The sequence below is a fragment of the Abrus precatorius genome, unplaced genomic scaffold (genome assembly GCF_003935025.1).
Source record: "Abrus precatorius isolate BTA unplaced genomic scaffold, Abrus_2018 Scaffold4, whole genome shotgun sequence".
Lineage (NCBI taxonomy): Eukaryota > Viridiplantae > Streptophyta > Magnoliopsida > Fabales > Fabaceae > Abrus > Abrus precatorius.
Window position 1 is genome coordinate 4,985,094 of NW_020874384.1, and position 122,984 is coordinate 5,108,077.

At 32.8% G+C, this 122,984-nt stretch overlaps 5 protein-coding genes and 5 non-coding genes across 10 annotated transcripts; 4 read left to right on the plus strand and 6 right to left on the minus strand.

Moving 5' to 3' along the window:
* Positions 1-2,667: 2,667 nt before the first annotated feature.
* On the minus strand, positions 2,668-5,766 carry LOC113864449 (rop guanine nucleotide exchange factor 1). Its single transcript, XM_027498165.1, has 5 exons — positions 5,326-5,766; positions 5,127-5,243; positions 4,527-5,047; positions 3,807-4,157; positions 2,668-3,403 (listed from the first exon to the last, which is right to left on the minus strand). The coding sequence occupies exons 1-5, from the start codon at positions 5,591-5,593 to the stop codon at positions 2,966-2,968; spliced, it is 1,695 nt and encodes a 564-aa protein (XP_027353966.1). The 5' UTR covers positions 5,594-5,766; the 3' UTR covers positions 2,668-2,965.
* A 2,141-nt stretch (positions 5,767-7,907) lies between these two features.
* On the minus strand, positions 7,908-11,347 carry LOC113864450 (L-ascorbate oxidase homolog). The gene is made up of 8 exons (XM_027498166.1): positions 11,143-11,347; positions 10,944-11,053; positions 9,590-9,860; positions 9,387-9,486; positions 8,933-9,278; positions 8,475-8,840; positions 8,309-8,387; positions 7,908-8,219 (listed from the first exon to the last, which is right to left on the minus strand). Exons 1-8 carry the CDS (start codon positions 11,302-11,304, stop codon positions 8,007-8,009), a joined length of 1,647 nt encoding a protein of 548 aa, XP_027353967.1. The 5' UTR covers positions 11,305-11,347; the 3' UTR covers positions 7,908-8,006.
* Positions 11,348-27,971: 16,624 nt separating this feature from the next.
* Positions 27,972-29,539, plus strand: LOC113865009 (signal recognition particle 43 kDa protein, chloroplastic). The gene has a single exon (XM_027499307.1). It carries the CDS (start codon positions 28,324-28,326, stop codon positions 29,449-29,451), a length of 1,128 nt encoding a protein of 375 aa, XP_027355108.1. The 5' UTR covers positions 27,972-28,323; the 3' UTR covers positions 29,452-29,539.
* An 11,371-nt stretch (positions 29,540-40,910) lies between these two features.
* Positions 40,911-43,005, minus strand: LOC113866043. The gene is made up of 3 exons (XM_027500933.1): positions 42,676-43,005; positions 41,790-42,387; positions 40,911-41,182 (listed from the first exon to the last, which is right to left on the minus strand). The coding sequence occupies exons 1-3, from the start codon at positions 43,003-43,005 to the stop codon at positions 40,911-40,913; spliced, it is 1,200 nt and encodes a 399-aa protein (XP_027356734.1).
* Positions 43,006-45,831: 2,826 nt separating this feature from the next.
* On the minus strand, positions 45,832-45,938 carry LOC113866444. Its single transcript, XR_003505084.1, has one exon. It is a non-coding gene; the product is annotated as a small nucleolar RNA R71 (small nucleolar RNA).
* Positions 45,939-52,300: 6,362 nt separating this feature from the next.
* LOC113866423 lies at positions 52,301-52,407 on the minus strand. Its single transcript, XR_003505062.1, has one exon. It is a non-coding gene; the product is annotated as a small nucleolar RNA R71 (small nucleolar RNA).
* A 19,345-nt stretch (positions 52,408-71,752) lies between these two features.
* LOC113866430 lies at positions 71,753-71,859 on the minus strand. Its single transcript, XR_003505070.1, has one exon. It is a non-coding gene; the product is annotated as a small nucleolar RNA R71 (small nucleolar RNA).
* Positions 71,860-87,535: 15,676 nt separating this feature from the next.
* On the plus strand, positions 87,536-87,642 carry LOC113866438. The gene has a single exon (XR_003505078.1). It is a non-coding gene; the product is annotated as a small nucleolar RNA R71 (small nucleolar RNA).
* Positions 87,643-100,385: 12,743 nt separating this feature from the next.
* On the plus strand, positions 100,386-100,492 carry LOC113866424. Its single transcript, XR_003505063.1, has one exon. It is a non-coding gene; the product is annotated as a small nucleolar RNA R71 (small nucleolar RNA).
* A 16,163-nt stretch (positions 100,493-116,655) lies between these two features.
* LOC113865372 (protein IQ-DOMAIN 14-like) lies at positions 116,656-120,386 on the plus strand. The gene is made up of 6 exons (XM_027499866.1): positions 116,656-116,899; positions 117,288-117,397; positions 117,472-117,825; positions 118,688-118,906; positions 119,086-119,217; positions 119,790-120,386. The coding sequence occupies exons 2-6, from the start codon at positions 117,326-117,328 to the stop codon at positions 120,384-120,386; spliced, it is 1,374 nt and encodes a 457-aa protein (XP_027355667.1). The 5' UTR covers positions 116,656-116,899; positions 117,288-117,325.
* Positions 120,387-122,984: the final 2,598 nt, after the last annotated feature.

Sequence of the window (122,984 nt, forward strand, 5' to 3'; positions counted from 1 at the left end):
TAGTATAGACTCTATAGACCCAAAAAATTTGTTCAGTCGAAAGATTGGTCAAATTGATTAAGATTCAACCCAAATCAGTTAAAACTAACTAAATAAAATGATTTGAACCCTTTTTTTTTTAAGTTGACTTTATTTTTTTTAAATTTTATTCAAAATATTAAAATAAATAAAAGCTCATATGTGAAACTCACGTTTCTTATATCTTTTTGTTTAATCTTGTTAGATCTATAATATGATCCTTTTATTTAAATTATTTTTTTTTACAAAATTTTATGATATTTTATTATTTGATATATTAGATATTGCAAAAAAAAGAATAAATATTATTTTCATTATATACATATATTCTCTCTATATTACCATTTCGTTTCAGACTTCTTATTCTTTTATTTTTAGCTCACTTTTTGATGTTAAATATAATGTGTGAATATATAATAATACATATAAAAAAAATATTAAAGTAAAACTAACACGAAAATTGAAAATCAACCTGCCCAAATGCTTATGTTTTACAACTACTAATACAAGTAGATTGATTATAAATTGTAAGTTTTCCAAAATTAAAATTTTAAATAAAATATGGGAGAAATTTCTGCAATTTTTTTTAAAGAATGTCATGCAGTAAAAATAACTCCAAACAACTTAAATATCATTTCAGTAAATAATTTCATTTTCTTTTCAAAAAGCCAAACTAAAGATACTACTAAATAATAAATTTATTATTTCTTCACCTTCAATATTCAGCTGTTATATGATTTTTACCTGATAATTGTGTTTTAAGTTAAATGTTGCAAGTATGATTATTTTTTGAAGAGCTTTAAGCCTTTTATTAATATCACTTTGAATATAACAAATGAAAAAACACCCGGAGGACGCTTTGAAATCACACATACAAGAAGATCAAGTTTAAGACTTTCTTTCTCATTTGGCTGAAAATAGGGATGACTTAGCTGGATACTTTTGTTCTATTTTAAACTAATTATTTATATCTTTAATCTAAATATTTTGAAGGGCTTCCAATATAGACGATAGAGCCAAGTGCATTTGTAGGGCCCAGTCAAGACAACGACACTTGTAGAAAAAAGGGTCGAGTCAATGGAGCAATTAACGTATGAGATGACATATAATTAACAAGCATACTAATAACAAAATTTACACGATTAATTAGCTTTCGATGAAGGCAAGCACTGTTTCATAGACACTATAAATAGAATGTGCAGAGTACCTTATTCTTTAATTTGTGGTCAAGGAATTGTTTTCAGAAACATTATCATAAGTTTAGCTAATGTAGATGACAGTATAAAAGGAAGGAAAAAAAACCTTTCATTGTATTACTTGGACAGCCAAGCTAGTCAAAGGAAGTACTAAATTATTTCTAACGTAGCGTGCTACACTGCCATTTACAGAGATATTTAGTATTATAGCTAATTGTGTAGATTCTAAAAGATTATATTTATTAGGTGCCTCCAATGTGTAAAAAGGTTAATATACTACTGCACACAGCTTTTCCTTTGTTTCACTGGCCAGAAGTGGTCCAAATTCAGCCAGCCACATGCATTTCAATTTCTCTACTTAATACCTTATCAATTATATCTCTCTGAGAATGACCAAGATAGCGCACTTAAGGTTTGAAAGAAAGCAGAAATACTTCTCTTGGAACAGGCCTCGAATTACTGGATGTGGGTTCAGAGAGCTACTCCAAGTGTCAATGAATTTGGTCTGACTTATGCTGATATATGCTACAATTCATGTCCAGAAATGGTATTTTGTAAGCTAAATTTCTTCAAAGCCAAGGGCTATGCTTACTCACATGTCCCATAGTTCACTTTTATGAATCAAATCCAATAACAATGCAGGTGGGATTTTGTAAACAAAAACTATTAGTATTAGTATTGTCATTACGACACTTAAAATGTCATTCTCTAAATCATTTTGTTAATGCTAAAAAGCCTGAGTACTTGCAAAAAAATACAAAGGTAATTACCTGTTTAACAAATTTGAGATATAGATATGAATAAATAACTGCAAAATTGTATGAGTACCTACTCCTAAAATAAGTAGTAATTTATAATATTTAACTTTAATATCTTAATGTTAAAAGTTCACATTGTATTTATATTTTTAATGCTCATTATAATTTCTCATTATATTTCAAGGGTTTTTAATTAATACTTTTTATTAATTAATAAAAAAAATATGAAAATCATGTTTTAGTTAATTAAAATGCAGACAAATATGTGACTTTAGGTACCAACTAATATGGAATAAGGACCTACAAAATGCATATCTTTCTCTCCCTTGCAGCATCGATCCAATGCTAAAAATATTCCCAAAACTTTACCACATATAAGAATGAGTGGTCAACTGATTGATTACCCCATTTGTGAAGTTATTTACGTCATTACGTGGAATAATGCACATGGTGAAGCTTTTAGCAATGCCGCTCAAGGAAGCAAGATTTCCTGCTGTGTGTGGATCTTCCCCCAAGCTTTTTCTTTTTTCACAAGTGCACAGTTGATATTGTTGATATTATATTGATTCCTGGTAGCTATTTAAAGAATTCGTATCATTGTTTTCAACTTAGAACAGTTAATTTTTAGCCTTGGGAATGTTTGGCATGGCTGTTTCGTCCCGACTAAATTTCATTTAATCTTATGGAAATGAGGAGCGCAAGGGTATATGTATAATGCTGAATCTCGAATGGGTTATACAAGTCCAGAACTCTACTTAGAATTAATTTGCAGAAAACCATATCGGGGCTGCCTCTAGATATTTATACTTGGGAGGGAATATTTTTAACTAATGATCCATTGGCATGATCTTTCAACATAATCCTACTCATACTGCCTAAGAATATACAAAAATTAGACCCTCATATACAGGGAGCGGGGGCTTAAACCAGATCCACTTTTAGAAGACACGATTGATGGCCATGTATGGATGCAAGTCATACTAATTGTAGAACTCAGTCTCTTTCTGGAGCATCACCAGACGCTCTTCTTGCACTGAGGTTTCCCGTGTATGACCAAATCCTTTCAAACTCAGATGCAGCCAACTTTTCGGCCTTTGAATCTGTGCCCTCCTTTCGGGCATTCCTCTTCACAGCATGTGTCCTTCCAGGACTGCAAGGGCTCCCAGTAACAGGAGAGGAGGAACAGAAAGTTGGTGTTGCAAATGGGGAGCCATATGGGCTGTGTTGAATTGAGAAGGGACTAGGAGATATTCGCTTCTGGATGGGCATGCCACCAAAACCTCCCCTGCTGAACAAAGAGATGGAATCTGCAGCTGCACATCGCTTAATACTATCATCTACGTATAGGACATCATCAATCCTGGCCATTATGTTAAAGGCTAAGCTCTCCGTCACCCTTGAATAACTTTCAAGAATAGACTGTCCAACATCCTGCAACAAAAAGAAAATTACAACTTATGTTTTATTCTAAGCCACCTCAGTCCAACCGAAGTCCTCAGTAACTACTAACTGTACACTCATCATAAACCACTTATAACAACAGAAATTGTTAATCAGGAAATTGACAAACCTCAACCAATCTCACTGCGAAATGCTACAATCAATCATCAATGTGGACCATGAAATTGAGAAACACTATTATGTATTTTTCATGGACATAATAAAGTATTTAATCTCTGGAAATTATATTCTTTATAATCAATCATCAATGCCTTGACACACACTCCTAGCTAGTTTGTTTTAACATATATCCCAAACAGTGGCCAGGCCTCGTGAATCAACAGAAAACTTGATGTTCAATCCAAACAAAGGATTAGGAAAAAAGAGAAAGTACCTTATTATATTGAATTTTGGCCATGTCTAGTGCAGTCTGAGGGAGCCCCGGAAAGCGATGTTTCAAGCTTTGTAGAAGTGTCTCTGCCCGTTGGGCAAGAAAATGGTTCTTTTCACCATCAATAACGAGCCCCTTCACCTTTCCTCCCCAAGATCGTCTAGCTTTTGCCGAACTTAGATGTTTCTTATGGTCCTTCAGCCTCCATACATTTATAGCAGCCTCAATTCTATTAGCTATATCCAGAGTGTGGTGCTCCGATGAAAGATCCAGGCAATCAAGGAGACATTCAGGCGAGAACTGGTCCCCAGTTATGTATCGATAGATTATATCCCCTAGACAAGCCTTTCCATTCTGCATTTGCAGTTATACAAAAGAGCACAAAGGCGTTTCATCAGTCTTCAGCAAGTTTTAGCCTAATTTCAAGAATCAAGAATTCCAACTACATATCAAGACGTTACTGAATTCCTGCCATTTTTTTCTCTCTCGAACCATCGACAAAACTATTAGGTAAGAGAAGTCCTAAGGCCACAATTTCAGCACTCAAACTACAACTTCACAAAATCAGAAGTATACTCACATATACATTATTATGAACGATGTCTGTTTTAACTGTCCACCACTCATAGCACGAAACTCACATCACACACACTATAACTTAAATTATAGCCATGAGCAATTTCATTTCCTATTTGAAAACGCAAAGCATAATCAATTAATTACCTTGGGCAAGGACTCAACATAAGCGCGGGGAATTTCCATTTCAGCAAGAACAGAACTATTAATAGCCATGGCAGCCTTTAGTATCTGATTGGTGCAATCCCTACATTGCTGCAACCTTTTCCTATCATCTTCAGACAACCCATTTGGCGGAACCTTGGGAGAGGGAAGCCACCATTTCTCCTCTTGCCTAACCGAAGGTCTACCATATGCATCACAATCCTTAGAATCACCCAATATAATTCCCCGGTCAACGTACCAAAACTGCGTATCATGAAAGCCATCAAGCATGCTAAGCAGCATTCCATCAAGTTTCTTCAGGGCCGGGAGATTGATGTACAAATCCGAGCGAGGGCGCGTGGCCATCACCTCGTAGGTTCCACCGCCAGGAAACTGCTGCACAGATGGCACAAGCTCCACAATGGAGTCACTCACGCATAGCAGCCACTCCATTTCCCTACGCCACATAGCCTTCTTCTGCGGCGCTAGCGGCTCCAACCTCCACAGTTCACCAAACACAGTCGCTGCAATTACAATCCAAACTCACATTTCAGACATCAAACCGTAATTAGCCACTCCTAAGCAAAATTAATTAACACTAACCAGAGAGATTCGTTATCGCATTAGAGATTGCAAGCGCAGTGCACACTCCCTTCCCTCCACCAGACATGTCCTCTCCGAGAAGCAGCTTCGCGAACCTCTCTTTCATCAGTTCCACTTCTGCAAAATGCAAATGCTGTTCAAATTTCGCACTCTCACTCTCACTCACTAAGCCTGAATCGTGAAGAGAAAGAGTGAGTACCTGACAAATCCAGGTCGCGCTTGTGATCCCAAACGACGACGTCTTTGCCGCCAATGACGGGAAGCATGACCTGCGCGGGCGGGAAGTTGAAGTGAGCGGCGAGGGGACGAGGTGAGAGATTGGCAGAGCTGGAGGCTCCCTCGGCGTCGAAACGGCGAGCGCAGAAGCTGCTGCAACTCTCGGATTCGCTGACGTCAGCGCTGAGGCTGTAGCTTCCGCAACGCTCGCTCTGTTGATCGGAACCATCTTCAGACGAAACGCTCCCCATTGTTCCCTGGAAATCTCACTCAGATCTCTCTCACATTTCACTGAACGCTGCGGTGTGTTCGCGGCGAGTAATTGGTAAAGGGAAAAATAAAAGGGGAAAGCGAAGAAGACAAAGAAGACTAGGTGGGGGACACACAGGGCTAATTCGTAACGTTCTCTCTCTCTTTCTCTCTCATAGCAGAGTGGTGGTGGTGGTGATGATTTGATAGGGGCAAAAGCTAGAAAAGAGACGGCGTTTGCAGAGAGTGTCTTTCCGTGAGAGCAGGGTTAAACACCCGACACGGGCCTTTTCCGTAGGGTCCACTCCTATACGTTGTATTAAAATTCCACAATGCATGACGTGGCATGTTGTGGTTGGATACTTGTGAACCTCCTTGGAGCGAGAAACCGTTGATCCCGCGGAACAGTACCAAACGGCGGTTAACTGTGCATTGGGATATGTGTGGGGAATGCTAAGGTGTGCCCTGTCGATGGTGGTTCGTAATGCACATCTTTAATCTCATCCAATGGGATAGTGGGACCCTGTGTCAAAAGTTTCCATTGTAACTAACCTGGATCCACCTTCAAAAAAACAAATGAAAAACTTGGGATGGCGCAGACAATTCTGACATTGTGTGTAGCTGAAGCATTCCCATTTCCATCACGTTAGCGCCCGGATCAGGTATGGTATAGCAAGGCATTTGCACATTGCATTTGCATTGCGTAGCCTTCTTTTTAACAATTGTACATTGCGCCCCCAGAAAAACTACACACGCTTAGAGACATATATCTTTTGCGTCACGAAAATCCTTTCGAAACCAAAAGCCTTGTGGCTGTGGTTGGTCTGTGTAGCATTTTCGTTTACTTTCTTCACTCAACGTTACGCTCTCTGTTTTTATACCCCTTCATTGGCAAATATCTCGGGAGAATGATTATGATCATGGTTCTCAAAATGCGGTTCCCCATAAACACCGTTTTCTATTTTGCTATTGCTATTCAACAATGAAAAGAGTTGGTGTGACAACAGTGAACCCTGCAAGATCGAGCCTTCACAACCGACCTTCGGGGTAGATTAATCGGATAAATTTTGAATTCAAATGTCAAAGTATATTTTAAAATTTCTATTAAATTCAAAATTCATGTTTATAAATGTTGTTTTTACCGAAAAATTGTAAGGTTCAAAACTCGTATGTCAAAGAATTATATTTAACTAATAAATTTTAAATTAATTAATTTAATAAATTACAAAAATATGTTGAATGATTCATTATTTGTTTAATAATAATAATGATCTAATCAAATACATTCGTTAAATTTTATTTTATAATTATATAAATTAGTTAATTTTATATATGAATAGATTAGATAATTAGCAAATAAATATATTTTTGTCAAAATAAATAAATATATTAAATTAATACTTTTACGCTAGGCTTGTGATGATAGGTTGGCACATCAAGCATTTTTTTTTTTGGTCAACTTCAAGCATGCGTAAGGTCACAAAACAGTATCGGTGCAGAAGTTTTGGGCCCAAAACAGTCATAGTCCAATAGTTAATGACCAAAAACATGCATGTGTTCAGTTCTTGACAAAAATATATTCTTTGTTTTTTACAAAAAAAAATGCACTTTTTGAAAAAAAAAATGTTACATGTATTTTAAAGTATAACTCAAGTGGTAAGAGTTAACAAGTTATATGCAAAATAATCAAGATTCGAATCTCTTGATCTTAAAAGTTCCTACATTCTTTTCCTCTTATCGTAATCTCCCTCTCCCGATGACAAAAAAAAATGTATTTTTTTTACAAAAAAAAAAGGATGTATTTTCAATACTATAAAAGAACTCGGGAATCTGAAAGAATCTATTGAATTCAAAACCCGTAATCAGACATGGTTAATTCTCCTTATATTTGAAACTTTATCATTCATTAAACAATTGGGATTTGTGCTGACAGATTCTTTATAAATTGTGAATGATTTATAAGTATTAAACAATTTTTAATGTGTAACCAATTAACCGATGGAGTATTAGAAAGTAAAATATATAGTTGATGTCAGGTTTTAGAGTTGGTAATTGCAGGAAGGACTCGCAGCAGTGTAATATGCCCGCACTATAAATCATAGTCGTGAGCTCTAGTGAAACATAGCGTGTCAAACAAAACAGCATAATGCTTCAAAGCCATACACGACATAGATTGAACTTGTTTGCTTCATTTCATTTTGGAAAACTAAAACAGAATTTTGCTAATACATCCATGAAATATTTTTTTATTTTAAAAAATAAACCAATGGGAGGTAATTTAATTATTATCATACTGAGATGGTGATTAAGTAGTGATACAAAGAAATTGTAGATGAATGGACAAAGAATGGGGCCAAGTGGGTCCCTACATAGCTAGATTGTTGATAGACATCATTGGTGTTTCATATTTGATTATCATAATGGTCTGGTTGTTCTGCCTGCAGCTTTGCCACAAAGAAGAGCATTCTTTGGAATTGGATATTCATCCCTGATGGATTCAACTGGTGAGTATACTCGCAGATAGAATTGTTGTCCAAGGTATTGTCGTGCCCAAAATTCACTCCTCACGTTCCACATACCCACATTATCTAGTGCCATATAAATTGCGGTCCATGACTTGGGATATACCTGAGACATAAAATTTATCATTCAGATGTTGTTGCATATGAATGATAAGTAAACGATCAAACGGAATGCACCAGTGAAAAACAACCAACCTGTGTTGTGCACCTCGACACTGCATCTCTAAGGTTGTACTGGTTACGATTATTAGGTGTCCACTCTCCACCGTCCATTCTGCATCAGAAATGCCATGTTGAAATTTAAGTAATATGAATGAAGTATACTCGTGTACATAGTATATAGTAAAAGATAAACTCTTACCCTACAACCCAGAAAGAGTATCCGTCAATGTGCCAGCTCTGGATGATGTTTTCGTGGTTCTGAAACACGATCTCAACGAAGGCTCGAAAATCAGCACCCATGACTGAGGTGTCGAGATACATAGGTTTGCCAGAAGGGGTATCTGGGATGCTTCCAACTTGGAAAACACCAGCAATTTTGAAGTAATCAGCCAGCTTCAGAGGAGTGTCAGCTGGAATGAAGGATACACTGTTCACCGCATATCTCTGCTTCTTATTCACTTGTGCTGCTGAGCTTTCAAGCTTAATTGTCCTGCTAATGTTTATGAGACCATAGTGGTAAGATCCTTGGGGATTTGGCCTTGGTCCACTCGCAGTCAAGTTTGTCCTACAAATTGCAAATGTTATTATTGTGTTGAACAATGTGAGTGAAGAAAGTAATTAAGTGGCTAATTAATTCTACCTATGTGAGATCATTACCTGATTGAACGGGCTTGTTTTATGGACCAATCGATCTGGGTTGTTGGGCCACCGGGAATTGGGCCAGAAACAGATTGCTGGGAGTTTGTGTAGTGAAGGATGGCAGTGCTTGTGAGGACCTTGTTAGTGAAACGAGTGGACACGGCAATGTAGTAGTCTTTGGGTGCTTGATTAGCTGTGATAAGAACGGAATAAGATTGTCCCACATGAACATCTAACGAGGAATACGTGGTTTGCACGGTGTGAGTTCCCTCAACTTCCACTAATTTCATGTCATGCCCTTGAATCCTAAAGTTGAGAGTGTTTTGAAGTCCAACGTTGGATATTCTAAGCCTGTATGTTTTCCCTGTTGTTCATTATGAGATGGCATGGCAAAATAAACGTTATCATACAAAATTCAATAACGTTGAACGAAAACATGTATGAAAAAAGAGGACCATTTAGAGAGGCATACCTTGTTCAACTGTGAATGTTGAACCGTTTGCTCGACCATTGATAAGAACGGCTTGAGGGAATGGAAGTCTGTGTCCAAAGTCTAGAACGCTCTTCAGCTTCTGAATTCGTATAAATTATATGTCAATAAAAAGAGGAGGAACAAGAAAAACTAATTGAGACTAGTGAAGCATAATTGCTTTGATCGAGTTTGTGTCTGTATACCTTGTGATTGATGTGGTACCAATCTCCAATAAGAAGGGTGAAATCACCATCTGGTTCTGGGAATGGAACGGGAATCCTTGGCCTGCTAAGGATTTTGATGCCCCCAAAGGCACCAGCTGCCTTGTGGAATGCAAGAGATGGGAAGTAGAAAAAGCTTCCAATTTGATCTTTGACTTGAAGTGTGTAGGTGAAGTTCTTGCCAGGAGGGATGGGGCATGTGGTTCCATAAACTCCATCTTCATAAGAATTTCTCCTTTGCTGAACACCATCCCTATTGCATTCATAAAAACAAGTTAGCAAGTCAAGATTTAGAGTTCTTTTTGTTTTGGGTTATTCATGTCCATTATCCAAATAAATGTTCATTCCAATAAATGTTTTGTTGAAATAAGATGCCATTTTTCTTCGGCTTTAAGGCAAGTGTAAATACCCAATTGACATTAATCATTCAAAAACAGAGATGGGCCTCACAGCTCGTGAAGAGTTTTACTGCTCTACGAGAGAATCGTGAATAACATAACACTGTTCTGTTTAGGTGGGCTTGAAGTGTATTGGGTTTGATCCGTGACATAAATTAAAGGGCAGAAGTGATGGGCGATAACCACATTTATTGAACCCATGTTTTGATTTTTCTAGATCTGTCATCGTGAGTGAATTGAATTGAAGGAGCATTTATTGCCCAAAATTCAATTTGACCAAAAATAAAATAAAAGGATCACGGTGGCATCTACTCAATCCTCATCAATGACAGCAAGAAAGAGAAATATGGGGTCGCTTCCTTGCGGCCTTTGGAATCTAATACAGTGTAATTATGGAGAGGCTTCTAATATACAATTTTGCCAAGACACGTGTCTCAATAACAAAAACAAAAGCGGTAATTAAAGTAAAATAGGAAACTTAGCCATAACTTAATCTATTGAAATAGAAAGGGAAATAACTAATTAGAAGAAGACATTTTGTACATTAAGCAGCCATGCTTTAGTTAAAAGTGCACCACTTTGCCAGTTGGATTACGTATCAAGAAATATTTGGCCGCGTTATCCATGCCTTGCATTGAAGAACCTTGTTCTTCACCCTAATCAACGTGATTTAACTAAGGTAACTAAAATGTTGCATAACATTGTAAAGCTAGTTTTGTGTGTTCATGTAAATGTGACTGCTAGATTTGGCCATTTGGGTCGTGATTGAAAGGATGCCAATGTGATTCATGATAGAACGGCATATATAGCAATTTTATATTTTATTTTATTTATTTGGGTGAATTGGCATAACATTTTTTGTTTTCAAATTTTTCAATGAAAGATATTGAAGATTTTGAAATTAAAAACATTAAAACAGAGAAAGATAGAGTTATCACCATGATAGAAGAAACGGCTCGGGCAAGTTATTGTGTACGTTAATGATCAAATTGTCATTAGTAACAGAATAGATTTCAGGGCCAGGGAATTGGCCATTGATGAGAATGCCCTGCAAACGATAAAAAAAAATGAAGCATTGAGAACATTTTCAAAATAAGAAAAAATTGAAAACCAAAATTAGTAGCAATATATATGAACCTGTTGTTTAATTCCGAGGGGATAAATATCTCCGTAAGTAATGTTCCAGTCGAAGAATCTATAAGGGTCCTCCGCAGCAACGTGAAGGACGTCCAAAAGCAGCAATATTAAGCAGAAACTGAACAAGGAACGTAGTTTTGATGGTTCATTGATCAGCTTCATGTTGAGCAAAAGGCAAAGCGCCAAATGGTTTGGACTTTGGTGTTTGACAAAGAAAGGAGAAATAAATTAAATGGAAAAGGAAAGCGAAGTGGGTTAGAGTTTGAAGTAACCAAACACACTTCAAATATATATATATATAAGACGAAAACAGTGAAGGTTGCAAGGCTTGCAGGTAACTGAATATAATATTAAGTGTCCTTAAAAGAAGGGAAATACAAAATGAAAAGGCGAAAGCGAATGAAGCGAATGAAATTTGGTTGTTGGTTGCGTAGAGAGTAAAAGCGGTGGAAATGGGAAGAAAAATAGAGGCGGTGACTGCGTGTGTAGTAATATTAATATTCAGTTAGCAATGAGCAATGTTTGGGCTGTATTTGGCCGCGAATTCTGACGTGACACGCGGTATACTCATATGTCTAAGTTCTTCCCCAAACAATGATAATTGTACGCGGAAATAATGATGTTGTTTTTGTCGCTTTTGGGACATTCTATGTATGCTGTTTGTTTGGCTGTTGGGTGTTGCATTTTCGTGATTGGAGAGAGTTCAGAAGGAATAAAAATTGCAACTTGGAAAGACCGCGGAAATCACATTAGTTTACACTTAATTTGAATTGGGTTCATGTGGAAATTTCGATTATGTTTGACTGTTTCCTGACAACCTGGTGGATTTGACTACTTTGCTACACGGTTAGAATTAAAACATTCACACACTTTATTTCATTGAAACATAAATTTCTATGATTGATTTATGTGATATCTTTGGTTAGTTTCAAAGGGGTCACATGTGAGCATGATCCGTTTCATATGCTTCAACATTGACAGATGACATTTCTGTTGGCACATCTATTATTTTCTTTATCACGAAACAAGAGTTATGAAGGGTTTTGCACTTTAATTGAAGCGTATGAGCTGGAGCAAAGAAACAAATGTGCACAAGATTGGTGGTGGTGTATAAAATATTTTATTTTATGTCTAATGCTTTTTAATCACAAAAAATTATATAATCATGGCCACAAGGCATCATAAATTAAGTGCAGGCCTGAAAGCTGAAACACACCCCAAAACGAACAATACTGCCCAAATAAAACAACCAGATACTATTATTGTAAAATGCACGCTTTTGGGCTTAACAATTGTCTTTACGCTTTTTATAATATGGATTTGTCAGTAATTTAACATAGATTCGGATTCACTCTCTCGTTTTACCATGAACACAGTAATCTCTGGTTAAAATTTGTTTAAGTGAATTAAGCTTCACTCAAAAGAATCATACAAAAATAATAAAACAATTACATAAAATTTGTTTAAACTAATTTTATTTTATATAATCTTGTTAGTTTTAGAATCAATCAAGTATTTGATAGTTACCACCATTCCGTATGTTCTTTTCTCGAATGATTAAAATAGAGTTAGAGAAATAGTGATAAGTTTGAAAGGGAATTATTGAAAAAATATAAACATGTTAAAAAAAAAAATACACAAATGTTCCACAATAGGTGGATTACGGTAGGAAAAGAAAGTAAATACTCTTACACAATTCCATTTGAATGTGAAATTTGAACTCTATTCCAAATTAGTCATTGAGTTTGACAGTGAACTAGAATGCAGTCCCCAAGTTTTTCAAATCCAACATTTCTTAATTTGTCTTCACTTGCAAGTTCAATTTCAGAAACATTAGTGACTGCAATCAGTGTTTAAGGTTTGTCCTTTTAACACCACTAATCCTAACTTAGCTTACAATTAGAATAGATACCCAAATTTAACATTGAAAATTCAATACATAATCTTCATGCTCACTTAGTTACATGTGTTTTACTCTTTACAGATAATGAAAGTGAAAGACCAAAATTAAACTAAACATATATCAATAGCTTGAATGCAATTTCTTCTAGATTAATCCCAATTTAATTAATTTGTTGGTTTTAGAAGTGGTTTAGGTTAGAAGTAAATTTTAGGGATTTGAATTTGGTGTGTGTTGTGGTATTTCAAAATTCTTTTATGCATGCCCCAAAAAACGTACCAATAAAAAAAAATGTGGCAAGTTATAAGAAAAATATATTATTATATATAATTTATTTATGATTATTTTATTTATATTATTTGTTAAGTGGTCCAACTGTGTGTTCAAAATTTAAGATTTTCAATATAAGTAAAGTATCGCGATGCTATCACGTTGACTTGAACAATGCTGTATCGTGACATAACCAAAGCGCGCAGTGTGGAGAGAACATACACATAGTGAAACCCTCTCCTTATTGTTGCTCTATGTGATGTTCCTTAGGACAATCATGCCTTGCTCTTTCTTGAAGACCTTGTCGCTCTTCAGCTTTTTCACCAGCCGCTCTTCCTCCTTTGAGGCTACACAGCCACTAGAGTTTGGGACTTCAATCTCAACGGAAGAGGAGGACGATAAGGAGAAGTACGTGGGACGAATCGCCAATGACAAAAGGTCTATGGACTCGTCATGACGATCATCGATTCTCCAAACTAGGATCCTGAGTTGAAGTAGTAGAATTGCGGCCCCAGCTTAGTGGTCACAGGGGAAAAAATCACCAACAAGTTATCCACCACCACCTTCAAAAGCTCATTCTTTGAAACCCTAATCGGCCCTATAAAGTAAGTACCTTTGCCCTTGTACGCCTTACTTTTTTTGTGTTTATTACATGATAATTGTTGTTTATTTAGATCAACAAGCAAGACTTCATTATGAAACAAGGATAAAAGGGAGAAACATAGGGAGAAAAAGGTTGATTTTGATGACAATTCTTAGTTTTTTTTTTTTTTCATTTGATGCTATAAATGTATTGGATACGTGACATAATGCTTACTTGACTATACTTTGTTTGTGATTATGTTTTGAGTGTTACCTTATTAAACCATGCTAAGCTCATGTGCTAATTTTGATACATTATCATGGATTTTGTTGGATTTCATGATGAATGATAGTCATCTTCTACTGATATAGGACTTTTGTAGTTTTTAATTTTAATTTTATTGTGTGTCTTTGAATTGTGATAAGTTATATTTTGAAAAAGGTAGGTTACTTCTTGTAATTAAATATTGTTGGCATGTTACGCCTTAGACTGGGGCTTTGTCAAAACTTTTAATGTGCCAATGGAACTTCAGAGTGAAATACTTTCAAAATTATCATTTATAAGATACTGTTGTTTTATCATATTACAACAATGAAATTAGCATGCTTTAATTACTTATAAAAACATATTTCAATAAATTATCAGTTGGATAGGTGCATGTATGCATTGTGTTGTTGTGTTAAAGCAAGCTTAACTAGTTTGGTATTTAGAAATTGGTTTTAGTTTGGTTGTTTACTTTTCCTCAAGTAACTAGTTTTAAATCAATTTTAACCATATAACTAATTTGGAAACTGATTTTAAACTAGTTAGGACTAAGAAAATAATTATTGAATTAGTTTTAAGCTTGTGTCAAAAGACTAAGAAAATAATTATTGAATTAGTTTTAAGCTTGTGTCAAAACTAGATTAAAGAACTAGTTTGAACTCCCAAGTAATCAATTTTGGAAGTGGTTGAAAACCAAGTTTTGAAACCACTTTTGAACCAGTTCAGTTCTTACATTTAAAACTAGTTTGGTTCTAAATAAAACTAGTTTGAATCTTTAAAAGAAATAGGTTCCATTCGAAATTTAAAATGGCTGCACCAAACCAAAGAACCATTTTGGTTTAGTTTGGTATTGAAGCATAGCCAGTTTGGGTGAGTTTTAGCCAAACTATTTTCCAATTCATTGAAATTTGGTCTAATTTTTTGGGTTAAAGTGAGCCATAAACAACCCTATAGGTCAGGTTTGGATATGTGTATAGAGGAACTCTTCCCAATGGTAAGGAGGCTGTGGTGTAGTAGCTGAAGACTAGGAGTGGCAATAGTGAGCGCAAGTATCAAACAAAAATTAAGAAGAAGAAATGAGAAAATTTCCACTAAAAAATATGTATATTAAGAAAATTTTGAAAGGAGCCTTAAATTAATGTTTATAATAAAAAAATAAAAAGGAAAAGAAAAGAAAATTGGAATCTCAAGTACATAGAACGCTCAAATTAGATATTTGATTTGGGAGAGCTTTATATTAATGGCTAAAATAAAAATTTGATTTGATTACATTAATTAATTTATAATATCAAAATTGTATTCTATTGTCATGTCAACAAAGCAAGTAGATGGTATTATTGTTGAGATTAGATTGTAACACATAAATATTAGATTTTTTTTTCAAAAAATATTGTAATTTAGTTAAAAAAAATATTAAAGTGGTTCATATAATAATAGGAACAAGTGAAATAATTAGTGATATTAATATTTCTTTTCATTAAACATATTTAGTTTTATAATATTAGTGATTTTTTTTCGTTGTAGAAATTTTTTTCTTTTAAGTATCTGTTAAGTTTTAGGATAAAAATGTTATTAATAATAAAAAAAATCTTTTTAAGAAAACATAAAAATGTTAGCATGATTTTACTTTATTTTGTTTTTTTTTTACAAACAAAACTACTTTTGCATTCTTGTGGTTCCATATTTGTTCGGAGGGCAAGTGTACCTATCAAGAAGTAATAAAGGGTTCTTAATTTGAGTTCTTGAAATATCGTCTCACAAGGATTATTTTCTAATTATTAAGAATTTTCTAATTCAATTGTTTGAACTTCAAATATACAAAATTAATTAAAATAAGAATTTATAAAATTAATTATAAAACTAAGAGTAAGGAATACAATGCACGTCTTGGTTAAACTTATCGGAGAGGAACCTAAGGCATATGAGTTTTCTCATTCAATCCTTTATATTATTTTTCTGTTTAACTCTAAATTCAATTTCCTTGTGATTACTAATCATTCACACGAATACTATTAATATCCAATGGTCATGCAATATTAATATTCTTTTATCTAAATTAATATCCCCAATGGTCATGTAAGATATCAATTACAGAAAACGTTACACACCTATGAACTTGTTAATTTAATAACGATTAGAAGAGAAAACATTGGTTTGGTCTACCTAGTTTCTTGCCTCGTTTTATCTTATGGATCTATTAATTAACCAAGGTACGGTCGCCTAGCGATGTAATTAATTCCAGATTGAGAAAGAAGCACAATCATAAACATATCCATAATGAAGAGAAATAGCAAACTAGAATATGAGATGAATTCATAATCTTCAAGTACGGTCGCTTGAAGCTCCAGTTTCTGCCAATAATGTGCCAAGTCTCTATGCAAGGGAAATGAAAATGATAGATATCTTGAAAAACTAAGGTTGTATGTAAAATGGTGTCAAAGAGAAGAGACTCATGATGCCTCTGCCCTCCCCCTTTGTATAGGGTTGAGACTCCTTTAAAATTCTTAAGATTAGGTTTTCTGCAAAAGAGCACGACCGTGCTTGACCTCGAAGCACCCCGTGCTTCTTGGGTGTGCTTACTGCTGCAAGACTCTAACCTTCGTCAATTTGGGCTAAAAAATGCACCAAAAATCCACTTTTGACTTTTTTCTATCAAACTGCGCAATCAATATATAAATTTGTGTAAAATCTAAATAAAATAAAGGTTAGATATGAATATAAGGCTGTAAAATAGGGCCTAATTACAAACTTATCAATATTGTACAAATCTTAAGAAAATTATAATTAAATTTATTATTAAAATATAAACATTTAGTTATTCTATATAATTTAAACTTCTCAATATGAAAATTTAATTGGTTTTGTAATAATAGGTGAAAAATAATAATAAAAAAAGACAAATTTATCTCATTATTAATATATCAAATTCCATGAGGTAAGGAATGTTTCACGACCATAAGAAAGAAACCATCTAAATAAATTGTGCAGTAAAAATAGAGATAGAGTTCTTATACCCAACACCTTTTATTGCTCAAAGTTTTTTTTTTTTAAAGTGTTTGAAATTAAAAAAAAAAAGTGTCAATAAACACACATACTAGCTTTCTTTTACATTACTATTAGACGTATATAAAGAATCAAAATATTTGTTAACAATGGCAAAGTTTCTTATTCGTAATACTCATTGTTGACGAATATTATTATGCATCATGAAAGTTGCATAACTTTGAACTTTCATTTAACAATTGTACAAAACTTTTTCTAGATGTAGTATCGGTTATATAGCTTTGAACTATGGCTTCTTTGAAGGATACAAGTATTGTATGATGTACATAATAATGTGTTGTCAACCTTGAGCTCTTAAGATTTGCACATTTTTGTCTTTGTATCACATCCTAATTTCATATGTATTTGAAGAGAATAAAGCTAATATTTCTTCTGGTCTCACTTTGGTACTCACATAAGTGAAATTTGTCAATCATGTTTCTGCAATTTTAGACATCTAACTCTTATTGAGCCAAAAAATTTTAGTAAGAGTTTTGCAAGAGCTAAACCTTTTTCGGTGTAGAAAATATGCATGCCATTTATATGGATCATTATTTATTAAAATTTGATTTTAATGCATCTTTTTTGAAACTACTCCATCATTTGTTCTTCCCTTTGGACGTAAGTTTTAAGATATGAAATTACTAAGTTGGGTACTCTGGACTTTAATCCTAACTCAATAGGCATTTTTTATAATTTTCTTTCTCTATTTATAAATTTTTTGAGAGGATCAATAATATTATCATTTGTATTCATACAAGACACATGGATAGGACCATTACTCGATAGGATCTCACCCAACTATTCTTTCTTTTTATTCTCATAATTGCTCTATGACTTAATTGAAAATAAATCTTTAATATGCTAATTACTCACAAACATTGATGAGAACAAAATAAGTTCTCATATGTTTAGAGTTGAGACAAAAGATCCAATCAAATAATCAATAGCCTACCAATAAAATAGAATAAAAATGTGAAGCCTAAGAGAAATATTTATTTGAGAATGACAAAGTCAAATAGAAACATAAGCCCAAACATATAATTAAGAATATAAAATATTAAAGTTCAACAAAGGTTGTTAAAAGTAGGCCATTGACAAGTCGAACAAAGTATCGGCTAATCCATTTTGTCAAAACAATAAAGTATCCCAAAATGCTTTGGCAACCACACACATTAATACCACAATTGGTAATTGTTTACCCTAAGTTAAAGTTGAACAAATGAACCAAATGAGTAGCTACAAATATAAAAGCGTCTTTCTACTCATTAGCTTTCTTGCACTTCATAATGAAATCAAATGAGTTCTACAAAATGTTATCGTGCAAGTTGTTCCATTGATTTTAGACTAGTTCCAAAGCAAGCCTCAACCTTGTGCCATTATTGACCTAAATTGGAAAAACCATGGTAAAAAATACTGGAAACATTAAAGACTGTGTCAAACTCAATTAAGTAGCAGAACATCTTATATTACTTCTATGTTATATCCACCTCTCCCCATTTTCTTCATCCAACTTACTTGAAACCAAAATTTTACAATCATTCCTAAATATTAGAAAAAAAAAATACATTACTAAGAATTATTTAAAATATATGCAAAAATGTTTTATTTATAACATATGAGCCATCTTTTCGGACACTCAATCCATGTGGTATTACAACTCTAAACTTTGTTATAGTTAGTCTTAGTATCATGTCAGATTCATAAAATGACTTGTGCCTAAATAGTTGTTGCATATAAACAGCATGCAAGAAACAAATATAGCATAACTTGAATAGTCTTTATAACGATTTAACAATTCTCAAAAAATTAGTACAAACTAGCAAAACAAATTGAATTTATTATGCTTTAACACAAAGAATATCATTCTTATGCTTAGAAAAACCATGGTTAAAAATAAAGGAAATAATGAAGATTGTGCAAACTTAATTAAGTAGCAAAACGTCTTAATTACCTCTATGTATATCAACCTCTTTCTATTTTTTTCATCCAATTTGCAACTCAAATTCTACAATCATTCCTAAATGTTAGAAATAACAAATACATTACTGATAATTATTTAAAAAATATGCAAAACTATTTTATTTATAACATATGAGCCATCTTTTTGCATACTTAATTCATGTGGTATTACACTCTAAACTTGATATAGCTAGTCTTGGTGTCATGTTAGAGTCATAAAACAACTTAGGCCTAAATAGTTGTTGCACATAGACAACCTGCAGGAAACAAATATAGTATAGCTTGAATAGTCTTTATAACGATTTAACAATTCTTAAAAAAATTAGTACAAACGAGCAAAAAAAAATTGAATTCATTATGCTTTAGCACAAGGATTATCATTTTTATGCTTAGACAACTTTATTTCCTTTTTTATTTTCACCTTTTCAGTCTAATAAGTAACCATATTAAAGGTGAATTCATTAAACTCCACAAAATGTAAATAATATATTAAGAAACGTAAATTAATACAATATTAAAAACTATACCTACAATTTCATTAACTGAATACTTGGGTCAAAAGAATTACTTGTGAGCCTTTTCTCTTCATTGAATAGGAACTACTCTTATTCACATCCTATATGTGAGAAACAGAAAAATTATAAAGACACAAGTCAACCATACATATAATGGTAGAAAAACTTATCTGTTACTCATATAAAAAATACCTCCACTTTTTTTTGTCATTTTCACTTTCATCATCACATTCTGTGTACAAAGTCCACTCTTCAGTATTGCTTACAACTTCACGTGCTAGACATGTTGAAATTGTATGCCCTGTTCTCTTACAATTAGAACATCATCTACTCTTCCCACTAATTATTTTTTCTTTTTACACTGGACACTATATGTCTTAAAAATGATAGGATCACAAATGATGTATGCATGACTACTTTTCATGCCACTAGGATATTGACGATTTTGAACTTCAACTGTCAACTTGTAACTATCTTCAATGATCTTTGTAAAGTCTTCCACATTTTCATAAGCAACTTTAGAAAGTAAATTGCAAGTTGTAGATAAAGCTACTTTTTGTAACATTCTTGCTTTTTGATAATTAGCATCAACATGAATTGAATGCAAACAATCAACCTTTGCTGACTTTGTCCACCTTTTACATACCAAACTATTTATAAATTAATCTATATGCTCACTCTTCATGGCACAAAAGATGTGATAGTAAAGGATACCAGATAATTCAAACAAACCACAAACATGAACAAATTTATATTGAAGCTTATCATTCACAACTAAATCCTAATTGTTTGGACTACAAAATCTATTCATCCTCAAACTCACAATATTGGTTACTCTATCTCAAATTTAACTTCCTAGAACTTATTTCTTATGAATATTTTTGAAGCTCCATGCTCAATTCTAAGAAGAAAAGTTGTCAAAACAGGGTCCAAATATATTGACTAAAACTTATAAATTAATTCATTTTGTCAGTATTCATTCATAGTTCTCTCAAAATTAAGCATAAAATTAATTAGACTATTTTTGCTTTGAACGTACCTATTGATGAAGGAATTAATACCTTCACAAATTAAGGTAGTTCTAATACCAATAAAAAATTTGTCTTGCGTATATGCACTTGCCCGTATATTCTTAATGTCATACATTTTCTTCACCCACTTGCTGTTCACAACACCATATTTCTCTATGATTTTTATCCACTCAGCCTCAAACTTGTCATGACTAAAGTTAGCATAAATCAAGGAATTAAACTCTTCCAAAAATTTTGGATACTATACATCTCAATGGCATTTTGTTGGGTATGCCATGAACACAGTCGATGTGAGTAGTTTGGAAATACAACCTAATAGTTTCTCGCATTGCCCCATTTTCATCTGTGACAACTGCATTAAGGTGTTTGCCAAACATTGCCTTAAAAAAGGACTCCAAAACTTACTTGTATGTCTCAATGGTCTCATCTGAGACAAATGCACAACCAAAAATTGTAGTTTGTCCGTGGTGATTGTACCCACAATAAAAACCAATGGCTTGTTGCACTTGTGTTCGTGAGCAAGTGCACTTGTCAAAATTTATATTAAGCGTGTTTAAAAATAAATTAATTATTAATAAAAATTAAAGCAAGTAACACAACACACTTCTTGGCTGAACTTATAAAATGGATTTACTCATTCAATCTTTTATGTTATTCTTTTGTTTAACTCTAAGTTTGATTTTCTTGTGATTACCAATCATTTATACAAATACTATCAATACTTAATGGTCATAAATATTAATATTATTTTCTCTAAATTAGCATCCACAATGGTCATGCAAGATATTAAGTAAAGAAAGCATAAAGTATTTATAACTTGTTAATTTAATGACAATTGGAAGAGAAAAATTAATTTGGTCCACCTAATAATTTGTCTTATTTTATCCTAGAGATTTATTAACTAATTGTGGTATGATCGCCTACGATGTAATTAAATAGGATTATGTTACGAATGGTCAATTCACAACATACAATTATGCATAATAGGACAAACACTAATTATGGACAAAAATCAAACTTAGATTCAAACATTAAAATCTCATAAATTCATGAACAAGAGTTCTCATAACCCTAGCTATAGACTTAGTTACTTATGCTAGAAAAAATAACTAAAATAATCATAAACAAAGTCATAGTCAGAAGAAAATAACAAACTAGATTATCCTCAAGAATTAAGGATAAGAAGAGATGATCGTTGAAAGCTTTAAGTTTCGCTAAGAATGTGCTAAAGATCAAGAGTAGGGTTATGAAAAATATGTGTCAAAGGCATGGGGAGAATGATATCAAAAAGGATGTCTAAGTCTCTTCCCCTGAAGTCTCTTTTATATGGTTTAAAAACCCTAAAATTGCTTTAAGATTTGGACTTTTTGCAGGTGAGCACAGTTGTGCATGTGTTCCAAAACATCTTTGTGCTAGTTGCTAGGGTCTGGGCATGCTAACTATAGTGAAACCCTATTTTCTAACCAATTTGAGCTTAAAATGCACAAAAAACTTAATTATGATATTCTCATATTAATTTGCATAATAATCGTAGAAATTAGTGTAAAAACATGATAGAATAATGGCTGCACACACACACACACACACATATATATTTATATACACACTATAAAAGCATGTTAAAATACAGAACCATCAACTTGTTCTTCTTGTAGATACTATCAAAAGTGATAACATCTCTAAATACTTGATAATCAAGGTGACTCCCTCCATCTAACTAAAACAAGTGCTCTAATCTTCCATCAATTGTTTTAGTATGCTTAAAGAATCACAAGGGATCATTCTTATCTTTGGACTGCTAATAGGATAATGCAACAACTACATCATCAACTTCTACTCTGCATTTTTTTGCGTATCAATGTGATTGTATAGGTCTTTTTTTAGAAAACCAACTCCTACATGTTGACCTTTTTTTCCCATCATCAAACCCATTATATTGCATGTTCTAGCACCATGCAATTGTAGGCCATCAATTTGAGCTTTATCACCGTTGGTTATGTCTCGATATTTAGGCATCATGTGTACAAATTTTAGTGGAGTTAACTCATGGTTGTGGGTCTCCTTAAAACCTACAACTTTCCACTTACTAGATGGATGATGCAGACGAACATGCATCATGGCTTGACAGTCACTTGAGTGATAAGTTTAGGCTCTTTAGTAATTTGGTCCTTCCTCCCACTTTGTTTCTTGCCTCTCTCACCCACTTTATTACAAAGAAATTAATGTGAGATGATATTACATTTCTTATCACAAAACCTAAATAATGAGCATACTTATCATAAAAATCACATGCTTCCTAAACAGAATTCAAGACCTAACATATCATCAGTCATCAATTTTGTTATTTTCTTACAAGTATGACTACAAAAATGCTTGTTATTATAATCTATGTCCTTCACACTAGTAGAATTATCATAGTCTACATCATTAAAATGTTTGTCATCATTCTAATTAGCATAATCATTCAACTTAACACAATCATCTTTACTTAGTGAGCCCATTTTATATGATGTTAAAACTATAAAAAAATAAACAACATAGGCCTATGAAAGGGTACACAGGTAGAGTTGTTACATGCAAATAGTTATATGCAAATTAATCCCATTTTCTTTCAAATCAATTGCAATATTCATTTGTTAATTTGAAAGGTTTCAAAACAAAGTCAAATGATACACAATGTATGTCAAATAATAAATACTCTAAAAAGCTCAACTTATTAAGATATAAATTATCTTGCTTGAACTCATGATTTACTTCATCTTTTTTACATTTTCTTGAATCATTAATTGTAACTAGTGTCAATTTTCTTACATACCACCTCACAATAATTGAAACAATACAAAATTATAATGCAAAGTTTAAGATTGTGTAGTGCTAACCTTATCAAAATAGTGCATTAGGTATCATTATCTTGCAAAAAAAAAAAAAACTTCTAAAATAACTAATCATGTTTTAAAAACTTGTTTAATGGATCTGAATGTGGAAAGATTATAGAAAATGTAAAAAATAAAAATAAAATAAAATAGAAGAAACGAGATGAGATGTATTCGAATGAAGGCAACTAGCTCTTATATTTTTGTGCAAATATTCACATTATAGCCTCAGAAATAAATAAGAAAGACCTTGTACTCTTTGTCAAAAATCAGAATGAAATTAAAAATAAAATTAAATCTATCACATCAACTCAATTAAATTAACTACTAATTACTAAACAAAATAAATAATGCATTGTAATATAGTAACCCTTCGATACTTTCACGTCCTATATATAAAATAAGATGGCACATAAAAAATATTATCATTATTCTTAGTTTCTTATATATTCTTAAGAAATATACTATTTTCTTATAAGGATGGACATGCTTCCAAGTCCCCCACAAACTTCATGTTATGTGCATGCACACACAAACACACATGTTCTCATATAAATTGAAAAATCAAATAAGGCACTTACTTTTAATTTTTTCCCCAGCGAAAACTCATAGAGTTTCATGATCCATAAGATTTTTCACCTATAACTGAATGTGATTATATTCATATATATTTTTTGAGCTTTAAAATATCATGTGTATAATTTAAGCATTTTAGTTGCCTTTTCTCTACCACTGTCACTCTCATTGGTTATTATCAACGAAATAAGATAAGTTAATCTGAAGTATGCAAGCATTTTACCTCATAATTTAAATTATGCAATGATGGTTCCTACCATAAAAGAATGAATAGTTTAACAACTAAATTATAATAGTTCAAATTTAAAACAGTCACTCAACTATGCTTTATGACAAGGTTTCAAACTCTTTAACAGACCATGAGTGACATATTTATTAGTATTATTTGTACCATATATATCAGTTATGTATTAATGGCATAATCATATAATTATCAAATTAACACCAAAATTAGCTACAAATTAAAAATTGCATTCTCTTTCTTTTATATTAGGCCTAAGAAGTATGAGGCAATGCTATAAAAGTACTTAGCTAAGGACAATTGATCAATAGTTAATATAGACCTAATTGGGATTTCATGTGATGGGCTGCTATAACTAAAATTCAAGATTCTAGTAAGTTGATATTAACTTGTAGAAATGATCCAAAGTCTTATTGGTTAAATAAATAGTAGTATTATTATTGTCTGCGTGTGTGTTTACTTTCGTACTCATTATATGGGTCTAGTTTCTCATAAATCTAACTTAGTAGTTGTTGTCTTATATTGAAATTTCATGAGACTACTAGGCTATTAGAAATATCCTCTTATTGCAATAAAAACTGATAAACTTGTTGTAATTGAGAAATTAAAGGTGACTTTTTCAAAGATGTATGTTATAAATCTGTATAACATGTTATGATATTTAAACTTTCTATAGTTGAGTACTTAATTGGGACAAAAAAATGAATATTGAACAAAAGAGCACCTGATTTGCCTAATGAATATAATGTGGTTGGATGATTTATTAAACAACAATTATAAATTACATGCCAAAAGAAAATTTAAATACAAAAATATTTAAATACTGCATTTGACCTCTCAAATTTTGCTAACATATATTAGAAGTAGGTAGAAACCTTTCTAAAATTCATTTTTGGTTATGCCTTATAATAACCACATGTACTGGAACTCAAGAACCTTCAATCTCAGTTCCTTAAATCTTGATTTCAATCAACAGTATATAAAATAATCATAAATATTATAAAACTAGAGAGCAATAGCAAGTGAAAACCCCAATCAAGCATCCATGAATGAAATGAAAAGTAGATAAAAAAAAAAAATAAACACTACCTCAAACATGAAAGTGAACATAAATGAAAACAAATTCGAGCAACCTCAATCAAAAGAGAAGACAGAATGAATAAATAAGTTGAGAGCAAGAAAATGAACAAAAGCTTGGGATTTCTGATGACAATGGGAGAGGGAATACTTAGAAAAGTGAGGGAGTGATAGGTGGGGGAAGGGGCTCAGACCGACCTTGGTGGCAGACTAAAGTGACTTGAAGAGACTAAGTGTAACAATGAGGCTAAGGCAAGAAGATGAAGCACAAGTTGAGAACGACTTCAGTGACAAAGAGATGTGAAGTGAAGGGGGTTGAAACATAGTAACAATGAAGCAAGAAGATGAAGCACTCATGAAAACATACACTCAAATTTCATTTTTCTAATAATAATTATTGAGAGACTAATTGATAAATAAAACAAAATAAAAAATATAATAATTTACTATTAAATAAAATTATTACTTAAACTGAGTATTATTAATTAAAATTTTTCCCATTTTTAAGGGTACAAAATCATTTATCTTTAAATTTTTAGGATCATAACTATTTTTTGTTATGTTTGAATGAGTGTGTTATCCTAACTTAATAACACTTAGGTTCTATTTGGTAGAAATCATTAGAATCATAACTTGTTAGTCATAGAAGCCGGTTAAATTTGTTCAAAAGTAAGTGTGAGTGTTTTAAAAAAATAGTATAAAAGAAAGGAATAGCAATCAAGTCCATACATAATTTTGAGACTAACAAAGTTTATCTATCTATCTATATATAAAATTGACTGCACTTACTTATTATTTGGTGTATTAAATTTTGAAACGTAAAAAATTATTTTTATATATGTAACTTCATCTACTTATTATATTATGCATTAAAATTTGAAATATATAACTTACGAATTAAAATTATATTTTATTCATACTTATTATGTTTGAATTGTATTTAAAGAATGTTTATTATTATTGATGGTTATATTATGTTACAAACGGAAACATAAATATTTATATTATAAATTGCCTTAGATTACCATTATTAAAATTAATTATAATATTTTTCATAATTTACGAATTAAAATTATTACTATATTTTAATATAATTTATATTTTATTACGTACTTCAAATTTTAATATATTTAATATAATTTGTATTATATATTTTAATTTAATTTTTTGAGTAATCATAAAGCTATATTATTTTTAAATGATATAATGTATTAAATTTTATTTTTAATTAATTAATTTGTATTAAATCTATCATTATTTTTTTATATTAATCATAAGTAATTATTTATTTTTATATTTTTTATATTTTTATAGAAGAACAAGTTAGAATAAAGATAAATAAACTTTTTTTTAACGATCTAAATTCAACAATGATTAGAATATCACGACATTTAAGTTATTTATAAAATAATTTTATTATCTTATTATATATATTTTTCTTACTTTATTATTATTATTATTATATATAATATAATGAATAATTTTATAATATCACAAAATAATATATATTTTCTTTTTAAATTATAAAAATAAGAAATTTTATGCTATTTAAAATTAATAAAATACATTTTATGCTATTTTTTTAGTTTATCTAATATTCTAAATTAATATAATTAATTCTAAAAAAAATACTAAACTATACATATTTTAATTTTACAGTACTATTCTAATATTATGATATTTTTTACAAATAAATTTGTTTATATAACAATAAAAAATTAATATATTTTAATTCGCATATATTATCATATATATATTTTTTATGTATTTATACTAAATTTATTATTATTTCTATTTTTAATAAAATTATGACAGTAATAAAAAATTATTTATGCTTTACTTAATTAATATATTCCTTTTAATCTAACATTTTAATTTTATTTACTTTTATCTATTAATAAATAACTAAAACTAAAAAAAATTAAAAATATGTAGTATATTATTATCAATTCATTATGTATCATAATTTTGTAAATTAATTTATTTCTCATAATTATAAAAAATATACTTTTTAAGTAGTAAATAAAACATTTGTTAATGTTATCATTTTTTTTAAAATTTTAGAAAAATTTTAAGTATATTGATATTTATTTATTTATTTTAAAATTTATTATAATTATTACCATATAAAATTATTTATTATATTTTATTTTAAAATAACTAATAATATGTATCACAAATATATATATATATATATATATATTAAAAATTTATTTATTTATTAGTATTTTTTAAAAAATTCAACATATTTAATATAATAATTTTTTAATATATATATTTAATATTTAAATTATATATTTTTATATTAAAATAAATTTATGCAATAAAAATCAAACAAATTCGTGCTACACACGGTATATATTTACTAGTATAAGAGCTAAATTTGCTTAGGTAAATTTAAGTGGAAAGGATACAAATTTAAATAAATTACAGAACACTTCAAACCTGGGACAAGGCTCCTGGTCCATGATTTTGAATTATTTTATTATAATTTTGAATAAAATTTCTTCTTCCAAATTTGTGGCTACATTTTCACAAAAAGAAGTTGTGGCTTGCCTTCTTTAACAAATGCGTCCATTATTTTGAATTATTTTATTATAATTTTGAATAAAAAAAATTAATAAAGTATTGTGGCTGATAAAAAATATAAAATGAAATACACAGAAAAAGACAAAAGGCCATCACCTTCGTCCTATCATCCAATTGGAACCACGAAATGGATATGGTTTCTTATCTTCTAAGCCTCCAAACCCCATTTCTCTGCGACTGTCACTGCCACATGTAGAACAAACCACCGTTAACCCAAAGCCACACTTACATTACAGAAGCGCTACCAAAATCACATTCATGGAAGCTATTTTCGTCGCAAAACCAGCTTCACACCTCAAAACCACATTCTCCCCCCATTCCAGACACCAATTCCTAACCCACCAACATAAACATTCCCTTCTTCCCATTCGCCACAAATCCACGCGCTTCCTTTCCCTCAACGCAGCATTCCAAAATCAACAACAACAACAACTACCCAAAGACACCGAAGATGAGTCCTACGGCGAAGTCAAAGGAATCATCGGCAGCAGAGCTCTCCCCGGCGCTGCCGCCATGGAATACCTCATCGAGTGGAAAGATGGTCACGCTCCGTCGTGGGTCCCCGCCGACTTCATAGCCAAAGACGTCGTTGCCGAATACGAAACTCCGTGGTGGACGGCCGCGAAAAAAGCCGACGAGTCCGCTCTCAAACAACTCATCGACTCCAGCGACGGCCGCGACGTAGACGCCGTGGACTCCGATGGTCGAACCGCTCTCCTCTTCGTGGCTGGACTCGGCTCGGAGCCGTGTGTTCGGCTTCTAGCGGAAGCCGGCGCCAATTTGGACCACCGCGACAACAGCGGTGGCTTGGCGGCGCTACACATGGCGGCGGGGTACGTGAGGCCCGGCGTGGCGAAGCTGCTTTTGGAACTCGGCGCGGATCCGGAGGTTGTGGATGACCGTGGAAGAACGGCGTTGGATCTGGCGAAGGAGATTCTGAAGGTGACCCCGAAGGGGAATCCGATGCAATTTGGGCGCAGGATTGGATTGGAAGGTGTGATTAGGGTTTTGGAAGGGGCTGTGTTCGAGTACTCAGAGGTGCAGGAGATTCTGGAACGGAGGGGGAAGGGTGAGAATTTGGAGTATTTGGTGAAGTGGAAGGATGGCGGTGCCAACGAGTGGGTGAAGGCTAAGTTTGTGGCGGAGGATTTAATCAGAGACTACGAAGCTGGCCTTGAGTACGCGGTGGCTGAGGCGGTGATTGCTCGGAGAGTTGGGGATGAGAGGAAGCCCGAGTTTTTGGTTAAATGGGCCGATTTGGATGAGCCCACTTGGGAGCCCGAGGAAAATGTGGATCCTGAGCTTGTTAAAGTGTTCGAGCAAAGTAACAATCAGCCCCAGCCTAGTAATAATGGGCCTGCAGTTGTCTTGTCGAATCAGGATTGATCCTTTCCTTCGGCTACCATGTTTTTGTAAATTTGTGGAGCACTTTGTGGTTGCATTATTTAAAATCTAATCCATTAGTTGACCGAAAATATATCTAATCCATTACAATTTATTCTTGGTGTTTTGGATCTTACTTTAATTATACTACTATTATTACTAGTAAATATGATAGATTTATTTTATTTTTATTAAATAAATTTATTTTAAAATAAAAAATATATAATTTAAATATATAAATATAAAAGTATACTTTTTATGATTATGAGAAAAAAATTAATTTATAAAATTATGTTACGTAATAAATTATAACAATATAATATATATTTTTAATATTTTTTAGTTTTAATTATTTATTAATAGATAAAAATAAATAAAATTAAAATATTAGAGTAAAAGCAACATGTTGATTAAGTAAGATATAAATAAAGAAATTTTTTTATTATTATCATAATTATATTAAAAATGATAATAATAATAATAATAATTTCAACATAAAAACATAAAAAAAAACTTATATGATAATGTATGCAAGTTAAAATCTTTTAATTTTTTTTTACTTTTATATAAATAAATTTATTTATAAAAAATATTATACATATTAGAAAAGTACTGTAGAACTAAAATGTGTATAAGGTTAATATTATTAATTTAGAATACTTGATAGACTAAAAAAATATTTATGATAAAATTATTATTAATTTTAAATAACATAATTTTTTTTAAATCTAAAAATAAAATTTAATTGTTTCATGATATTGTAAAACTATTCGTTATTATAAAATTTTAAAATAAATAATTATAATAATAACTTATTAAATATAACAAAATTCTTTAATGAGTTATAAAGTTTAAATAAAATATTCTATAGTTTTTAACTTATGCATTTGTTTATATTTATTAACCTAAATTTATATAATAAATTTTTTAATATAATTATAATTAAAATTGCTAATAAAATGTTAATATAAAGAATATTTTGATCATATTTTAAATATTAACTTTTGTCTTATTATTAATTTAAAGTGTATTTTAAGGTTAGAATTATATATTTAAATACATAATATATTAAACTAATTAATAAAATGATTTAAATCAATACCACTAATATTTGAATAGAAATTAAAGTAAAGATACAAATTTATTTTTAAATAAAAAGTAACTTGAGAATTTTTTTAAATTTTTTAAAAAATATCTTCGTTTATTAAATATAATTTTATTTTCAATTAAAAGGTAACTTGAGAACTTTATTAATTTTTTGTAAAAATATCTTTGTTCATTAAATATAATTTTATTTGACAATAAATTTTTAAATATTTTATATAAAACATTTTAATAATTTTTTATTAAATATTATTCACAATAATTTTTTTATTATCGTTTTTAATATAATATAATCATCAATTATAATCAGCTTTCTTTAAATCCAATTCAAAGATAATAAATATGAAGTAAATATAATTTCAATTCATAAGTTATAGAAAATATTATGATTAATTTTAATTAGTTTTTATTTAATACAAATTATAATAAATTTGTTTATAAAATTTGTTATAAATGCATAAAATAATAAGGTAAGAGAAATATATATAATAATATTGCAAAATTATTTTATAAAAATAAAAATATTTAGTGACATTTTACTTTTCAAATTCTACACAATTTTAAAAGTATTTATATAATATTACAATTAAAATAGTTCAATCTTCTAAATATTCTATTGTTGCATTTTGTTCACCATTTTTTTTTTTGTTTTCCTCAGGTTGCAACCTAAAAGAACATATAAAATATAAATTATTGTATGATTTAAGAAATTTAAACAATACATTACAAATTTATAATTTATACATTAATTTCTTCCTTCTTTTTTTTTTTGAGTGAATTTGATGTTCTCATAGTTGGAGATATAGGTGAAAAACTTATTGTCAAATCATTTTCTTTTGTTTTCATATTTATATTGTCTAAAGTTTCTTCTTTCTCAATCTATAAATATTAAACAATTAAAAAAAAGTTATTCATAATCGTATTATAAATATTATAAATAAAAATAATAAAATTCTAATTTAATCTTCTATATTGCCTTTACTGTTAGCTTTAAAATTTTATTTATAGTCAAAATTTATCTTTTATGACTTTCAAAATAAGTACTCATTTTTATTTAAAAAATACGTGAAGTGCTAATAATCTTTAAAAGTTGTGAAGATAACTTCAACCTTTCACCATCATTCTTAAAAAAATTATTATATAAAAATAATTATTTTTTTAATATATTTTATTTATATAATCAATCATTTGATTAGATTTTCAAATAAGTTAGAACTTAACACATTTGTTTACAATTTTAGATGTTACAATATGATCTTTTAACTTTATTTATGCTAATTGTTTAACAACTTCATCAAATAAAACAAATATAGTTGAATCGTAGAATCTTTAACATTAAGCTCAAGACAAAATATGTGTGACGTATATAAATTAAGGTAATAATATATAATTTAATTTATTTTAATATTAAAATTTATAAATTATAATACATAGCATTATAATTATATCGATATATTAATTACCTTATCATTGGATACTTAATATTTTTATAACATGATTCACATTTTAAATTTATAATTATGAAAGAAACATTCTTCTTGCAATGAGGACAAAAAAATATGATACAAACTATTTTTAAGCAATATATAATTCAAAATTGCAATACTACTAATTACGTCGTTCTAAAAATTAATTAAAATATTAGTTTAAAAGTTAAATAAAAATATAGTATAAGAGAAATTAAATTTACCATATCACTCTTTCATTTTACCATTGTCAAAATTTTAAATATGTTTTTAAAATTTTCTAATTTGAAAAGAATCTTAGATCTTGTATTATCAACATTGTGAACAATATGTATATCATTAAAATCCTTACAATAAAGTGATGATGAATAATTGAAAATATGGTAAAGATAAATAATAAAGAATTAACAATAATTAACATAATAGAAAAATTTTAAATAATTTCAATATATGAATGAATCTATAAAATGAGTAATTTTTGATATATCAACATTAATATAAATATTTGCTGATCTAGATGTAGATATAGAAATATTACTTATAATATTTATCTTCATTAGAACTCGTTATTTTCTTATAAAAGCATGAAAAACATAAAAATAAATAATTATTTATGATGAATATAAGAAAATAATGATAAATTTAATACAAATTAATCAGTTAAAAATAAAATTCAATACATGATATCATTTAAAAATAATACAGCTACATGATTACTCAAAAAATTAAATTAATATATATAACACAATTTAGTGAAACAAATTAAAAAATATCAATATCAAAAACACATATACTTACATGAATAAGTAATCTTTAACAACTGACATGATTGCAAAATATAAAAAAAAAAGACAATAAAAAAATAATGAACAAGTGTTCAAAAGTTGTAGAAACGTGATTTATATAAGTAGAAATGAAGTCCTAAAAATGTATGAAAAATTAAAAATAAAAAATTAATATAATAAAAGTTATCTTTTTATTATATTAAAATTTTTTCAAAAATTTTTTTGTATAATTTAATCATTATTCTTTTTACTATTTCAATATTTGACATAAAATATTTTTTAAATTATTTTATTTATAATAAATTTTAATAAATTTTTTATTAAATATCATTCATAGTAGTTTTGTTATTGTCATTTGTAACCTTATATAACTATCAATTCTAATAATTTTTTCTTAAACACAATTCAAAGATAATAAGTAAATAAATTATAATTATAATTCTTAAATTATGTAAAATATTATAATTAATTTTAATAATTTTTAAGTTAATGTAATTTTAATTTTATTTTATATATAATATTTTCATATATAAGTTTATTTTTTTATTAAAAATTTAATTTAACAATATATAATATAAACTAATAATTTTATAAGTATATATTTTTAATTCAAAATATATTTTAATGTTTGAAGTACATATTAAACTATAAATTATATTAGATAAATCAATAAAATTATTTAAAAATATAAACTTATCTTTTTATTAAAAATTAACTGAACAATATATAATATAAACTAATAAATTTATAAATATAGTTTTTTTAATTTAAATTACATTTTTATATTTGAAGTATATATTAAAATATAGATTATATAAAACTAATTATTAAAATAATTTAAATATATAAATTTATTTTTTATTAGAAATTAAATTTAACAATGTATAATATAAACTCATAATTTTGTAAGTGTAGTTTTTTTAATTCAAAGTATCTTTTAGTGTTTTAAGTACATAATAAAATAAAAATTATATTAAATTAATTAATAAAATAATTTAAATTAATACTATTTAAATTTAAACATAACTTGAAATAAAGATACAATTTTATTTTTAATTAAAAGTTAACTAAAAAAATTGTATAGATATTTCTTTTTTTATTTAATTTTTATTATGAAAAATATTAAAAATAATCTTTATAATTTTAAATTTAATGTAATTTAATTTAATTTTATATATAGTATTTTCATTTTTAAAGTTATTTTTTATTTGTAAAGTTATTGTTTCGCTAAAAATTTAAGTTAACAATATATAATATAAATTAATAATTTTGTAAATGTAATTTTTTTAATTTAATGTACATTTTAATATTTGATTTACATATTAAAATATAGATTATATTAAATTATTTAAATAAAATAATTTAAATATGTAAACTTGTTTTTATTATAAATTTAGTTTAACAATATATAATATAAATTAATAATTTTGTAAGTATATTTTTTATAATTTAAAGTATATTTTAGTGTTTGAAATACATATTAAAATATAGATTATATTAAACTAATTAATAAAATAATTTAAATTAATACCACTCAAATTTAAATATAACTTAAAGTAAAGATATAATTTTATTTTTAATTAAAATATAACTCAAAAAAATTTTAAATAGTTTTTTTCTTATTTAATTAATTTTTTTATTAAACATTATTCACAACAATTTTGTTATTGTCATGTTTAACATAATATGACTATCAATCCTAATAAAATTTCCTTAAATACAATTTAAAGATAATAAATATACATTAAATATAATTTTAATTTATAAATATAAAAAATATTATAATTAATTTTAATAAACTGTAATTTAAGGTAATTTATAGTATGAATATTTATGTTGCCATTTATAATTTAACTTAACCATGAATTCTAGTAAACATTCTTTAAATACAATTTAAAAATAATAAGTATAAATAAAATATAATTTTAGTTCGTAAATTATACATTTTAAATTTTAATACATAGAATAATAAATAAATGGAGTTATATATATAAAAATAACTTTATACGCTTCAAAATTTAATATATAAAGTAATGAGTAGGTGAAGTCAATTTTTTATATATATATATATATATATATATATATATATATATATATATATTACTCCTAATTTTACTAATATTATTTAATTTTAGTAAAATTAATAATTATCATTAATTTACTACTTAAATTTAATAAATGTGAGCTAATTTAATGTTGACGGTTAAAGTGAGTCATACATGTTATAATATTATACATAAAAATCTATCTTATGTGAAATGATTTACTACCAATTCAATTATCAATTTCAATTTTACTCAATTAGTTTGTTTTTTTTAACTACACAATTAGATTTTCGGGGCAGATATCTGATTTGGAAATTTGTGTTGCACACCACTTTTTTTTATTTAAATAATATATATTTAACAACTATTTTCTGAAATCAGGATTAATTAAAAATTAATTTTTTATTTTTGTTATCATGTCAATATTATTATCTCATTTATAATAGTAATTTTTTTATTATTTTAATATAAATTTAAAGCTCAACACGAAATAATAAATAAATTTAAATTGTTAACAAAGGAACGTTAAACATTAAATAGTGATAATTAAGATAAGAATCGTTACTAAAGGAGTATTGATGTATTATAATATTTTATGTGCTGGTCAATGAACATAGATATACACTTTTATCCTAATTATTTGAGCAATATATACTCCACAAGAATGTTGTAAAATCACACAACAGAGTTTTTAGAAGCTTATACAAGTTAGTAAAATTTATAATTTTGTATTTATTTATTTTATATTTAATTATTATCAGTTTAAAAATTTGTAAAAATTCATATATCAGGGTAGTATTTAATTTAAATAATTTTAATTGTTAATTAAAATAAAAAGTATTATAGTTTTATAAAAATAATTTGAAGGAAAATAATGTAAAATTAATATAAATAATTCATTCATACAGATAAGAGTAGTAATTTATTTTTTATAATTAATAAATTTTTGTAGATGTTATTTAAAAATTTTAAAGTTATTTTTTTATTAAATAAAATTTGGAAGAAAAAGTACAAAAGATGTAAATAATTTAATAAAGCATTTTAATTTCTGGTATTTTTGTAGTTTTTAATTAAATAATAAATTATTAAAGTGTTATTAAAAATAAAATTCAAACGAAAAAAATGTAGAAATTATGTAAATAATATAATCAAGCATACAAGGGTAGTAATCTATTATATTATGTAATAAATATTTTTAGTTTTTATTTAAATATTAAATAGTTATTGTGTTTTTAAAAATATTTAAAAATTTAAAAAATGTAGAAAGGATTATATAATTGAGTGAAGTATATAAGGTATTAATTTGTTATAAACTTTCTTGAATTTTGTATTTTTGTTTTAAATATGAAATTAATATAGTTTAAAAAAAAATAAATTTATAAAGTTTACTAATATAAAAATGATGTAAAAAAATTAACCATACATATATAATTGCTGTGCTTTTTATGTTGTTATTTAAATTTATTATTTTTGTTTTAATCAAAATAAATAAAACCGTTAAAAAATATAGAAATAATGTAGTATTTTTTAATCAAGGATCACAACATTTTAAATATATTTATAATTTATTAATTTTTTTTACTTTGTCTTTAAAATTTTAAAACATATATTGTAATTAAATAAGTAAATACTCAAATAATTTAAATAAAATATAATTAAAAAGTATTTTAATTTTTTTAAAAATAGAGATCATAAAATATTAAATACTTAAATTTGTAATGCTCTATTATGTTTAGATTTTTTTTATAAGCAAAAATATATTATTAAGAAAAAGGAGAAAATGGGATACACCAACCCATACACAAAGTTAAAGCAATTGCTTAATACACATCAATGGCTTGTTTAACCAATTTATATATACTAGTTGCTCCTAATTCATACCTGCTGACAACTATTTTTGAGGACATATATTTGATAGCATCTATAATCTCCCCAACATCTAACACACTATTATTAAAGGCAATATTATTTCTATGTAACCAAATACTCCATACCACAGCTACCCAAATAATTGCTACATACCTCCAACTCGATCAATGTAATAATTAAGTTTTTTCATTCTATTCTCTGAACCTTTCACATATTTTATACTTTCTCTAATCTTGTGTAAGGCATCACTAGCAACCTTCAACCCTTCTTGAATAATTAATCTTAAAATGTGTGCAAAAAACATCACATATGAAAGAACTCCATCACATAACAACTTTTGTAAGGTTATTTGACTTTTCAAATGTTGTTGCACAACATCATTACCAAATGAATTGTCTAAAGTAAGAGAAAATATTTTCTTCTCTGTCCCTTGATCAATTAAAAATTCATGTATGATTTTAGACAACTCAAATCCAACGTGGGAGGAAGTATATGACAAATATTAATAATTTTACTTTTTAATTTTCAATTTGAGTTAACAAAATGAACAGTCAAACATATGTAACTCTTAGTAGTACAAGCAACCCATAAATAAGAAGTTAAAGATATTCTTAAAGGAATCATACACATCTTTTGTTTAAGTTTCTCCTTCTATTTCATGTACACTTCCAATACATCAGATCTAATAATATTATGAGAAATAAGATTTAAATCTGGATTCACATACTGCATCCAGGTCATAATCTTCTTAAGCTCAACAACATTAAAAGTCAAACCATATTCAATGATTGTAACTGCCAACATATCATGAGATATCATTTAATCCTCCTAACAAGATTTTAGTTTTCCTTGCACATTTACCATCATTTGACCAACACCTTCAAATTTAATCTCCTCACACATTGTAACATGGCAATTTAAATGTAATGTCCCATACTTTTTACCTCCACATTTATACTCATTTCTGCAGTCATACATTTTGCTTTTTCAATACTTTAGTGTATTATTGTTTAAATGTATTATTGTTTTCCCTCTAGCAACAAAAATGGCACAAGTTGGACAACAATAAAAAAGAATTTAGTATTGAAGGGAACATGTAGGTGTAGTACGTGGACATAGATCAAATTAGAAATGAGAGAATGAAAGAGGTATTTGTGTACCAAAGTGAAGAAGCGGAGAGAGAGCTAGAGGTTGACACTAGCTAGTTAAGAAAGGGTGAGGCACCGCTGTATGGTGCAGTGATGCTGTGGTGATCAGTGGGAGGTTGCTACAGTGATTTGAAGAGGCCAAGAGAGAGTGAGTGGACACAGATCATAAATGAGGTGTATATGAGGCACACTGTGTGGTGTGGTGGTGCCATGGTGGCCAATGGGAGATTATTGTAGTGGTGATTTGAAGAGGTCGAGGGACAGGTGTTGTTATGTGGTGGCTAGTAGCAAAGATTTGAGGTTAAGGGATAGCAAAAATAGGGTTTCTACTTTCTTCTAAATTTCTAATAGGTCCAATGCAATCATAATTTTTTTTAAAAAAATAGTAGTCGAAAGGGCCAACCCAGCTTGAATCTGTGCAAACTTGTTTTCAAATGGGTTGTGCATGGTGAGTTATGTAGGTTATTAGATTAAAATTGATTGCATGTAAGTTAGCACAACAACCCTACCCATAAACCCTATAAATCTTGTACATTCTCATCTTTCAGGAATATAGAATTACATTTACAGTTAAGTTTCTTATCTCTTTCTATTTTATGAATTCTTTCAATTCTTTCACATGGTTATCAATGCCGGTTTCAACTCAAAGTTATTGGCCTCTATGTTAAGGGCCACAATACTTCAAGGGACATCTCTAATGATGGGTGTCATGTAATCTTGAATGGCTCTTCTTTCTTAAGTCATCCTTTGCTCTCTCAACTATTTTTTTTTTGTCTTTGCATAGTTCTTTCAATCTCCGGATCAAACAATTGAGCTGCAGAAAACTTAGAAGAGTGAGCATACACTAACAAAATAAATAAAAGAAAAAAGAATTGCAATAACAAAATAAAAATTGAAATAAAGTAAAATAAGAATCAAATCATCCAAATATAATAATTTCTTAATATTAGAAAAAGAAATCCCCGACAATGGTGTTGAACACCTATTCGTGGACAAGTGTACCCGTCAAAAAGTAATAAATAATTTCTAAATTAAGTTCTCAAATTATCATCCCACAATGATTGTTTCCAATTATTATGATTTTTCAAGTTCAATTGTTTAAACTTAAAGGATGCGAAATTAAGTAAATCAAGAATCAATTCAATGAAATTGAGAGCAAGTAACACAACACACATCTTAGTTGAACTTGTAAGAGAGAAACCTAGGATGCACGAGTTTACTTATTTGATCCTTTATGTTATTATTCTGTCTAACTCTAAATTCATTTTCCTTTTAATTACCAATCATTCATACAAATACTATTAATATCCAATGGTCACGTAATATTAATACTCTTATCTCTATATTGACATCTACAATGGTCATGCAATATATCAATTAAAGCACACATTGAACACCTATGAACTTATTATTTTAATAACAATTGGAAGAGAAAGATTGGTTTGTGTAACACCTTAACTTTAATTTCAAATAAATAACAATTTCGCAAACTCAAATAATAAATTTCATAAAATATTTCAAAAATGAGGAAGGGTTACAAGTTCATATCAAACAACTGCCACATGGCTAGTTCAAATACAATAATTTCCAATTAAATAATCCTAAGCCCTATAGCAGTTCATCCGTCCCTTCACTGAGTTCGATGCTGATCGTCTTGATTACCTGAAAAATGAATGTAAGGATGAGTACTCTACACTACCAAAATACACAGTCAACTATAGAGTCTCACCTTCAAACTACTTTAAATACACTTAGATAGGTATATGAAAATATACTCACAAGCAACATTCCAGTACAAGTTCATTTCAACTAAACATCAGTGCACTTATGGCACCTATAACATTTCATGTGAACAGCATATTACACCGGCGTTAGCACGCCCCATTCACATTGTTGTACACCGGAGGCTACACGCCCCATTCACATTATTGTGTACCAGTGGCAACCTGCCCCATTCTTTATTAGATACCGGCGGCTACCCACCCCATTCTCAATATTTCATAATACACGGCACGAGGCCCACTTTCCTTTATAAAACACGGCACCTAGCCTACTTCCATACTATTCAGCACATAGTTCATATTTATTGTATCACACTGTCCTTGGCCCACATTGCTTCACATTATTCATTCGAAACATACGACACAAGTGCCCATACCCATTCACAATATTTGGCATACAAGCCCACATTCTATCACACAACATTTACATAGAATTCTTATTTCTTGATTTTTGGTAAACACACAAAATATTCACGTATCACGACACATGGTCGACATTACATTCCTCAGCAATTTTTTATTCTCTAATTCAACTACAACACAATATTCGGCAAAATAACAACAAATCACACACAAAAGAGTAGGGTAGAGGCCCCCTACCTTGAGAACCTAGAAATCATCCCAAAAACAGAGAAAGGGCTCACCTCCAAGCGTTCTCCACACAAATCCGAGCTCCAATCTCGTTCACGAACGGCTTTGGAGGCAATTAATCGATGAGAAAGGGGTTTGGGGTCGAGAGAATTGAAGGGATCTAGGGGAGAATTTGAGAAATAACTCTCAAATCCATAAACCCCTTTTTTAAACCCTTTAGATCGTGACACTCTCGCTACAATGACGTTCTCTCGCTGCAGCGACACTCTCTGTCGCCACAATGAAAATCTCAGACAAAACTGCATTCTGATTTCTGTAGAATCTCGCTACAGCAAGTCTGCACCCAAAAATGCAGTCCCCACTTTTGCTCTCGCGCCACAGCAAGACACCTCTTGCTACAACGAGAATCCTCTCGCTGCAGCGAGAACACTCTGCACCAGCTACTTAGCCTATTCTTTCCAGCCCAGTTCAGTCATTCTCATATAAATATTCACACACACACACACACACACATATATATATATATACATCAACAATAATGATTAATATTATCAAAATTTGGGGCATTACAACTCTCCCCACCTTTAAAGAACTTCGTCCCCAAAATTCAACCAAACTTACTCAATTACAAAAACAACCCCAGATACAATTTCCTTATTCTACTCTCCATTTCCTATGTGGCATCGCCCTTATCACTTGAGTTCCATATTACCTTCACCAATGAGATCTCTTTGCCCCTAATCTGTTTAACGCAGCGATAAGCAATTCTCACCGGGTACACGTCATATGACAAGTCTTCTCTCACTTGGACTGGGTCAAGATCAATCACATGGGAATGATCCGGCACATATTGCCTAAGCTGTGACACATGGAACACTGGATGTAGATTTGAGAGATTCAGAGGCAGCGCAATCCGGTATGTTGTAGGACCAATTCTACTCAGCACTTCGAATGGCCCAATGAACTTAGGAGATAGCTTTCAGGATTTCAGAGCTCTCCCCACTCTGATCACAGGTGAAACCTTCAGAAACACATGATCGCCCACCTGAAACTTCAACGGCTTCCGCCTCCTATCATAATAACTCTTTTGTCGATCCTGGACAACTTTCATTTTCTTTTTGATCATTTTGATTTGCTCATTTTGCTGTTGGACCATATCCGGCACACATAAAGACGTCTCTCCAATTTATACCAACACAACGGAGTTCTGCACCTCCAACCATACAAGGCCTCAAACGGTGTCATTCCAATACTAGCATGATGACTATTGCTGTACATGAACTCTACTAGTGGCAGGCACTTTTCCTAAGTTCCTTGCTACTCGAGCACACAGGCCCTCAGCAAGTCCTTCAGAGACTGAATGGTTCGTTCAGTCTGAAGATCAAAGTCTTTTCACTACAGTCCAGCAACACATAGTTGGCAGCAAGTCAATCCATTCCCAGAATCACATCCAGTTGAGAAAGAGGTAGACAGATCAAGTTTACCTCAAACTCCTTGCCATGTACCATTATCGGGCACCCCAGACACATCCATGACGTTACAACTGGCTTACCTGTAGGGGTAGTCACCACAACATTACATGGCAGTTCGACCACATACAGACCCAGACTCTTCACACAGTCCACAGACACAAAAGAGTGTGTAGCACCCGAGTCAAACAACACATCAAGCAGTCTGCCTTTAATTATACATTTACCTCGGATCAGTTCCTCAGATTGTGAAGCCTCTGCTCCATTCATAGCAAAGACTCTCCCAGGAATACTCGAATTCTGCCCCGTACTCGGCCCTGCACTTCCTCTTGATTTAGGCCTCTGGATTGCACTTGCACTACTGCTTCTTCTGGCGGCCCAGCACACATTAGTAGTGTGCCCTAATTTCCCACAGTTGTGGCAAGTTATCTTCGGTTGTGGGCAGTCCTTCACTATGTGTGGCCCTCCACACCTGAAGCATTTCAGCGGTCCTCTGAAAGACCCTGATCTCGAGCCACTCCCATTGCTCTTTTCTTGGGAAGAACTCCCTCGGGATTGAGAACTGTTCAAACTCGAATATGACCCCTTTGAGAACCTCGGGGGTCTCCTATCATGTCTCAATGGGCCAGCTCCCCTAGTATCGACCGTCTTCCCCCTCGTGTTCGCTTCAAAGATTATGCTCTTACTCACCAGGGTGGGGCAAGTCCATCAGTTGGAACACACTGACCGTGGCTCAAATGTCTGGCCTCAATCCGTTCTCAAACTGAGAACACGGCTCTTCCTCCCTATCACCATGCTAGAAATGAGGACAGTACTTCATCAGTCCTTGGAATCTTGCAGCATACTCCCCCACATTCATGTTTCCTTGCTTCAGCTCAAGGAACTCTCTAGCCTTCTGCTTTCTCAGGTCTCAGGAAAAGTAATTCCCTAGAAAAATGGCCTTGAAGGTCTCCCACTGAATGTAGCCACCTTCTTGCGGCAATTTCTACTGACAAACCTCCACCAGTCTTCTGCCTCACCACACAGTAAGTAAGTGGCATACACCACCTTGTACTCCTCATGGCACCCCATGGCATTGAAGATCTTCTCTACATTAGCCACCCACCTTTGGGCTCCCTTGGGATTGAATCCTCCCTCAAACTTCAGAGGATTGTGTCTAGTAAAGGCAGACAATCCTTGGTACTTAGCCAGCTCTCCGCCCTGGTTATGCACCATGGCCTCCAGGAGTTGGGCCATACGTTCTATGAGGTCATCGGAGCCTCTAGCTTCTCTACCTCTACCTCGACCTCTACTAGACATGATTAAGCTTAGCTAATCACAATTTAACAGTCACATCTCAACATATCAGATTAATAATACGTTTATAATTCAGGTAAACAAAACAATCAACACTTAACCTTGGACGTCTCAGCCCGATACCCCAGTTCGGTTGGATGAACTGCTCTGATACCAAATTGTAACACCTTAACTTTAATTTCAAATAAATAACAATTTCGCAAACTCAAAAAATAAATTTCATAAAATATTTCAAAAATGAGGAAGGGTTACAAGTTCATATCAAACAATTGCCACAGGGCTAGTTCAAATACAACAATTTCCAATTAAATAATCCTAAGCCCTATAGCAGTTCATCCATCCCTTCACTGAGTCCGATGATGATCGTCTTGATTACCTGAAAAATGAATGTAAGGGTGAGTACTTTACACTACCAAAATACACAGTCAACTATAGAGTCTCACCTTCAAACTACTTTAAATATACTTAGATAGATATATGAAAATATACTCACAAGCAACATTTCAATACAATTTCATTTCAACTAAACATCGGTGCACTTATGGCGCCCACAACATTTCATGTTCATAACTTACAACATATTACACCGGCGTTGGCACGCCCCATCACAGTATTTCGTACCGGCGATTACTCGCCCCATTCACATTGTTGTACACCAGCGGCTACCCACCCCATTCACATTATTGTGTACCGACGGCAACCCGCCCCATTTTTTATTAGATACCGGTGGCTACCTGCCCCATTTATATTATTGTATACCGGCAGCAACCCGCCCCATTCACATTATTGTATACCGGCGGCAACCCGTCCCATTCTTTATTAGATACCGGCGGCTACCTACCCCATTCTCAATATTTCATAGTATATGGCACAAGGCTTGATAAATGATTTCTATACTTGGTCCTACATTATAATTCATGAATGATAATTGAGACTTTTGAACTATTCATTGAGAGAATTTACTATTATTAAGTTCATTTTTATTCATATTTCAGGAAAAGGATTGAGAAGTGAAAGCTTTAAACGATGTTGAGAATTGAAGGAAGAAAGAAATCAGAGATATACACGGGCAGGTACACGCCCGTGTATATGAGCATGTATATCACTGGTAGCGTCAATTGGAAGGTATCACCTAAACCAGAGATATACACGATCAAAGTACATGACCGTGTACTTTTCAGAAAAGCTTTGAAGGGCCATTGTTGGAAATCAGAGATGTACACGGCCAAAGTATACGGCCGTGTACTTGAGCGTGTACTTTCAACGTGTGTAAAAATTCAAATTGTGCGCGAAGATAAACCCTTGGACGACTAATATAAAAGGGAGCTTGACATAGGAACCTAGGGAGACAGTTCTGGGGAAATACAGGTCGGTGATGGCTAGAGAACGGATTCAAAGTCTTTAATTCATCTCTTTTGTAATTTTAGTTTCAAGATGTTTAGGTTCTAATTTTCCTTTGAGTATCTAGACGTAATGAATCCTAATTGACCAAATTTTCTGGAATTCTTCTAATGCTATTTCATGTTTTTTTCTCTTTGGTTTAATTAAGTAGTATCAATTGTCTTCCATCTTGTTTTCTTGTTTGAATTTGAGTAAAATTCCTGCATGAAATTAACATTGCTCAGTTAAAAGGACTTGAATGTATTTCTAGAGATAGAAAGACATAAGTTTTTTGTATTAGGATTAACCCTAATTATGGAATTTATAATGAACTTAATGCAACCTAGGGGTATTAATTAAGGAAGAGATTCTGATTGATCAATCGAGGGTTAGGAATCATTATCCTTGAGAAAGATATTGATTTAATTCAGAATTTCCTGTAGCGATAAGGGTTTGGAACTAAGTAGTTGAAGAAGAATTTTAGTTATTTGGACACTTAGGAGGATTTACAGTCTAGATACTCGTCTACTTCCCTTGAATACCTTTATTCATATTTTCCTATAATTTATTTTCATAAGAATATCTGTTCTTTTAATTTATTATTATTTTATTTTTAGCAATTTTATCAACAAAACTTATTTTTCATATTCATTAACAATTGCACAATTAAGGAAGTAATTCTTAATAACAGTCCCTCTGGATACGACATTTGGTACTCTATTTTTCATAATATTACTCTGACAACAGGTACACTTGCCCAGTAATCAGTTTTTACACACCAAGTCTTTGGCGCCGTTGCCGGAGACTGATTAATTAGGATTCCCTTAATTATGCATTTACTGATATTCTTTATTTCTTTAGTCTTGAATTAACTTTTCTATTTTGTTCTCATTTTTTTTTAGGAGCTGATTTTTCTAGTGTATGATCAGAACCCCCCGTTCTGCTGCACTGTTTGAAGAACTATCTGAATTTGACCCAGAGATAAAAAGAACTTTGCAAAAAATTTAGAAAGAGAGGCGAATGCTAGTATAGAGGGAAAACGCACAAATCCACATGGAAGGAATGACAAACAATGAAGAGCAACCAAGGACCATGTCCGATTATGCTCGTCCATCATTAACTGGGACAAAATATAGCATTGTCTGTCCGGATGTGCAAGAAAATTTTGAAATAAAGCCCAATGTTATTTAGATGGTTCAGCAGTTTGTTCAGTTTGATGGGTTGCAAGATGAAGACCCCAACGCTCACATCGCTAATTTTCTGGAGATCTGTGATACGTTGAAGATAAATGGAGATATTGATGATGCAATCCGCTTGAGGCTATTTCCATTCTCTCTCAAGAGCAGAGCAAAATAGTGGTTGAATTCTCTCCCGCGTGGATCTATCACTTCATGGGAAGACATGGTAGAAAAATTCTTAGCAAAGTATTTCCCTCTCGTAAAGACTGCTAAGATGAGGAATGATATCTCCTCCTTTTACCAATTGGAGTCAGAGACCTTATATGATACATGAGAGAGGTTTAAGGAATTGTTGCGGAAGTGCCCACATCATGGGATTCCGAACTGGCTTCAAGTGCAAACCTTCTACAATGGGTTGAACCCAGCCATAAGACAAATGAAATATGCTGCAGCTAGGGGCACTTTGAATAGCAAGACACCAAGGGCTGCACAAGAACTGTTTGAAGAAATGGCAATGAACAGCTATCAATGGAGCTCCACTTGATCCAAACCTGCAAAATCTGCTGGGATCTACAGTCTTAATGCAGTAACATCCTTGGCAATGCAAGTTGAAGCCCTAGGGAAGAAGATTGATGGTTTATCTGTCAACCATCCAATTGCTCCGGTGATAAGATGTGATATTTGCGGAGGAGGCCACCCTAATCATGAGTGCCAAGCTACTCAAAAAGAGCATGCCAATGTGATAGGAAATAGACCACCTTACCAAAATTATAATGGCATGAATAATCCAGGCTGGAAGAATTATGCCAATCCACCATGGAACAACAACCAACAGCCAATGCGGAACAACACACTCCAAGGATTTCAACAAACTTCACATCCATCACTGCCCCCAGCTGAAAAGAAGTCAAACCTTGAGGAGTTGATGACCAAATTCATTCAAACTTCAGAATCTCGGTTCCAATCCACCAAGACAGCACTAAGAAATCAACAAGCCTCTATTCATAATCTAGAGAATTAGTTGGGTCAAATTTCTAGATTTCTCTCAGAATGACCCCACGGGAGCTTGCCTAGCAATACTGAGACTAATCCTAAGGAGCAGGTCAAGGCAGTAACATTAAGAAGTGGCAAAACATTACAAGAGAAGGGGAAGCAAGAAGTAGAGAAAGTTGCAGTTGAAAAGGAGAATAAAGGTCAAGAGGAGACTATGGAACAACCCCCTATTGTGAAAGAGTTCATACCTCCACTCCCCTACCTAGCAAGATTGAAGAAGGACAAGGATGATGAACAATTTGGTAAATTTCTTTCCTTATTTTGTCAACTTCATATCAATTTACCGTTTATTGATGCTTTGGCACAGATGCCCAAATACACAAAATTTTTGAAAGATCTATTGTCCAACAAGAAGAAGTTGGAGGAATTGGCCACGATAACTCTAAATGAAGAATGCTCAACAATCCTGCAAAACAAGATGCCTGAAAAATTAAAGGATCCAGGGAGTTTTACTCTTCCTTGTCTCATTGGTAGATTGATAGTTGATAAGGCTTTGGTTGATCTAGGTGCTAGCATTAATTTGATGCCATATTCTGTTTTTAAGAAATTAGGTTTGGGAAAACCTAGGCCAACTATGATGAGTATTCAATTAGCTGATATGTCAGTTAGATATCCTAGGGGTATTATTGAAGACGTGCTTGTAAAAGTAGACAAATTTATTTTTCCTCTTGATTTTGTAATTCTTGATATGGATGAGGATACTGATGTCCCCTTGATCTTAGGTTGCCCTTTTTTAGCTACTGCGAAAGCCATAATTGATGTGAGTGATGGAAAGTTAATTTTTAGAGTGGGGGATGAAAAAGTCACTTTCAAAATTCCTGAAGTAATGAAAAAGTCCTTAAAACAAGATGATTCCTGTTTCTTCCTTAATGTAATTGATGACTTTGTTTCTGACTGTGCACAGGAACTCTTGATGTTAGACCCATTGGAAAGGAGCTTAGTTCATGAAGAAGGAAAAGATGACATGAGCATGCTAACTCGAGAACAGTGGTGTCATTTAGAATCCACTGGACCCTTATTGAGAAGGAGGAACTTTGAAGTTCTGGAGCGGAATTTAGAGAAACAACCCAACTTGTCCACTAATAAATCACCAGATGTAGAATTGAAGGTCCTACCCGAACATCTGGAGTACGCCTTTTTGGAAGATGGTTGCAAGCTACCGGTTATCATTGCTTCAGATTTAACACAAGAGCAAACAGCCCAGCTGCTGAATGTACTTCGGGAATACAAGAAAGCAATAGTATGGAAGATCTCTAACATAAAAGGGATTAGCCCTTCCTTTTGCACTCACAAGATTTTGATGGAGTCTGATTTTAAGGCTGTCGTGCAACCACAAAGAAGGCTAAACCCAAACATGAAGGAACTGGTGAAAACAGAAGTGAATAAGTTATTCGATGCTGGAATGTTATATCCCATGTTGGACAGTCCTTGGGTGAGCTCGGTGCAAGTCGTTCCAAAGAAAGGGAGAATGACTGTGGTGCCCAATGAGAAGAAAGCTGGTACCTACTAGGACTGTTACTAGATGAAGGGTTTGTATTGACTACCGAAAACTAAATGATGCAATAAGGAAAGACCATTTCCTTCTCCCATTCATTGGCCAAATGCTGGAGCGTCTTTCAGGTCATATGTTTTACTATTTTTTGGATGGGTTCTCAGGATACTTCCAAATTCCAATAGCACCGGAAGATCACGAGAAAACCACCTTCACATGCCCATATGGAACATTTGCTTACCGCTGGATGCCGTTCGGGTTATGCAATGCATCGACAACTTTTCAGCACTGTTTGTTGGCCATTTTTGATGAGATGGTAGAAGATATAATGGAGATATTCAAGGACGACTTCTCAGTCTTTGGTGACTCATTCTCTCATTGCCTAAAGAATTTGTCAAGAGTTCTTCAAAGATGTGAAGAAACTAATTTGGTGCTTAATTGGGAGAAGTGCTATTTTATGGTGCAAGAGGGCATTGTACTTGGTCATAAAATTTCCTGCAAGGGAATTGAGGTGGATAAGACAAAAATTGACACAATTGAAAAGCTACCACCTCCCACTTCTGTCAAGGTAGTTCGGAGCTTCTTAGGCCACGCAGGATTCTACAGAAGATTTATCAAGGATTTCTCCAAGATCACCAAACCATTGACCAAACTTTTTGAAAAGGAAAATTCCTTTGTTTTTGATGAGGAGTGTTTGATTGCTTTTGAGTTACTAAAAGGAAAATTGACCTAAGCTCCTATTTTGTGTGGTCCGGATTTGAACTATCCATTTGAATTGATGTGCGATGCAAGCGACTATGCTGTGGGAGCTGTACTTGACCAGAGAAAAGACAAGCATTTCCAGCCTATTTATTACACCAGCAAGAGCCTAACAAGTGCCCAAGAGAATTACACTACAACAGAGAAAGAATTATTGGCTGTGGTGTTTGCGTTTGATAAATTTTGCCAATATTTAATTCTTTCTAAAGTGATAGTGTATACTGATCACTCTGCATTACGTTATTTGCTAACCAATAGTGATGCAAAGCCTAGACTAATGAGATGGGTCTTGTTGCTGCAGGAATTCGACCTGGAAATCAAGGATAAAAAAGGGTTCAAAAAATTTGGCTGCTGATCACTTGTCAAGGTTGGAGAATCCCAGCATGGAGGAATTGGACGAAAAGAGCATTAATGACAAATTTCCAGAAGAACACCTGTACAATGTGGTAACTGCTTCTAATTTTTATTTACCATGGTTTGCAGATTTTGCTAACTATTTGGTTGCTAAGGTTTTACCACAAGAGTTTTCAAGTCAACAAAAGAAGAATTTCTTTTCCGATTTGAAATACTACTTTTGGAAGGACCCCTATTTGTTTCGAATTTGTGCAGACCAGGTTATTAGAAGATGTGTGTCACACTTTGAAGGGTGAAAAATTCTAGGACATTGTCATACTGGCCCTGCTGGAGGACATCATTTTGGGAGCAGAACAGCTAAAAAGGTGCTAGAATCTGGATTTTACTGGCCTTTTATCTTTAAGGATGTTCACAGGTATGTTGAGTGATGAATCCATATTTTTACTAATATTTTAGTGTATTTCTAACTCATTTGATAAGGAAAATATATAAGAAAAGCAGAAAAATTCAGAAAAATAGAATGATTGAAAGTTTTCTTTTAATATGTAGTTATTTTAGCATTTGTGGAATTTATGCTTAGATCTTAAGAAATTAATGTTGTTTTTGTAGGAATAATCTGAGCAAAAGTCATGGAAATGGAAGATCAAGGGAAAGGAAGAGAAAGAATAGCAATTCTGGACTCCAAAACACAAGAACAATGGAATGCAAGCTGGGCGTGATCACTATTGTCAGTAAAAGTGATCACTCTAGACATCAAAGAGGAATACACACTGGGCGTTAGCACTTTTACCGGTGAAAGTGATCGTTCCAGAGCTTAAAAGAGAAAGGGAGTCTGGGCAGGGTCACTCTTACCAGCGAAAGTGAGTGTTCTAGAGAGTTACTCAGAAGAACAAACTCTACGTTAACACTCTTGCTGGCGAAAGTGAGTGTTCTAGAGAAGGCAAAATTTCAGCCAGCTCTGCGTTACCACTCTTGCTGGCGAAAGTGAGTGTTCCAGAGAAGGCAAAATTTCAGCAAGCTCTGCATTACCACTTTTACCAGCGAAAGTGGATGTTCCAGAGAGAAGTGTATCAAGGCAAGTTATAAGTGGTCGCTCTTGCTCTCGAAAGTGATCACGTGCAACCACTCGACCTCTTGCGTTACAACTCTTAGCAGCGAAAGTGATAGTTCCAGTTTCCAGAAATTACATGAGCTTCTGCATGACCACTCTTATCAGTAAGAGTGATAACGCATAGAATCAAAATTTCTATAAATACCTATTTTAAGCTCAGAACTCAGGGTCTTTTGTTCATTTTCCATTTTTTCTGTTAGATTCTCGTTGAGAGAGAGTGAGAGAGAGGATTGGGGTCAAATTTTGAAGCACCAAGAAGAGGCATTGGATTGGAGCTCGTGGAGATGGCTTCTCTGCAATTCTTCTCTTCTTCTCCTTCTTTCTCTTTTTCTGTTACAATGTTTGCTTAATTCTTTGTAGTTAGGAGTTTATGGATCTTGAATTGATGTATTGATTCGACTTTTACTTCTGAAATTTAAGTTCTTGGATTAATTGAGTTGTTAATTCTGCTGTTATTGTAATCTTTGAATGGAAATTCGTATGATTAATCAAAGAGGAACATTTGCCAATGGAAGTTGGGTTTGCTTCTTTGATCTGAACTAACAACCAGAATTAGGGGTTTCTTAGGGATAAGGGAACCTAATTCTGCAATCCTACGATTCTAAGTCTTAATGCAAGTTGAAATTGAACTCACCTAAGGGATTTGGGTGGTTTAGTTGCTTGTTAGGGTCAATGATTTAAGGGATTAAACTTTGGCTATTAATAAGAGAAACTGATTGTCAATTAACCAATTGCTTGAATGTTCATAAGCATAATTGAATTGATATTGACATTCTTGTGAAATAAATTCCTAACTCTCCTTCATTCAATTTTAATTTCAACTTTCATACTCTGTTTTTACTACAAGTTTCTTAACTTTTGATTATTCCTATTCTTGACTTCTGAATGTTACAAATCTTCTAATTTCATATGGCTCAAATGGTTATAGTTCTATGAAGTGATAATTGATTTCCTAATTCCCTGTGGAGACGATATTCTGATCTTAAAAATTACTCATTACTTGCTGCAATTCCTAGTGCACTTGCTAGTGTTTAGAGATTGTAAACAACAAGTTTTTGGCGCCGTTGCCGGGAAAATTGTGTTTCAATATGATTAGTAGCAGAGAGGTAGCTAGATTGAGCATTTATTTTTGTTGTTTTGCTTCTAAGTTTTTCTACATGATTTTCTTTTCTATATTTTGTGTATTTTTCTGCATTTTCTGCTGTTTTCTGCATTTTTCTACATAATTTCATTTTTCATTTCTCTACATCATTTTCTATTGAATTCTGTAGTTGCTAGACTTGAATTTTATATGCTTTTGCTGATATCTTCTGCATAATCTTTGTTGTGCATTTCTGAATATTGAGTTGTAGTTTAATTTGGTTGCATTTTGATTTGTATATGCGTGGTAAAAACAAAAATAAATCAATTCTGGTCTTTGATCTTGACATAGACATAACCTAAAGAAGATTAAGAAAAGAGGATAGAGCAGAAAAATTTATAGGAAGTGATAGTGAAGTAGAAGTTGTCTATTCTCCAGAAATTCAGAATACTCCTAAAGTAAAAAGAACACCTACACCCTTGAGACAACCAAATCCAGAAATAGAGATGGCAGAACAGAATGGGATTAGAACATTAGGGGACTATGCAATTCCTAACATGCAAGATTTTAATTCTTCTATAATTAGGCCAACTATCCAAGCCAACCATTTTGAGATTAAACTTGCCCTATTACACTTAGTCCAACAGGATCAGTTTTCTAGTGAAAATTCTGATGACCCTAACCTACATATTTCAAACTTTTTGCAGCTGTGTGATACCATAAGAATGAATGGGGTTAGTGAAGAAGCCATCAGGTTGAGATTATTTCCTTTTTCCTTAAGAGATAGAGCCAAATGCTGGTTACAAGCTCAACCACAAGGAAGCATCACAACTTGAACAGAGCTAGTGAATAAATTTCTAACCAAATATTTTCCTCCATCCAAAGCTGCTAAGCTGAGAGGAGAAATTACATCCTTTGTGCAGCAGGAAGGAGAGTCATTGTATGAAGCATGGGAGAGATATAAGGAATTGATGAGAAGGTGTCCACATCATTGTATTCCAGATTGGATGCAATTGGAAATCTTCTATAATAGAGTGAATACATCAACAAGAACAATGGTTGATGCTGCTGCTGGAGGTTCCTTAAATACAAAGTCTAAAGAAGAAGCTCAAAGAATCATTGAAATGATGGCATCTTCAATGTACCAAAATTCAAACTCAAGAAATCAAGGAAGAAACTCTGGTTACGAAGCTAAGGTTTTGGAAACCTTTCTTGCACAGAACCAGCTACAAAATCAGATGTTTTCAGAACAAATAGCTGCCTTGACTCAGCAAATTAGCAATCTTCAAGCAGGGAGTATGCCTATCAGTCAGTTAAATTGTGATTTTTGTGGAGGAAATCATGCAAATGGTGCATGTGAGGCATCTCCAAGTGAACCACTGGAACAAGTGAGTTATATGAACAATTTTTAGAGACAACAATCCTCATATCCTCCTGAATTTCAATTTTTGAATAATAGAAGTCAGCAGTATTCTAATTGGAATAATCAATATTCTGTTGCCAAGAATTCTAACTCCAATTTACCTTTTTCTAATGCAGGTCTAGCCACACAACAGTCTTATTTTTAGAGGAATCCATCCACTTAAGCTCAAGGAACTTAGAAATTTTCCAAACCTATTAATGAAAGGTTGACTGAGATGGAGGAAACCATGCTGCAGTTTATGAAGGTGACCCAAACAAGCTTCAAGAATCAAGAAGCCTCTATGAAGAAATTGGAAACCCAAATTAGACAGCTAGCTGAGCAGTTGTTTAGCAGAGATGAGGGGAGATTTCCAAGCAATACAGTGATCAATCTTAAGGAGCAATGTCAAGCCATTACTACAAGGAGTGGAGCTGTAGTTGCAAGTCCAAAAGCTGCAGAAAAGAAAGTCAATGATGAAGCAGCAAAGAGGAGAATTGAACAAGATCTGCAACAAGGAAATTTCAAATTATTAAAGAAAGATCATTCAGAAGAAAAAGTAGAAGTTCCTATGAATTCTGAGAGGAAAACCAAGAAGCAACTCTTTGAAGATGCTTGCAAGCCAATAGATCCAGAAAAATACAATTTGAAAGGTTTCTGAATGTTTTTAAGAAATTATAGATTAACATATCCTTTGCAGAAGCCTTGGAGCAGATGCCTTCATATGCAAAGTTTATGAAAGAACTATTCTCTAGAAAAAGAAAGCTAGAACACGACAAGACAGTACCCTTGACAGAGGAATGTAGTGCCATTCTCAAGAGAAAGCTTCCTTAAAAACTCAAAGATCCAAGATCATTCAACATTCCATGTGAAATAGGACAGTGTATTGTAGGAAAAGCACTATGTGATTTGGGAGCAAGCATTAACTTGATACCTTTAGCTATCATGAAGAAACTAGGCATAGAAGAAGTGAAACCTACCAACATCACACTGCAGGTAGCTGATAGATCATACATACACTTATCCATATGGAGTTGTTGAAGATTTATTGGTTAAAGTTGACAAGTTCATTTTTCTTGTAGATTTTGTAATTCTGGACATGGAGGTGGATGCAAACATACCTTTGATCCTAGGAAGGCCATTTCTTGCAACAGGGAAAGCTCTTATTGATGTACAAAAAGGAGAACTTATGCTTCGAGTTCAAGATGAGAAGGTAGTGTTTAATGTGTTTGAAGCATTAAAATATCCAGTTGAAGATAATTCATGTAACAGAGTAGATATATTGGATTCTCTTATTACACATTATCCTATTAATGAATTTGATGAAAATTCTGTGTTGAGAGAAACCATAGCTGCAGGAAATACAAATTTTGAGATTTGTAAAATAGAACAAATGATGGAAATTGAGCAGCAACTAGAAGCCTTACCAATTATCAATCCTGCAAAAAATCAGTTAAAGAAGAGCTAAAAAAGGAAGTCAAAGAAGAGAAAAATCAGAAGCTAGAGCTCAAGCAACTACCCTCCCACTTGAGATATGCTTTCTTGGATGAGAGTCACGAAAATCCAGTCATCATCAACAATGATCTCAAGGAGGAAGAAGAGGAAAAGCTGCTGAGAATTCTAAGAAAACACAAATCTGCAATTGGCTGGAATATTTTATACTTGAAAGGTATAAATCCTTCTTTTTGTAAGAATATAATTTTATTTGAGGAAAAGTTTAAACCAATTGTGCAGCCACAAAAAAGATTGAACCCAGCCATGAAAGAAGTAGTCAAGAAAGAAGTCATGAAGTTGCTAGATGCAGGGATCATTTTTTTCAATTTCTGATAACCAATGGGTGAGTCTAGTCTAAGTTGTCCCTAAGAAAGGAGGGATGACAGTTGAAACTAATGAGAAGAATGAACTCATACCTACTAGGACTGTCACTGGCTGACACATGTGTATTGACTATAGGAAGTTGAATGATGCAACTAGAAAGGACCATTTTCCACTACCATTTGCTGATCAAATGTTGGAAAGACTTGCTGGACATGCATTTTACTGTTTTCTTGATGGGTATTCAAGATACAACCAAATAGCAGTGGATCCTTTGGACCAAGAGAAGACTACTTTTACATGTCCATTTGGAGTTTTTGCATATAGAAGAATGCCTTTTGGATTATGCAATGCTCCTGCCACTTTTCAAAGGTGCATGCTTTCCATTTTTTTTGATTTGGTAGAGAAAATTATAGAGGTGTTCATGGATAATTTCTCTATTTTTGGTGATTCATTTGATGATTGCTTAGCTAATCTATCCACTGTTTTGTAGATGTGTCAAGATACTAACCTTGTGTTGAATTGGGAGAAATGTCATTTCATGGTCCAAGAAGGCATTATTCTTGGTCATAAAATTTCAGAAAAAGGAATGGAGGTGGACCAAGCAAAAATAGAAGTCATTAGTAAACTACCTCCACCAATCAATGTTAAGGGAGTTAGGAGTTTTTTAGGACATGCTGGTTTTTATAGGAGGTTTATCAAAGAATTTTCTAAAATTGCAAAACCTCTTAGTGATCTACTTGTGAAAGATGCTGATTTTATATTTAATGATGCTTGTTTGCATGCATTTTCTGTTTTGAAAGAAAAACTGATTTCTGCACCTATTCTTGTAAAACTTGATTGAAATTTGCCTTTTGAATTAATGTGTGATGCAAGTGATAGTGCAGTAAGAGCTATTTTGGGACAGAAAAAGGATAGAAAATTGCATGTCATATATTATTCCAGCAAAGTTTTAAACCCTTCACAAGTAAATTACACAACTACAAAAAAAGAACTCCTAGCTATTCTGTTTGCCTTTGACAAATTCATATCATATTTGATGGGATCAAAAGTTATTATGTATACTGACCATTCTGCACTTAAATACTTGTTGTCAAAGTAGGATGCCAAGCCAAGGTTGCTGAGATGGATTTTGCTGCTGAAAATTAAAGACAAAAAGGGAAAGGAAAATGGGGTAGCTGATCAGCTGTATAGACTTCCATTGGAAAGTCTAACCCCTAACTCCTTGGAACTTAATGAAGAATTTCCATATGAAAGGCTTCTTGCAGTAGAAGAGATGCCTTGGTTTGCTGACATTGCAAACTTTAAGGCTACTCAATTCATCCCAAAGAGTTTCACTTGGCAGCAAAAGAAGAAGTTCTTACATGACAACAAATTCTATGTGTGGGAAGACCTTTATTTGTTCAAGATTGGGGTAGATGGTCTAATTACGAGGTGCATCCCACAAAATGAACAATCTGAAGTATTATGGCATTGCCACAACTCAGAATATGGAGGCCACCATGCAAGTTCAAGGACTGCTGCAAAAGTACTGCAAGCAGGCTTCTTTTGGCCTACACTTTTCAAAGATGCCAATAAGTATGTTGAAAGCTGTGATAAGTGTCAAAGGACAGACAACATCTCTAGGAGGCATGAGATGCCATTGACAAATATTCTAGAAGTGGAATTATTTGATGTATGGGGAATTTACTTCATGGGACCCTTTCCCCCCATCATTCTCTCATGAATATATTTTAGTGGCAGTAGATTATGTTTCTAAATGGGTGGAAGCCCTTCCCACAAGAACAAATGATGCCAAGGTTGTGATCTCTTTTATAAGAAGGAATAATTTTGCAAGGTTTGGAGTACTCAGATTCTTGATAAGTGATGGAGGTGCTCATTTCTGCAACAAACACCTTGAAACAATATTAATGAAGTATGGTGTGAAGCACAAGGTTGTTACTCCATATCATCCACAAACAAGTGGACAAGTGGAAGTGTCAAACAGAGAAATCAAGCAGATTTTGGAGAAAGTAGTGAGTAGTTCAAGAAAAGACCGGTCAAAGAAACTGGATGACTCCCTATGGGCATATAGGACTGCTTTTAAAACTCCAATTGGTATGTCACCATATCAATTAGTCTTTGGAAAGGCATGTCACTTACCTTTGGAGTTGGAGCACAGAGCTTATTAGACTACTAAGTGGCTGAACTTTGATTTAACAAGTGCTGGAAAGAAGAGAATTCTGCAATTACATGAATTGGAGGAGTTCAGACAGCAAGCTTATGAGAATGCAAAGTTGTACAAAGAGAGAACCAAGACAATTCATGACAAATTCATTTTGTAGAGAGAATTCAGACCTGAATAACAAGTGTTGTTGTTTAATTCCAGATTGAAACTATATCCAGAGAAACTTAGATCAAGATGGTCTGGACCTTTTTTGATCAAGGAAACATCTCCCTTTTGAGCAATTCTGATTGAGGATCAAAAGATAGGGAGAGAATTCAAGGTTAATGGCTAGAGATTGAAGATTTATCGGGGAAAAGAGTTTACAAGGAAAATCTCATGCATGAAATTGGTTCCTCTTGACTGAGGAACATTTAACGTCAAGCTAGTGACGTTAAAGAAGCGCTTTGTGAGAGGCAACTCACATTTCTAACCCATTTTAAGCTTTTTGTATTATTATAGAAGTTTGCATTTCATATTTACAAATTCTGCAGTTTCTGCAAATTAGAATTCTGTTGCATCTGATTTTCTGAGGTGAATTTGATAAGTGATTAGAGGTTTGATGTTGTGAATGTGTATTTGAAGGTTTAAAGTGTGACAAATGAGTTATTTGAGTTTTGAAAAGCAATTGACTAATGAAAGGAGTCACTATGTTGCAGGGAAGGAGTTACGCGGAGAGTGAAATTTGATGTTCCCCTTTGGAACAATCACTTTTACTGATAAAAGTGATCACACAGAGGCATCAAGGTAAACACGCTCCTCTGGAAGACTCACTCTCACTGATGAGAGTGATCACGCAGAGGCAGATGGGAAAACATACTTTCTAGAACGCTCACCTTCCCTGGCAAAAGTGGCTACGCACAGGTAAGTATGAGTTTTCTTATGTGCGTTGCTCCTTTTTGTGAAAAAAGTTGCAACATTGCTTGCGCGTTATCACTTTGCCTAACAATAGTGATAACGCGCCTCTTACCAAGAAAACTTAACTCTTTGGAACACTCACTCTAATCAAATAAAGTAACCACGTTGGATATCTTAAATACTGTAACGTTCACTTTTCTTGTTTAAAGTTGTCACGTGCCCACGTGTGACTATAAATATAAACTAAAGTGAACACGCATACACCTTTGCACCTAAAAATTCCCCTTCTCTCTGAGCGTTCTTTGCGATTTCAATCTTCCTGTGTGTTGTCCTAGCAGCAACAAGCTTTTCCCTTACATTTTTGCATCCTTCTCGCCAGGTACACAACTCTCCTTTCTTTGAAATAAGTGGACTAGGGTTTTCTATGTTAATGTTTTGGGGAAAAATGTCAAAGGGGATAATGGGACATTGTTCTAATGATTTTTGACTTAATAATAGAATGGACAATACTCTGAATAAGTTTCTCTATTACATATGAATTTTCTAGGAGATTAGAATCTGCATTGTGCTAACTCTGATTAAATTTCTACAGAAGTTTAGTGATCTATAAAGACTTTAATAAAAATGTTTTGATTGAAAGATAATGGTCTGAAATTATCTTATGCACTGTGTTCTGTATGTATTGTTTTGGAAAATGTCAAAGAAAAGTAATGAAACATTGCCTAAGTTTGTTGAAAAGTATTGAAATTGATTGTCTGAATTTATCTTCTGAACTGTATTCTGTGTTTGAGGTTTTGGGAAAAGTCAGAAATGGGAATTAGGGGAACTGTTCTGGTATTATTTGATTCAACAATAGAATGGACAAAATGCTGAATAGGTGTTCACTATCATTCATGATATTTCTTTTAAGGAAAGTCGACCCTACATTGCATACTATTTGAACTAAATTTCTGCAGAATCCAATATGTCTAAAATAGACTTCTGTGTAAGTGTTGGATTGAAAATATCTGAATATGATTATCTGAAATTATTTGTGATTCTGAAACCAGTTCTGGATGAATGTGATACAATAATTCTTTACTGATAATGAGTGAGTGCATAACTACGTTGAAAATTAGTTTAAACCTGAACTTAGCTCTCTGCATTACCATATTTTTCTGAGAAAGTGTGCACTCTAAACTTACAAATTAGGGATATCAATTTAACAATTCTCTGAATATGGTTGATTAATTCTGTGCATCTGTGCTTCTATATCTGAATATTGACATACCCTGTTATGCTAAAATAGCTTTTATACTAAAATTACAGAGTTTGTTGAAAAATAAATTGATAAGCTGTAATAATTCTTCTGCGTGTACCTGATACTCTTTGAAAGTATGCACTCTGAATATATTAGGGATATCATTTTGAAATATCTTTAACTGTGGTTACTCAATATTGTGCATTTGCATATTAAAATATCTGACAACAAATTGCATGATAACCTGTTCAAATTATAGCTGCAAGTTATACTTTCACCTCTGAGCATTGCCAAAATATTAAAAATATCCAATTGGTTATTCATTACAGAAACTGAAAAATGGCCAAAACCTCTTTGAACACACCAGTTGGCTCCTCCAGGAAGACTCAAGCTGGATCTTCCAGCAACACTCCAAAGAGGAGATCCAACAGAAACATCCAAGCTGGATCCTCTAGAAACACTCCTAAATCAAAGAAGGCCAAAACAGATGGTGCCTCAGCTTCCTCACCAATTGAAGTATGTGATCTAAGGTTAAGAATTATTGCCCATGAGAATTTCTTCAAGGCAAATATTCTAAGGAGAAAGATTGTCCCAGACAGAGTTTTTGAAATAGCTAGGGACAATTACCCAGAATACAAAGAAGAAATTCAAAAGAGGGATTGTGAATCCTTCTGTTCCTTAGCTGGAATGGGTTGGAGGGAAATAACCTAGGAGTTTTATACCAATGTTGTGAGGTTCAAAGGAGACAAATTCCCTAAGTTCAACACAATGGTAAAGGGGATGAGAGTGGACTTCACTCCTGCAAACATAAATAGAGTGCTGAACATAAATTTTGCACGGCTGGAATTTGTCACACTTCTAAGGAAAAGTTGATTTAATTAGCAAGTGTACTAGTATTAATGTAGCAAGTTATAAAAGAAAATGATAGAACTGTGTTAGAGTCCCAAGTATCGATCTCAAGGAATAAAAGTATTCAATTACCACTTCACAAGGCCACAATTAGTTGAGCTTAACGAATTTCAAAGAGTGTTTGGAATTAAAATTGACAAATATTAAAATCAGAAGAAAAATAGAACAATGAACAAACAATTGTTAGAAAACAGAGGTAGAAACCATAGCTAGGGAGTTGCTTCACCAAAACTCCAATGTTGAATCAATAAAGTTCTGAACTTACAAGTAATTGGAAAGAATGACAATCAGTTTCACGTTGTATTATTCAGAGGTTAATTCCTTAACTCAGTGAACCTAACATTCAATTAAATCACTCTAATTCCTTAGATCTGATTCAATTCAATATTGCTTTAAGTGTGAGAAACCAGAGGATTGCAAGATGAAGTTCTCTTATCCCTAAGAAAGTTATAATCTTGGTGACTGGTTCAGATTTGAAGAATGATGATGAATGGAACATTTTCACGTTTTGCATAAAGATTTGTCATCAACCTTCATCAAAATATGTAGAAAAATTTGTAGTATCTAGGATGCAAGCCTAGGTTGTCTCCGATGACTTTGGTTTGTGACAGACATTGAACATGTTGTAAACATTTACTATGAAAGCAATTAAAATAAGGGGATTTTGTGTGATTACAATTTTAATGTAAAGGCAAGTGATGAAATTAATGAATCCAATTAATGAAATGTGCAATCCTTAGTTTGTTCATGTAATTCTATCCTTATACCTCTCAAGATTCAATACCTTTCCTCTTCCCTTGAATTAGGGTAACTCTAAAAGTAAGAATTAACCTTAAAGTCCCATACGAATTAAGGAATTTACATGGGCTCTAACTCTTTTCCCTAAGATTACGCAACAATAGAAATTAACTTAGGATTAAGCAAACCAAGTTAAGAATTTCATTAAAATGAATTAGGATTAATTAAGCAATGTCCCCCTCATTCAACCATTAATTCAATTCAAAGAGTTAGGAAATGTAAATTCATGAAGAAAAGGGAAGTATATTGACATTCATACCTAGGAATTCAAGAATCCATGAACTTACTAAGGATTACAAGAAAGTTTAGCCCTCCATAAGGATGGGTCTTACAAATTCAAGATGAAAACAAAGGGAAATCAATAACATCAATGCAAGAATTAAAAGAAAGTGAAGAGAAATTGTAAATCAAACCCTAAGATTGACCTTGGCTGTCACCCAAGGATCCTAAGCTCTGCAAATGCTCCCAAAGTGGAAAAAGAATCTAAAAGATGCAAAAGATCCATACCCTAATTTCTAAAAATCTATATATACTAAGTCTGACATGGCCCCATAGTGATTACTCTGTAAACAAAAGTGTTTACACACAACAACTTTAGATTTTTTCCTTTTTGGAGTGATTACTCTCACTTCTGAGAGTGTTTACGCGCAGGGCTCTTCATCCTGAAGCTCTCTGGAGTTATCACTCTCACTTCTGAGAGTGTTTACGCGCAGGTACTTTGAATCTGAAGCTTTTTGGAGTGATCACTCTCACTTCTGAGAGTGATTACGCGTAGGCCTGGTGGTTCTCTCTAGCTCTGGAGTGATCACTGCTGCTTCTGAAAGTGGTTACTCTGGCCTACCTCTTGGAATCAGCTCCCTAGAGTGATCACTATGGTACTTTAGAGTGATTACTCTTAGTTCATATTTTCTCTAGAGCCAAAAATTCATGAAATTTGTTTAGAATTTCTTGCACAATTATTCAAATGATTAAAATTGCAAAATATATTCACAAAAATTAGTGGAAATAAGACAAAAATTAAGAAAGCTATAATATTTGACCTAAATGAGGTTTTTATGTTATTTACAATCTCAAAGTCTATTTTTAATATTAAAATTCTATAAAAAGCTAGACAAAATATCTATAAATTATGGATTCATCAAAGAACAAATTTAATTTCCATTGACAAGAGTTCCTCTGAAATTAGTTAATCAAATTTCCATTCAATTACTACATAAAGTGCAGAATCAACCACTCAATCCATTCCAAAACTTGAAATCCAGATCCAGAATCAAGTCAACATGTTCGTTTTGGATCTACAATCCCTAACTATGAAGAAATTACACAGCCATTGCAGCAGAGAAAGAAAAAGAAAGAGAAGAAGAGGAAGAACGCAGAAGAATCATCTTCAACCGATCTTCAATCCGATTCCTCTAGTTTGAAGCTTGGTGTTCGTCCCCACTCTCTCTCTCAGACTCTCGCCACACCCAAGAACTAAGTGAAAATGAAAAATGAACAAAAGATCCAAAAATTTGAGCGTTTCTGCAATTTATAATTTTCCCCAACTTTGGCGTTGTCACTTTGTTTCATAAGAGTGGCCACGAGAGGCTCATGTAGTTTCTGGAAGACTGGAATATTCACTTTCGTTGATAAGAGTAGCAACGCACGAGGTCGATGAGTCCGTGTGATAATTTTGAGAGCAAGAGTGGCCATGCGCAACTTGCAGAGCTGAAGGTCTCTCTGGAACACTCACTTTTGCCAGCGAAAATGACAATGCGCAAGTCTGCTAAGTTTGAAGTCCTCTGGAATGCTCACTTTCGCTAGTAAAAGTGACAACGCACAGCAAGCAATGTTTGGAGCTTCTCTGGAATGCTCACTTTCACCAGTGAAAGTGACAACGCACACTGTGTTCTTCTGATAAACGCTCTGGAACACTCACTTTCACTGATAATAGTGACTACGCCCAAACTCTACTTCTCAATTAAGCTCTGGATCACTCACTTTCACTGGCAAGGGTGATCACGCCCAGCCCAAACTCCATAAATCTTGTTCTTTGAGTCCAAACTTGCTACTTTTCTTCTATCTCTCCATTGATCTTCCATCTTCATGAACATTGCTCAGGATTTTCTACATAAACATGCTTGAATTATTAATTTCTATGCAGAAAATACACAAATGCTAAAATAACTATGTATTTAAAGACAACCTTCAATCCTTATATTTTTATGAGTTTTTTTTGCTTTTTTCAACATATTTTCCATATCAAATGGATTAAAACTATTTTAAAATATTAGTAAAAATATGGATTCATCACCACCCTAAACTTGAATTTTTGCTTGTCCTCAAGCAAATCAAACTAAACAAATGGAAAGTTCTTCCACTTTTCAAATTCAATTAGAAAACTGCTTTTCTCAAAATTTCCAATTTCTAATTCAGTACTTTTCTGATTTCCTCATTCAATCAAGTTATTCACCCAATCACTCATCATAATAGTCACACTGCATTAATCATACTATGAGCAAGAATTGCTATCTGAGTTCATGTATTTCAGCAAAGTTCATGTGAGCAAAATTAAGAAACATGATCACAGCACACTAGAAGTGTTTCCCTCATCACTCAACAATGTTTATGCTACTGTTTTCTCTCTAAATCATCATTTTTACCACACTCTACCATAGGCTTGCAAATATTCTCAATTTCCTCTATAAAAATGTAACAAATCACGTATCAAGAGGGCTTTTCAGGTAAAATTGAAGTTAAGGGACAGGTAGGTGTTCAATCAATTTGGGAAACAATGTAGGTTATGCCAAACAGAAAAGATGCAATTCAAGTAGATGGGATTCAGAATTTAGCATGGGATTGCATTCTTTTTATCTTCTATTTAATTTTGTACAGCTTTTTCTGAATTTTGTAACATTTCAAGTGCTTTTCATGTATTACTGCATGCACAAATTTCTTTTTTGTTTTTCACACTTTGTATTTCTTCTTTTCAACTTTGCTTTTTATTTTTCTTTTCAATTTACTCAGAACTCAGAGCTTTTGCTGTTTCTTTTCTTTTCAAATAACTCATACTTTGCTGTTACTCACCCCAAACTTAAAACTTTGCTTGTCCTCAAGCAATGTCATACAATATCACAACATGCCACCCCAAACTTAATTCTGAAAATCATCTTTGGTTAAACTCAAATTGTCTCTTCCTTATTTGGATAGGTCTTATGGTTTTTCAATAAGGCTTGTAATGAAGTTTACCAAAGGAAAGGTTAAAGGCTCAAAAGGGTGAACTAGGATTTTTAGCATAAGGGAGGTTTATTTAGGCTCTAAGCATGCACAAGGAAGGCCTCCATCATATATGTGAATTGTACATATTACAAATTTAATCAAGAAACAATGCAAGTTCTAGAGGTGTAGCAAAAATGAATCAATCAACACACAACAAGAAATGCATGAGGTTCAAGTCTCACCAAGGATATTTAAGTGAACATGTTAATCAATGAAGCTCACAATTTACTTTTTCATAATTATATGCACACAGTGGCAAGACTACCTCATTTTGAAAATTACAAGTGTGATCTCATTTTGAGAATGGGAAAAACAACTTAAAAATAAAAATTAAATCAAAATGCACAAAATTATCAATTAGAATGCAATTAATTCAGAGAAAGCAGTTCAATATCTATACTAATATTTTTGTGTTTTTCTGAAAATTTTTCAATGTATTGTGAAGCTAACACATGAACAAGAGGTAAAGAATTAACCCCCCCTTTCATGGTAGTTTGTATAGGTGTCAACATCCATTGTGTTTGAGTGTTGTGTAATTGTGATAGCTGCTACACAAAACACCAAAAATTTATTAATTAGCAAGTGAAAAGACAATTAATTGGAAAACTAGCAGATATTCAAAACAGAAATGTAAAAATTAAACCAAAATGTACCAAATTGTAATTACAACCCCAAAAAGTTTGAAACTTAATTACAAAAATTCTAAATGACAAAAAAAATAATAATATAAATCCTAAGCTATTCATCTGTTGCATCCTCATCATCTGAGGATTCTTCTTCCTCTGATTCCTCATCTACCTCTTCTTCTTCCTCCTCCACTACTTCTTCATAAGCTTGCTGTGGAAAATGAGTTTTGTAAATTGGCAGGTCTTTAAAAACTGAAAAGTGCAAGTACCGAGTATTTTCTACCAAATCTGGTGTATGGTACATCTCATCCTTGGTCATTCTTATTTTCTGACCAACGTTCAGCAAAACACACTTTAGCAGCATGATTCCAGCTTTGACACTACTATGGAATTCATTCTGCCTCTCAGCTAGCTGGTTCTGTCTTTCATCCATCAGATTTAGAGTGTCCTTCATCTTCATTGGCTTGTCTTTCTTGAATTGAGAGGGGATGGGGGCTGCTGAGATGCAGGAGGTGGTGGCATAGATCTCTTTCACCATGAATACAGAAATAGAGGGAACAGATCTGATCCTCTCTTGATAGTTTCCAAACTCTACCCCTGCATCCTTACAAAATAAAGTTACTAATGAAGGAAAGGCTAGTGAATCTCTCTTTGTTTTCAAAATATTTAGGATACGTTCACTGATGACCTCTCCCACATCAATATACATGTCATTGACAATGGCAAAAAGAACTTCTGCCTTTTTTACTGCCAGTGTTGAGCTGTGCTTGACTGGCATTAAATAATTTAGAATGAATGCGCTCCAAACTTTGACAAAGGGCAGCAAATTCTTGATTGTGATACACTTGGGCTTCTTGGCTTGGTTCAGTTGCCAAGTTATTCTTGGCCTTCCAATCCTCTGCAAAATTTCTACATAGTCCTTGTCAGGCCTATTCTTAAAAATGCTAAACTCCAGCTGTCCAGGTTGTTTTTCAGTGTTTATGTTCAGTATCCTGTTGATGTTTTCAGCAGAAAAATCAACTCTCATCCCATTGACCATTGTTTGGTATTTGGGTATTTGGTCTCCTTTGAACCTCATGGCATTGGCATAGAACTTCTTGTGTGATTTCCCTCCAACCTATGCCAGCCATTGAGCAGAAAAAGTCTCACTCTTTTTTGTACTCAGGGTAGTTGTCTGCAGTAATCTCAAATGCTCTGTCTGGGACTATCTTCCTTCTCAAAATGTTAGTCCTGAGGTAGTTCTCATGAGCTATGCTCCTAAACTTTGGATCATGCTCAGCAATAGGTCTTGAGGATGAAGTTGCTGCTAGTCTGCTCCTCTTAGTCCTTAGGGTTCCCCTTGAAGATTCAACTGGAGTGTTGTTTGATGTTCTTGCCATTTTCAGTTTGCTGCAATGAACAATCAATTTAACAGGTTAAATTGTAATGCACAAAAGTAAAAGTATAGATTGCTGCTATGAAGAAAAATCAATTGAACAAGTTACTGAAATTCAATTTTTCTAACAATTTAACATGCAGTCTGCTGTCAAGATATGTCAATATACATATACACAGCACTGAGCAATCAAACTGAGAGAGAGATTTTTAATTGTTATCCCTAAATTTCAAGTTCAGAGTGTATACTCTCACAAAAAAAAAAAAGCTAACGCAGAGGGATACTTTCAGGTTTCAACTAATTTTTCAAACACAGTTCTGCAGCCCAATCATTTTAAGCAAAGAGCTATTTTTATCATAATAATGCAAAGATGATTACCATGACATTTTCAAGCATTCAATTGTATTTCAGAAGAGCAGATACTTTTAGATAATCATATTCAGAAATTTTCAATCCAACATTTTCATAGAAGTCTGTTTAGGTCAACTCAAATTCTGCAAAACTATTATTCATGTAAAAGCTATAATGCAGGTATGAATATTGCAATAAAAGCATAGATTGTAATCAAAATCTAGTCACAGTATTTTTTTTCAATGCCATTATTGAATAAAATAATATCAGAACATTGTCCTATTGCCTCATTTGACATTTTCCCAAAATTTTCAAATACAGATAACCCTAACCACAGATTTACAAAAATGAGGAGAAGCGTACCTTGAAGGAAGATGCAGAAATGTGTGGGAATCAGGTTTTACTTGTAGGTCGACACACAGAGAGGGAGAAACTTTAGAGAATGTTCAGAGAGAAATGGAATTTTTAGGTTGAAGAGTGTATGCGTGTTCACTTTAGGTAAAATTTATAGTCACGCGTGTGCGCGTGACCACTCTTTAAGGAAAAAGTGAACGTTACAATATTAAAGGCATTCAGCGTGGTTACTATTTTCAAACAAAGTGAGCGTTCCAGAGAGGTTGATTTTATAATTGAAAGGCACGCGCAAGCTTATTTCCTGAGCGTGATTACTTTTATCAATGAAAGGGAAAACGCACAAAGGGATGTATCATACTTACCTGTGCATGGTCATTTTTTTCAGGAAAAGTGAGTGTTCCAGAGGGAGGTATTTCCTTAAGACATCTGCATGGTCACTCTTATCTGCAAGAGTGGATGTTTCAGAAGGGTGTGTTTTTTGGGCAACCTCTGCGTGATCACTCTCATCAATGAAAGTGAGTGTTCCAGAGGAGCGTGTTATCCTTCATGCCTTTCCGTGATCACTTTTATCAGCAAAAGCGATTGTTCCAAAGGGGAACATCAAAATGCAGCCTCTGTGTGACTCCTTTCCTGCAAAATAGTGTCTCCTTTCATCAATCAAAGATCTTTAAAACCTCAAATAGCTCACTTATTCAACTTTAATCCTCTCAATACACACTCACAACATCAAATCTCAATTTATGTATTAGATCAACCCCAAAATACAGATGCAGCAGAATTACAGAAATGAAATTGTAGAAATTGAACAAACTGAATAATGAAAATTCAAATGTAATGCAAAAATAGTAAAAGGGTTCAAAAATGTGAGTTGCCTCTCACAAAGAGGTCTTTTAACGTCACTAGCTTGACACCTATTGATCTTTGATTCTAAGAGATGATTTTGATGATAACGACTCTTACTTTATCTTTAAACATTTTCCTTTTCTCTTACCAACTTGTAACTCTTCATTTAATTCAGAACTTGGATGAAATAACAATGGAGGAACTTCTAGCAGCTTGATAAATTCAATAAGCTTCTTTCCCTCCTCTTTATCAGTTTGATATGTCACTGCAGCATGGACTTCTCTTATAACAGAATCATCCTTCTGTTCTTCCTGCTTGAAATTTTGCAGTCCTTGAGGAAATGGAAACTTTTGGCATTTAACCGTATCTGTTAGCTTGCAAATATCTTCAAACAACCGCTTTTTGGTTCTTTTCGGTTGTGTCTTGCTACTGTCCTTTGGTTCTTCTTTCTTTAAAATCGTTAACTGCTCTTCCTTGCAATCCTCTTGTTGCTTATCTTGAATCTTGTTTTGTTCAGATTTATCTAATGCCTCCTCTTTCTCAGCAGCTTTAGGACTTGAAATTTCCACCTCACTTCTTGTGCAGAAAACTTGGGTTTGCTCTATTGGATTCACAATGGTATTGCTAGGCAATTTTTCATCATTCCTATTTAACAATTGCTCTGAAATTTGTCCTATTTGCTTCTCAATCTTCTTCATGGATTCATTTTGATTCTTGAAACTTGACTGAGTAAATTCCATGAATTGGAGCAAAGTTTCATCAAGTTCATTCATTCTTTTTGGAAAAGTCTGTGAAGGCTACAGTCCTCCTTGAGGTTGAGAATATGATATTTGAAAATAAGGTTGTGAAGATTGAGGACTAGAAAATGGTGTTGTTGCAGCAAGCATTTCTTGATTCCAATCATAATATGGCTGACTCATGTTAGCTTGATGTTGATATATATGATGAAAGGTAGATTCAAGTCTTTGAAAATTTTCTCCATAATTGATTTCTTCTTGAAAGTCTGGTGCATCCACATCATAGGTTTCATTCACATAGTTTTCACTATAAAAATCACAAACCAAAGGGGTTAGTTTGGACAACTCCAACTCAAAAATTAGTAATTAAAGCTTCAAAAGCATATGCTTCATAAGCTTTTGCTCTTGCAACTTGGCTGTGGTGAAAATTCTGACACATGCTGGTTGCCATCAAACAATAGAGCAACTTATTTTTCTAATTTTTCCTTGCATACAAAAAGAAAGTAAATAAATTCAAGTAAAATTAGTAACTAAGCAAAATTAAATCTAACTATGCAAAAAAAATGTAAAATGAAATTTTGCAGAAAACTACACAAAATGTAGGAAAAAAATTGTGCAGAAAAATTAGAAAGTTAGCAGAAAAATTAGAAAGCGAAAAAACAAAAAGAATTGCTCAATCTAGTTATTTTCTTGTTACTAATGATATTGAAAGCAAATATTCCTCGGCAACGGTGCCAAAAATTTGTCGTACTTCTAACGAGAAGTTGATTTAACTAGCAAGTGTACTAGTGTTGATGTAGCAAGTTATAAAAAAATGATAGAACTATGTTAGAGTCCCAAGTATCGATCTCAGGGAATAAAAGTATTCAATTACCACTTCACAAGGCCACAATTAGTTGAGCTTAACGAATTTCAAAAAGTGTTTGGAATTAAAATTGACAAATATTGAAATCAGAAGAAAAATAGAACAATGAACAAACAATTGTTAGAAAACAGAGGTAGAAAACATAGCTAGGGAGTTGCTTCACCAAAACTTCAATGTTGAATCAATAAAGTTCTGAACTTACAAGTAATTGGAAAGAATGACAATCAGTTTCACGTTGTATTATTTAGAGGTTAATGATAAATCCACATTTTACCATAATTTTTAGTATAATTTTGTCAATAAATAAGCAGTAAAGTGCTAAGTAAACTTGAAAATATCATAAAAATTGCATTAATATTCATAATTGTGTAAATAGTTTTGATTTTTAGATTTTTTGTCCAATTCTGAACAATTTGACTTAAAAAATGACTTAATCCTTGTGCAGAAGCTTGAGCTGAGAATTTGAGTTGAAGATTGAAGTGAAGAAAGTAGAGGAATTGAGCTTAAAAGATGAAGAATCAAGTGTTATATGAAGGGCGTAATCACTCTGAGTACATAGAGTGAACACTTTGAAGAAGAAAATTCATGAAGATCAAGAGAATAGCTACTTCAAGTGTTCAGAGTAGCTACGCAAACATGCGCATAGCCACTTTAAGTGCCCAGAGTAGCTACGCCCAAGGCTAATTCAGAACTGCACAGTGCGCATAGCTACTTCAAGTGATCAAAGTAGCTACGCAATTCAGCGCGTAGCTACTTCAAGTGCCCAAAGTAGCTACGCAAAAATAACAGAATTTTAAATATCACTTCTAAGTGTCAACTTTGGACAATTAGAGTTCTTAAATCAGTTTTAGAAGCTTCTGTAACTGTTGAAGGTTCAAAAAAAGGAACTTTTGTTCATTTTTGTTATTTTCCACTTTGTAACTGTTTTAACTTCCAAGGGAAGTCAGAGAGAGAGATTGGGAGCAACTTTCAAGCTTCATTTCTAGAGGAATTAGAGTGAAGATTGAGTCTTGGAAGATGTTCTTCTGCTTCTTGTCTTCTTATTTTCTTACTTCTCCTTTCTCCATTGTAATGTTGTTCTAAACCTTTTTGGTTAGCGATCTATGGATCCAGATTTGATGTTGTGATGTAATTGTGGATTGAATCTTAAGATTTTAATTGAATTGAGTATGTGATTCTGTTCTTAATGCAGTTGTGAACTAATCTTTCATTCAATTGAATTTAGAGGAATTTTCATCAATGAAAATTGAGTTTATTTCTCAGATCTGAATCATATGCCTAGGTTATTGAGATCTTAGGAATAAGTATCATGATCTAGTAATCCTATAATTTTCAAAACTTAATGCAGTATTTGATTAAATTTCACCTAAGGGATTAAGGAGGTTTAATTAAGTATTAGGATCAATGAGGCAAGAAATTGTCCTTTGGTTAAAGAAGTGAAATTGATTAGCAATCAATTAAAATTCTCAAGAGTTCAGAACATGATTATATTGCAATTGAAAATCTGGTGAAGTGATTCCTAACTATTTTCCATATAGTATTTTTAATACAAATTTCATATTCTGTTTTTACAGCAATTCCATCACCTTTCAATTGTCTTTATTTCTTACTCTCACATGTTACAAACCTCTCAATGAAATGTTTTGTTCAGCTAATTGTTGAATTATGAAATGGTAATTGAAATAAGATCCTTGTGGACGATACTTGGGGCTCATATTGAATTCCAAATTTTATTACTTGCTACAACTACCTAGTACACTTGCTAGTTAGTTCTCAAATTTTGTGACAAGTTTTTGGCGCCATTGCTGGGGATCTATATTTTCAATATTATTAGTAGCAAGGAGACAACTAGATTGAGCTTTTTGTTCTCTATTTTCTTTTTGAAAATTTTATTTTTTATACATTGAATTTTGTATTACATTTTTTGCTAGTTTTCCTGTACACCTTTGCTGTCCAATTTTGTATAAATTCTGTGTCACTGTATTTTGTGTAGATTACATGTTTAGATGTATGATTCTTTCTTAATTCTTCATAGGATATTCTGCTAGTAAATTTTTTGCACTATATTGTTCTGTATTTTCATCATTTTCTTTTAGTGTTTATGTTGTGTTCAGTTTTCTTAGTGTTATATGCGTGGGAAAAATAAAAGCAAGACTGCTCTTGTATTTGATCCAGACATAGACAGAACATTGAGGAGGATGAGAAGCGAATTAAGAGCAGAAAATTCAGTAAGGAAAGAGCAAGCATTTGAATCTACACCTTATACTCCTAAATCGGAAGAACTTCAAATTCCTTCTCCTACACCACCAACACCTCAAGAGAAGATAATGGCTGAACAGAACATGATGAGAACTTTAGAAGATTATGCAGTGCCTAACATGCATGGATACAACTCCTCTATAGTTAGACCTACCATACAAGCCAACCATTTTGAAATAAAATCAGCTTTACTTCATTTAGTTCAGCAAGATCAATTTTCTGGTTCAATTTCGGATGATCCTAACTTACACATCTCTAACTTTTTGCAGCTTTGTTATACAATAAGGATGAATGGAGTTAGCGAGGATGCAATTAGATTGAGAATATTTCTATTTTCATTAAGAGATAAAGCTAAATGTTGGCTGCAAGCTCAACCACAAGAAAGCATCACCACGTGGGCAGACCTTGTTAATAAATTTCTTACCAAGTATTTTCCACCATCTAAAGCTGCCAAACTAAGAGAAGAAATTATATCATTCATGCAGTATGAAGAGGAGTCTTTATATGAAGCTTAGGAGAGGTATAAAGAATTATTGAGGAAATGTCCACACCATTGCATACCAGAATTCTGTTATTCTTAATACAAATTTTGTATTCTGTTTTTACAGCAATTTCATTACCTTTTATTGTTCTTATTTCTTATTTTTACATGTTATAAACCTCTCAATGAATTGTTTTGTTCAACTAATTGTTAAATTGTGAAGTGGTAATTGAAATAAGATCCTTGTGGACGATACTTGGGGCTCATATTGAATTCCAAATTTTATTACTTGCTACAACTACCTAGTACACTTGCTAATTAGTTCTCCAATTGTGTAACAAGTTCAAACCAAAAGTACAACCCCAAAGGCGATTAAATCCCAATCTGAAAGAAGTAGTGAAAAAGGAGATAATTAAGTTATTGGATGCCAATATCATATTCCCAATCTTTGATAGCCCTTGGGTGAGTCATGTGCAGGTTGTACCAAAGAAAGGAAGGACTACTGTTATGCAGAATGAGCAACAGGAGCTTATCACCATCAGAAAGGTAACCGGATGGAGGATGTGTATTGACTACAGGAAGCTTAACGAAGCCATCAGGAAGGATCACTTCCCTCTACCCTTTATTGACCAGATGTTAGAGAAGTTAGCTGGGCATGAGTATTACTGTTGTTTAGATGGCTATTCTGGTTATATGCAAATACCCGTAGCTCTTGAAGATCAAGAAAAAACTACTTTTACATGTCTCTATGGTACATTTGCATATAAACGAATGCCGTTTGGATTATCTAATGCCCCTACTACCTTTCAAAGGTGTATGATGGCTTTATTTTCAAATTTATTAGAGCATTGTATTAAAATCTTTATGGATGATTTTTTCTGTATATGGCACCACATTTGATAATTGTGTACATAACTTGAATTTAGTTTTACAGAGATGTAGGAAAGCTAATTTGATTTTAAATTGGGAGAAGTGCCTGTTTATGGTTGATGAATGAATTGTTTTGGGGCACAAGGCGTCAAGTAAAGGTATTGAAGTAGACCCTGCCAAGATTGAGGTTATTTCTAAACTACCTCCCCCTACAAGTGTCAAGGCAGTCAGGAGTTTTCTAGGGCATGCTGGGTTCTATAGGAGGTTTATACAAAACTTCTCAAAAATAGCAAAACTCCTTTCTGAATTATTGTCTAAAGATGTAGAATTTAAATTTGATGAAACATGTTTATCTGCTTTCATGAAATTAAAAGAGAAATTAACAATTACTCTTGTGATTGTGGCCCCTGACTGGTCTTTACCATTTGAGCTAATGTGTGATGCTAGTGATGCAGTTGTGGGAGCAGTTCTAGGACAAAGGTGAGATAAGGTGTTTCAGGCCATCTATTATGCAAGTAAAACCTTCAATGATGCTCAGCGTAATTACACCATTACAGAGAAGAAATTACTTGATGTTATCTTTGCATTTGATAAATTTCATTCTTATTTGATAATGTCCAGAGTTGTTGTCTTTACTGACCATTTTGCCATCAAGTATTTGTTGTCAAAACAGGATGCTAAACCAAGGATTATACGATGGATCCTTCTCCTCCAAGAGTTTGATATGGAGATTAGACAAAAAAGGGAGTGAGAATGTCGTAGCAGATCATTTGTCTCGACTGGATGCTTCAGTAAGGGAAACCACGGTGAAGGAGATCAAGGATTCTTTTCTTGATGAGAGGCTCCTCGCAATCTCTAAGGCACCTTGGTATGCGGATTTTGTAAATTATCTGGCAGGTAATGTAACTCCTAAATTACTTGACAAACATAGGCTTAGAAAGTTTTGGTCTGATGTTAAACATTATATTTGGGATGAACCTTACCTCTTTAAGATTTGTGGGGACAATATGATTAGGAGGTGTGTTTTAGAGAGTGAAGTTAATGAGATTCTTAACCATTGCCATTCTAGGGAGGTAGGAGGTCATTGTGGCCCATCAAAAACCACTCATAAGGTCCTGCAGTGTGTTTTTATTGGCCTACTTTGTTTAAAGATGCTCATTTGTATGTTAAGTCATGTGATAGGTGTCAAAGAAGTGGAAATATATCTAGGAAACATTAAATGCCTCTTAGTAATATCTTAATTTGTGAATTATTTGATGTCTGGGGCATAAACTTCATGGGGCCTTTCCCCAAATCCATGCATAATGAATATATATTAGTAACTGTTGATTATGTTTCCAAATAGGTAGAAGCTGTAGCATTACTAACACATGGTTGCACACGGGTCAAAATACACCTAATTACTATAGTACGAGGTAAGTAACTAAGGTCGTTTCTCAAAGAATCACAAGGAAGAATTAATCTATTTAGAGAGTATATAAGTACGAGGTAGCCTTGGATGTCAGCTTCAAAACGCCACTGGAATGGGCTTAATCGGATGTTTGTGGACTGAGATATGGCCCAAATACTGCACCTTGCTCAGGATCTGCGACTACACCGCTTCAGTTCACTTCTAGGCCCAAAGTCAGCTTCTTAACACTAGAATTGGTCTTCGACTTCTTTATACAACTTGTGGACCTATCTCTAAGCTTTTCTACAAATCAAAAATCATAATGAGATGAGCCCTATAACTCAAGATATGACCCAAAAACCAAAATAATGTCAGAATTTGCCTAATGCGGGAAAAATTAAATAAAGCCCAAATGAAATCCGAACAACATAAAATGGTCCAATTAAAACCAATTAGGCACAAAAAGGGATTAATGAGCTAGGAATGAGAGAAAATAAGCATATAAAAATCCAATTGATCAATTACCCACCAATAATACTCGAGTTGTGATTAAATTTTTAAAGAAAAATATTTTCACTAGATTTGGCACCCCTAGAGCTATTATTAGCGATGGTGGCACCTATTTTTGCAATAAACAATTTGAAAAGAGATTGTTGCAGCTCAGTGAATTGGATGAATTTCATTTTGAGGCATTTGAAAATGCCAAGTTATACAAAGAGCATACTAAGAAGTGGCATGATGAACATATTTATCATAGGAGTTTTCAAGCAGGTGACAGGGTTTTGATCTACAACTCTCGGTTGCGACTATTTCTTGGAATACTGAAATCCAGGTGGTATGGCCCCTACAATGTGGTAAAGGTTCTCCCATATGGGGTACTAGAAGTGTCCAAGCATGGAGAAGAACCCTTCCGTATCAATGGGCTGAGAGCGAAGCTGTACATAGAGAATGTGACCCCTCCTGGTCACACGATAACACTTGACTAGCCCAGGCAAGATGTTAGGCTCGCGACATTAAACAAGCGCTTCTAGGAGACACCCTGTGTTATGTTTTCTTAATTATGTCTCTTTTCTTAATTTTATTTTAAGTTTTCATTGTTTCTACACATAATGAAGAAGGTAGACGAGTGATGCATGACCGCGCTTTCATAAAGCACGACCGTGCTCAATGAGAACATGGTCGTGCCTCCCCTGAGCACACCCATGAGGTACTTTTGGGGCGTGCTTTCATTTAATAAGCACGGCCGTGCATGTGAGCGGGTTTTGAAAAATAAAAGGGGGAGGGGTGAACAGACAGAGCACGCCTTTTCTCCCCTAAACAGAAAAAGCACTCTCACACACTCTTCTCATTTTCGCCTTTATTCTGTAATTCTGGATTGCATTCATATCCAGGTACGTGTTCATTCTTATTTATTGTTCATATTTGATGCTATTTTGGTAGGAACTCCTTTTCCTGCGTTCTGTTTTTAGAATTCTCTGCCTCTGCAAGCGCAGCACAACCGTGCACATGAACAACACGGCCGTGTATTTGAACTAGGTAAGTAGCACGGTCGTGCTTTCTGATGAAGCATGGGCGTGCCTTCATTACAAGCACGACTGTTGTTAACAATCTAAACACTAGCAAGTGCACTAGGATTGCAGCAAATGATGAGTAAATTTACGATCCAAATATCGTCTCCACAGGGAATTTAGGTTTCAAGTACCACTTCACAGAATTATAACCATTTGAGCCATACGAATTTTGGAATGAGATTTGTAACATATAACAGCAGCAAACTGGAACAATTAAAAGTAAAATGAACTTGCAGAAAACAAGACAATGAACACACAGTTATGTGATAACAGAGGGAGAAACCATAGCTAGGGAATTGCTTCACCAAAACTCCAATGTTTAATCAATAAAGTTCTGAATTAACAAGCAATTGGAAGGAATGACAATCAGTTTCACTTTATACTATTCAGAGGTTAATTCCTTAACTCAGTGAACCTAACATTCAATTAAACCATTCTAATTCCTTAGATCTAATTCAATTCAATGTTGCTTTAAGTGTAAGAAACCAAAAAATTGCAAGATCAAAGTTCCTTATTCCTAAGAAAACTAAAATCTCGGTGATTGGTTCAGATCTGAAGAACAAATTCAATTTCCATTGACAAAGGTTCCTCTGGATTTAGTTAATCAAATTTCCATTCAATTCACACGTGAAGTTCAGAATCAATCACTCAATTTATTCCAAAGCTTGAAATCCAGATCCAAATCAATTCAACATGTTCATTTCAGATCTACAATCCCTAACTATGAACGAATTACACAGCCATGGCAGCAGAAAAAGAAAAAGAAAGAGAAGAAGAAAAGAAGAAACTCAGAAACGCCATGGAAGCTTGCTCCACTCCAATTCCTCTTCGTGAAGCTCCAAGATCTGAATCCCCACTCCTCTCTCTCACTTCCTCTAACCAAAAACTAATTAACAAAACTGAAAAAATGAACAGAATCCCCGTTTTCGCGCTTCAATCATGTATATATAGAAACCCCAGTTCTGCGCGTTGTCACTTTTCTTCACAAGAGTAACCACGCAGAAGCTTTATGTAGTGCGCGTGTTCACTTTCAAGAGCAAGAGTAACCACGCGCAACTTGCAGAGTTGAAGGCTTCTCTGGAACATTCACTTTTATTCAGAATAGTGGCAACGCAGGAGGTCAAGGGCTGCGCGTGATCACTTTCGTGAGTAATAGTAACCACGCGCAAGCTGTCCTGATACAAGTGCCTCTGGAACGCTCACTTTCGCTGGCGAAAGTGACAACGCGCAGCTCCTCAGGAATAGAGTCTTCTCTGGAACGGTCACTTTCGCTGGCGAAAGTGATAACGCACACTGGCAACGCTCACTCTTGTAAATAAAAGTGATTACGCAAGGCTCTTCTTCTCTTTAGACTCTGGAATGATCACTTTCACTAACAATAGTGATCACGCCCAGGTTGCAACCCATAATTCTTGTGTTTTGGAGTTCAACATTGCCATTCTTCCTCTTCCTTCCCATTGATTCTCCATTTCCATGACTTTTGCTCAGCTTATTCCTTCAAAACAAGATAAATTCCTTAAGAACTAATCATAAATTCTACAAATGCGAAAATAACTACAAATTAAAATAAAACTTTCAATCATTCTCTTTTTCTGAGTTTTTCTGCTTTCTTCATATATTTTCCTTATTAAATGAGCTATAATTATGCTAAAATATCAGTAAAAATATGGATTCATCACCACCCCAAACTTGAATTTTTGCTTGTCCTCAAGCAAATCAAACTAAACCAAGGGTAAGTTCCTCAATTTTCAAATTCAGTTCATAAACTACTTATTTTAGATTTTTCTAATTTCTAATTCTGTGTTTTCTGCAAAATTTTCAATCAAGTTGTTCATCCAAATACTCATCATGATATTTCTACTGCATAATCATCATTGAATAAGAATTGCTACCTAAGTTCATATATTTCATCAAAATTCATGTGAGTACAATTAATCAACATGATCACAGCTCACTTGGAAGTGTTTCCCTCATCACTCAACAGTGTTTAGGTGCTGTTTTCACTCTAAATCATCAATTTCACTGCACTCTACCATATGCTTGCCCAATTTCTCCATCTCCTCTACTTAGTACAATTAATCACACATCTAGAGGACTTTTTCAGGTTATAACAAGGCTAAGGTTAAGGTAGGTATCAAAGAAAATGGAAAACAATACATGCAATTTCAAAAGATCAGAGGCATTTTGAGTGATTTGTTTTAAAACTAGCCTGGATCTACATTATTCCTCCTTACTTCTCTCACTTATGCAGCAAACAAATTTTTTTTCTTGTAGCAGAATTTTCACTGATACTTTTCTTCTTTTCTTGCTTTCAGTCACTATTTTCTTTTCTGCAGCACTTTGCTGCACTTCTTTTCTTTTGAACTCACATTTTTGTTCTTTTCACAGCTTTGCTTCATAAATTGTTCATTTTACTGCAGCACTTTTGTTCTTTCTTTCTGGCTTGTTGAACTCAAACTTAGATAGCATGCTATTTCCCACCCCAAACTTAGAACATTGCTTGTCCTCAAGCAATTAAAATCTGGATGCCACCCCAAACTTAGTTTTAAAACTCATTCTTGATTAAACTCATTATGCCTTTGATCTTTTGAATGGTAAAAATTGGTTTTTCAGTCAAGGCTTTATAATGAGGTAATTTCAAGAAAAGGGATATTAAGCTCAAAAGGGTGAACTAAGACATTCAATCATAAAGGAAGGCCTTTAGGCTGACTAGGTATAATCAAACATGGCCTCTATCATGTGGGTGAAAACTGTAGCATGCATATTCAATTAAGAACAAGGGCAAGTTCTAGAGAATACAGCCAAATATGATTAATCACACAAGAAAAGAATTAGACAGCTCAAATCTCACTAGGTATTATAAGTGATCATGTGGATTAATGAAAACACAATGCACTTTTCAGAAATTTATGCACCTAGTGGCAACTGCCTCATTTTTGAAAATACAAGTGTGATCTCATTTTGAGAATGGGAAAAACAACTTAAAAAGAAATTCACACAGAATTCACAAAATTGTCAATCATTTTTATTTGACTGACAGCCAGCAATTTATTATCTAATCTAGTATTTTAGTGTTTTTCAGGAATAATTCAGTGTAATTGTGAAGCTAACTCATGAATAAGAGGTAGAGAATGAAACCCCCCTTTTCATGGCAGCTTGTGCAAGTGTCAGCTTCCAAGGTGTGTGAGTGTTGTGTGGTTGTGACATTTTCTGCACAAAACACCAAAAATTCCATCAATTATCAAGTGAAAAGGGATTGAATTCTGCAGAATTAATGTATGTTCAAAATATAATTGTTCAGAATTAGCATGAAACCAAAATATACCAAGTGTGCAAATTACAAACCCAAATTCTAAAATGAAACCAAAAAGTTTGAAACTTAATTACAAAACCATCAAGAGAAAATTCGAATTAACAGAAAAGAAAATAAAAATCCTAAGCTAGTCATCTTGAGCATCCTCCTCATCAGAAATTTCATCTTCATCTTCTTCCTCATCCTCCTCATCTTCTTCTTCCTCCACCACTTCTTCAGTTGGCTGTGGAAAATGAGTCTTGTATATTGGCAAGTCTTTAAAAACTGATGAGCATAGACATTGAGCATTCTCAGCCAAGTCTGGTGTGTGATAAAGTTCATCTTTGGTCATTCCCATCTTCTGACCAAGATTCATCAACACACATTCCACTAGCATAGTTCCTGCCTTCAAACTGTTGTGGAGCTCAGTTTGTCGTTCAGCCAATTGATTTTGCCTTTCAACCAAAAGATGTAGGATGTCCTTCATCTTCATTGGTTTCTCCTTTCTGAACTGGGTAGGGATAGGTGCAGCTGAAGTGCAGGAGGTGGTGGCATAGATTTCCTTTACCATTGAGACAGAGATAGGGGGAGCAGATCTGATTTTCTCTTGGTAGTCTCCAACTTCAACCCCTGCATCCTCACAAAGTAAAGTGATTAATGAGGGAAAGGCTAGTGAATCTCTTTTTGTTTTCAGAATATTTAAGATACATTCACTAATTACTTCCCCTGCATCAATGTACATATCATTAACAATAGCAAACAATAATTCAGCCCTCTTTACTGCCAGGGTTGAACTATGCTTGACTGGCATGAAAGAATTCAATAGAAAGGTATTCCAGACTTTAGCAAATGGTAGCAGGTTCTTTGTGGTGATATACTTGGGTTTCTGGGCGAGGTTCAGCTGCCAAGTTGTGCCTGGCCTTCCAATTCTGTGCAGGATTTCAATATAATCCTTGTTTGGACTATTCTTAAAGTCAGTGAAGTCCATCTGCCCAGGTTGTCTTTCAGTGTAAATTTCCAACACTCGATTGATGTTGGCAGCAGTGAAATCTACCCTCATATACCCTTGACCATTGTGTGAAATTTGGGAATTTGGTCTCCCTTGAACCGCATTGCATTTGCATAAAACTCCTGTGTAATTTCTCTCCAACCATTATCAGCCAAGGAGCAGAAATTGTCCCATCCCCTTTTTTGAATTTCTTCTGAGTACTCAGGGTAGTTGCCTTCAGCAATTTCAAAGGCTCTATCTGGGACAATCTTCCTCCTCAGAATATTTGCCTTGAAATAGTTTTCATGAGCAATGCTCCTGAATCTTGGATCATGATCAGTAGGGGTAGAGGTAGAAGGCGCATTTCTTCTGGTCGGCTGAGGTGGTGAAGAGGTTGCAGGTGTGGTTACACTTGGCTGAGGAGGGTCAGCGATTTCAATGGGTGAGAAAGGTGAGACACCATCAGTTCTTGCTCTTTTAGTGGTTGAATAATTCCTGGCTGTTCCAGCTTGCATATTCTTGATAGATCTCCTTCTTGGAGTGTTGCTGGCAGATCCAGCTTTGGTCTTCTTAGAAGGTCCAACTGGTGTATTTAAAGAAGTTCTGACCATTTTGTAGTGGCTGCAAAAACAAGCAAGTAATTTGACAGTTTAAAATTCATGACACAGAATTGTGACAATATACATCTCTTTACTAGATAATTTCAATCAATCCATGTGCAGAATTCCAACTTGCAGTATGTATCTATTTACAATCAGTTGCTGTCATGAAAATGTAATCATATCAACACACAAGCATTATTGTAAATTACTAAGCAATCACAGTCAAAATTGGTTAAACCTTTAAATTTGTAGTTTAGAGTGCACACTCTCAAAGCACATCAGGTTAACGCAGAGATGCAATTATAGGTCATCAACATATCTTTTTACATGCTCTCTTAACTTTTCAGATATACCAGAACTTAGGTACAAAATTAATCAAACCATATTCAGGGGATTTTAAACTGGCCTTCATAATTTGTTCCCTCAGAGTTCACAATTTCACCAAGAATGCAGAAAAAGAATCACAATTTTCAACCAAATTTCAACTACTAATGGTTCCTAAAAGAAATTTTCTTCTGACAGTAAAATTCCATCCAGAATATTGCCTATTGTTTCTGTGAATCACACACAATTAGAACAATGCACTCATTCATTATCATCAAAGACTAAATATCAGCTTAATGCAGGACTTATCAATATGGTATCTGTACAATCATGCAGTGCAATATACAGCAGTAACTCATTCCATACAACTCAGTTCAGACATCAACATTCAAATATTGCATGCAAGGAGTATTTTCGTTGATGGCAACTGGAATATTTCTATTTCTTTTAAAGTCATTTTCAGATTTTTTCGCATAATGCAGATGTGCATATGTTAACAGAGGAGATTGAATGACTTTGAAACCCTATTCACAGTATTTAAAGTTACTTATATCAATTACGCTCAAGATATTTCTCCACTTGCCATTTTTGACATTTTTCCAGAGTTGCAGCAAAGAAAAACCCTAAATACAATTTCAGAGAATGCAGAGAACGTACCTTGAGCTTCAGAAATGTGAATGATAGTGAAAAAGAAGGAGCAATTGCTTGCTGGTTGCTTCACGAAAGACTGAAAGTCAGAGGAATTTCAGAGGGAAATGGGGATTTAGGTTTAATTGGATGTGAGCGTGGTTCCTTTATATTGAGTCTGGGGTCATGCGTGTGCACATGCCCACTTTTTAAGTGAAAAGTGAACGTTCCCTTATTAACAAAATTCTGCGTTATCACTCTTGTCGAACAGAGTGAGTGTTCCAGAGAGCTTGGAAATTTGAATGCAATGCGCGTTATCACTATTGCTGGGCAAAGTGATAACGCGCAAGCTTTTTGCTTGAACGTGGTTACTTTTATCAGTAAAAGGAGTAACGCGCTATGAAATATTCCATACTTACCTGCGCATGGTCACTCTTGACAAGGAAAGGAAGTGATCCAGAGAGTGTGTTTTTACCATCTGCCTCTGCGTTATCACTCTCATCAGCGAGAGTGATTGTTCCAGAGAGCTGTGTTTCCCAGTCAGTTTCTGCGTTATCACTCTCATCAGCAAGAGTGATTGTTCCAGAGGGGAAATCTCAGAATTCCATCTCTGCGTGATTGCTTTCCTGTAAAAGAGTGATTCCTTTCATCAATCCAAGTTCTCCAAATTTTAATTGGCTCACTTAACAAATCATAATCATTCCAATACACACTTACCATATAAAATACCTACTTCCCTCATCATGTTCACCCTTAATTACATATGCAACATTCATTCAAGGCTGAATTCTGCAGAATTTCTGCAGAACAAGTATTCACTCCCTACTTATGCAGTTTTGACTTTTACATTACACATTATAGCATGAAATCCAATTGCATTTATCAGATTCGCTACACATGATAGATTTAGCATACTTCAAAATTTACCTTTTGCACCAAAATTATAGAATATGATGAGTATGATGCAGAACTTTGTATTTTTCAGAGAATTTGCAGAATTTGATAACTATTGTTCAGACTGTACAAGAACTTTAAGCATTCTAATTAATTCCAATCTGCATTCTTGTTTCAGCCACCAGATTTATTCCAAACATCAAATTCAGCAAGGTAACCAAGATGAAAAGTGCAGACTTTGACTTCTATGAACACTGTTAATTCAAATTTAATGCAGAAAAGTTAAATTGGGTTAGAAATGTGAGTTGCCTCTCACAAAGCGCTTCTTTAATGTCATTAGCTTGACATTAAATGTTTCTCACTCAAGAGAAACCAGTTTCATGCATGATATGTTCCTTGTAAACTCCTCTCCATGATAGATCTTTAATCTTTGGCCATTGACCTTGAATTCTCTCCCTGTTTTCAGATCTTCTATAAGAATTGCTCCAAAGGGAGAAGTTTCCTTGATTAAAAACGGTCCAGACCATCTAGATTTCAGTTTCCCTGGAAACAATTTTAATCTTGAATTGAATAATAGTACTTGCTGGCCAGGTCTGAAATCTTTTTGCAGAATAAATTTGTCATGGATCCTCTTGATTCTTTCTTTGTACAACTTTGCATTTTCATAAGCTTGTTGTCTGAATTCTTCCAATTCATGCAACTGTAAAACTCTCTTCTTTCCAGCACTTGACAAATCAAAGTTAAGCCACTTGGTAGTCCAATATGCTCTGTGCTCCAGCTCTAGAGGTAAGTGACAGGCCTTTCCAAATACTAGCTGATATGGAGACATACCAATTGGAGTTTTAAAAGCAGTTCTATATGCCCACAGTGAGTCATCCAGTTTCTTTGACCAATCCTTCCTTGAACTGTTCACTACTTTCTCTAGAATTTGCTTGATCTTTCTATTTGAAACCTCCACTTGTCCACTTGTTTGTGGATGGTATGGAGTAGCAACCTTATGCTTCACACCATATTTCATTAATACAGCTTCAAGATACTTGTTGCAGAAGTGAGTACCTCCATCACTTATCAGCACTCTAGGCACACCAAATCTTGAAAAAATGTTCTTTCTTATAAAAGAAATCACTACCTTTGCATCATTTGATCTGGTGGGAATTGCTTCTACCCATTTAGACACATAATCCACTGCAACTAGAATGTATTCGTGTGAGAATGATGGGGGAAATGGTCCCATGAAATCAATCCCCCATACATCAAATGGTTCCACTTCTAGGATGTTGGTTAATGGCAGCTCATGTCTTCTTGAAATATTTCCAGTTCTTTGGCATTTATCACAGTTTTCCACATACTTCTTGGCATCTTTGAAGAGTGTAGGCCAAAAGAAGCCTGCTTGCAAAACTTTTGCAGTAGTCCTTGAACTTGCATGGTGGCCTCCATATTCTGAATTATGACAATGCCATAGTATCTCAGCTTGCTCACTTTGTGGAATGCATCTTCTAATTAACCCATCTATTCCAATTTTGAACAGATATGGGTCTTCCCACACATAGAATTTGCTGTCATGTAAGAACTTCTTCTTTTGCTGCCAAGTAAACCTTTTTGGAATGAATTGAGTGGCTTTAAAATTTGCAATGTCAGCAAACCAAGGCATGTTTTCCACTGCAAACAGCTTTTCATCTGGAAATTCTTCATTTATTTCCAATGATTCAGTGGTTAAACTCTCCAAAGGAAGTCTGGACAAGTGGTCAGCAACACTGTTTTCTTTCCCTTTCTTGTCTTTGATTTCTAGCTCAAATTCTTGGAGGAGTAGAATCTATCTTAATAATCTGGGCTTTGCATCCTGTTTTGTCAAAAGATATTTAAGAGCAGCATGATCAGTGTATACAATCACTTTTGAACCCATTAAATATGATCTGAACTTATCAAAAGCATATACAACAGCTAAAAGTTCTTTTTCTGTTGTTGTGTAATTCACTTGTGCAGGATTTAACACTTTGCTTGAATAATATATAGCATGTAATTTCCTATCTTTCCTCTGTCATAAAACAGCACCCACTGCACTATCACTTGCATCACACATGAGTTCAAAAGGTAATTTCTAATCTGGTTTTGCAAGAATAGGTGCAGAAATCAGTTTCTCTTTTAAAACAGAAAATGCATGCAAACAATTATCATCAAATATGAAATCTGCATCTTTTACAAGTAAATTACTCAAGGGTTTAGCAATCTTGGAAAAATCTTTTATGAATCTTCTATAAAAACCAACATGTCCTAAAAAACTTCTAACTCCCTTAACATTGACAGGTGGAGGCAATTTACTAATGACTTCTATTTTAGCTTGGTCCACCTCCATTCCCTTCTCTGAAATTTTATGACCAAGGACAATGCCTTCTTGTACCATGAAATGGCACTTCTCCCAATTTAACACAAGGTTAGTATCTTGACATCTCTGCAAAACAGTGGATAGATTAGCTAAACAATCATCAAAAGAATCACCAAAAACAGAGAAATCGTCCATGAACACTTCTATGATGTTTTCTACCATATCAGAAAAAATAGAAAGCATGCATCTTTGGAAAGTGGCAGGGGCATTACACAAACCAAATGGCATTCTCCTATATGCAAAGACTCCAAATGGACATGTAAATGCAGTTTTCTCTTGATCTAAAGGATCTACAGCTATTTGATTATATCCTGAATACCCATTAAGAAAACAATAAAATGAATGTCCAGCAAGTCTTTCTAACATTTGATCTGCAAATGGTAGTGGGAAATGGTCTTTTCTGGTTGCATCATTTAATTTTCTATAGTCTATGCACATTCTCCATCCAGTCACAGTCCTAGTAGGAACAAGTTCATTCTTTTCATTAGGTACAACTGTCATACCACCTTTCTTTGGAACAACTTAGACTGGACTTACCCAATTGCTATCAAAAATGGGGTATATTATTCCTGCATCTAACAGCTTTATGACCTCTTTTTTAACTACCTCTTTCATGGCTGGGTTTAACCACCTTTGTGGCTGCACAACAGGTTTAAAATTCTCTTCAAATAAAATTCTGTGCTTACAAAATGAGGGATTTATACCTTTCAGATCTGCAATACTCCAGCCAATTGCAAATTTGTGTTCTCTCAAAATTCTGAGCAATTTTTCCTCTTGTTCTTCCTTAAGTTCATTGTTGATGATGACTGGATTTTCATGATTCTCATCCAGAAATGCATACCGTAGGTGTGAAGGGAGTTGTTTCAGTTCTAGCTTTTGCTTTTCCTCTTCTTTATCGTCCTTTTTCAGCTCTTCTTTCACTAAATTTTCTGCAGGTTTTTGAATTGGCAGAGCTTCCAATTGCTGCTGCATTTCCATGATATCTTCTTCATTCAGAGTTTCAGATTTGTCATTCCCTGCAGATATTACCTCTTCTAACACAGCAATTTCATCAAATTCTTTCATATAGTGTTGTGTAATAAAAGCATCCAGTACATCTACCTTCATACATGTATTATCTTCAACTGGATATTTTAAAGCTTCAAACACATTAAATATTACCTTCTCATCTTGAACTCGAAGCATAAGTTCACCTTTTTGCACATCTATTAAAGCTCTTCCGGTTGCAAGAAATGGCCTCCCTAGGATCAAAGGAATGTTAGAATCCACTTCTATGTCCAGAATCACAAAATCTGCAGGAAAAATGAACTTGTCAACTTTAACTAATAAATCTTCAACAACTTCATATGGATAAGTGTATGATCTATCAGCTAGCTGCAGTGTAATGTTGGTAGGCTTCACTTCCTCTATGCCAAGTTTCTGTAGAACAGCTAATGGCATCAGATTTATGCTTGCTCCCAAGTCACACAATGCTCTTCCCACAGTGCAGTTTCCTATTTCACAAGGAATGCTAAATGATCCAGGATCTTTCAACTTTTGAGGAAGCTTTCTCTTGAGAATGACACTGCACTCCTCTGTCAAAGGTACTGTTTTGTCATGCTCTAGCTTCCTTTTTCTGGAAAGTAGTTCTTTCATGAACTTTGCATATGAAGGCATTTGCTCCAAAGCTTCTACAAAAGGAATGTTAATTTGTAATTTCTTAAAGACATTCATAAACCTTTCAAATTGTCCTCTTGTTTAGGATTTTGGACTCTTTGAGGATAGGGTAGCCTCTTGTATTTTTCTGGGTCTATTGGCTTACAAGCTTCCTCAAAGAGTTGCTTTTTGGTTTTCCTTCAGAATTCATGGGAACTTTTTCTTTTTCTTCTGAATGGTCTTTCTTCAATAGCTTAAAATTTCCTTGTTGCAGATCTTGTTCAGTGTTTCTTTCTACTGCATCATTCACTTTCTTTTCTGCTGGTTTAGGGCTTGCAACTACAGCTCCACTCCTTGTAGTTATGGCTTGACATTGCTCTTTAGGATTGATTACTATATTGCTTGGAAATCTTCCTTCATCCCTGCTGGATAATTGTTCAGCTAATTGTCCAATCTGTGTCTCTAGTTTCTTCATGGAAGCTTCTTGGTTTTTGAAGCTTGTTTGAGTCACCTTCATGAATTGCAGCATAGTTTCTTCCATCTCAGTCAACCTCTCATTCATAGGTCTAGAAAATTTCTGATTTCCTTGAGGTTGAGTGGATGAATTCCTCTGAAAATAAGGCTATTGTGTTGCTGGACCTGCATTAGAAAAAGGCAAATTTGAATTAGAATTCTTTGCAGCAGAATATTGATTATTCCAATTAGAATACTGCTGAGTTCTATTATTCAAAAATTGAAATCCAGGGGGATATGATGGTTGTTGTCTCTAAAATTATTCATATAATTCACTTGCTCTTGTGGTTCACTTGTGGATGCCTCACATGCACCATTTGCATGGTTTCCTCCACAAAAATCACAACTTAGCTGACTGTAGGCATACTCCCTGTTTGTAGATTGTTGATTTGTTGTGTTAAGGCAGCTAATTATTCTAAAAACAATTGATTTTGTAACTGATTTTGTGCAAGAAAAGTTTCCAAAACTTTAGCTTCATGACCAGAGTTTCTTCCTTGGTTCCTTGAGTTTGAATTCTGATACATTGAAGATGCCATCATGTCAATAATCCTCTGAGATTCTTCCAAGGATTTGTATTTAATGAACCTCCAGCAGCAACATCAACCATTGTTCTTGTTACTGCATTCATCCCATTATAAAAAGTCTCTAATTGCATCCAATCTGGAATACAATGATGTGGACACCTTCTAAGCAGTTCTTTGTATCTTTCCCAAGCTTCATACAATGATTCTCCGTCTTGCTGAACAAAGGATGTAATTTCTCCTCTCAGCTTAGCAGCTTTGGATGGAGGGAAGTACTTGGTTAAAAACTTATTCACAAGTTCTGTCCAGGTTGTGATGCTTCCTTGTGGTTGAGCTTGTAACCAGCATTTTGCTCTATCTCTCAAGGAAAAAGGAAATAGTCTCAGTCTGATGGCTTCTTCACTAACCCCATTTATTCTTATGGTGTCACATAGTTGTAGAAAATTTGAAATATGTAAGTTAGGATCATCAGAATTTCCACCAGAAAACTGATCTTGTTGGACTAAGTGTAAAAAGCAGGTTTAATCTCAAAATGGTTGGCTTGAATAGTTGGCCTGATTATAGAAGAGTTAAAACCTTGCATGTTAGGAATTGCATAGTCCCCTAATGTTCTAATTCTATTTTGTTCTGCCATCTCTATTTCTGAATTTAGTTGTCTCAAAGATGTAGGTGTTCTTTTCACTCTAGGATTACTCTGAGATTCTGGAGAATGGACAGCTTCTAACTCACTATCACTCCCTATGGCTTTTTCTGCTCTAGACTCTTTTCTCAATCTTCTTAAGGTTATGTCTATGTCAGCATCAAAGACTAGAGTTGATTTGTTTTTGTTTTTGCCACGCATATACAATTCAAAATGAAGCAAAAGTAAACTACAAGTTAGTATTCAGAACTGCACCACGAAAATTATGCAGCAAATATCAGTAAAATTAATTGAAACACAAGTTTAAAAGTTGCAAAATTATGAAGAATGGACAAAATGTCTAACTACAGACTAATACTACAAAAATTCAGAGAAACAAAATACTCAATCTAGCTATTCTTATGTTACTAATGATATTGAAACTCAAATTCCCCGCAACGGCGCCAAAAACTTGTTGTTTGCAATCTATACTAGCAAGTGCACTAGGATTGCAGCAAGTGATGAGTAAATTTAAGATCCAAATATCGTCTCCACAGGGAATTTAGGTTTCAAGTACCACTTCACAGAATTATAACCATTTGAGCCATACGAATTTTAGAATGAGATTTATAACATATAACAGCAGCAAACTGGAACAATTAAAAGTAAAATGAACTTGCAGAAAACAAGACAATGAACACACAGTTATGTGATAACAGAGGGAGAAACCATAGCTAGGGAATTGCTTCACCAAAACTCCAATGTTTAATCAATAAAGTTCTGAATTAACAAGCAATTGGAAAGAATGACAATCAGTTTCACTTTATACTATTCAGAGGTTAATTCCTTAACTCAGTGAACCTAACATTCAATTAAACCATTCTAATTCCTTAGATCTAATTCAATTCAATGTTGCTTTAAGTGTAAGAAACCAAAAGATTGCAAGATCAAAGTTCCTTATCCCTAAGAAAACTAAAATCTCGGTGATTGGTTCAGATCTGAAGAACAAATTCAATTTCCATTGACAAAGGTTCCTCTGAATTTAGTTAATCAAATTTCCATTCAATTCACACGTGAAGTTCAGAATCAATCACTCAATCCATTCCAAAGCTTGAAATCTAGATCCAAATCAATTCAACATGTTCATTTCAGATCTACAATCCCTAACTATGAACGAATTACACAGCCATGGCAGCAGAAGAAGAAAAAGAAAGAGAAGAAGAGAAGAAGAAACTCAGAAACGCCATGGAAGCTTGCTCCACTCCAATTCCTCTTCATGAAGCTCAAAGATCTGAATCCCCACTCCTCTCTCTCACTTCCTCTAACCAGAAACTAACTAAAAAAACTGAAAAATGAACAGAACCCCAGTTTTCGCGCTTCAATCATGTATATATAGAAACCCCAGTTCTGTGCATTGTCACTTTTCTTCACAAGAGTAACCACGCAGAAGCTTTATGTAGTGCGCGTGTTCACTTTCAAGAGCAAGAGTAACCACGCGCAACTTGCAGAGTTGAAGGCTTCTCTGGAACATTCACTTTTATTCATAATAGTGGCAACGCAGGAGGTCAAGGGCTGCGCGTGATCACTTTCGTGAGTAATAGTAACCACGCGCAAGCTGTCCTGATACAAGTGCCTCTGGAACGCTCACTTTCGTTGGCGAAAGTGACAACGCGCAGCTCCTCAGGAATGGAGTCTTCTCTGGAACGCTCACTTTCGTTGACGAAAGTGATAACGCACACTGGCAACGCTCACTCTTGTAAATAAAAGTGATTACGCACAGGCTCTTCTTCTCCTTTAGGCTCTGGAATGATCACTTTCACTAACAATAGTGATCACGCCCAGGCTGCAACCCATAATTCTTGTATTTTGGAGTCCAACATTGCCATTCTTCCTCTTCCTTCCCATTGATTTTCCATTTCCATGACTTTTGCTCAGCTTATTCCTTCAAAACAAGATAAATTCCTTAAGAACTAAGCATAAATTCTACAAATGCAAAAATAACTATAAATTGAAATAAAACTTTCAATCATTCTCTTTTTCTGAGTTTTTCTGCTTTCTTCATATATTTTCCTTATTAAATGAGCTAGAATTATGCTAAAATATCAGTAAAAATATGGATTCATCAGCAATCATTTGATATAAACTTGTAATCCATCTTATTTTGAATTACTTTATTGAACTATGTATTGGGAACCATTTCAATGGAAAATTTTATTATTTCCAATTTTATGAAAGTTATTTATTTGAAAGTTAAATTAAGGTGTTACACTAAGTCCATAGCAAGGGCTATGAGAATTCTTGTTCATGAATTTATAGGATTTTGATGTTTGAATATAAGTTTGATTTTCGTCCGTAATTAGTGTTTATCCTCTTGCGCATAATTGTATATTGTGAATTGATCACTCATAAAATAATCATAATTAATTATATCGTCAAGCAACCTTACCTCAATTAGTTAATAGATCTCTATTATAAAACGAGACAAAGGATTAGGTAGACTAAACCAGTCTTTCTCTTATAATCGTTATTAAATTAACAAGTTCATAGGTGGTTTATGTTTTCTTAAATTAATATCTTGCATGACCATTATGGATGTTAATTTAGAGAAAAAAATATTAATATTACATGACCATTGGGTATTGATAGTATTTGTATGAATAATTGGTAATTACAAGGAAATCAAATTTAGAGTTAAACAGAAGAATAACATAAAGGATTGAAGAGTAAACTCGTATGCCCTAATTTCATTGATAATAGATTTAATTTTAATCCTTGTTTTTATTTTTTAATTTAAGTCCAAACAATTGAATTAAGAAACTCTTAGTAATTGGAAATAATCCTTGTGGGACGATATTTCGGGAACTTATTTTAAAACCCTTTATTACTTTTTGACAAATTCACTTGATCATGAACAATACATAATAAGGAAAAAATTAGGAAAGTATCAAATGCATAATACATATAGGAAAATAAATTTTTCCTCTCTACTTGATCCCTTCCTCAATCCTCTAGTCCATAGTAGAAGAATCATCATCAAGTCCTAAATATGTTGTTACAAAGCAGGGAGGAAAAGACACCTTAACTTTAACTTGACCCTGTATGATCACTGGATTAATATAGGGATTATTTATAATAGTTACAGTAAATATAATAAAACCCGTAAAGATAATGGTCTGATTGGAGTCATTAAAGCTCCACTCTCTCACTTTCATACTAAAGGTCAAGGTTCACATTTGGTATATAATTTGATATTTATTTGATTCCTTTTTAATTAGTTTATATTTAAATTTTCTTTTAATTCAATGCATTTACATTTCATGCCAATTGAAGTTTAGCCACTTACATTTAGTAATTATCTGCCTTAAATATGTGACTATATGAAGGTATTTGATCTTTTGTTATTCTGCTAAATATTAAGGGGCAAGGCTTGGTGGAATGAAGGTTGAAAAAAAGAGAAGCAAAGTCCTCAAAGCCAACAAATCTTGCTTTGGGTCAATTGAGTGAGCTATATGTCGCCTAAGCAAGAACGTCAAGCTGTAGGGCCTGCATTCTGTCATATTCTCGCTTGAGCGAGGAGAGCAAGGAGAGATCTTGCCCAGGTGAGATTAATTGAAATTGGAAAGCGCCTCTATGTGGTTATCGCTTTCTCGCTCAAGCAAGAAGTCATTAAATGCCCTAGATTTCAAGAGCCGAGGCACGAGTGATGAATCCATATTTTGTTAATATTTTACCTATCTTTTCATAGATTTTTAATGATGTCAGGCTTGTAATCTATTATTGAGTAATCTATAATATTTCATACTTGTTAAATGTTAATTGAAGGATTATTTGGTAATTGGAATAGATTTAGATGGAGTTTGAAATTTGTTTTTTTTTAAAAAAAGTGAATAGTATCAGTGAACAGTGACGTACCATGATGTCGTCAATGACGTCACCCTGACGTCATATATGCGTATAGTACGTGTGCACAATGTTTTCAGCGTGAACAGTAAGGCAGTGAATAGTAAATTTCAAAAAGTTTCTATAAAATGGGGGCTTCATACAAAATTTTCATTTCTTCACTTCTGTCCAAGGTTCTCAAATGTTCCAAGGTCATATATCACCATTTTCTCTCATATTAAATCCTTCTAAACTTAGACTTCTCTTCATATCTATGATTCTCCATCCGTTTTAAGGTATTTGAAGTAAGTTTCTTTAAGTTTGAAGTTAGATTCACTGTTCATTTCTCTTCTCCTTCTCTTTCTCATAGAAGTTCATGGTATTCTTAGGAGAAACTCCGTTCTAAAGCCAAATCTTCGAAGAATCTTGCGATAAAATAAGTAATATTCAGTTGATCTAGAGTGAATTGTCACACTTCTAAAGAGAAGTTAATTTGACTAGCAAGTGTAATAGTGTTGATGTAGCAAGTTATAAAAGTGATAGAACTATGTTATAGTCCCAAGTATTGATCTTAGGGAATAAAAGTATTCAATTACCACTTCAAAAGGCCACAATTAGTTGAGCTTCACGAATTTCAAAGAGTGTTTGGAATTAGAATTGACAAATAATGAAATTAGAAGAAAAATAGAACAATGAACAAGCAAATGTGAGAAAACAAAGGTAGAAACCATAGCTAGGGAGTTGCTTCACCAAAAATCCAATGTTGAATTAATAAAGTTCTGAACCTACAAGTGATTGGAAAGAATGACAATCAGTTTCACGTTGTATCATTCAGAGGTTAATTCCTTAATTCAATGAACCTAACATTCAATTAAATCACTCTAATTCCTTGTATATGATTCAATTTAATATTGCTTTAAGTGTGAGAAACCAGAGGAATGCAAGATCAAGTACTCTTATCCCTAAGAATGCTATAATCTTAGTGATTGGTTCAGATCTGAAGAACGAATTCAATTTCGATTGACAAGAGTTCCTCTGAAATTAGTTAATGAAATTTCCATTCAATTACTATGTAAAGTGCAGAATCAACCACTCAATCCATTCCAAAACTTGAAATCCAGATCTAGAATCAATTCAACATGTTCGTTTTGGATCTACAATCCCTAATTATGAAGAAATTACACAACTATTGCAGTAGAGAAAGAAAAAGAAAGAGAATAAGAGGAAGAATGCAGAAGAAGCATTTTCAACTGATCTTCAATCCGATTCCTCTAGGTTGTAGCTCGGTGTTTGTCCCCACTCTCTCTCTCAGACTCTCTCCACACCCAGGAACTAAGTGAAAATGAAAAATAAACAAAAGATCCTAAAATCTGAGCGTTTCTACAATTTATAGATTTTTCTACCTCTACGCGTTATCACTTTCACTCACAAGAGTAGCCACGCATAGGCTTCTATGGTGTTTTGGAAGATAGGAATGATCATTTTCATTCATAAGAGTGGCAATGTTAGAGATCGAGTTATGTGTGTGTTCACTTTTATGAGCGAAAGTGGCAACGCGCAAGTTGCCTTGATATACTTCTCTCTGGAACATTCACTTTCGTTGACGAGAGTGACCACGCGCTTCTCGCTATGGATGGGGTCTCTTTGGAACACTCACGTTCGCCAGTGAACTGTTAACGTGCAAGTCTGCTAAGTTTGAAGTCCTCTAGAATGCTCACTTTCGCCAGCGAAAGTGACAAAGTACAGACTCCAGTTCTCATTTAGGCTCTGGAAAAATCACTTTCACTAGAAATAGTGATCACGCCCAGCTCAAACTCCATTAAACCTTATTCTTTGAGTCCAGACTTGCTCCTTTTCTTCTATCTTTCCATTGATTTTCCATCTTCATGAACTTTGCTCAGGATTTACTACAAAAACATGCTTGAATTATTAATTTCTATGCAAAAAATACACGAATGCTAAAATAGCTATGTATTTAAAGAAAACCTTCAATCATTCTATTTTTATGAGTTTTTCTGCTTTTTCCAACATATTTTCCTTATCAAATGGATTAAAACTATAGTAAAATACTAGTAAAATTATGAGTTCATCACCACCCCAAACTTGAATTTTTGCTTGTCCTCAAGCAAATCAAACCAAACAAAAGGTAAGTTCCTCCACTTTTCAACTTTAATTAACAGACTGCTTTTTTCACAAATTCCAATTTCCAATTCTAAATTTTCTGATTTCCTAATTCAATCAAGTTATTCATCCAATCGCTCATCATGATAGTCACACTATATTAATCATGCTATGAGCAAGAATTGCTATCTGAGTTCATGTGAGCAAAATTAAGAAACATGATCACAGCTCACTAGAAGTGTTTCCCTCATCACTCAATAGTGTTTAGGCTACTATTTTTTCTCTAAATCATCATTTTTACCACACTCTACCATAGGCTTGCATATATTCTCAATCTCCCCTATAAAAATGTAACAAATCACATATCAAGAGGGCTTTTCAGGTAAAATTGAGGTTAAGGGATAGGTAGGTGTTCAATCAAATTGGGAAACAATGTGGTTATTTCCAAACATAAAAGATGCAATTCAAGTAGATGAAATTCAAAATTTAAAATGAGATTGCATTCTCTTTTTCTTCTATTCAATTCTGCACAACTTTTTCTGAATTTTGTAACATTTCAAGTGCTTTTCATGTATCAATGCATGCACGAATTTCTTTTTTGTTTTTCACACTTTGTATTTCTTCTTTTCAAACTTTGCTTTTTTATTTTTCTCTTTTCAAACGACTCAAATTTTGTTTTTACTGTTACTTTTCCTTTCAAATAACTCATACTTTGCTATTACCCACCCCAAACTTAAAACTTTGTTTATCCTCAAGCAATGTCATACAATATCACAACATACCATCCCAAACTTAATTCTGAAAATCATCTTTCGTTAAACTCAAATTGCCTTTCCTTATTTGGATAGGTCTTATGGTTTTTCAGTATGGCTTGTAGTGATGTTTACCAAAAGAAAGGTTAAAGGCTCAAAAGGGTGAAATAGGATTTTTAGCACAAGGGAGGTTTGTTTAGGCTCTACGCATATACAAAGAAGGCCTCCATCATATATGTGAATTGTATATATTATAGATTTAATCAAGAAACAATGCAAGTTCTAGAGGTGCAGCAAAATATGAATCAATCAACACACAGCAAGAAATGCATGAGGTTCAAGTCTCACTAAGGATATTTAAGTGAACATGTTAATCAATGAAGATCACAATTCACTTTTTTAGAATTATATGCACACAGTGGCAAGACTATCTCATTTTGAAAATTACAAGTGTGATCTCATTTTGAGAATGGGAAAAACAACTTAAAAGGAAAAATTAAATTAGAATTCACAGAATTATCAATTGAAATGTAATTGTTTCACAGAAAGCAGTTCAATATCTATTATAATATTTGTGTTTTTTAGAAATTTTTTAGTGTATTGTGAAGCTAACACATGAAAAAGAGGTAGAGAATTAACCTCCTTTTCATGGCAGCTTGTGCAAGTGTCAGCATCCATTGTGTGAGTGTTGTGTGATTGTGACATTTTCTGCATAAAACACCAAAAATTCCATTAATTATTAGAAAAGTAAGGTAATTAAAATTTGCAGAATTATAAAGCTAAAAGAAACTGAACTTTATTACAACTGAAAAGTATTAAAATTATTATGAACAACTACTGCATTTACAGAAACAAAAACTTCTAATTGTTAAAATTTACATAAACTGAAATTAAAAACAAACAGAATTAAAAATCCTAATCTATTCTTCTGTTTTATCCTCATCCTCTAAGGTTTCTTCTTCTTCATCATCTTCCTCTTCTTCTTCATCTTCTTCCTCTTCCACCACTTCTTCAGTTGGCTGTGGGAAGTGAGTTTTGTATATTTTCTCCAACAATCTCAAATGCTCTATCTGGAACAATTTTTTTGCCTCAGAATATTAGCTCTGAAAAAGTTTTCATGAGCTAGACTCCTAAACCTGGGATCACAAACTTCAATTGGCCTGGAAGCTGAAGCTCCATCTATTCTGCCCCTCTTTGCTCTTGGAAAGTTTTTAGAAGGTCTAAGTGGAGTGTTGTTTGAAGTTCTCACCATTTTTAGTTTGCTGTAATAACAATTCAATTTAACAAGTTTAATTTCTCTATGCACAGAGGCAAAAAGTACAGATTGCTGCTATATTTCTAAAAGATTAACATGCAATCTACTGTCAGGGTACGTCAATCTACAGATGCAAGAGCACAGATGCACAATATTAAGCAATCTCATTTTGAGGAATTTTAAATTGATATCCCTAATTTGTAAGTTCAAAGTGCACACTTTCATAGAAAAACATGGTAATGCAGAGGGATATTTACAGGTTTCAACTAATTTTCAAACGTAGTTCTGTAACACACTCATTCTCAGCAAAGAGCTATTTTATCAGAAATAACACAAAATTGATTTCAAAATAGCAGATAATTTCAGATAATCATATTCAGAAATTTTCAATCCAACATTTTCACAAAAGTCTGTTTAGGTCAACTTAAATTCTGCAGAAATATTATTCATGTACAAGCTACAATGCAGTTTCAAATATTGCAATAAAAGCATATACTACAATGAAAATCTAGTCACTAGTATTTTTTTTTCAATGCCATTGTTGAATCAAATAATATCAAAACATTGTCCTATTACCCCATTTGACATTTTCCCAAAATTTTCAAATACATATAACCCTAACCACAGATTTACAGAAATGAGGAGAAGCGTACCTTGAATGGAGATGCATAAATGTAGGTTCAAGTGTATGAAAGAAGAAATAATGTTAGGTCGATACACAGAGAATGACAATCAGAGAAAACGTAGAGAGAAATGTGAATTTTAGGGATGAAAGTGTGTGTATGTAGTCACTTTAAGCAATATTTATAATCACGCGTGAGCACTCTTTAAGGAAAAAGTGAACGTTACAGTATTAAAGGCATCCAGTGTGGTTACTATTTTCAAACAAAGTGAGCGTTCCAGAGAGGTTGATTTTATAATTGAAATGCTCATTGTCACTATTGTTGGGCAAAGTGACAACGCGCAAGCTTATTTCCTAAGCGTGATTACTTTTATCAATGAAAGGGAAAATGCACAAAGGGATATCTCATACTTACCTGTGCGTGGTCACTTTTTTTAGGGAAAGTGAGTGTTCTGGAGGGAGATATTTCCTTCAGACATCTGTGTGGTCACTCTTATCAGCAAGAGTGGGTGTTCCAGAAGGGCGTGTTTTCCAGTCAGCCTCTGCATGATCACTTTTATCAGTAAAAGTGATTGTTCTAGAGGGGAACATCTAAATACACTCTCTGCGTAGCTCCTTTCATGCAAAATAGTGACTTCTCCATCAATCAAATCTCTCTAAAACCTCAAGTAGCTCACTTATCACACTCTAATCCTTCCAATACACACTCTCAACATTAAATCTCAATTCATGTATCAGATCAACCCTAAAATACAAATGCAGCAGAATCACAGAAATAAAATTGTAGAAATTGAACAAAATGAATAATGAAATTCAAATGCAATGCAAAAAGCTTAAAATGGTTCACAAATGTGAGTTGTGTTGTTCGCAATCTACACTAGCAAGTGCACTAGGATTGCAGCAAGTAATGAGTAAATTTAAGATCCAAATATCGTCTCCACAGGGAATTTAGATTCAAGTATCACTTCATAGAATTATAACCATTTAAGCTTTTTCGAAATTGTAAGGAGAGTGGTAACATCTAATAACAGCAAACTGGAACAATTAAAAGTAAAATGAACTTGCAGAAAACAGATAATGAACACACAATTATGTGATAACAGAAGAAGAAACCATAGCTAGGGAATTGCTTCACCAAAACTCCAATGTTTAATCAATAAAGTTCTGAATTAACAAGCAATTGGAAAGAATGACAATCAGTTTCACATTATACTATTCAGAGGTTAATTCCTTAACTCAGTGAACCTAACATTCAATTAAACCATTCTAATTCCTTAGATCTAATTCAATTCAATGTTGCTTTAAGTGTAAGAAACCAAAAGATTGCAAGATCAAAGTTCCTTATCCCTAAGAAAACTAAAATCTCGGTGATTGGTTCAGATCTGAAGAACAAAATCAATTTCTATTGACAAAGGTTCCTCTGAATTTAGTTAATCAAATTTCCATTCAATATCCACGTGAAGTTCAGAATCAATCACTCAATCTATTCCAAAGCTTGAAATTCAGATCCAAATCAATTCAACATGTTCATTTCAGATCTACAATCCCTAACTATGAACGAATTACACAGCCATGGCAGCAGAAGAAGAAAAAGAAAGAGAAGAAGAAAAGAAGAAACTCAGAAACGCCATGGAAGCTTGTTCTACTCCAATTCCTCTTCGTGAAGCTCCAAGATCTGAATCCCCACTCCTCTCTCTCACTTCCTCTAACCAGAAACTAACTAACAAAACTGAAAATGAACAAAATCCCTTTTTTTTGGATCGTTTCTGGTATTTATAGAATTTCCCAGATTTTCACGTCATCACTTTTATGAGAAATAGTAGTTACGCAGAGAGTTTTTGGTTGCGCGTTAACACTTTTACCAGAAATAGTGGCCACGCGCATTTTCCTGATATTGAGAGCTCTCTGGAACTATCACTCTTGATGATAAAAGTGACAACGCAGAGCCAAGGTAGTTGCGCGTTATCACTTTTTCTGATAAAAGTGACTACGCGCAGCTCGCCAAGTTGAAGACTCTCTGGAACGATCACTTTTGATGACAATAGTGGTTACGCAGAGCTTTCCTGATATTTTGCCTCTCTGGAACTATCACTTTTAATGATAAAAGTGGTAACGCCCAGGCTTCACTTCTTCTTTGAGCTCTGAAGTGATCACTTTCACTGACAATAGTGATCACGCCCAGTCTGCAATTTCTTATTCTTGAGTTTTTGGAGTCCAGACTTGCTTCTTTCCTCTTCCTTGTCATCAAACTTCCATGAATATGATCCTTGCTCAATTTATTCCTACAAAAACAAGATTAAAAACTTAATTCCTAAGCAAAAATTTCACAATTGCTAAAATAACTACATATGTAAACAAAATTCAATTCCTTCTCTTTTTCTAAGTTTTTCTGCTTTCTTTATATATTTTTCTTATCATTTGTGTTAGAATTATGCTAAAATATCAGTCAAAATATGGATTCATCAAGTTGCCTCTCACAAAGCGCTCTTTTAACGTCACTAGCTTGATGCCTATTGATCTTTAGTTCTAAGAGATGATTTTGATGATAACGGCTCTTGCTCTATCTTTCGATATTTCCCCTTTTTCTCACCAACTTGTAGCTCTTCATTTAATCCAGAACTTGAAAGAAATAGAAGTGGAGGGACTTCCAGCAACTTGATATACTCTACAAGCCTCTTTTCCTCCTCTTCATCATCTTGATATTTCACTGCGGCAAGGACTTCTCTCATAATAGAATCTTCATTATGTTTTTCCATCTTATTGATCTTTCTATTTGGTTTAGTGCAGTTACTGTCCTCTAAATTTTCTTTTCTCAAAATAGTGAATTTCCCTCTTTGCAAGTTGTCTTGAGCTTCTTCTTCAGCATTCTTTGTAGCTGTCTTCTTCTCCTCATCTTTTAGATTAGAAACCTCTGCTACACTTCTTATTATGACAGCATGGCATTGCTCCCTTGGATTCACCATAGTATTGCTAGAGAATCTATCCTCATCCTTATGTGCCAACTACTATGAAATTTGTTCTATTTGAGTCTCCAACTTCTTCATAGATTCCTCTTGATTTTTGAAGTTAGACTGTGTAACCTCTATAAATTGTAGCAGTGTTTCCTCCATTTCATTCATCCTTTCAGACAAAGGTTCTGAAAATTGTGGCTCTTTTGGAAGTTGAGATGAAGAAGCTTGACAATATGACCATGGAGGCTGAAAATAGGAATAGGACAATGGTGCTGCTGCAATATCACTTTTTGTTAGAGGACTTTGTTGATTCCATTGATAATGTGGTTGACTCCTATTTGCTTGATATTGAAAATCAGAATGGAATGGAAGTTGAGACCAATGAAAGTCACCTAAGTAATTAATATGTTCTTGATGCTCTGGTGTAAATACATCACATGCTCCATTCATATGATTTCCTCCACAAAAATCACATATCAAGTTGCTTGTTTTTGCAGTTCTAGCTTGGAAAGTATTGATTTCTTGAGTCAAGGCTACAAGTTGTTTAAAAAGTAATTAATTTTTCATTTGATTTTGGTTGATCAAAGTCTCAAGTGTCTTTGCTTCAAATTCTCCCTTATTTGCAACATGCCTCTCACTGAAATGCTGATACATGCTATTTGCCATCATGTCAATTAATTGTTGAGCTTCCTCTACAGTTTTAGTATTCAATGAACTCCTGCTGCTACATCTACCATGGTTCTTGTGACAACATTCATCCCAATGTAGAAGGTTTGGATTTGCATCCACTCTGGAATGCAATGATGAGGACATCTTCTCAGCAAATCCTTATATCTTTCCCATGCATCATAAAGAGATTCACCATCTTGTTAAACAAAAGAGGTGATTTCACTTCGCAGCTTGGTAGATTTTGATGGTGGAAAGTACTTAGTTAGAAATTTGTTCACTAAGTCAGTCCAAGTAGTGATGCTTCTTTGTGGTTGAGTTTGAAGCCAATATTTAGCCTTGTCCCTAAGAGAAAAGGGAAATAATTTCAAGCAGATAACATCTTCACTTACACCATTGATACGAATGGTGTCACATAGCTGCAGAAAATTATAGAGATGTAAATTAGGATCATCTAAAATATTTCCATAGAACTGATCTTGCTATATCAATTTCACCAATGCAGGTTTGATCTCAAAATTGTTGGCTTCAATTGTTGGTCTAACAATACTTGAATTATAATCCTGCATAGTTGGAGTGGCATAATCTCCCAAGGTCCTTGTCTTATTGTTTTCAGCCATATTGTTCTCCTTTGCTAGTGTTTGGTTCACACTTGGTTCTTCAAAGGTAGATATTATGTTTTGCACTTTCTTTTGCAACTTCCTTGGCTTTGCTTCAGTTTTCAATTGCTTAAGAGCCTTGTTTGTATCTAGATCAAGCAATAGAGTAGCTTTATTTTTGGCTTTATCTTTTATACAAAAAGAAAGTAAACAAAATATAAATGAAGTTAGAAAATTAGGGAGAAGTAAAAATGAATTATGCAAAAAATTATTGTAAAACATTGTAGAAAAGTACAACTAAATGCAGAAACAACAGTGCATTATGCAGAGAAATTAGATAGTTATGCAGAAAAATGCAACAAAGAATCATGCAGAATTCAATAGAAAATGATGCAAAAATTATGCAGAAAACTACAAATAGAACATGCAGAAAACATAGAAATTTATGCAAAATGAAAATTACAATTATGCAGAAGAATGAAAAATGAAATTATGCAGAAAATGCAAAAGAATACTAAAAAAATTATGCAGTAAACATAGTGCAGAAATTGTGCAGAAAACTACATAAAATGAAGAAAAAAAATTATGCAGAAAAATTTTGAAGCAAAACAACAAAAAGCAATGCTCAATCTAGCTATTTTCTTGTTACTAATGATATTGAAAACAAATATTCCCCGGGAACGGCGCCAAACACTTGTCACACTTCTAAAGAGAAGTGAATTAGACTAGCAAGTGTACTAGTGTTGATGTAGCAAGTTATAAAAATGATGGAACTGTGTTAGAGTCCCAAGTATCGATCTCAAGGAATAAAAGTATTCAATTAACACTTCACAAGGCCACAATTAGTTGAGCTTCACAAATTTCAAAGAGTGTTTGGAATTAGAATTGACAAATATTGAAATTAGAAGAAAAACAGAACAATGAACAAGCAAATGTGAGAAAATAGAGGTAGAAACCATAGCTAGGGAGTTGCTTCACCAAAAATCCAATGTTGAATTAATAAAGTTCTGAACTTACAAGTAATTTGAAAGAATGACAATCAGTTTCACCTTGTATTATTTAGAGGTTAATTCCTTAACTCAATGGACCTAACATTCAATTAAATCACTTTAATTCCTTAGATCTGATTTAATTCAATACTGCTTTAAGTGTGAGAAACCAGAGGATTGCAAGATCAAGTTTTCTTATCCCTAAGAATGCTATAATTTTGGTGATTGGTTCAGATCTGAAGAACGAATTCAATTTCGATTGACAAGAGTTCCTCTTAAATTAGTTAATCAAATTTCCATTCAATTACTACATAAAGTGCATAATCAACCACTCAGTCCATTCCAAAACTTGAAATCCAGATCCATAATCAATTCAACATGTTTGTTTTGGATTTACAATCCCTAACTATGAAGAAATTACACAGCCATTGCAGCAGAGAAAGAAAAAGAAAGAGAAGAAGAGGAAGAACGTAGAAGAAGCTTCTTCAACCGATCTTCAATCCGATTCCTCTAGGTTGTAGCTCGGTGTTCGTCCCCACTCTCTCTCTCAGACTCTCTCCACACCTAGGAACTAAGTGAAAATGAAAAATCAACAAAAGATCCTAAAATCTGAGCGTTTCTGCAATTTATAGATTTTCTTGCCTCTGCGCGTTATCACTTTTACTCACAAGAGTAGCCACGCAGAGGTTTCTATGGTGTTTTGGAAGATAGGAATGATCACTTTCATTCATAAGAGTGGTAACGCTGGAGGTCGAGTTGTGCGCGTGTTCACTTTCATAAGTGAAAGTGACAACGCGCAAGTTGCCTTGATATACTTCTCTCTGGAACACTCACTTTCGCTAGTGAAAGTGTTAACGCGCAAGTCTGCTAATTTTGAAGTCCTCTAGAACGCTCACTTTCGCCAGCGAAAGTGACAACGCTCACTTTGAGCTTAAAGGATGAAGAATCAAGTGTTATGTGTTGGGCGTAGCCACTTTGAGTGCATAGAGTTAACACTTTGAAGAAGAAAATCTATGAAGACCAAGAGAATAGCTACTTCAAGTGTTTAGAGTAGCTACATAGTAAGCGCATAGCCACTCCAAGTGCTGAGAGTAGCTATGCCCAAGGCTAATTCAAAATTGCACAATGCGCGTAGTTACTTCAACTGCTCAGAGTGGCTACGCAATTGAGCGTGTAGCCACTTCAAGTGCTCAGAGTAGCTACGTAGTAAGCGCGTAGACACTCTAAGTGCTGAGAGTAGCTATGCAAAGCTGCACATAGACACTTGAAGTGCTGAGAGTGTCTACGTAAAAGTAACAAAATTTTAAATATCACTTCTAAGTGTCAACTTTGGATGATTTGAGTTCCTAATTCGGTTATAGAAGCTTCTAGAAGACCTTTCATGCTATAATCCTGAGAGATTAAAGTGTGGAAGTAGAAAAGGCGGGAAAAATATTATAAATAGAAGTTAAGAGTTCAGAATTGGAAGTCTTTTGCCATTGTTTGTTTTCTTTTCATTTCCACACCTTAGGAGAGTTAGAGACGGAGATGGGGGGCGACTTCCAAGCTCTGGACCTTGAGGAATCAGGTTGAAAATTTGATTTATGAAGAAATTCTGCAGCTCTTCTTCTTCTACTCTTTCTCTCTCTTTTTCTTTTAGGAACATGTTTTGATTTCTTCTTGTTATCAATCAATTAGAATTCTTAAGAGTCCAAAACATTATTACATTGCAATAGAAAATCTGGTGAAGTGATTCCTAACAATTTTCCATATAGCATTTTAATACAAAATTCGTATTTCTATTTTTGTTGTATTTTTTAGATTTCTGCACTTTATTGTTTGTTTGTTAAATGATTCAAAACACTCCAAATTCGTTTGGTGTTGTACAATTTCTAAACACTAGCAAGTGCACTAGGAATTGCAGCAAGTAATGAGTAAATTTAAGATCCAAGTATCGTCTCCACAGTGAATTATGAATTCAATTACCACTTCACAGAGCAATAACTAGTTGAGTCATACAAATTTGGAAGGTTTGTAGCATGTAAAGCAATAAACCAAAACAATACAAAGAATTAAACTTGCAGTAAAACATAGTATGAATTTTTGTGTTAAGATGAGATATGAATGAAGGATAGTTAGGAATTAATTTTCACCAGAATATCAATATCAATTCAACTATTCCTCTGAACATTCAAGTACTTGGTTAATTGACAATCAGTTTCACATATTAATAGTCAAAGGTTAATCCCTTAACTCATTGACCCTAACAATCAACTAAACCACCCTAATCCCTTAGGTGAAGTTCAATTTCAAGTTGCATTAAGAATCAGAACCATAGGAATGCAGAATTAAGTTCACTTATCCCTAAGAAATCCCCCATTCTGGTAGTTAATTCAGATCTGAGAATCAATTCCAATTTCCATTGGTAAAAGTTCCTCTGTTATTAATCAATTGAATTTCCATTCAAAGATCACATAGAAAGCAGAATTAACCACTCAATTAATCCAAGAACTCAAGGTTCAGAGTCAAGAATCGAATCAATACATCTATTCTAGGTCCATAAACTCCTAACTACAAAGAATTAAGTAAACATTACAACAAAGAAAGAGAAAGAAAGAGTAGAAGAGCAAGAACGAAGAAGAGCCATCTTCAACGATGCCTAATCCAATTCTTCTTCTTGGAGCTCGATGTTCTTCCCCAATACTCTCCCTAACTCTCTCTGAATGAAGACAAGAAGTAAAAAATGAAAAATGAGCAAAAGATCTAAAAAATCTGAGTGTTTCTGGTATTTATAGAAATTTTCGATTTTGTGCGTTATCACTTTACTTCATAAGAGTGGCCACGCAGAAGCTTATGTGATTCTAGAAGACTGGAACTATCACTATTAATGATAAGAGTTGCAATGCAGAAGGTCTAGTGGTTGCGCGTGTTCACTTTCATGAGTAAAAGTGGCCACGCGTAACTTACCGGGTTAAGGTTTCTTTGGAACATCCACTTTCACTGGTAAAAGTGGTTACACAGAGCTTGCTAAAATTTAGTCTCTCTAGAACACTCACTTTCGCTAGTAAGAGTGGTAACGTAGAGCTCGCTATGTCTGGGACTTCTCTGGAACACTCACTTTTGCCAGCGAGAATGTTAACGCACAACATGTTCTTTTGAGAAACTCTCTGGAACATCCACTTTCGCTAGCAAGAGTAACCACGCAAAGCTTTGCTGAGATTGAAGTCCTCTGGAACGCTCACTTTCGCCAGCAAAAGTGGTAACACACACTAGAACGTCCACTTTCACCCGTGAAAGTGATAACGCGCTACTCGCTGTGATTGAGCTTCTCTGAAACATTCACTTTCACCAACAAAAGTGACAACGCCCAACACATCTTCATCAATTCTTGTTCCTTATTTCCAGATTTTCTACTTTTCTTCTATCTTTCTCTCTTAATCCTCAACCTTATGATCTCAACTCAAAGTTTCCTTCTAATTAGTACTTTTTACATAGAAAATTCACAAAATCTAAACAATTAAACTATTTAGAAATAAATTGAATATTCTATTATTTTTATGAGTTTTCTAGCTCTTTCCATCTGTTTTTCATATCAAATGTATTAAAACTAAGGTAAAATACTAGTAAAATCTGCATTTATCATTTGGCTCAACTAGTTATTGATTTGTGAAGTGGTAATTGGTAGAACTAATCCCTGAGGATGATACTTGAGACTCACATTGATTTTTAAATTTTATTACTTGCTACAATTACCCAGTATACTTGCTAGTTAGTTCTTCAATTGTGTGACAGTACGCGCAGGGGTGGTTGGTGCACTTCCACTCATTTTGTATGCATATACATATTGGACACATCACAGAAAAAGATAGGGGTGAGTAGAAATATTTATAAATAACCTAATAGGCAATACTCATGTTTAAATGAATAAAGCATCATTTAGACATCAATGATACCAAGCATTAAACAATATATTTGCTTAAATGAATGAAATAACATTCAAGCACCAAACAACAATCATTCAATGTCTTTTGTTCGTGAGTTCTCTATGGAGTAAATAATTAATTATCCAACATTTTAATTTTGGGTTGAGATTAGGAGTTTTGTGTCCGCAATTTGGCTAGTGTCATAGGTACATCTTCTCATTTTTTCGGAGACAGAACATAAGTGCACAATTCTCTTTTTATGATCACTACCAGCAGCCCGCACTCAAACCAATCTTGGTATGCTCTAGTGCCTATCAGGATAAGCTAGCAAAGTTCCCACTGCCTACGACACAAGTTAGTTAAACTTTGTCCCCTGTAAGTCTTGGGTACTCTTCTATATCCTTATGGTCAGACCAATACTATTTGTTCTTCGCTTGTACCATGGTGTATTCAACCTCTTTCACGATTACAAATACAAAAACAACAATTTCACAGCCAATAGTTGTCCAACAGGTACATTATAACATCTCTTTTTCAAGAGAGCAATCAATCACATGGACATGGCTATCAATCAGAAATTTTCAGATTTCATGAAGCAAATTGTAAAATTCATAACTAATCCACTATAAGTCCAAACATCATGAAATTATCAAGATTTTCTTCCTTTAAATGTCTATTATAATATAAAATTACAATCAAAATTCAAACAATTCCAGAAAATTCATTAAACCTTAATTTATCTATGTTGTTCTTAGATTAATTCACTAAATAGCCAACACATTAGAAAATTTGTAATAAATTTATTTCTTATTCATTGTGGCAAGAACTATTGTTGCAGCGAGAGACAAACAGAATGACCTAATTTCTATCTCCATGTCTCGCTACAGCGAGGAGGTGTCGCTGTAGCGAGAGAAGTTCGTGCAGACCAGTATAAAAAGTGACTTTTATGTTTTTGAAAAGTGGTTACTGTTTCATTTACATTTCCAGAGAGGGAGAGCGGCGTAGGGCATAAGAAGAGATTTCAAGTTATTGATTGCTTTTAAATCTTGATTTTAATGCTGGATAGTTTGTTAACTGTTTGAGAAATCAACATTTAAAAAATTATCGTAGAAATATAATTTCAAGGAATTGAAATATATGAATTTTGTATTTTGCATCAACTTCGTTGGAAATAGTTGCTATATTTATCGCTGAATTACTAGAATATAGAGAGGGAGATAGATAAAATTCAATCCCAGCTTCTTAAACTTGAATTTTACTATATTTTACATTATCATTTTACATTTTAATTGTTATCCAAAATTTCATGAAAATCATCTATCAATTCTATTGTATATAAGCTCAATTAATTTGTATCTTAATAATTAATACGTTTGAATTGCTCTCTGAGAATGATACTCCGATACTCCGATACTCTACCAATTATTACTTGCAACAACAGCGCCCTATGGCCATAGTTATCTAATGCCTCTATCCTGAAGTCTTACACTTCCATGTAAATAGTCGTCGGATGGCTCAATGCAATACGGATATAACGCATGCAATAGACAACCCCTTAGCAAAGGTAATGGTCAAGAGTCAAGTCAAAAAATGAGTGTGCGGCTATGTGGTGCATTCGTACGCAATATTCCATGCACAACCCTGAATGTCACTCACCACCCTGCATTTCCTCAAGATATACCATATCATCTCCATCTTCCACCCCCTGTATGTCTCTATAACTATTTACATCATATGTATTTCTATCTCATACTCCTTTTGAGTATATTCACATGTTCACGTATGTCATTTTTCATGTTCACATATGTTTTTCATTACGTTTCCACATACTTTTCATCATATACATCAAGCCATGACATATTCACAATATTCAAACATTTTTTTTATGAAACACTATATTCAAACATGAAGCATTCATCTCTTTGTACATTTCATATCACAAAATCACAAAATCATATCAATCATCCTCAATATACCTTACCATGCACTATTTGAACATAATAACATATTTTCACCATATATATTCATTATAAAATCACATAAACTACCAATTATTCTCACTTTTCACCGATTATTTTTCAAAAAACAAGGATTATTCCATATATAATCACATATATAACAAGATTTATAAGAACACAAGTAATATACATAATAAAATGTAAAGTAGAGTCCCTTCTTACCTTAAGATAAGGATTTCTCAAAGATTTAATCAAACATTTCTCTAAAATTAAAGTTTATCCTAAAAACCATAAGATACTTATAAAAAATTTGAGATGAAAAGAAATGAACAGTAAATCTAGATTAAAACATAAAGAAACTTACTTCAAATCGCTTAGAATAAATGTACAATACTAGATCTGAAGAGAAATCTAAGTTTAAGAGGGTTTAATATGAGAAAAAATGGTAGTATATGGCTTTAGGTCTATTTAAAACCTTTGAAAAGTGTAAAGAACAAATATTTCATGCAAGACCCCATATTTATAGGTAAAATTTTGAATTTTTTTTAGTATTGTTCACACCAACTTTATTGTTCACACTGTTTTCCTGTTCATCCCAGATTTACTGTTCATACCGATTTTACTGTTTACTTTTTTAAAAAAATTTCAAACTAATCTATTCCAATTACATATAATATCAAATAATTCTTTAATTAATACTTAAAAATACTGTGTTAAAAATATGAAATTTCAGCTTTCAGTTTGCCTAAAAATTTAAGTTATGAAAATACATTTTTATTCCTATTATGAATGAGGTTTTTATAAATTTCAGGTTTTTATCGGTTTAAATTCATATACCTTTAAAATTTTCTAAAACTATTTAAATCTCTTATGATTTCAATTAAGTTTTATTCAAAATTATATATTTAAATTAAGAAATTATTTAAATTTTAGATGGATGTTATATATTCAACCTCTTTCATATTTATAATCACAAACAAAAAATTATTGCCGCCATTATCACATCCAATAAGTATATTATCACATCTCTATGTCAAGAGAACAATCAATCTCATGCACATGCCAAAATCAAAATATTTCAAATTTCACACACCAACTTGTAATCATTATGAGTCCAAAAAATTTTAAATCATTGGAGTTTTCTTTTTTTAAGTATCTACTTTTATATAAAAATACAAGCATCATTCAGACACTTCAGCTAAACAAAAATCAGTTTCTCTTTGCTGTTGCTGTTTACATATCATCTTTCTCGGTACTATACATATTTTCAAGTAAAAATACTTTTACAATTCAGACACTTAAAATATCAGTTTGAGTTTTAAATCCTCATATGTCATAATTCAGCAACAAAATATTAAAAAAATGATATATCATTCAATATAACATAAAAAATTTATGGAATCAGTGTCATTGTTTTCCTTTAAACATCTTGTTTCACAATAAAATATCATAAAAAATTCATTATTCAAAATTTTTAAAACAAAGCATAATTCCTTTCTATTGTTCATAAAAACTTTCCAGTATCAGTTCAGTGAAAAAAATCATAATTTATTAATATTATACGAATAAATTATTAGTCATCTTTTGGATTGTTTAAACAAAATATAATTATGAATAAGAGAGAGTATAAAGATAGAAAAGGGAAAATAATTATAAATTTATTTGATAATGCAATAGAAATAAAAATAGATAAAATTTAATAATTTTTAAAAAAAATAAAATTATAATTGAATATGACGGACAATAACTTTGATAATCTAAACAGTAATAATAGTATAACTATATAAAAATGATACTAACTATTATCAAGTAAGAAAGTCATAATTTATATATGCATAACGAAAAATTAGAATCTATGTGACAAAATTACCGGAGCCATTGTGTGCATGTATAGCATTAGCATGGATGAATTAACTAATTTGGTTAATAATAAACTTGGATCTTGAATTAAATTGGTGATTCTCAATATTAAATAATTTCTAGTATCCTAACATTTTGAAATATTAAATAATTAAATGACGAGTGGATATACCATTTTTCGAAATTTGCAGTGGAAAAGAGCCTTTATGAAAGGTGTTCCCAAAATAACTTCATTTTTTAAATTTTTTACAAGAAGAAAGTTTGTTTCAATCTAAAGTCCTTGATTTTCGATTACAGCTTTGGAAAGTTTGTAATTGATTTTGAGCTTTGAACCACTAGCGGTGCTGAGTTTTTCAGAGGTCTTTTCAAAATACTTAGTAGGAATTAATTCTTCTAAAATACAGTTTGAATCAGCACCTGTATCAAAAAGGGCTAAAGTATTAAGAACAAAATCATCAATAACGATTCTGATGTTAATGTAAAATTTTTGTATTTTGACCTTGTTGATCAAACACATAAAGGTATGGGCTATTTTACTAATCAAAATATGCCTGAAGACACCATTGTTTATATCCTTGTTGCTGGTTTTACTGGCCAACTTAAAGGGTGGTGGGATAATTATCTCACTGAAGCTGACAGAGATAACATTCTCTCTGCAGTCAAAATTGATGATAAGGGGAAAAACATTGTCAGTGATAATGAACATCTCCCTGATGTTGTGTATACGTTGTTATACACAATATCCCAACATTTTCTTGGCGATCCTTCTCTTTGGAGAGAAAGATCAGGAGAACTTCTTTCAAATCTTAAATGTGAATCTTTAGAAAACTTCAAATGGTATAGAGACACTTTTATGTCTAGGGTCGGGTTCCATTTGTATAACTGAAGAAAATTTTCCTTTAGCTACATAATGGTTCGGATTAGAGGATTTTTGTTTTTCTTTTTGAATATCAAGAGTCCTCTCTGTTTTATTCGTATTGGTTATTGTATTCTGGGTTTGATTAAAAGACTGGTTTCTACAATGGTGGGACTATTTTGGACCAATTGAAGAAATCCTTCCTACACCCGTCAAAGAAGGATATACAATTTATAAAGGCAGATATCTGCGAGAAGCAAGAATTCCTGCAGACCTCAAATATTTCTCTGATTTTGCCCTAGCATGGGTATTCTCATGGCAATACAGATATGGCAAAACAGAAAATGAAGACACTCTTCCTTTGTTGCACAGGTATTCCTTTGTAAAATGGTGGAATCAATTCAACGCCGACCATGCTGGTCCAGAAGAAGTTGCTGAATATTTTGGAAAAAATCCAAAATTATTAAATTTAGCTGACCCGGCAACATTTCAATTTCTCAACCAGAAATCCAAAATTACAACCTTCTTATCAGGTTGCGACACCAAAGAAAAAATGAAGAAAAATCTTCAAGATGTTCTTCTGCTCTTGCAAAACCAAGAAGAAGGAGAATCTTCTACAAGACAAGAAACTAATATTGAAGATCAAAATGAAGATGATTGTTTTGGCATCGACATCCAAGATCTTTAAACCAGTATTGTAGTAAATAGTTCCAGTTACCAACCGGAACTGTAGAAATAGTACAAAAATTTTTCTTTATAAGGAGGCCTCGACTACATTGTGAGGTACCCTTTCATCTAGTAACATAAGAGAGATTTAAGAGAGAGAAGCTCTGAGAGATAATTTCTTGTAAGCCTTCTTCTTCTTTGAGATCTTTCAATAAAATTTGCTGTTTCAAGTTATTTTTCTCTCTTCTCCCTCTTAGCCGGTTCTGTTCAGACTACCGTCGTCCGGCTTTCTTCTCTTCTCCCCTCACTAGATCTGTGTTGGTTCTACCACCGTTCTAGTTTCTTTATGTTTTAATTTTCTTTACATACTGCACTTTTAATTTCTGCATTTCATATAGTAGTCCTGCTACTGCCTACTTTCCTTTCAGTCTTTTAAATTGTTTTCCTTTGTTCATTTGATCCACTTCGGGTTATCTGGTTATATATATATATAAGATCGGAAGATGTTAAATTAGTAAATATATAATCCAATAACGAATTTTTGCCCTTTTTTTTAACGACGGTGCTTTCAGACTTTAGGAACTATTTTCAGTCAGTAAGTCACATGTTCCTTATGCATCGAGTATTTTACTTTTGTATATTTTAATTTTAGATAAAACAATTTCCTATTTTTATTTAATATTAAATACAATAAAATTAATGATGCCTTTCGTTTAGATAAAGAAAAATTTAAAACTATTATAATCGCAATTAATTTTGATTCATCATATCAATAGCGAAGATATGTTTTAATTGGCATAATATATTTCCATAATTTTACTCTCGTTTTTAAAATTCTCATCTTATCAATTTTTTTAATTTATTTTTGTTCGATAAATTTAATTTATATTAAAATATTTGTATAATATAGGGAAACTAGCTAATTAATTTTAAATTTTGACAAAAAATTTATTACAAAATCAAGAAACTAGTATTTGTTATTACTTTAACATAGAAATAAACAAATTGTAAGTACGTATACATTATCTTTTAATACAAAAAACAATGAAAATATCTGCTGAAAGCATGCATATTTGTATATGTTTGGTTTAAAGTTGAATAAAAGTAATTTAAACCATTTATTTTCATCAAAATGTATAGTTATCTAAAAAAGCACAAAAACAAATTTTATAACTTAAAAAAAAATAAAGCCCTCATCTAATTTGGTGTGGTATTTGGTTGGGATAACAAATAAGCGTCCTCTACAAAGATATAATCTCCCAAAATATCTCAATAATTCTTATGTTTAAAGAATTGAAACGTGCATGGGCACGCCTAGCAGAGAAATTGAGAGGCAAAAAAGGCTTCGAATCATGCTACAAACTTAAGAGGCGTCGAAGAAGTAGAAATGAATGGGCACGATACCCTACAGAGAATATGTTTCTTCTGAAAAAGGCAGTGAGGAACTCAATGCTGAAGAATGGAGGGGAAGAAGCCCAGTTTGCAAAAGACAATATGGTCATAAGGCGCATACCCTCGTCCCCATGTCAACGTAATCGTCGACGTCGTTATTCGTTTCGAATCAGACCCTCTTCACTCTCTGTGATGACTATTGCCCGTCACTTGTGATTTTACATTTACTTGCTTTAATTTTATTTTATTTTATTTTAGTTATCTTCAAGGATTAATTGTATTTTGTGTTTGATAGAATGTGCAAAGGAATGAGAGTATGTGGTCAACGATGGTGGCACTCGAATGAGATTATTTACTGTTATTCCTACATCAATGTTTCCTTAGATTATTCATGTTATTTCATATATACTTTCATTTTTATTTTTTAACCTTTATATTTTATATAAAATTATTATCAAAATTTGTTGTAAAAATAATATTACTCTTATAATTTATACGCGGAATAAGTTTCATTAACACAAAAACAAAATATTATTCTAATGACATAATTTAATATCATTCTTTTTAGTTTTTAATAAAATTTTGTTAAAAGTTAGAATTTTTTACATTAAAATTTTAAAATATAAAAAAAATAAAGATACCATATTATCATTAACATCAAACTCGTGTTATAGTATATAAATCAAAGTAGGTGATATATATATATATATATATATAGTAATTGATAAAATATATGAAAAGAAAAATAATTTTTAAGAAAACTGTTTAAAGAAATTTAATTATTTGGTTTAAATTTTGTCACTGGTATGTATATATGCTTCTATTTTTTGTAATTTAAAAATTATAATTTGTAATTATCACATTCTTGTACATTAATAAATGTTAATATATATATATATATATATATATATATATATTTATTGTTTGTGTTGGTGTAAATTTATTTATAAATTGTAATGATATGATACATATTTATTTTTAATCATTTTGAATTCTTATACATCTTATAAACTGAGTAATAAGAATAAAAATTTTAAGTTTTAACAAATGTTATATTATGAAAATAGTAAATTTATCTCCTTCTCACTTTTCAATGTAAATTATTTCATAAAATTGTATAAATAAAATAAAAATGTTACGTGCATACGGGCCAAGTCGTTGTTGGAAACTAACTGTATTACAAAGACAACTTGCTTTTCATTAATTTCAAAAGTTTATGTTCTTTTTATCTTCTAAACAAAATTCAGGATATAACATAAGACATGCAAATTAGAGTTCGATCTATGATTGTGCATATAAAAAAAGTTACCAATAGAGGTAAAATTTATTTCAATTATCTTTATAACTTGAAAGAATTAATTTCTGACTGTAGTTGAAGAATATCCAAGACAATTCTAGACTTTTTCTCCTTTTTCTGCACTAATAATATTATCTTTTAATCGATTATTTGAGGACTAATCTCTTAAGAAATTAAAGATCACTGAAAAATACTTTTCCAAATTTTATTTCATTTTTATATGTCTATATTTACTATTATTTAATTTTCTAAAAATAATCTTGCTTCCTTTGTTGAATGGGTTTCGCTTATTATCAACCCTACTCTTTTAAAATATTTTACCATTAATATCATTCTTAATTAATTTAATGTTTTTTTAATTTGTTCCTTAATATTTTGTGTAATTACCTATTTTTCTTATTTCTAAGTCACTTATTAAATATAATTGTTTCACTAAAGATTTTCATAATTTGAGAAAATAAAGCTTTAATTTTAATTTTTATTTTTATTTGATATAATTATAGAAATATAATTATTTTTATTTGTATTTTTAGTTTTATTTTTTAGGTTAAGGAACTTTCATTGATTACTAATAACCTAAAAGCTTGACTTTTAAAGATAAATAAAGAAACATTGAAAAGCTTGAATAGAAAATGATTGAACAAATAGAGGTTATAAAAAAGAAAAGACTGCGATCGATCTCAATAAAATTATACTTATAACAGAAGCTTAATCTTGAAGACTCATTTAGTAGCAGTCACGATCAAATAAAATAAAATAAGGATGAATAAGATTAAAATAAAAAGATGAATTATCCTATTTATAATTGTGAGAGAAATAACAATTATAATAAATAAATAACATCAATGATTCAATAACTTGTTATTTTTATCCCAATGACCAATTGGACCTTTCGATTCTTTACTGTGGAAACAGAATAGAGCTTTATCTAAGCACCATTCTTAATCTCAAATATTTCATAGTTATGGTTGGGAGGAGAAATCAATTGAATAGGCTGAAAGTAGTGATAATAACTACTCCCAGGTTATGCTTCAAAACTGTCTCCCCTCAAACGTTAATTGTATCATTGACATTAGGCTCTGGTAAATAAAGTTAACCAAACCTTCGTTACGTAATGGAGAATAATTTCACATTATTTTATAGAACAGTTCATAACAAAATTTACTATCCAAAATAGATGTATGTAATTAAAGAAAAGTTCAATATTATTTAATAAACAATTTTTATAACTATTTTTTAAACTATGAATAATGATTTAAAATTAAAATTTTTTTTCATGAATTTTCTATTTATATATTTTAAATTTTAAATTTTTTTGTAAGTTTTTTTTATCACAAATTAAAATTAATTTTTTATTTCATTAAAACTTGAGTTTGTATATTATGTTAACTAAATAGTCCACGTCTTGATAAATGAAATATTATTAAACCTAAAAATAATAATAATAATAAAATGTTTTACTGTTAATAAAGATAATATATATATATATAAAAAAACTAACTTTATTAGTATAAAAAAAATAAAAAGTAATGATTTATGAATAACACTATTTTTACATAAGCTTATAAATTATAAATTATTAAAAATTTTAAAAATTTTAATTTATTCTCTTCAAAAATGATTTTAGAAATTTAATATATTATTACTCTCTAAAATTAATTTTATAGAGCGGTTATGTCATTTTTAAATAATAATTTTATCTTTAATAAGGAATTATATTATTTTGTTCGATAAATATCAACTTTTAAAAATATAAAATGGATTAGTGCAGTCTATTTATCGCGAGACAAACATCTTTTTCATTCAAAGGATTCAACTTTGAGAGGTCATTTTAAAGTAAACCAAAGCGTGACAAAGTGTGTGCTTCTGGTTTTGAAATAGCCGACCAAAACCTCACTTCACTCTTTATTAAAAGATGAGATATGAAGAATGTATTATGACACTTGCTCTCTTTGGGTCCTTTTACAGCTGTCTTTAGTCAATATAACCCAAAACTTTTTGTTTTCTTCCTCGCATTTTCACATCAGGTGTCCACACATGTTCAATTATGCACTTACCCGCCTCTTGTCCCTCGCAATGTCTCCTTATGCTTGTGTAACATTGCAACACTAATGTATTCAAGTGCAGAAAGTTATTGCATTGCATATACACAATTGTTGATGCGACAGCTCTGCACACATCTACTTGTTACCTACCTTACTCCCACTAAGCAATACCGCTCCCCAAGTTACCACTAATGCATATAAAAATGAAAAATATTTGACTTTTGGGACAATGCCATATGAAATCAAAGCTGGTTTAAGGAAATACCATACTCTTAGGTCTCTGTTTCAACTGGCAGATTGTAGTTGTTATCCATTGTAGACCACATCCCTTTATTTTATATGTATATATCTAGGTAAGGTACATATTTGTGGCTTTAAGTATAATATTGAGACAATTTTATAATACACATCAAATATCCAACACAAAGATGGCACCAATTTGTTGTCAATTTTAAACGATCTATGCTTCATTGCCTTGAATTCTCCTTCAGCGAATTGACAATCCTATTATTACAGCCAGTTACATTACAGTAGGGGGAGGATAATTTTGTCATTTTATAATTTTGGAAAATATCATGCATATGATGAACATATGCCAGCTGGAAGAGTTGGAGAAAGAAGGGCCCATGAGGCTGAGAGAGAAATTGCTCATTATTATTTAATCACTGGTTTTCCTGATGAAAACAAAGTGGGTCTGTTTCTTTCCTGTGGAAAGCTTGTTCTTGAAGGCCCACATGATGAACAGAGAAAGCTCATCATGCATGGGAACGATGTAAAATGGGAAATGATTGCAATTGCACCCATTTATAAATCATATCCACTTCACCAAAACTTTAAGGCTCGTGATTTTAACCCTTTAGGGAAAAAAAGTTAAAGCCTTGATATCTGTGCTCATTGTGAAATCTATCCAAAGTTCCACATTCTTTGGCATCTGATACTATAATAAAGAATGTTGCTGATTTCAAAAATATCTCCATATGATTTTAATCACAGGAAATGCGCTTTTTTCCAAGCTTCTAGTTCTCTTAAACGGTGATTCTTGTCCTTTTTTAAAGAGTCTAGGAGATATCATCAAATGGGTAAGTAATCTTCTGGGATTTTGGATCACACTCAATCTGCATCACATTCATCTTTTTCTTTTATTAACTATCTTGAATTATGTGCATTAATGTTAAAATTACTCTCAAAGCAAAGTTTTCATTAGTGTGCATGTTTTGGCCTTTGCAACTACAACCTGTAACCTGTATAAAAGTTAATTCTATGACAAGTTATGCAAATTGCTCCTTTTTCGGACAAGTCTAATGTTTAGGTTTCAGCAAATCCATTACATAAATCGGTTAGCCTATTTGCAAACCAAGTGTATATTTCACCCATCTACTTGTTTCAAACTGACTGAGATCATTAGATAATAAAAAACGAAGATATTTTCTTCATAAGAGAGGATTATTTTGATCTTTTTTTTTTCAGATCACAGAAACTTAAGCTGGTCCATTTGATTTTGTTAAATGGGCATGAAGGGCTGGTTTAGTATTCTGAAGAGGCTCTTCATATGGGACACAAATTCCACATCAGAGAAGGTAAATGCTATGCTTCTTTGAGTAATTATCTTAAGTAAGATATTGATTCTTATAACACAACAACTTGTTTTCAGGAGAAAAGAAGGAATTGGATGTTTGAGAGGGTTAAGAATAAGAGATTGCCATCAATTAAAGCCCCACCACCATCAAAGGAAACAATAGTAAGTGAAGCCGAGGAAGAACATAGCAAACATGCTTTAACAGTTGCTATTGCCTCAGCTGCTGCTGCAGAAGCTGCTATTACAGCAGCTCAGGTTGCTGTTCAGGTTGTTAGGCTCCAATCAGCTCACCAACATAATAAAGAAAATCAAGAAGAATTTAAACCTCTTAAAACTACGCATGATACTCCTCATTGCAAACAGCAATGGCAGAGGAAGATTGAAGATTCTTCAGCCATCAAAATTCAAACTGCATTTCGAGGTTACCTAGTGAGTTTGTCCAATATCTTTCATCTTTCATTTATGTCAACCATAAATCCTACCAAGTTCACTTTTTGTTCTTCCAAGTGATCACTGATAGGTTCAGTTAAATTTGGGTAACAAAATATAATTAACCATACGTAAACTGAAGCTGAGCTAAGTAATTCAGAAGCTGAAGTTCATTTGAGAATAAGAAAATACAATTTTACTGAAATTCTTCGCCTAATTAGTGATTTCCCAAAAACAAGAATAAGTTGACTTGGACATAAATTTCATGGAACATATTAACCAATTAGTTTACGGTGATTCCCCAAAGTGAGCCAGTAAAGTAGCGTTCGAACATAAATTAGATTTTAATTTTGGTTTTGTTAACTAATATCATTAAGGAATTAGTAACTGTTTATTTTTTAAATTTAAAATCACTGACCTTAAAAATCACAAGGAGAGTGTATTATCACAATTTCTAATAATAAAAAAAATTCCTTTGATTCTTTAGTTAACGTCTTAAGGGTGCTCATAAGCATTTGCCTTTAATTTTTTATATTGCATATTGAACATTTTTTTTTTATAATTAAGTATACACAACTTAAAGGTGAACTAATTTTCAGAACTGAAACCCTTCATAAAATAAGAAATCATTTATTTACTAAAATTCTTTAAGTTATTGATTTCCCAAAATCTAGTATAAGGTAGCTTAGAACAGAAACTAGATTTTTATGTGACATAGTTCACAAACTTAACTCCAGAGAGGAACACGAATGAGATAAATTTGGAGAAAAGAAAAAGAAGTTAATAGGTGAAATTAATAAACTGAAGTTGCCTTACAAGATTCTTACACATGATTCAATCACTGAGCACTAAGATATTCCAGGCAAGGAAAGCTTTGAGGGCATTGAAGGGAATAGTGAAGCTTCAAGCTATCATTCGTGGCAGAGCTGTGAGACGCCAAGCTATGAGTACCCTGAAGTGCTTGCAATCCATTGTAAGCATTCAGTCACAAATGTTTGCAAGGAGGCTACAAATGGTTGAAGGAAGGTGGGATTTTGGTGAGCATGAGGAGATGCAAGGTTCAAGAGACAAGATAATAAGGGTGGGAAAAACTTGTTACGTTTGATCATTAATTTAGTTTTCAGTCATCACATTACATAACCAAAGTTTCACTGCCAAAACTATGATCTACTTTTATGTATGACAAGTTATCAACTATGGTTTACTTACCTGTTTTACCTGGTACCGTTTGAATTTGAAACAAAGTTTTGATATTTTCAGATGGACTCAAACAGTCAGAGAAGATGGGATGACAGCCTTTTGTTGAAGGAAGAAGTAGATGCCTCATGCATAAGCAAGAAAGAAGCAGCACTTAAGAGAGAAAGAATAAAAGATTACTCATTTAATCACAGAGTAAGCTCTTAAATCATGTTTTGTTTTGGTTTTTTTTATACATTTAGATATCTCTAATTTTTATAAATAATTAAGAAATATGACTTCTTTATATTTTATTTTTCAATTTGTAATAAATTTTCAAAGATGAAACTGTCACTGAGAAAGTCTCTAAAGATTTGTACGATCCATTTATTCCATTAAAAATTTAAATTATTACTGCATTGCTCATCAAAAGATTTTCTTAACAAGAGAAAAATAAAAGTGTCAGCAGACTAGTCTTTTAAAAATTTAATTTGTCATCACATTAGTCTTCTAATGATTTAAAATGTTACTATATTGATCCTTAAAAATGGTTAAAGTGGAAAAAAATACATTTGTAAGAGTTTAACTTCGTAATAAATTAGAATTTTACCAAATTAATTCTTGTGAAAGGCTAAAGTGGTGGCTGAAAATTTAATTTATTGACCAAAATTTTGAAGGACATATTTGGTAACACCTTCATCTTTTAAGTAGTAAAATTTTCAATAACAAATATTTTAAAAAAAAACTATACAGTATGCGATCTCATTCTAACATACAAAACATTCCAGAGATCAGCTGAATCAGAAAGAAATAAAATAAATGGAAGATGGAGGTACTGGATGGAGCAGTGGGTAGACACCCATCTTTGTAAGAGTAAAGAACTTGAAGATTTAGACTCGGTTTTCAGCTCACATTATTCTAGAGATGGGGATGAATGTGGAAGAAGACAACTCAAACTTAGAAATATTCAGAGACAAAATCATGTTGAAGGGTTAGATTCTCCAATATTTACTTCAAGGAACTCTTTCCTTAAAGGGAGCCAAAACTCAGAGGGAGGAGAAGATCACTTATTACCAAGCTCTCCATCAATTCCCACATACATGGCTGCAACGAAATCAACACTTGCAAAAGCAAGATCAGCAAGCTCCCCAAAAGCAAGGACAGGAGGGAATTTTGACATGAACTCTGATAGTTATTCACCATGCAAGAAAAAGCTATCTACTATGGCTTCTGTTAACAGTGAAGTGCTTAGTAATGGTAGGATGGGAAAGCTCAGCTGTAATCAGCAAAGATCTCCTAGCTTGAAGGGCATTTCAAGACCCTTAAAATCAAGCCACACAGTGAGGGATCTCAGCATTAATTCAGATTGCTCAGTGCAAAATTGAGATCAGCAAAGTTCCTCTAAATCAAAGTTATAGATACTAGTGCTGCTTGTATTAGAATTATTCCTTGTACCACGAAGGAGCTCAAGTGATAACATTGTTTGTCATGTATACCTGAGTAAAATTCAATTCCATTTTGTAGAGAATTGGACTTCAATGTGTTAGAAAGATTTTTGTTTCTTCACCATTTAGTTGATGGCTTGTGAGCTCTAAACCTTAAGGGACGCATTTTATGTTAAAAATAAAAATAAAATAAAATGGTGCATAAGTCAAAGAGATGAAAAGATGTGAGTAGCACTTCAATTTCTTAGTTAAGGAAAATGATTTTTTTTAATTTGTAATTACTTGATATTTAATGATATAATGGGGTAAATTATTCAATGTAAGTTAAAGGTATCACTATTATAAATAGTGAATTATACTCATGTATTTTGGATTAATAAAAATTCTTCTATTATTTTAATTATTCTCTTCCTATCTCTATAAAGCAGTATTAGATCTTAAATTTGATTTTTAGAGTCGAGAGAAACACCTTGAGAGTTGAGTAAAATACTTTGAAAGTTCAAAGATGGAAAATAATAGCTTAAATATGTTTCAATTTTCTGGTCTTACTAGAGAAAATTATATTAATTGTTGTCGATGCATGAAGGTCTTACTAAGATCTCAAGATATTTGGAAGATTGTAGAGAAAGGTTATGATAAGCCTCAAGATGAGACTATTTTGTCATAAAATGAGAAATAGACTTTAACCAACCAAAAGAAAAAAGATCAACATGCACTTACTTTTATCCATCGAGACGTAGATGAAGATATGTTTGAGGCAGTGTCTAATATAAACAACTTTTAAAGAAGTTTGAGAGATTTTAAATACTAACCTTGAGGGGTTGACAAGGTGAAAAAAATGCATTTACAAACTATACAAGTAGAGTTTGAATTTTTGTGCATGAAAAAGTTCAAGTCTGTTTTAAATTTTGCAATGATGAAAAAATCCTTTGTTCCTAAATCACAAAGTTTGACTATGTGATTTGTGCTATTGAAGAGTCAAAAACCCATGAAGAAAAATTTAATTGAAGACAAGAAGACTCTTTAGCACAAGTCTTTAAAACTAAAGTCTCTTTAAAAGAAAATACAAGAGAAAAAAAAAACAGAAAAGATGAGCTTGTTGTCAAGAAAGAGAAAGAAGAGGAGATCATGATAATTTTGACAATAAGAGAAATAATTATCAATCCACTACAAATTGTAGAAGAGGAAGAGGTAAAGGTGATTTTAGTAGGATAAATGAAAAGAGAAATGATAAATTTGATGTTAAATGTTGCACTTGTCTAAGTTATTTTTATGTTAATAATTGACTAGTTTCTGGATAATTTCATAATATTTTGCTAACTTCCTATTTTTAACCATTAACATTTAAATCTAATTCATATGTATCTTGTTTTAAGTTAATAAAAATTGAATTTAATCATTCTCAAGAATGTATTACATTGTTAGTTTCTACTTTAATCTCATCTCACAATTTCATTTTAAGTAGGTCTAATTTTGAGTCTTTTTATTACTTGTATATCAAATCTTAACTCGTGTATTTTCTAATTTCTATTCCATTTAGAAATTTATCTAAATATAATTAAAATAATAAAATTATCACTTAAATAAGAATAATAAAAAATAAGGATGTTACAATTCACTACTAAAATAAATTTCTTTCTCAATATTTGTTATTAACCTCTTTTATATAATGAGGATATCTATCTTGCATCTCCAAGTTCTCTAGATATCTCCTGCATTACTTTCATTCCAACGAACTTTAACAAAGAGGTATTAATTTATTACAAAGTTGCTTAACCCTTTGTTCTTCAATTTTTATAGGCTGTACATCATAAGTTAAATTTTCTTGTACTTGTACTGTATCTGATTCTATTATGTGTGACAAGTTGGAAGCATATTTCTTTAATTGTGAGATATGGAATACATCATGAAAGATTGAAAAAAAAGGCACTAAGGCTATCTAATAAGCTACACTTCTTATTATATGAAAAATTTGATTAGGCCCTATAAATCTAGGAGTAAGCTTCTTTGATTTCATGGCTCTACCAATCCTAGTCATCGGTATGATGTTCATAATACATGATCTCCTTCCTTGAATTGAAGAAATCTTCGTCTCTACTTTGCATAACTCTTTTGTCTACTTTGGGTTGCCTTCATCTTTTCTTATATCATCTTAATTTGTTTATTGGTTTGTCTTACCATTTCAGGTCCTAAAAGTAAATTCTCACAAGTTTTCAACCAATACAAGGGAGTCCTACATTTTGTCAGATCTGTATATTCATGTACATATTGTATATGCTTGAGTTGTATGAATTTTTCATCAATTGGAATATATATATATATATATATATATATATATATATATATGATATGTATAATTGTTGAATAAGAGTTGTTCGCTTGTAGTGTTGGGTGGTTGTTGTGTTTGATATAATTAGTAGTAGGGATTTGTGTGTGGAAACATAGGGATATAGTTGAGGATTTGTAAGACCTTCATTCTTGAAAATATATGGAATACATCATGAAATATAGGGATATAGACGATGTCGAGTCGTTATC

Coding starts and splice junctions, on each gene's coding strand:
- LOC113864449 (XM_027498165.1), bottom strand. CDS start 5,593: ATGGGGAGCGTTTCGTCTGAAGATGGTTCCGATCAACAGAGCGAGCGT. Junction 5,048..5,126: donor TGCGATAACGAATCTCTCTG/GTTAGTGTTAAT, acceptor TTGTAATTGCAG/CGACTGTGTTTGGTGAACTG. Junction 4,158..4,526: donor ATGTTGAGTCCTTGCCCAAG/GTAATTAATTGA, acceptor CTGCAAATGCAG/AATGGAAAGGCTTGTCTAGG.
- LOC113864450 (XM_027498166.1), bottom strand. CDS start 11,304: ATGAAGCTGATCAATGAACCATCAAAACTACGTTCCTTGTTCAGTTTC. Junction 8,841..8,932: donor AAACAAGCCCGTTCAATCAG/GTAATGATCTCA, acceptor TGCAATTTGTAG/GACAAACTTGACTGCGAGTG. Junction 8,220..8,308: donor TGTCGAGGTGCACAACACAG/GTTGGTTGTTTT, acceptor TTTATGTCTCAG/GTATATCCCAAGTCATGGAC.
- LOC113865009 (XM_027499307.1), top strand. CDS start 28,324: ATGGAAGCTATTTTCGTCGCAAAACCAGCTTCACACCTCAAAACCACA.
- LOC113866043 (XM_027500933.1), bottom strand. CDS start 43,005: ATGTCTAGTAGAGGTCGAGGTAGAGGTAGAGAAGCTAGAGGCTCCGAT. Junction 42,388..42,675: donor GTAGAAATTGCCGCAAGAAG/GTGGCTACATTC, acceptor CTGGTGAGTAAG/AGCATAATCTTTGAAGCGAA. Junction 41,183..41,789: donor TGTGGTGACTACCCCTACAG/GTAAGCCAGTTG, acceptor GGCCATTCGAAG/TGCTGAGTAGAATTGGTCCT.
- LOC113865372 (XM_027499866.1), top strand. CDS start 117,326: ATGGGCATGAAGGGCTGGTTTAGTATTCTGAAGAGGCTCTTCATATGG. Junction 118,907..119,085: donor CAAGAGACAAGATAATAAGG/GTGGGAAAAACT, acceptor TGATATTTTCAG/ATGGACTCAAACAGTCAGAG. Junction 119,218..119,789: donor ATTACTCATTTAATCACAGA/GTAAGCTCTTAA, acceptor AAAACATTCCAG/AGATCAGCTGAATCAGAAAG.